This window comes from Podarcis raffonei, chromosome 6 (genome assembly GCF_027172205.1).
Source record: "Podarcis raffonei isolate rPodRaf1 chromosome 6, rPodRaf1.pri, whole genome shotgun sequence".
Taxonomy (NCBI): Eukaryota; Metazoa; Chordata; class Lepidosauria; order Squamata; family Lacertidae; genus Podarcis; species Podarcis raffonei.
The window spans coordinates 1,979,274-2,095,922 of record NC_070607.1 but is presented as its reverse complement, the minus strand read 5'-3'; the positions used below and the strand labels follow the sequence as shown (position 1 = coordinate 2,095,922).

Genomic DNA, 116,649 nt, shown 5'->3' with positions numbered 1-116,649 from the left:
AAAGAAAATTGAATGTGTGTGCAGAGGGGCAAATAAATTGATTCTTTAATCTTGAGAGGGAAGGAAGGAGGGGTCTGTTCTGCAGGAAGGGACAGCAGACTGGACAGGCCAGATGTGACTGTACTTCCCTGCCTTGCTGACACCTCAGCCACAGTCTCGCCAGGTATGCATCACCTAGCTTGCTCAACGGAACTGAGCAGCAGGGTGTGGCCCTTCACTGATCTGCCGCAGCCCTGGAGGGTGTGGAATTTTATTTTAACCTAAGCTTCAGGGAAGGAGTGCTTGAGACAACTTTATCTGAGTGGAGAGGTAGTCACCGACTAGGTAGTGATAGCTTCCAGGCAAAGGTATTTCTAGCCACAGTTTGTAATCTGCTTCTACTGCCTCTTTGGTCCCACAGCAACAGTATTTACACTTTTTAATACTGCCACGCACCTTCTTTATCTGTTAGGCATTTCCTGCATCAGCGGTAGCTAAGCTGTGGCCCTCCACATAGTGCTGGACTGCCATTTGTTTCATCTTCAACTGTTGGCCATGCTGGCTGGTGGACTGTTGCAGAATTGTAGGGCACCAACATCTGGCAAGGGACAAGTTATTACATGGAGAGTATTTCCACTTGAGAAGAACACATTAATCCTGCAAGAATCCTTTTTGATCATTCAAACATTCAAAGCGCTTATCAGCTTGTATGTATGTCATCCCAGTAGGCCTTACAATGGCCTTGTAAAGTAGATTCATATTATCATCCAATGTTGCAGATTTTGGGGATAGGAGATAGGAGAAGATTTGCAGTGATTTGCATGTCATGTTGGGAGAAGTCACACTTAGCTGCAGCTTTCCAGGGCAGGAAAGTAATGTACATTCTATGAAATTATAGTTTGTTGTTGGCGTTTTTTGCCAAAGTTGTCGAGCTTTTTTGTTGTTGTGGAAAATCGGGGGGGGGGGACAGTGCTTAGCTGAACTTGTCCTTCTGGTAGCCCCACGACTCTGGAACTCATTGTCAGCTGACCTCCAAAAAGTTACCTCACACCAGTTTCCCCCCAAAAGATCTTGAAGGCCCATCTATTTCAGACGGCATACACATGGGTTCTTTGGGGCATATGCTTTTGTGAAGCCTGTGTTTGAGCTGAAGGCTTAATGCAATTTATGATTACATTTATCAATGTTGTAGGGGTTATTTTTCTTTTAGAAGTTATATTTTTCCATCTGTGTCCATATTAAAGTCTCTACTATGATCACATATTAGACCAATATCCCATTTGTTCATATCCAGTCCATCTATTTGGTTCCATTTCTTACTGTATTCCACTTCCTGTTGGAGTATTCCATTTTGATTTTCCATTACATATCCATAAGTTCATGTCCAGTTCTGCATATCCAGTTCCATATCCTGTTGCATCCCATTTCCTCTTGTTTTTACAATGGTATCCTGATCTCTTCCACTTTCATTTTTTCCCATCTATTTCTAGAGGAAATAAGGTAAAGGTAAAGGACCCCTGACAGTTAAGTCCAGTCGTGAATGACTCTGGGATTGCGGCGCTCATCTCGCTTTACTGGCGGAGAGAGCCGACGTACAGCTTCCGGGTCATGTGGCCAGCATGAATAAGCTGCTTCTGGCAAAACCAGAGCAGCGCACGGAAACATCATTTACCTTCCCACCAGAGCGGTACCTATTTATCTACTTGCACGTTGATGTGCTTTCGAACTGCTAGGATGGCAGGAGCTGGGACCGAGCAACGGGAGCTCACCCTGTCGTGGGGATTTGAACCGCCGACCTTCTGATCGGCAAGCTCTAGGCTCAGTGGTTTAGACCACATTGCCACCTGCGTCCCTACCAGAGGAAATACCATAGCTTTAGTAGCAACGTTCTTTGGGTACGTTCCAGATTGTAAGCAGAATCCTTTCTGTCTGCTAAAGCTAAAGAAAGACCAGGACTGAAATCCCAAAGCTTTTTTTCCTTTCAGCTCTATCAACACCCTATCCAGATATATCTCCAAATCATTATTTGTAATCTTATCTTCTACTTCTCCTCCAAATCCTTGAATGGAGATCATTTCCAATTCCATTTCCACATAGCCATCTGATTCCTTCAGTTTGCTTATTTCTTGATCCAGTCCTGCCACTTTTCATCAGTTTGTTCTGGAGTCTCTGTGCATGCTTCATTTCCATTTTTAACTTCATAAGCCTGTTTCTCCTCTAGCTTATTATTCCCATCGTTATCTTCATCCTCATCAAACATTGTTCTGAACATTTTTAGCTCTTCAACAGACACCTGTCTATGGGACCATTGTTTTAATTTTGTGTTTGCCCAGAAACGTGAAACTGTTTGCTGCTGCCCATCTCTACTGCCTCTGTCTTCTACTGCCTGGTATTGCCATGACCTGGAGGCAAAGGACCTGACAAACCATAGCAAAGCATGGTGATGATCTCACCCCATGCTTTTTCTGAGCCTCCCAGCAGTGAGCAACCACAGAACATTAGGCTGTCTGAACCAGCACCATCAGCTTAAGGCCAAGGAAGCTGACAGACAGCTCAAGAGATTATGAGAAACACCTGAGCTTTAATTACCTACAATTAGAGTTTGGAATCAGAGGCAGTAAGCTAGGAGATAAGAAAGACCTTGTACATATGTCACTTTTAAGTAAGTTCTGAACTCCATATCCCTATATGCATATGTATAGGCTGTGGGTCCCCCCCACTAATGTTTTATCACCAAACAAGCAGCTTAGGAAGGAGTTCCTGTTAAGGATGAGCCAAACAGAAAGGCAACAAAGTGCCCTGCTTCCTCAACCTCTTAGCAAGCATTGTTATCAATGTATGTGGATAGAGGTGCTCTGATAGACATGATGTACTGAAACTGGCATAAAGCTTTGACAATGTCCATTGCCAAACAAACTTTGCAGCCATGGGAAAAGTAGACAGTTCCTCTTCTGAGTGGGTAACTAATTAAAGAACAGGAAGCAGTGGTTAAGAGGGACGGTGCACAGTTTTTACAACAGAGGAAACTAAATTCTGGATTTCCTAAGGACTTTAACTGGAAGCAGGGACCATAATTTTTTCACAAATACCTGGAGAGTGGCACCAAGTGTGAGCAATTAACTAGAAGCTACGGGAGATCTTGAACACATGTCACTGAATGTTTGCAGAGGACATCAAAATTACTCAGGATGGTGCATCTCAAAGCAAAATTTGAAGAGATCCTAATTGATTTCTCTAAAATTGGTGAATGGATAAGAAAAATGGCAGGTGAGAGTCAATTGATCTGATTAACAGTAGATGTTTTCAGACTTATTCAGTGGGGCCACAGAGTTTCTCAGAAGCTTACCAGGATGGCTTCTATTAGAAAACCAAGAATAGTGGATAAGCTTCTGTACCACACTTGGTCTCCCCAACACTACACAGCCATGGGAGAATGTTTGGTGTGTTCAACACGGCATCCTCCGCTTATGCACAATTAATGGTGAGGCGCACTGTTCCTAGTCAGCTGTGCCCTGTGTGAAAAACTGCTTGTGGTCTATAGGAAAAGCTCCAGAATTCTCTGCAGCACACAAAGCTCAGTAGGATAAATCACTTTTTATATGGAAAGCAGGAAGTTTGAAGACCACTGAGCTAAAGCAAATAACACCTCCTGAACAGTATTGTTTTGTCTGCTTGAGTTTGGTGCAAAATATGAGCTGCTTTGTTTGCAGAAGGCTGGTGTTGGGTATAGAGTTGTGAGTATAGTAAATTCAGTTAACCTGAATTTAAACATGTACATTCCAGAATACTTTAATCAGGATGAAGTCTTAGCTCATCTTCACATCTGTTACTCTTTTTCATCATAGATTCAAAATATGTCAGACATAAAGCAGTCCCTCTCAAGCTGTTTTGATTGGTGTGTTTTCTGGGTGTTGCTAAAGTAATAGTAATAATTATAATGCTAACAAATTCTTTGCAAGTATTCTAATTGGGCTAAGGTGAGTGGGAACATGCCCATTTCATTCCGGAACATGGCACAGGTTTAACAAAAGTGGTGTTACCTGAGGGTAAAACCAGCTACTTAATGAAGTTGTGTTTTACATTAATGAGTTTACAGAACAAGCCCTGCGGTGAGTCTGGCCTTGGGCTTGCCCTGTAAGCAATTTTAATGCGGAAGATCAATAATTAAATTGTTCTTTCTGTCCTCCTGCCACCCATCCCACTCCCTCTTGGCCTGCTGCCAGGGGCTTTGGCTGCTGTGTTCTGCAGAGATCCGCCCCTACGAATGGCTAAGAAGAAACTGTTAAGTGTCTCCCTGAACTGTACATGGGCTGGGCCCTCTTTTTTTTTTTTTATTTGCAAGGTGAGTCAGACTGAAGGCAAGTTCTCTTATTCCTGTCTAGAGTGATTCAGGCAGAGGAGGTGATAAAAAGCACCTGGAACAAGAAACGGAGGCCCGGGTGGAATTGTCCGCAGCTGCACGTCCACCACCACACAGCTTTGTCCCTTGATCTTGAGGCTTTTGCTTGGAAGAGTTGGATCTGAGCACTTTCTGGACAACACAGCCCTCCGAACTTCCCTGGAATGCCTCAGCACTGGCTGGTGACTGTCAGCTGCCTGGCAATCACTCTCCTCCTCCCGTCAGCTGTTGGCATTCAAAGAAGAGAAGGTGAGGCAAACGAGCGTGAAATCTTTCCACTTTAGTTTTTGGAAGTGGGCTTCATTTTGGAGTCTTCTGTCTCTCCCTGACTCTTGTTTTGGTGTCAGGTGCACTGTGGGCCAGCTGCTGAGCAACCCCTTGTTGTGTGAGAGAAGTAGCTAAGCTGAAGACTCTCTTTATGAGCATGTGGAATGTCTTGGGAACTGGGCAGTAACGTTTTCAGCATGTGAGCGATAATGGAGGATGGGACCAGATCTTCATCTAAGCTTCCTTCCTTAGATCTGGCCCGTGTTTCTCCTCCAAAACCTTCTAGTTAGAGGTAGATGGTGAAGCACACACTGGGGTCGCCTAGCAACTGCAAGCTTGCTCATGTATTATCTGTATCCTGATTGGGTGTCTGGGCTGAGATATGGTCACACCCGGTAATCGGTCAGCGATGGGGACAAATGTCCTATCAGTCTAGTGGATAAGTCCACTATAGGTCTTTTAGTAAGAAGGTGACAAGTGGATGAATGTTGATCCCCAGTAAATTTAGATTCATTCAGGGACTTTTGAAAATGCTGTCCTTAGTGTTTTACTTCAACCTCCAGATGGAATATACATTCAAATGAGACATGTTTATTCCAATACTTTTTATATGCTTCCTAGGGCAATGGGGAGGGGCTTTGGTTCGGTAGTAGATCATCTGCTTTGCATACAGAAGATATTGAGTTTCATTCCTTAGCATCTCCAGGCATGATTGGAAATGTCTCCAGTCTAAAATCCTGAAAAGTGAAAAGAGCTAGATAGAGCAACGGTCTTACTCTATATAAGACAGTTGTTGCAATGGAAGAAACTGAGGGCGGGGGTGGTCATTTTTTATAGAATCATAGAATCATAGAATCATAGAATCATAGAGTTGGAAGAGACCACAAGGGCCATCGAGTCCAACCCCCTGCCAAGCAGGAAACACCATCAGAGCACTCCTGACATATGGTTGTCAAGCCTCTGCTTAAAGACCTCCAAAGAAGGAGACTCCACCACACTCCTTGGCAGCAAATTCCACTGTCGAACAGCTCTTACTGTCAGGAAGTTCTTCCTAATGTTTAGGTGGAATCTTCTTTCTTGTAGTTTGGATCCATTGCTCCGTGTCCGCTTCTCTGGAGCAGCAGAAAACAACCTTTCTCCCTCCTCTATGTGACATCCTTTTATATATTTGAACATGGCTATCATATCACCCCTTAACCTCCTCTTCTCCAGGCTAAACATGCCCAGCTCCCTTAGCCGTTCCTCATAAGGCATCGTTTCCAGGCCTTTGACCATTTTGGTTGCCCTCCTCTGGACACGTTCCAGTTTGTCAATGTCCTTCTTGAACTGTGGTGCCCAGAACTGGACACAGTACTCCAGGTGAGGTCTGACCAGAGCAGAATACAGTGGCACTATTACTTCCCTTGATCTAGATGCTATACTCCTATTGATGCAGCCCAGAATTGCATTGGCTTTTTTAGCTGCCGCGTCACACTGTTGGCTCATGTCAAGGTTGTGGTCAACCAAGACTCCTAGATCCTTTTCACATGTAGTGCTCTCAAGCCAGGTGTCACCCATCTTGTATTTGTGCCTCTCATTTTTTTTGCCCAAGTGCAATACTTTACATTTCTCCCTGTTAAAATTCATCTTGTTTGTTTTGGCCCAGTTCTCTAATCTGTCAAGGTCGTTTTGAAGTGTGATCCTGTCCTCTGGGGTGTTAGCCACCCCTCCCAGTTTGGTGTCATCTGCAAATTTGATCAGGATGCCCTTGAGTCCATCATCCAAGTCGTTGATAAAGATGTTGAATAAGACCAGGCCCAAGACAGAACCCTGTGGCACCCCACTAGTCACTCTTCTCCAGGATGAAGAGGAACCATTGATGAGCACCCTTTGGGTTCGGTCAGTCAGCCAGTTACAAATCCACTGAGTGGTAGCATAGTCAAGACCGCATTTTACCAGCTTCTTTACAAGAATATCATGGGGCACCTTGTCAAATGCCTTGCTGAAATCAAGGTAAGCTACATCCACTGCGTTCCCTTCATCTACCAGGCTTGTAATTCTGTCAAAAAACGAGATCAGGTTAGTCTGACATGACTTATTTTTCAGAAATCCATGCTGACTATTGGTGATCACAGCATTCCTTTCTAGGTGCTCACAGATTGTTTGCTTAATGATCTGCTCCAGAATCTTCCCTGGTATTGATGTCAGACTGACTGGGCGGTAATTATTTGGGTCCTCTCTTTTCCCCTTTTTGAAAATAGGGACAACATTTGCCCTCCTCCAGTCTGCCGGGACTTCGCCTGTTCTCCAGGAATTCTCAAAGATGACTGCCAGTGGTTCTGAGATCACATCTGCCAGTTCTTTTAATACTCTTGGATGCAGTTCATCTGGCCCTGGAGACTTGAATACATCTAGACTAGCCAAGTATTCTTGTACTATCTCCTTAGTTATTCTGGGCTGTGTTTCCTCTGCTGAATCATTTGCTCCAAATTCTTCAGGTCGGGCATTGTTTTCTTTATCGGAGAAGACTGAGGCAAAGAAGGCATTGAGGAGTTCAGCCCTTTCTGTGTCCCCTGTTTGCATTTCACCATCTTCTCCTCTGAGTGACCCCACTGTTTCTTTGTTCTTCCTTTTGCTACAAACATACCCATAAAAGCCTTTTTTGTTGCTTTTAACTTCTCTAGCAAGCCTGAGTTCATTCTGTGCTTTAGCTTTTCTGACTTTGTGTCTACACGTGCTGGCTATTTGTTTGAATTCCTCTTTGGTGGTTTCCCCCCTTTTCCATTTTTTGTACACATCCTTTTTTAATCTTAACTCAGTTAAAAGTTCTTTAGATAGCCACCCTGGCTTCTTTAGGCACCTTCCATGTTTCCGTCTCATTGGTATTGCCTGAAGTTGTGCTTTTACTATCTCCCTCTTAACAAACTCCCAGCCATCATGAACTCCCTTTCCTTTTAGTATTACTGTCCATGGGATCTCACCAAGCACTTCCCTAAGTTTTATGAAGTCGGCTTTCTTAAAGTCGAGAAATTGAGTCCTAGTATGCTTGGCTGCTCCTTTCCGCTGTATAGTAAACTTCAGAAGAGCATGATCACTCGCGCCTAATGATCCTTCCACTTCTACCCCACTAACCAGGTCATCAACATTGGTTAGGACCAGATCTAAAATGGCTGTTCCTCTTGTTGCTTCTCCCACTTTCTGGACAATGAAGTTGTCTGCAAGGCCAGTGAGGAATCTGTTTGACCTTATGCTCTTGGCTGAGTTTGACACCCAACAAATATCCGGGTAATTGAAGTCCCCCATTACTACTATCTCCCTTCCTTTTGCATGCTTGGCCATCTGTTCCAGGAAGGCATCATCTATGTCCTCCGTTTGGCTTGGGGATCTATAGTAAACTCCCACAATGAGGTCACTGTTATTCTTCTCTCCCTTAATTTTGACCCAAATGCTCTCACTTTGGCTTTGAGGTTCTAAATCTTGGATCTCTTCACAGGTATACACATCCCTGACATATAACGCCACTCCTCCTCCTTTCTTGTCTGGTCTGTTTCTCTGAAATAGATTGTATCCCTCCATTATTACATTCCAATCGTGGGACTTATCCCACCAGGTTTCAGTGATTCCTATTATGTCATATTTAGTTTGCTGTACCAAGAGCTCAAGCTCATCTTGTTTATTTCCCATACTTTGCGCATTAGTGTACAGACATTGAAGTCCATTAATCATTCCCCCGTGTCTCTTATTTAAGGATTTTTTCCTCCCACCACTAGGTCTGCGTGCTGTTTGCTCCATTCGGTCTATGACATTTGGATGATCATCTTCATCAATTGATAGACTCCTACCTTCAGGAGCACTGTCTCCCTCCCCCACATTAGTCAGTTTAAAGCCCTCCTGATGAGGTTTCTGAGATTTTTTGCAAAAACATTCCTCCCAACCGTTGTGAGGTGCAGCCCATCACTTGCCAGAAGTCCATCTTCAAGAAACTGCATTCCGTGATCTAAGAATCCAAACCGTTCCTGTTTACACCATTTGCGAAGCCAGTTGTTCACTTCCACTATTTTAAACTACAATTCACAGGATTTGCTCACTTCACAGGATTCACAAATAATTGTTTTACTAAATTGTTTTAGATCTTGAGCTAGAAACAGAAATTCAGCTTTCAAAGTATATACAGTATATCATGCAAGTATATACGGTCCCTGTGTGCACTTGATCAACAGTGCTGGTGTTAATTCTTCACTTTTTGACGTTAGCGGGATGGTTTCTATGATGTAATTCTCTCAGCATATCTACCAGCGTCTTCAAAATTAATTCTATGCATTTGACACTTTTCATAAACTCACTGTGGGCTAACATGTCAGAGTTCTTAACTTGGATTTAGTACCACTCATATGTTTGGCCACACATTTATATCAGTTTTACACCAGTGTTCCTATGGTGCCTTCCCTTAAGGAATCCTGTGAATTGTAGTTTGAAGAGAATGATGAGAATTGTCTTATAAATCGCTAAACATTCATATATAGCCATGTAGAGAACAAGAATGAAGACAACTATAATTTGTTATATATAACAATTGTTTATAGAGAAGGGGTGATTCCACACTAGATGTTTCAGTGTGGGACTGCCACGCTCTGTTCATTCACTTTCTATTTCATTCATTCATTTTATTTGTATACCACTTTTCAACACCCTGGGAATGGCTTCAACAGGCCTGCTAAACCAGGTGAGAGTAGCCAAGGGGTCTCAAATCCCCAGTGAGTTAGGGACTTCCCCTGCATGCAAAGACAGGCTCTGGTGGATTGAGTGGACAAGACTAATAGTGCGCCCAACAGTCAAGAAGGTGGTTTCTGCATGTGCTGTGTAGAGGGAAGTGAGCAGGTGAGGCTCATCCACCTAGGATGGTATCCCATCTAGGAGAAAGAAAACTCTGACCTTAAACCTCTGCTGCTTTGCAGGATATTTTTGGGAGAAGAAAAGGCTAAGGAGTAAACTATGGTTACCAGATGTCCCCGTTTCCTGGGGACAGTCCCTGGATTTACAAATCTGTCCCTGGACAAAATACGTCCCTGGAATGTCCCCGGATTTCATATAATGTCCCCGGATTTCTATTTTAAGTGTTGTAGATTTATTAGTAGGGAATGAATGTTGCATGATTGGTTCAACGGCACAAGACACAACATATAGGGACTTCCAGCAAGGCAAAATGGCAGGTGCCACGGCAGCGAGCAGCTTCTGAAGCCAGCCAGAGCCAACTGCACCATCAGGCTGGCTCCGGGCTGCTAAGACTGCCGCTGCCGCTGCCGCTGCCGAGGGGGAACCGGGGATGCCCGGCATGTCAACTGGGGGAACCGCTGACACACACACCCCATGACCCAAATCGAGCTGAGAGCGAGAGCGTCTGGCCACCTGGCCGACTGCCCAGCGGCGCTCTGGAGCCGACACAGGGAGAAGGAGGAAAGGAGAAGGAGAAGGGGGAGAGAGAGAGAGGAAGGAGAAAAAAAGAGGGAAGCCCTGACCTTGCCACGCTGCCGCCGCCACCACTGAGGAAGAGAGGTAGCAGAGCACCGGGAGGGCAAGGACACATGGCCGAGCCCAGGCCTGACCGAGCCTACTCCATGGCAGGTAGTGCTCCAAGAGATCATGCCGGGGCCCAGAGGAAGGCCATGTGACAGAGGAGACCCAGAAGAGAAGATATTACTTCTTAATTTTAAAAAAAAAGATTTTTTTTTGTTAAAAAAAAATTAAAAAATTTTGTCCCCGGATTATTTGAAAAAAATCTGGTAACCTTAGAGTAAACCCTCCACAAATCTGGAGTGGAGTCCCTAAGATGGTTGGCTGGCACCTTGCACCCCTCCTTCCAGCAACTCCTGGAGTCAAACATCTTGCTCTGCTTTCCTTCGGACCACATCAGTGAGGCTGAGAGGGGGTCTTGTCATCTGGGCAGCCCAAGACCTCCATACACACTACCTAGGATTGCATCCCAGGGAAGTCACTTCAGTGCTGGTAACTCAGTGGTTTGACGTCACCCCCAGAGGCACACTCCATTATCTCTTGAGATAGCCAGATGCTAACAACATACATGGCACATACATGTGCAAATCTACACACACACATCCATACACAGCTGCCACAGGAAAAAATAGATCTCAGGGGAGAGGGAATTATAACCAACACTGAACTTGTAGAGCATGAGGAATCATAGATGCCAGTAGTGAACTTATTATCCCAAATGTAGATGTTTATCTAGCCCACATGGCACCATCCATGGTAAAGAGGGAAGTATCAGCCTTGGGAAGACCTCAAGGTTTGCAGAAGTGCAAAAAATATTTAGGGGGGAAACTAATATATTTAGCAATGGTAATGTGAGGAGGGAGTACAATCCAACCCAGTGAAGAGTGAACTTTCTGTGCGGTTACAGAACACTGACTTCTTTTGTGTTCTAGAGTTGGAATGTTTGCAAATGGGAGGTCTAAGATGACCAATCTGGACAGGGAACACAGACCCTTTGTGTCCCTATTTTCCAGAGACAGTCCTGGATTTAAAGAAGCCATCCTGGTTTCTGATTTGGTCCTGGAATGTCCTGCTTTTTCTTAGGACATCACTATTTTCATCAGAGAAATGTTGGAGGGTATGGTAGGATGTCCATGTTTTCATCAGAGGGTATGGAGTTATGTACCCCCTGAGCCAAGGAAATAACTATACAATCTTTAGAAGACATCTGAAGACAGCCCTCTATGGTTTTATTATGTTTTTATATACATGTTGGAAGCCGCCAAGAGTGGCTGGGGCACCCCAGTCAGATGAGCGGGGTAAAAATGACAAGATGTGGTCATTTTGTATGGTTGCATGTCCCTATTTTCATCAGAGAAATTTTGGAGATAATGGGAACAAGCTCTTGAACCAAGAGGCAGGGAAAATAGGTCTGAATAGGAAGGAGTGGAAAAGGGGACAGAATAAGGGACTTAACGCTTAATATTATCTAAACCCGTTATGTATATTTATGCACTAGGAAAGAACCTTGAAATGACAGGAGTTACCTTTTCTTTTTGCCCACCCAACACAAACAAAGGAGCTTGTGACCACCTTCAGTTGTTTTACTACATCAGAATTCAGTTGGTTTAAGTTTGGATGTTCCAGGTGCACTGAGGTGAAAGTAGCACTAAATAACAGCCTGCTTGTGTCTGACAGCTTTGGCTTTGACAGCTTCAGGTCTATAAATGCATCAGTCCTTCTCACTGAATGAGCAGAAGGGAAAGCACTGACCCCAGAACACTGCCCTCATTAAAAAATGGAAGGTAAAAAAGGCAGCACTCCCACTTGCCTGCCAAGATGTTTCGTGCCTTAGTAGCAATGTGGGAAGCTGACGGTGTAGTACCCAATTCATCTTTCCACATTATCCCAAAAAAAGGGGGGGGAATAAGGCAAGTTCTTTTACATCTTACTTCAGAAGGCTCTTTTCCCATAGCGGCAGAGCAGGCACGGCTGATCCCCTTCTTTTGGAGCTTGGCTGCAAGGCCTGAGAACAAAATGGTGCTCCCTCATTCCACATACAGAAGCCAATCATACTGGCAGTTGCATCTTACTTCAGTCTTAGTTCAGCACTGGAGGCAGGACAGTGTCACCTGCTGCACCTGAGGGCTGAGGAGGTGCAGGTCACATCCAGCTCTGTCCTCCAACACATTGCTGCTGACCTGTCCCCTCCCAGCACCTGTATCTTGCTTACCCTTCCAGGATTAATTTGGTCCCCAATTCTTCCTTTATGCAATTTCTCTCAAATCCATCAGTTTATATTCACCTCATTCTGAGAGATCAGTGGGGAGGGGAGTCTGTCGCAGTAGCAGGGGGAGACACGTGTCTCTTCACCAGCCTGACTCCTCTCTGCCTCTCGGCCTCCCTTCTTTCCTGCTCCACCTTCTGAGTCTGAAATTCCCTCCGCCACAGACTCTTCTTGCTCACTAAGCCCTGTTACCCCTTCAGTTTCTGACACCACCCCAGTCTTTCTTCTCTTTCTTCTCCATGTGACTGCTCATTGTTGCCCCACCACCACTCCCTGGGCTCTGAGCCTTCCTTCCCTTGGGGTTCCCCAGCTGGTTCCTCTGTGTCCAACCAGTCCCGGACATATCTAAAGTTTTATTGTGAAAGCCCATCTCAGCACTGAGAATCTCATTCAGAAAAGCTATGTGAAGAAACTTCACAGGCATCAGACTGGGAAGAAGTGTGACATTACCTTGGGTAAACACATGCAGTTACAGACACGCTTATCGTGATGTAATTGCCTCCAAAGAGGCTATTGACAGACACAAAGCATTGAGAAAACAACAGCAGCAGCAGAATCCAGGCAAGACTGGATGATGTAATCTGTAAGCAAGTTGAGCTATTGGCTATGAAAATTGCTATGCGGTGCTAATTATATGTGTTGGTCAATCTAATCAGCAGTCATTGCCATATTAGGCTTTTTTAAGTTAGGAAAAATAAATGTGCAAAGAGTGTCAAGTCTTTCTCTCACTGGGAGGGTAAACCTGTGTCTGAATTTCACCACTCCGGAAGAAAAGTGAAGACTCACAGGACTAAATGCTCTTTCATACAAAAGAATTCCTTCTACATAGGAAAATAACAGACAGTACTAGATAACTGTAAAGAAGCATTCCGTCATGGGATTCTCCGCATCTGCAGGCTGAATTGGTGCAACTCTTTCCCCCCACAATATATTTACCACCCCCTCAGTGAGAACCAAGATGCTGTGGTTTAAAGTGGTCTTTATATAAAATAGCAACTGAGACGCAACATGAGAGTCAGTTAATTTAGATATGACACAGAATTTAACAAAGCAAGCTTTGCTATGGTTTAGCCTGACAGCTAAATTTCCAAATTGTGGTATGTGATTGGCTGGCAAATCAGAAACCTGGTTTTGAGCTGGCATTGCAAACCATGATTTTCTTATTTATGGCTTGGTGTGATGTCTGAATGGACTAATGCTGAACAGATTAATCTGTGATTAGTGCACTGCAAACCATCGTTTAGAATGCTATCTGTGAACTTAGTCAATTTCTTCATCTTTTGTAAATACCACCTCCCTTAAACAGAAGGAAGACAAAGACCCAGTGTTCTTTCTTGGTATTCATTTAGATTCAGGTATCATTACTTTTGCCTTAGGCATAAGCTTTGAAGCCAAAGTCCCCCCTCCCCCCACCAAATAACCACCTAGAGAGCATTTGTGTTCCACCAGCAAGTGAGGGAAGAGCTGCAGCAGATATTGATGTGGGGAGGGGGGGGTCTAGTTTCTGTCCTGTACTAGTCCACCACTGGAAGTCACTCGCTCGAAACACTGCTTTTCCCTAACAGAAGTAGCCTTTGTGATTAAGTTGCAAGCCTCTTCTCCCCCCACCCCCAAAGCTCCTAAGGAGGGAGAGAATCTCTGGTCCAGTCAGGAAGAATGAGGAGAAGTTTTCCCACTCTCACTTGCTGCCTTCCCAGTAAGAACTGTCTCACGCGTGCCAGTAATTATTTAAGAAAACAATATGTATAGCCTGTTGGCATCTGTCTGTCTCAAGAGACAATGGATTATGCCTCTGGGGGTGAAATCATACCACTGTGTTACCAGCCCTGGTGACCTCCCTGGGGCATAAGCCTGGGCAGTGTGTTTAGAGGTCCTGGGCCACCCAGATGACAAGACCCCCCTGATGCGGTCCAAAGGAAAGCAGAGCAATACATTTCACACCAGCTTGGCTGCAGGAGTTGCCAGAAGGAGGCATACAACATGCCATCCAACTGACTTGGGGACTCCATTCCAGATTTGTGTAGAGTTTACTCCTTAGCCTTTTCTTCTCCCAAAAATATCCCATAAAGCAGCAGAGGTTTAAGGTCAGAGTTTTCTTTCTCCTAGATGGGCTACCTTCCCAGGTGGATGAGCCTCACCTGCTCCTCACTTCCCTCTACACAGCACATGCAGAAACCGCCTTCTTGACGGTTAGACCCATTGGTCTCACGCTCCCAATCCACTTTGCATGCAGGGGAAGTCCCTAGCTCACTGAGGGTTTGAGACCCATCAGCTACTCTCACAAGGGCTATCACCTCTGGTGGGATACATGTCATGCTTTTTCTGGAGTAGTTTATCCACCTATAGTCTCCAGCCTGCACTCAGCTCTCACCTGTGGCTCCTTGCCGCACTCAGCATGCAGCAGCGCTCACACTCCAGGAATACATAGCTATATGCTCCATAATTAAGGAAACATCTAGTTTGGCCCTCAGTAACCTGTGTAATGAACACTTGTCTCAATCACACACCACAGTTTTCAGTGTATGCCTAAAAAGGCAATGCCCTACTTGGGTTTAAGGTTTAAGAAGCCGCACCACATCTTCCTGTCCTCTGAGTCATTTTGAGACATGCTGAGATGATTTGTTTTTTAAAAATAATATGTGGAGGAACACACACCCAGAATTCCTTGCAGCATGCTATTTGAGCCTGAGAATCTGGGAAAGCAGGGAATGACCCACTTCTGCGGTAATGGGAGGGCTCCCACACAAGCTATCTTCAGGCGTGGCTAGATGGGGCATTGAGGGAGCCTGGGAAAGCAAAGGAGGCTGTTGACGGGCACATGGGCTGAGGCTCTGCCTGGGGGGCGGGGGGGGAGTGCTGATTAAATTCCAGGTGCTTCTGAGTGAGCGTTGAAGGGTATGAGATCAGCTCTACTTGGCTTGGCCGCCTTGGCAGACCCAGGATCCGGCTGATGCGTTGGAACCTCTCAGGTGCTCGGAATGCAAGTGTCGTGCCTGAACCTGATCGTATGTGTTGGCAGCCAAGCTGAGGATTAGCAGGAGCAGCTGTGGAGAGCAGCTCTTGGTGTTTCAGAGACTAGCAAAAGCACTGTAACAACCACAATAATTCTGCAAACTTTGTAGGTGACGGAGATGTGATTCTTAAGTATATGGTTCTCCGTAGTATTCATTACAAAGAGGTTGGCTATGAAAATTTCCCTCTGCTTTCTTCTGGGCTTGTTGGTCTCTGCACACAAACATTCGGGGGGGGGGGGGCAATCTAAATCCCGTGCTTGGAAAACAGAAATTCAGTACTAAAAATAAACCGCATTAATAAAATGTTGGTAGATCTATAAAATTCACCGTAACGCCTCAGGGCACAGCTACACTGCCAACCTGTACTGGTTTATACTTGTTCATGTTTCATGTCTTCTCCCAAATAACTCTGGGAAACGTAGTTTGGCCCGCCTGCAGCCTTCTAGCAGCCTTGTAGCTCTGCCTTTCCTGGTACATTAACAGCCAGCCCAGAAGAGCCCAGAAGAGCTTGGTGAAGGAAATCCTTCAGGTACAGGTTAAACACTTTGCTTTCTAATGGTAGCTTCTCTCTGGGTTTGCTGCTGTTTTGTTCCTGGGGTCCAGATGTTATTATAGAGGGTCCTTAGTGTAGGAAGAGAGATACATTCAAGTCCGTGAATTCTCCGAGGTCTCAAGATGGAATATCCATAGTGCCTGGGAGTCTCTCCTAGGGGAGCCATATTTTCCTTGCTACAGAATAGGCCATGGGACTCACTCTCCTTTCTTAGATAAGTCCTGTCAATGGAAGAAACTGGGAAACAAGTTGTTTGTCATAGAAACAGGGAGGCTTTTGATATGGGATTGAGGGAACACCTTCCCTGTTGTTTCAGCATGAGAATCTTTTTAAATACAGTATAAATATAAAATTCATGTTCTGTTTTAACCCAGATTGATTAGTTCATATAGATTACAGTATTTTAAAACGTAGTCCTGCTGCAACAGCTATGGAGAATGACCCCCTCGGTCCACTGGCACACTTTTCAAAGTACCAGAGCAGGCTGCAGACCCCTCCCCTCCTGGCACAGCTGCTTCTGTTTCTTTCTCTTTCCGCTTCCAGGCCAAGACACTTTAAAGACTAAGATATGTATTGGAACAGAGTCCCCTTTGTAGGATGCAATGCCAACACTGCTTTTGGATATCAGCACCAACTTGCTATTTTTATTTTTAAATTTTATGATAGGCTGTTATTGTAAAATATGGTATAGACATTTTTATAATAAACAAAATGTATAGGAAGAGATGGAAAGAGGGATTTGTTCTCTGGACAATGCTTCTTTGCTGATCTTGTTCATGACTCTAACCTTGAGTTATGAGTTGTTAGTTTTGCTTATGCATATGCTGTGAAGTGGGATTAATGATATTACTAATAAGAGTGACAAGAGTTTCCTGGTTCCATATTAATTCTTCATCTGTGTTTCTTTCCTTCCATCACTAATATTCTTGCTGTTTTAGCTCCCGTTTCATTTTGGCTGAAAGGGAGTTGAATTGCTGGTGTTAAACTGAAAGGGCAATGGAGTAGAGTGAGAGAAATGAAGACTAAGAGAAGGCATGGCAGTGCCTTAAGCCCAACCTACTCCATTTGAAATAACCACAGGGCACAGTTCTTATAGAATGGTAGAGTTGGAAAAGGGATCCTGAGGGCCATCTAGTCCAACCCGCTGCAAGACAGGAATCTCAGCCAAAGCATTCACATTAACTAAAGCATCTTAGGTTGCAGTGGTTTGCTTTTAAAAACCCAAATATAGAAAACTAGCAAGCTGAGGAAACTGGCCTGTCAACACTGGAACCAATGGACCAGCCAGTTTTCTGTGATGAGGGAATCAGGCTAATGTTGCATGACTAGTCACTGCTGCTTGCGTAGCTTGGATCTGAGCTTACCAACAGGGTGGCCTTTAAATGTATCTCATCAAGTAAAAATGGCGAGCCAATTTCTGGCACTGCCAAATGGGTTGTTGTTCTTGAATGGTGCGAACTATTCTCTTTTCTTTCAGCCTGCCATTGCAATGGGAAATCCAGGCAGTGCATGTTCGACATGGAGCTGCTCAGACGAACAGGAAATGGATACCGGTGCCTCAACTGTGCCGAAAACACAGAGGGAAATAATTGTGAGTGGTGTAAGGAGGGCTTCTATCGCCAGGAACCTCGAGGACGTTGTGTATCCTGCAGCTGCAACCCCAAAGGTATGCAGGGACTGAGGGGCAGGTGGGAAAGCCCCTCACCCCCAATCTTATGGGACTGCAGTGTCTGTTGAGGTTCTACTGCTGCATATCTCTGTCTACACTCAACCCAAATATGTTGGCAAAATAAGCCAGTAGTCACAAATGTTCTGGCACCCTTAAAGCCACTCACTACGTGGAGAATTGGGGTTCCAGTGCATACCCTGAGTTGGGTTCCTCTGAATGAGATCAGGGAGAGGAGAAGCCAAAAGCAGCTGTTCTCCTGAACACAATTAAGGGGCACTTCCAGACTGTTACTATTTTCAGGTGGAAATCCAGCTTGCACAATCATAGTTGGCTAAGAAGTCTTGTGCAACAAACTGCTTGCCTGAAAGATTGGACTTTCTGCAATAAGGAAAGTGAAGGTGGAATCCACTGGGAAATGTGGAGTGACACTTGCTTTGCCATAACATCATCTAACCCCCCTGCAAATAAGTGAAGATGAATGCTCAATACATTACCTGTTTGGAAGCATGCCAGGTCTGTAGGACTCCAAACACTTGTTTTTGTTATTGTGGAATGGGGACCCGAAGGGACGCCTCAAGGCCTCAGTGAGGTTTATAATGCTAACCACAATGCACTTCTATCCTATTGTTGCTTTTAATTAGATACCACATTCTGATGTGTTTTTCCCAAAATCAGCTTCAATCTGAATGTGAAGCAAAACAAAACAACCTAGCTGTGTTCTAAGTCGGTAATGCGTACAGAGCCTACGTAGCTTGAGTTTTCTTGGTTATTTGGGCCAGAAGGAAAAATAGGCAGCATCAGTATCCCTTTTGGCAAAGTTTACTATGTAGTCACTTTGTGCATTGATTGTTCCTGTGGAGCAGAAATAGCTCTGGATATCTTTGGTCAGCTGTGAGGCAAAAATGGTGCCAGTGATGTACATCTGCTAAAGTGTTACATCTACAGATTTGCATAATATAATGTGCTGATCCCAGCACAGGTTTAGCATATCTTAGAAATATGAATTTCTTCTATCTAAAGAACAAAGCTCTGCCTCTCCTCCATTCCAGCCTAGCTGTTTTCCTAGAGGGAATCATTAGCACATCCTTTCTCCTCAGCTGCTTTAGAGCAAAGAGCTAGTAATACACCCAAAATGGAGACCTGTAATACAATTATTTCTCATGTGATCTAAGTTAAATACCTCGTGACAGATCCAGCGGAGATACAGCCCTACTTAAACCATTGGCTATTAGGCTCTCTGCAGCTCCAATGTTTAGCTCAGAGGAGTTGAGCTTTTAGCAGTACACATCGAGACATATACAGAGTTATTTGATAGTTCAACGTACAATTAAATAATTATACTTAACAAGTTTTGTCTGTGCAAATAGAAGATTGCTGCTTTGTGCTTCCCCTTATTTGAGCTGTATTAACTTTAGGACAGCCTTTCTAGGTCCTTTTCCCTTCTGGAAGAAAGCAATGGAGATTTAGGGCCAAAGTAATTGTGATGCTGATCATGCCACTTGCAGGTATGTCAGTTGATTTTTATCAAGACCACAGCATGCGGGACATTTAGTCCTTTCCTCTCCTCCTGTGGTCCTGACAAAAGTAGTCTGGTCCTGCTATTACCTCTGGGAAAGAAGCCTTCATTGGCACCAGTGGATACTTCCCTCCAGGGGCTCATGGTGTGTGTGTGTGTGTGTGTGTGTGTGTGTGTGTGTGTGTGTGTGTGTGCTCGTGCATGCGTGACAGAAAGAGAGAGAGTGAGTTGTGGGGAGTGATTTTCATCAGACCTGAAGCAAAGGAGGAAAGTGTTACCCATCTCCTCCCCACATACCAGTCCCAACAAAAATCCCCAACAAAAATTTATTAATTTTGTTCTAAAAACTGATGTGATTACAAGTTTAGCATCATTTCTAGTTTGGCCCTTGCTTTGCCTTTGTAATAATCAGTTTATTTACAAATTTATAGATTGGGTAGATATTTTGGGGGCAGAGGAACAAACTGCTTCTCTTGAAGAACCTCCAGGCAATAGAGTCTACCAATTCAAACCTGAACCATTGCCACTTTTCTGGCAATATTCCACAAAACCAGGTTTCAGCCTATCTCATACTGCAGAAGAGCATCATATTTGTACATGCCAAAGCAACTTTTTAGACGAAGTGTGCCTGAGTAGTTCAGCAATGTGCCAGTCATGACAAACCAAGCAGGACAGGAACTTTGCACAATGGAACTGAATGACTACTGCAGCAACTCTCTTTGAGTTTCCTTGGAATTGCTATAAACCTGATGAGAATCATAAATATTGACTCGATTGCTGTCTCTACTACTCCTTCTTCACAGGTTCTTTCAGTGTACAGTGTGATAACCAGGGACGGTGCCGCTGCAAACCTGGTGTGACAGGTGATAAATGTGACCGATGCCAGGACAATTTCCATTCCTTCTCAGAATCTGGCTGCAGAGCTGCTGGGCAAATACAGTAAGTGCTGTCGGGTCGGTGGAGCTGTTTGTTGCTGGCTAATGTGTTCCAATGGAGCTTCATTTGAAAATGGTCCTTTGGTTTTCTCAGGAATTGTGATTGTGATCCAGCTGGCAGCACGGGCCAGTGTGTTTCAGGACGTTGCATCTGCAAGGCAGCTGTTGAAGGAGAGCGATGTAGCAGGTGTGTGCACAAAGATTGCGTGGCTAAATGTTTTCATGGTGCTCAGAGTTGTCATGATCAAGGAATCCACTTGGTAGCTCAAGTTGCTCTTTCACTTAGCATACAAACCCAACAGAAATGTAGCTTTCTCTCTGACTCAGAAATGGAGGCTATGTGGATTGAGTTCAGCGTGCAAGCATGGAATGTGGAAGCTAGTGCCAGTGTTTTGGATACTGAGAACTTCAGTTTCCACTGAGAAAGCAATGTGTCTTCTGTAATATTTGGAAATGTAGGTCTGTGGTGTCTGGTTGGCCAGAACAGAGCTTCAGAGCCAAGAAGGGGCTTTCAGTCAATGCACAGCTATACAACTTTCAGCCTTCATCCTTGCACTTCCCCATCCTCCTGCCTCTTCTGCCCACTTAACCCCAATCTCCATTCCATTCGGATTATTCCTTCCATTTCATTCTTGCCTTTTGCTGTGTGCTGGTTCAACCTTTTTTCCTTTTTTTCTTGCATTTGTATTGGTTGCTTTGGCGTGTATGGGGTGTTAAGGGAGGGGTAGTACCTCTGGAGGATACGTCACACTCCTTCTGGGATACTTGGTCCCCCTGTGATTCCCAGCCTGCACTCACCTCTCACCTGTGGCTTCTAGAAGCTATCAGCATGTGTCAGGAACAACTTTGACTGACCAGCTAAACCAGGTGAGGGTAGGTTTGGTCCTGCTCATACCAAACCCACAGACACTAGACATGCTGACCAGAGGGGAAAGCTGGTTGACAGCAAACCCAAACTAAGCCTATTACATAACCAGTTCAGTGCATGATGGGCTGGTAAAACAGGCTGACTTTGCAATGTGGGCACTGCTATGCCATTAGTTGTGGTAGTGATGATGACTGGAATTTTCTGTGCTAATCTGGATAGCAGCATAGCATACCCTTCAACATTTCTTTGATGAAAATAGGGATGTCCCATTTCATAATGATAATTTTAATATTTATACCCCACACACCTTACAGGGTTGCCCCAGCCATTCTGGGCAGCTTTCAGTATATATAAAACATTAAATGTTAAAAAAAACTTCCCTATACAGGATTGCCTTTAGGAAGCTCAGGGGTCGGATAATTCCATACCCTCCAACATTTCCCCCAATGAAAATAGGGACGTCCTAAGGGAAAGCAGGACATTCCAGGATCAAATCAGAAACTAAGACAGCTTCTCTAAATCAGGGACGTCCCTGGAAGATAGGGATACTTGAAGAGTCTGGCATAGTGGTACCCCACAATGGGCCACTGACAAATAATTAATGGAAAGTAAAAAAGCGTAACACTTTTATTTCTGATTTAATGGCAGCCCTGACTCACGTCACTGTTTGAGTCCATGCTGAGGCCAAAATGGCATGTGCACAAGTTGCACTGAGCTCAGCACATCACAGATCCACACCTTACATTAAAAAGCACATCCAGCACACATTTAAATCTCATGACACCCCACAAAGAATCCTGTGAACTGCAGTTTGTTGCTGTGTGGGAAACTACAGTTCCTCGGATGCATTTGGGGAAGTAATGTACTTTAACAGCGTGGGTGGCGCTGTTGTCTAAACCACTGAGCCTCTTGGGCTTGCTGATCAGAAGGTCGGCGGTTCAAATCCCTGTGATGGGGTGAGCTCCCGTTGCTCGGTCCCAGCTCCTGCCAACCTAGCAGTTCGAAAGCACACCAGTGCAAGTAGATAAATAGGTACCGCTGCGATGCAAAGGTAAAGGCGTTTCTGTGTGCTCTGGTTTCTGTCATGGTGTTCCGTTGCGCCAGAAGTGGTTTAGTCATGCTGGCCACATGACCCAGAAAACTGTTTGTGAACAAACGCCAGCTCCCTCAGCCTGAAAGCAAGATGAGCGCCACAACCCCATAGTCGCCTTTGACTGGATTTAACCAACCAGGGGTCCTTAACCTTTTGTACTTTAACTGTGTGTTTGATGTGCTTTAAATGAATAGTGTGTATCTACTCTCAAATCCACATTTTCACCAGATTATAGCACAGGCTAGAATCCTGTTTCTGTACCTTCTGGAGCAGTTACCTCGGTGCCTTTGTGTGTGTGGTGAGTGCCAGTCATTCTGTCATGAAGTCATCACTTGAACAAGAATGGTAGCACAGGATTTGTAGTAATGGCTGACATCAGAGCCATCAAGTTTTTATTGACTGGAGGATGCAGCTATCCTGTCACAGCAGATAAAGCAGAGGTATCTGGATTGGAAATTCAGTATGTCAGCTTTCTGTGTGTGAATATGAATGCACAAGAGAATAAATGTGCGGTGTGTTAATTTATCTCTTGCACAGTTGCAAGCAGGGATATTACAACCTAGATGCAGGAAACCCAGAGGGCTGTTCTCGATGCTTCTGTCATGGGCACTCAACAACATGTTCCAGTGCAGAAAATTATAGCATCCATAAAATCACCTCCACCTTCGAGCAAGGTAAAATACTTCACTGGGGTTTGCCTTTTCTCTTTTTCATGATCAATACACTTGGTGTTACACTGAACTTTCAATTTTACATTTTCTATTGATGCAGGGAAGCATTAGCTGCCTCCATTACCGGACTGAAGTTTGGTTGCTGGTGATGAGGTTTGCCAAACGGAGAAGCAAAACAATAGGACTAAACAATCGCTTTATTTCTTAAAACCAGCAGCATAATATTCTATCAGTAACATGATCTGGGAAGACTTGGGTGATCTTTATGCAAAATGCCTAAGAAAGTGGTTCCACTTATATTCTTTCTGAACCAGCAAAGCAGCTGGGAAATGGCAAAGGAGCTGAATCAGTGATGAAGTCATAATCTAAAGGAAGAAGACAAATGGATCTGAGTCTTTGTGTGGAATGCAAAAATACTTAGCACTGGCCTTGGGTCAAAATTGCTAACTTTGTTCCAGTTTATATTATCAGAAAGTTTAGAATAGCTTTTCTAGGATCGGGAGAGTTTTAAGGAGATGCAACTGGAATGACAGAAACATTATTTAGCATGGTGGGTGCACAGCTTTCTCTTGTCCTCCCATGGCCATCTTTGGTCAAACAGGTTGTGGAGGTTTGTGATGCAGTATAGAAACATGTTGGCACAGATGATAATCAGTGTTTGCACATAATGGGCAATGCTGGCTCTGGCACACGACCTTCATCTCTCTGGAAAACTGTTGTGTTTCTCCAGCTCTGGAATGCACATTGCAGGTGTAGAGTGCATGTCAGAAATGCCCCACTCAAAAGTATTGCAGATAGAAAATGAGCATATTGGGGAGAAGGCTAGGTTGATTCTCCACCCCCACCCCAACATGCTAGTTTTCTAGGTGTGGGGGAGGTTTCTTTTCATGGGTCAATATTCAAGTGCTCAGCACGCTCACCAGCAACTTGAAGTACTTGCTACAGTCCAGAAAGCTTTACTGCCTGATTCTTCTTACTGTAAAAATGGGTCCTGTGACCTCTTGTGATACAGTGCTTTCCTAAGCATATGACATCACTAGTCTGCCATGAGCTTGGAGACATGGCATATCCTTCCTTCGGACTGTGTAATATGAAAAGAGCTGTTTGTTGCTTCTTTCCTCCAGTCACATTTCCTGAATCGTTGGGAATGGTTGGATTTCCAGCTCATTTTAATTAGCTGTTGGTTTCCTTGTATTCCAGGTGATGAAGGATGGCAAGCTCAAGGAAATGGGTCTCCTTTGCAGCTCCAGTGGTCTTCACATTATAAAGAAGTTTATGTGGCAGCAAGAAGGCCAGATCCTATCTATTTCATGGCTCCAGGTGTGCGTTTCCCTATCCCATGCTGAACAGGGGCAGCCACAAGGACTATTGAACTTCACTATTTATTTGCCACTATTATCAAATGTCTCACATATTGACGCCTGTTGGTCCACTTGCATGCAGAAATCCTAGTACAGATTCTTGCTGGCTTGCAGACAATTCTAACACTCAAGTTAGAACAGGAATTGCTCTTAATTCTGGATAATTTCCTTCTGCCCCATTTTAAATGTGTGTTGAAAGTGTGCTTACAAGACTAGGTTGAATTTCCAGAAAACATGGCATGGTTTTATGACAACAGATCAGAGGTAGGAAACCTAAGGCCTGTGGGCCGGATGTGGCCCAATCGCCTTCTTAATCTGGCCCGCAGACGGTCCAGGAATCAGCATATTTTTGCATGAGTAGAATGTGTCCTTTTATTTAAAATGCATCTCTGGGTTATTTGTGGGGCATAGGAATTCGTTTATCCCCCCACCAAAAAAATATAGTCTGGCCTCACATGGTCTGAGGGACAGTGGACCAGCCCACAACTGAAAAAGGTTGCTGACCCCTGCAATAGATCCATTCATTATATCCTACCCCCACCCATAAATTCTGAAATCCATGGCTGGAATGTCACTTTCCTCATGTCTAGAATCATGGAATTGTAGATGACCCAAGGGTCATCTAGTCCAACCCCCTGCAATGCAGGAATCTCAGCTAGAGCATCCCTGACAGATGGCCATCCAACCTCTGCTTAAAAACCTCCAAGGATGGAGAGGATGGAGAGTCCACCACCTCTCCTGGGAGTCTGTTCCCCTGCCAAACAGCTCTTACTTTCAGTAAGTGATTCTGAATATTCAGAATCTCCTTTCTTGTACTTTGAAGCCATTGCCTCGAGTCCTACCCTCCAGAGCAGAAGAAAACAAGCATGCTCCTTTCTCCATGTGACAGCCCTTAAGATATGGCTATCATATCTCAGTCTCCTCTTTTCCAAGCTAAACATATCCAGCTCCTTCAAGCATTCCTCATAAAGCTAAGTTTCCAGACCCTTGATAATCTTGGTCACCCTCCCCTGCACACCTTCCAGCTTGTCAGCATCCTTCTTAAATTGTGGTGCCCAGAACTGGACACAGTATTCCAAGTGTGGTCTGACTAAGGTAGAATAGTGGTACTGTTACTTCCCTTGACCAGGACACTATACTTCTGTTGATGCAGCCTAGAATAACATTCACTTTTTTGCTGCTGCATCACACAGTTGACCCCTAGATCCTTTTCATGTGTACTGCTAGTGAGCCAGGTGTCCCCCATCCTATATTTGTGAATCTGGTTCTTCCTGCCTAAGTGCAGAGCCTGACATTTGTCCCTATGGAAATTAATTTTGTTAGGTTGGGCCCTGTTCTCCAATTTGTTAAAGTAATTTTGAATTCTGATTCTGTCTTCTGTGCCATTAGCTACCCGGCCCCCCAGTTTGGTGTCATCTGCAAATTTGATGAGGATATTTACAAGAAAACAATACCCAAAAAGATGTCTATAGCTTCCTTAAAATGAATAAAATTAATGAGTATGGGAAAGCAAAGATGACCTTCTCAAAACAGAAATAATAAATCTTCAAAATGCACCTAAGTGTGCACTGAATCATTTTGGTTGATATGAGCTACTTTGAAAGATTTTTATCTGATAAGTGGGATTCAAATTAAATAAATAAGCAAGCATTTAACCATAAAATTAGAGCCCACTGACAGCCACATGTTTTTTCTTTTTTAATTTTATTTTCAGATATTTACAGGCTACCCGTCTGAGTTCAATTCATGAATGGTGGTTCACATAATTAAGATTCATTACACTATCCATAATACATAAAATACAAACACAATATAATTCTACAACAATCCCCCAAATTAGAAAACCAACATTAATTTTAAAAATCCATATGCAGTCCATGATACAAAGCAAACTTTTCATAGCAAAACAATTAAAGGAAACACATCTCAGCCTTCATAGCAGTCAGTCACATGAAACCCACCTGAAACAGGTCTTCAAAGCTTTTGGAAAGAATTGGAGTGTGTTAGCCTTCTGGTAGTCAGATGAGAATGAGTTCCAGAGCTGTGGGTCCACCATAGAAAAGGCCTTTTCACTTGTGTCATCCACAATGACCTTAGTTGAGAGCAAATTTTGAAGCACTCCATTGTTAGTCTTCATGTTCAAGCAGGCTGATATCAATGGGATTTAGGTCATAGGTATTGATGGGTCCTTTGAAATTCTCCTTCTATACCAAAGGCTAGTCCTGTCAAATCAAGGTCAAGAGTGGTACAGGTCACATTTGCATTTTACTTGCAAATGCCAACACTTTGACCTTGTGTTTCTTTTGTGTGTATTTTGTAGCCAGGTTCCTTGGGAACCATCAACTGAGTTACAGCCAGAAGCTGTCTTTTGATTATCGTGTGAACCGACCTGGACGTCACCCTTCACAGCATGATGTAATATTGGAAGGAGCTGGTTTAAGAATCACTGCCCCACTCATGCCTAATGGAAGGATGTTGCCTTGTAAAGCCAGCAGGACCTATACATTCAGGTAAAATGCTTAGGACGTAAGAGAACACTCATATGTCAAACCCTCCAGTGCAACTCAAAGCAATGATAGACAAGTTTTCCTCAAAAGTAACTTGCCCTCCGCTACCAATCTGCAATGTGCAACTTCTGGAGATTTGCACATGCATCCTTAGATCATGCTCTCAGTTCACACAAAGTAGAGTTGAGGCCCTCAATTCCTAACCAGTGCCTGACATGAATTGAATATCTTGTACATGTCCCAGAATCCTCTTCGATGGGCAGCAAGTTGTCAGCAGAGAAAGTGTTCCAAGAAGATGGAAAGTTTGAAAACTGCTGACTTCGGCTATTGCTTACCCAGGAGGATCTAGTTGCTGTCCTTCAAGTCATGAAAATAACATCAGCAAAGCCCAGTTAAGCTACCTGAATCAGAGAAGTTGCCTACATCAATTCCTGGTCCATAAACCCACTTTATTTCTTTTTAACTTAAGTTGTCTTTAATCACTTTTCTTGTGATGGATTCACCTAATGAATCCTCTCAGTGGAAGCCTTGCACAAGGACTCTTGCTTGCACAACAGTGCTTCTCCCCCTTGTGCCCCCTGCATCCCCTGAAATTAGCTCAAGGGGTGGTCAGGAGAACCCCCAGAACAGCATTCTTCTGTCTGGCAAAGTGGAATACTTGCGCAGACAGGACTGGAAGAGTTTGATGTTGAATTCCAGCCATTGTTGCTCACGTTGCAACATGTTCTGATGGTAAAAAATATCATTAAGGAAACACAAGTTGCACCCTGGGATTACTGAAGAAAGCACTGTTTGTGAAGACCTAAATGCTGAATTTTGTATTTGCTTTTGATTTCACTGAATCTTGGAGTAAACTGAATTTTATGCTCCTGTCCACATTCTGTGCTGTGTTCTTGTTTTTCCATCTGATTTGCAGTTCTGGCCTTTCCCTTTGATCAGCAGTTCAACAGCAGTGTGCTGTAATCTTCCATGGGTCTAAAAATTCACTCCTAGTTGCATTTTGTACACAAGTATGGTGGTGCAGAGACTGCTCATATAACTTCTCGTGTCTTTCATCACCTCCTGCACTCAGGCTGGATGAGCACCCAGGCAGCAACTGGAGCCCTCGGCTGAGCGGCAAAGAGTATCGCCAGTTAATTGGGAACCTGACAGCTCTTCGGATCAGAGCCACTTATGGAGACAGTGAGTTGGGCGTAGGATAGTGAAATCTGGGCTAAAGAATGGGTCATATACATTTCTTCTGATAATTTATTACTTTACTGTTTCTGTCTTCTCTTATAAACCCTACTTTATAGTTTTTTCCTCTCTGCAGGTAAATTGCATTTCTGTGAAGGATCAAAGGTAGCCGCTCGGGTGCGGGGGGCTGTCCTGCAGCCAGGGGTGGGGCAATCCACACGTGGGGGGGGCAAGCTTCTCCTGCACTTGGAGCCTCTCCGCCGCCTCCCCCTCAGCTGTAGGGCGGCTGAGGGAGAGGCAGTAGGCAGAGGCAAGTCTCATGCTGCCATTTCAGGCAGCGTGGAACCTGCAGGCACCTAAGCCACCACGTCACTCCTAAAAAGTTCCATGAGCCCATTTTTAAATTTTTTATTTTAAACTCATTTTGTCAACCCCCTTCAGTGATGACACCCAGGGTGGACCGCACCCTCCACACCCCCTTCCTCCGCCACTGCAAAGGGAGGGGGCAATAGAATATCTGATTCCAACACCCTCAGCAAACTACAGTTCCCAGGATGCTTTTCAGGAAGCACTGATGGATAGATTGATAAAAAACAAATGTACCATGGTAGCATAGATGTGCCCCACATCCGCTCCCAAATGTCAGCTCTGTTCTGATTTAGACATGATCCAGTTGAGATACTGGGATATGTGGTATTTTATTATGATGTGTTCTTGGGGATATTCACTATAATGTTCTTCCTTTTTTCTTTTTGCTCAGGCACAGGGTACCTCAGTAATGTCCTTTTGGATTCGGCGCAACCAACCTCTGGCACTCCAGCATCCTGGGTGGAGCAATGTGTCTGTCCAGTTGGCTACCAGGGGCAGTTCTGTGAGAAATGTGCCCCAGGGTACAAGAGAGAGGACCCTGCTGGACTCGGTGCTCTCAGCAACTGTGTGCTCTGCAACTGCCAGGGAGGAGGAATCTGTGACCCAGATACTGGTAGGATCAACCACAGTCAAAGAGCCTATTATTGTGGACAGATTGTTTATTTATTTGTTAGGGCAACAAGCAGACCTCTAATATAAAAACCAAGGAGCTCACTTAGGGCCATTTTACACGGTGATCCAGCTAGGGATCTTGTTCATGTGATGGCAGAATGGGCATGAGAAGCTCCCATTTCATGTACAAAGTAATGTTTTGCTGGGATGGCACATGTGGATATGCATGCAGTCATTCAGGATGTACGTAGTGCCTATGTTGTTGCTAACTCATGTGCACATGGGGAGGTGTGTGATGGATTGTGTTGCATAGGTAGGATCCTCAGGGGTCTAAGGCAAGGTGTGCAAAGAGCCTCAGGCAATGGGAAACACTCTAACCAGCTGCTCCTTTTCTCTTTCTGCCTCCATCCAGGAGAATGCTATTCTGGAGATGAAAGCAGTGCCACCTGCCCAACTGGTTTTTACAGCTTCCCCTGGAGCCCACAGAGCTGCCAGCCATGCCCGTGCCAAGGTGGCCAAGGCTGTTCGGTGCTGCCAGGGACACAGGAAGTCATTTGCAGTCATTGCCTTCCAGGAGCCGGAGGTAATGCCCATATTCGGATGGTTAACCAGACTGCATGTTCTTCTTTCTGAGGCCAGCTTTTCTTTCCCTAAGGAAGGACAGGAGCATAGCAAAAGCTGTGTTGTGTGCACTGTGTGTCCCAGGGCTAGACGTTCGTGACAGACACAGATTTGTGAACCTGAATCTCCACCACTCGTGCAAAAATCTGCAGGGGTAAGATGGGATGTGGGAGAGGGGCATTTAACTCTTTCCTGCACTCCCCTTGTCCACCCAGCCCCTCCCCATCGGGATTCCCAGCTGCATGCTTGAAGAAAAGCGTTCAGCTGGGGCTGAGATTGCAGGGGGAGAGCTATGTGCAGGATAATCGTTAAGCTTCCTTTACCCCACCTCCCACCACTTCTTTCCTTCAAATTGCACTTCCCACCACCACTTTTTCAATATTCTGTGGAGACTTGGATTTCTAGGCCCAGGTCCTCGCTATGCCTGTGCTGTACCATTTCAGAGAACATGTAGGGCAGTCTTCCTCAACCTCGGCCCTCCAGATGTTTTTGGCCTACACCTCCCATGATCCCTAGCTAGCAGGACCAGTGGTCAGGGATGCTGGGAATTGTAGTCTCAAAACATCTGGAGGGCCAAGGTTGAGGAAGCCTGATGTAGGGGATCATGATCAAATGCACTGCAATAAAGAAAAATAATGGAGAACAGAGGGAAGAGTTTTTGCCAAAAAGGGGGTGGGAATGCACCCGTATACTATCCATTCACATATAAAACTAGCATTGAAAGGAGAAGACTAGATTATAACATTTGCCCTGACATCTGTTTTTCAGTGTGGAAGGAATGCTTTTGCATGTAGGCACATTAGCCATGTGAACTCACTATCTGTAGTCTCGGTGGTACAGCACCAACACAGGCAGACCTTGACTCAGGCAGGGAAAGAGAAGGACCATAATGAAATCCACATTCCCCACCTCCTGATTCTCATCAAATTTAGTCATTGTCAGTGGGCCTGAGCTCTAGGCAGCTAGACTGAAAATGAACCAGGATTTGCACCAGGGTACTGTAGTCAAGGGATAAAGTCAGAAGTCAGGCCCAGAGAGTTAGGGCTCCTCCAGACTGGTGCATTTTTGAATGTGACATCACATGGATGCAATAAAAGTACATACGAGGAAGCTTTGTACTGGAGCATCCACACATTATTCAACTTTATAAGTTGTTATGTGGTGCTTAATGTAACTGCATTATTGCTGCCTGGAGGGCCACTCTTGCATTATAGCACAACTAAACCAGGAGAAACCTCCCCCCCCCCGGTGCCATTTGTGGTACTTGCAACAATTTTTGTGGACAGTTCATGAGTGGATTGTGGAAATTAGGGGTGGAGCAGGACTGTCGGCACCCTGCGCTCAGGATTGCCAGCATCGTGATCAGAGGCAGTTCATGCATTGCTTGTTCAAGGCATCATTTGCTTGTCCTTCCTTCTTCCCTTTCTTCTCAGGCTCTCACTGTGAGTTTTGTACCGATGGCTATTTTGGCGATCCCTTGGGTCAGAACGGCCAGGCACGTCCCTGCCAACCATGCCAGTGTAGCAGTGCTGACCCAAATGCTTCTGGGATTTGCAACCACTTGACGGGAGAGTGCAAGTGCAAGGACGGATTCTTTGGAAATCCTTCATCCATCAACTCAGCAGAGAAATGCCGAGGTATACATCATCATCATCTCATGCAAGTCAGTGCTGGCTTCAAGGGCATCATTGTTACCAGCAATGCACACCCAAATAATTTTATAAGAATTTGACTAAACTGGGTTTGGAACAATCGGGGGAGTCAAAGGGCTGCTTACAAACCTTTCCCTTCCAGGGATAAAACGGCTCACACAAATCACTCCTACTGTCACATCCAAATGCCTTACCTGGGTGGGTAATGTAACTCTCTAACAAAGCTGTGACCTGCAGAGCTGCCTTTAGATCAGGGCGGGGACAGACTTTGTAATCTCTCATAATATGGTGCCCTGTGTGAGGTCAAAATTGGGCGCCCCAAAATGGATCCTCTCAATTATTAATCTTCCTAGTTTTGTGCCACCTCAGCTCAGCACCCTGTGCATGGGAACCATAGGCACTGCCCTAAATCCAGTGCTGATCAGGGATGCGGAGAATGTGATCTTTCAGATGCAGTTAGAATCCAACTCTCATCATTTCTGATCATTGACTGACTCCTGATGGGAACTGGAGTACAACAGCATCTGGAGGTTTCCAACTCCTGCTCTAGATGGTTGAAGTTCCTGCATCTGTTGGCAAGTCAGTCAAACACTCTGTTAGGGCAAGACACAGAAACTACTAATTCTATTGGGAGGTTGTAGCATGTGGCCTTGTTAGGTGAATCCCACCCTCTGACTCGATCCCACACTTTTCAAATTAATGTTTGAAAATATGAGAGATAATATGCATTTTGAGATACATTATGTTTATCCCCTCCTGACCTTATGCTTTTTCTTCCTCTACGCAGCTTGCAATTGCAATTCTGCGAGTTCTGAGCCATCACGGTGCCACAGTGATGGGAGCTGCATTTGCAAGCCAGGGTTTGAAGGGCGGAGCTGCGAACACATCCGTTGCCCAGCCTGCTACAACCAAGTGAAGACTCAGGTTGGCTTTTCCCTCTTGCACTTTCGTTACCAAAGATTATAGCTATCAATTGTGTACGAAATGTCCCTACCCAGCACCCTGCTCTCTGCTTTGTTAATTGGGTGCAGAACAACTAGGATTGTTAATGCAAAACCTCCCACTGGAGATGGGGGAGAAATTTAGTTTGGTTCACATTTTAATGTGAGCCTATCTAATTCCAAAACAATATGCAAACCAAAACAAAGCTATGCTTTGAAATTCGCACTGCTCCGAATTTCTCAATGCAGTTTTCCAACCAAAAATATACATTAGGGGAAGTGTGCATAAAACTGCATAATTAGTGAAAATAACTTTTAAAATGCATTAAATGGGGGGGGGGAGGCTTGCAAAATGTGTGATCTGCTGCCTGATTAATTGAGGGCATCTGGAATGAATTGTGACATGTTTTAATCTCACTAATTAATCTCAAAAAGTTTAGGAATAAGAAAAGAAAAATAAATAAAGCTCATTCTATTTTCTTCCTGGAGAATGGTCTGAAAGCACAAATGCTAAATGCCCTGAGACCTCTGGGTATAGAGCGGTATATAAATTAATTTAATCAATAAATATAAATATAAATTGTTTAGTCATTTAGTCATGTCCGACTCTTCGTGACCCCCTGGACCAGAGCATGCCAGGCACTCCTGTCTTCCAATGCCTCCTGCAGTTTGGTCAAACATAAATATAAATATATAAATAAGCCAACCAGCCAGCCAGCAAACAAGCAGGCCTGTCCCAGTAAACGTCTTGGATGGGATTCTCCTAGGAATTGCATGTAAATTATTTCAACCCTTTGGAGGATCAGCAGAGCACAAATGCAATAAAAAATATTTAAGACGACATCTAGGTAGTAACTTCTTTTAAATTATCATTATTATAACCTGATAACATTAAAATATTAATTATTTAGAACTGGAAGCTTCTTAGGCACCTGTTTTGAATCTTCCAGGCTGCATATTTTTGAAGAGTCTGGAGCTGCTGGCCAAGTCTTTGCATGCCTTGTATTCATGTCTTTCCGTTACTCGCTCACAGAGTTCTCCTACCTTGTTTCCAGGTAGACCAGTACCTCCAGCAACTGCAGGGCCTTGAAGTGCTGGTCTCTCAGGTTCTTACTGGTGGAGAGTCAAGAGATGACGCAGAGCTGGAGAGGAAAATGAGAGAGGCAGAGGAGATGCTCCAGCAAGTTCTGAGGGAGGCCCAGAGCTTACAAGGTTACTTGAAGTCTTTCGAGATCCCTTTGGAATGTGACATACCCTCCAACTTTTCTCTGATGGAAATAGGAACGTCCCATTCCATAATGATAATTTTATTGGGTTGCCCAGTCTGGGCAGCTTCCAACATATATAAAAATATAATAAAACATTAAACATAAAAAAACTTCCCTATACAGGGCTGCCTTCAGTTGGCTCGGGCGTGGGATAACTCCATACCCTCCAGCATTTCTCCAGTGAAAATAGGAACATCCTAAGGGAAAGTGGGACATTCCAGGATCAAATCGGAAACTGGGACGGCTTCTCTAAATCAGGGACGTCCCTGGAAAATAGGGAGACTTGGAGGGTCTGATGCAATTATAAGAGAACTGAGGAAGAAAAGTGGCTGAGTGCAGCCACAGAGGTTTAAATAGATGTTTATTTTCCCCCATTTGAATCAATGGGATTTGACAATGCTTAATTTTGGTTCAATCATGTCCACACACAAAAACATCAGTACAGTGGTACCTCTGGTTATGAACTTAATTCGTTCCGGAGGTCCATTCTTAACCTGAAACCATTCTTAACCTGAGGTACCACTAAATGGGGCCTCCCACTGTTGTTGCGCCGCCACCACGCAATTTCTGTTCTCATCCTGGGGCAAAGTTCTTAACCCGAGGTACTACTTCCAGGTTAGCGGAGTCTGTAACCCGAAGTGTTTGTAACCCGAAGTGTTTGTAACCTGAGGTACCACTGTATCTAGAAAAAGTTCTTAAAAGCAAAATGTTAACACACAACCCTCTTGAACACACAATATATGACAGCCTTATTTTTCTATCTCCTGGGACTTAATTTTTTTAGAAGGCAGAAAAAGGAGGACTGCCAGTGGTATAAAAGTGTTCTAAAATGTGATGATTTTGTGAATGTGTGTATTCCCCAGCCCTTTAAATTGGTGGTGCTAGGCTTTCAACCAGAGACCTCCTGCATTCAGAGCACATGCTATGCCACTGAGCTGTGTGCCCTGCCCACGGACTCTGCAACCAGTGCACTCCCTCTTCTTGTTTGTGAAGGCATGTACATATGTTAGTCACAATCCACACCCACCTGTAACTTATTGAGAAAGGCAGCATTTTGATGCATCCCCTCCCCCCCAAACCCCCAACTTTGATCCAATTTAAAAATGTTAGCCTTGTAAAGACATACCGTGTATACCAGTGGTATAGGCAGACAGCAGCTTGAAAACACATCCAGCCATACTGATGCATACAATGACTGGCTTGTGTGTGTTGCAGTGTAGCCGGGAGCGGGCTACTTTGCTGCGTCTTAAGCCAGTCATATGTACGCAGCCATGGTCTTTCCCCTCAATTCATGATTCATTTTCCATGTCTGTGATTTCATGTCAGTTTTCCATGTCTGTGTCCATTCTCTCCCCTGCTTCTGACTACTTAGTGTGGCAGAACTGAGAATATTCAGGTGAACTCTCCTCTTCTCAGTGGGGATCTCCCCCAGATTGTATGAATTGTTTCTCTGTTTGTCCACCACCAACCATGTGCCCATTTATGTTGCATTCTCCAGCCTAATGCAAACATTATCCTTTCTTCATGTCCAAGCTTCTGACAGGTCCTTGGGGAGCCGCCTGTCCAAGATGAAAGTTCAAGAGTCCGCCTACCGGACCCGGTTGGAGGAGATCACGGAGACTGCCAACAGGTTGCAGTCTTTGGGTGGTCAGTACCAGAACCAGGCAGAAAATGCCAGGAAGCTTGTTGTGAGAGCTCGCTTGGATTTGGAGCAGAGCAAGGCAAAGATGGGAAGCGTGGCAAGTATCTGCGTTCTGAAAAACTGTCTTGTGCATTATTGTCATTTGCTAGTAAAATGCCTAGCAAAGGGTGTGTGGTGCAATGTATCATATGTCTATGGGACACACTGCATACCCCTTTTGAATTCCTACCAGTGCTGCTCTGGCCTGCCCAATGCCAGGGGTTTGGAGACAGAGAGAAGAAATTACAGAGAATGAGTAAAAACACTTTGAGATGCACTGTTTTGTGACTGGTGGAGCTGAGAGGCTTTTAGCTCTCTGGTGGGCCCTGAGGGTGGAAAGCCTAAGAACCCATGGGCTATAGTGTAATTATAGTGTAATTATGCTGAGCTGTGGAACACAGCATAGGATCCTCTGCTTCTTGGAAGTACACATTGATATTTCTCTCCCCCCCATGCAGATTATTCCATCTTTAGACCTCCCTGGAGGGTCAAACCAATTTTTAATCCTGGCACAAGAAGCCATGAAGTTGGCAAACAGGTGAGTTGATAATAATCTTCACTAGGCTGCTCCTAACATACTTTCTGTCACTGGGCTTGGTGTTGAAAACATCAAGACCTAACATTTTTAAAAAGGAGCCGTAATTTTATAACAGTGAAGTGCAGATATGGTTACCAACTTGCCTTTGCCCTTAGACAAGGAAACTACTCCAATTTCCAGGGGTCTCCTGTGAAGGTAGTTTTAGCATCATTGTAGCTGCTAGTTCATTCCCATTGGTGATGGCTCTCGAATGCCAGACCTTGACTTTCTGATGGAAGTGGCATTGTTTTAACATATGTTAACCAGCAACTGCCAATTTCTGTGACCACAGCACACAAAGGACATGAGCCTGTTTCAGACATAAGAAAACAAACCACAGTTTCCCAGGTTATGTGTCACAGGAAATGGTGGTTTGTTTAAGACTGGAAGCAAAAGCTTGCAAGCATGAAAGAGAAGAAGGGGAGGGAAGAGGGAGTGTGCAAAGCCAAAGCTTCCTGTCGTTTACATAGTAGGAAACACAGGTAGCTGCAGTTGTGAAGAGGATTTGGGAAGCTGATTTCACACACACAACTCTGCCTGTGGGTCTTGGGATCCAAGCCCTTGGAACCCTGCTCCTGGGATTGAGCAGGCTATAAAAACTTGTCCAAGTAGCTAACTATAACGCTGTATCATGTTACTTAGGTTAGAGACAAGGTGGGGTGCTGGCTGTGAATCATCCTCTCCCCCCTTTCCCATATGTTCTCTTTTTGCCTTCTAGGCACATGCAGCTGGCAGATACTATTGAGCTAGCAGCCAGGGCAGCGGCAGAGGCCTCAGAGCAGGCACTGGGATTGCTGCAGTCATCTGCGAGTGGAGGAGACATCCTGGTGAACTCTGTGCCAGGGCTCCACAAAAAGTATGTCCAACTGTGCTGCTTTGAATGCTTTTTCAGTGCAGGGAATGTTCCCTTTCTCTTCCCGGTTGATTTCATGTCCCATCATCATTATTTCATGGTATTATTATCATGATTGCTAAAAGCATTTTGAAATAGGACTGGAGCTTTTCCTGGGATAAGGAAAACCCAGGCCATTTAATGTGGATAATAAGATTCCTGCACCTCTTTTAATTCTCCATGGTTCTCCAAAAAGGAGCGCATGAGAAAATCTGGATTGAGGGTGAAAGTTAATGGAGAATTAATAGTGGTACAGGAAGCTTACTCTTGACATTAAGTGACAGTATTGATGAGGGCTTAAGCATTTCCTAGTCCATTGTTCTCTGACTGGGGTGCAATTCTTACCATAAATTGACCATTGCTGTCAGTAACACATAAGGGACAAGAGGATTTAAATGACAAGCTTGGAAAGTCCCCAATTCCCGGCTTGATTAAGATCCAAAAGGGGAATCCCAACAGGAAAAATGCTTAGTAGATTAAGAAAAGCACTTACGTGAAAAGAATAGGCGAAACAAAGAAAACATTGAAGACAAGGAAGCGAGAGGTTAGTTAACGGGCTCCAAATCCTGTTTGGTGCATGTGATGCAGATGTAATGCAATTCCAAATTCAGAGCTGCTTACCACAATAATGGTTATCGCAAGGAGCAAAATATGTTTACTACCAGGATGCATGTCTTAAAATAAAGGCCCACAAGATTGCAGATGGAAGTTGGAGCCTGGCAACGTCTGCAAGGCCACATGTTCCCCACCCCTGACACAGAGACAGACTGCATCCCTCTGAGGGAGCCCTCTCATCATGATGATTGAGCTACCAGGTATCAGGCAGGTTGAGCATGAAGGATGCCTATCACTGTACATCTGCTGAGCCCACGTCCAACTCCCAAGCAGTCTTCTCCAAACTGGTGCCCTTTGGAGGGCATCAGGTTGGCCAAGACCTCCTGGCTGCCTCTGCTTGGTTGCTTTCACTTCTTTTTTTATGCATATATTTTATTTTGATTACATATTCCATATTACAAATACATATACATATTGCATATTCAAAAGAAAACTAGGGAAAAGAGAAAAAAAGAAAAACATAAAAAGCAAAATAAAAAACAAAAAACAAACATTTTCAGTTATACATCTTTACACCCTTTGGCTCGTCTCCCTGATTTGTAACTTGACTTCCCGCCTCCCTTAAACGGTTCCTAATAATTCATTACTTCTTGATGTCTGTTCAATTAATAAGTCTGTGGAGAGCATTCTAATTGCCAGTGGGATTTTAATCTACACTAAGCCAAGCGAAGCCCTGGGAACCTATTTTTTTCATGTACCGTACTTTTCTGTCTATAACACGCAGATTTTTTCTCCTAAAAAGTAAGGGGAAATGTCTGTGCGTGTTATTGAGCGAATGTGAGGTCCCTGGAGCCGACCCTCCCAAGCGCAGAGGAAAAATCAGACAAAAATCCAATCGCATGCGTCAGGGAGAAGGGAGGAGGGAGGAGGGAGCTCCGTGAGAGAGGAAGCTGCTGCTTTCCTGCATTCTGCCTCAGGGTCTTACTGCCCACTCTCTTCTGTTTTGGTTGCTGTTTGCTCAAACGGAACAAAGAGCAGGCAAATCCCCTCCCCTCCAGGCAAGCAGAGGGGAAAGGAAAGGATCTCCGTCCTCCGGTGGTGCTGCATCCAGGGAAGCATTTTAGGGAAAACATGGAGGTGGGAGAGAGAGGGGGCTGGCTTGGGTGTGTGTGTGGGGGGGAAACTTTTGTCTTCCTTTCCTCCCTCCCGTTAAATCCCTCCCCTGAATTCTTAGCCAGCTGCTTTTCCACACACCCCTCTCGTGCTCCTTGTCCCTTCTGTGTTTTTCCTTCCCTCCCCACCTAAAACATGGTTACAAAGCATGGATCCACATGGATCCTCAGGATCTTTGCATTGGGTCACCCCAAATTCACCATCAGATCACATAGCATGTCCATGGCTACAGCCTGCACCAAACAAATCACACACCCACTGTTGCCTGGGGCTGCAATGGTGCAAAAACGTGGTTACAAAGCATGGATTCACATGGATCCTCAGGATCTTTGCATTGGGTCACCCCAAATTCACCATCAGATCACATTACATGTCCATGGCTGCAGCCTGCACCAAACAAATCACGCACCCACTGTTGCCTGGGGCTGCAGTGGTGCAAAAACGTGGTTACAAAGCACAGATCCACAGGGATTCTCAGGATTTTTGCATTGGGCTACCCCAATGTGTCTGTGGCCACAGCATGAGGCACAAAAATGATACATCCACTGTTTCATTCAGAATTTTTTCCCCTTGTTTTACTCCTCTAAAAACGATGTGCGTGTTATGGTCAGGTGCGTGTTACAGAGCGAAAAATACGGTAATTTATGAAAACATTCATAGGTTGCTTTCACTTCCTGTTCACCTCCTCTGAGTGAGAAAACAGTGATAATTGTGAGGGACAGGGACCAGGAAAGAGAGGGCAGGTGAATGGGCAGGGGTAGCAACAGGTGAGGGGGTGCTTTTGGAGGCAGCTTGCCCAAGCCCCTCCTTGCCCCCACACACCTGGATCTGGTGAAAGGTGGCCGGGTGAGAGCAGGTTTTCCCTTCATCATAACTGATTCCCAGGCTCAGCACTGGCCTTTGTCTCTGTCAGAGTAAATGGCAGCTATTGACTTTTATGGGAGAATGTTCTGTAGTGTGGTTGGTGAAGCTATAAGAGAGAGATTAGAGTGCTTCTGGGGAGCCCAGCTTTAACTGGGACTCAAGTTCACTCTTTCCATATATGCCGTGTTCTGCCCAGAGTTCTGCTTCTTACAGATGCTGAAATGTGAGGGAATGTTATGGACAGGCTTTTATAGAAAGAATATGACCATGAGGCATGATTACGAGCTCCCCATGGAACATATTACTCGTTATTTTGAGTGAACTAAGGGTACTGTGTTCATTATCAACCTTTTATATGCTGTTAAGTTGAATATAGCAGGGTATTAGAACCCTCCTTTCTCAGGACAAGAAACTCCATGAAAATGTGATGGGAATTTTCAGAGTTGGCAAAAACTAACAAACTAGATCTAATCAAGTCAACCGAATAATTCATGTCACAGAAAACCGGGTGTTTAAGAGTGATGTTAAAACATGTCCCTTATTTTTATTATAATAACATATTATTTCATTTACTATACTTTTCATAATAATATATAATTATAGTAACACTTGCTATTTATATAGTGTGTTTTTAATATTCAAAGCTCCTCACAGACATATTTTTCGATAATTCTTTACAACAACTTTGCAAGGAGCTGAGGCATTTGAGGCCACTTTGTGAATTCATGACTGAGTTGAGATTTGAACCAAGTGATTTGTGCTGAATTATGATGAAGAATAAACTATCAGATGCAGAAAAGTCTCAAGTAGTATTTACAATGGACTAACCTTGCATTGCACAAGAGTCTCTCCTTCGAACAGTAAAAGAGATCATGGAGGTTCCCCTCTGGCTTAGTGGGGCTCTCAGAATTAGAAGACAGTCAATGACGGGCTCCTGTCCCCCATGTGTGTCAGGAAAGCAAATAAATGCACCCCACCCCCTTCCACCCTGCCCCCATTCTGTCCTTTTTGTGACGCATTAAGTGACATTTTGGGGTCACTTCCGGGTTCGGCGCATGCATGTTCACGGCTCTTTTGGATACACGTTAATCAGTCATTGCCTGCCCTGGTTTATGAGAATTACAACATGCTTGGATGTCTTGGCCACAAATAATCATGGTAGATAGGAGAGCCCAGAAGCAGAATCACTTCCCTTTCTTGGGCTGAATTCATACATTAACTTGGTGATGTGGTATACCCCTTGGAAAAAAGGAGTTTCACACTCCTAGGCTCAAAAGTTATCTTCCCATTTCAGATATGATGAGGTAAAGTTGCTCTCAAGCAAACTGGAGGCTGATGCTGGCAAAGCTGCATCTGATGCTGACAGGGTCTACCAGAGTAGTCAGATGGTGCTTGACTCTCTGGCTCGCTTACCAAAGGTCGACACAAGCTTCTTTCAGGTGAGGTGTGTGTGTGTGTGTGTGTGCGTGCGTGCATGTGCGCACACACTCTCTCTTTCAGCAACATGTGACCCTTCAGATGTTGGACTCCAACTCCCATCAGCCCCAGGCTGTGTGGCCAGTGATCAGGGATGATGGCAGTTGTAGTGCCAACAACCCTGGAAGGGCCACCAGTTCCCCATCCCTTATTTAGTCAACAGTTGTTTGCACTTCTTAGATATGGGTGGTCTTGCTAGAGGTGGAGAGAGGCTGCTTTTTGTGACAGCTGTGAAGGGCTCTGAACCAAGTGATGCTTTTCTCAGGAGGAAGCCGGTCAGCTCCGGACGAAAGCAGAGTCTTTAACTGGCTTAGCGGGAATGTACATTGCAGAATACAAGCAGCTCCAAGGCAACACGGAGCGTTGGGAGGAAGAGATCAAAGAGCTCTTGCAAAAAGGACAGAACGACAGACTGGTAAAGTACATCCATATTGGGTAAAGGGCTCTGGGATCCCTGAAATCTTTAATCCATTCCTAGCCATTTATGGGTTTCTAGGCAAGTGTTATGGGCATGTTTTTTACGGCATGTCTATTTCACTTAAGGAATAGAAACAAACTAGTTTTTAATTAGTGTCCTTGAATTCTCCAATAGAGGGCATTTTTATAGATCTGGGAGTGGGGCTGTATTTTCATGCTATTTATTTTGTTTGCTTGTTGCAGGTGTCTGTCCAACTGCTGTCTCGTGCCAACCTTGCCAAGAGTAAAGCTCAGCAGGCACTGAGTGCTGGCAATGCCACATTTGATGAAGTGGACAGCATCTTGAAGAATCTCAAGGGTGAGTTGCTTGACAACTGCTGTGTTGTGGTGGCGGGTTTTCTGAGTAATGGGTGGGGAGTTCATTGAGGAGGAGGCCAGAAGAAGCAATGATATCCATGTCCAACATAAATAAAATTGAAATTTGCATCAAAATGGTTTTGCATGTAAATAGTGTAAACAAAGAGAATCCAATGGTTTTTCCCCTTCATTTTGGCAGTTTGGTTCTTTTGGAAAAGGCTGGTGTAGTGTCAGATAGCGAAGTATAGGCAATCAAGGGGCAGCCAGGTTCTATAGGTAGGAGAACTTGGTCAGAAGCGGATTTAGGGGAGTGTGACCAGGTTGCCCACTGAGCCAAGAGGGCACCACAAGAGTAACGAACAATGGAAGATGAGAGGCAGAGGGGTGCCGGATTTTGGCACCACACAGGACACCGCTGAAGTTTTAAAGCCCAAAGTCTGCCACTGACTTGGTTAGAGGCCATGAGGGTGAAACTTCCAATATAAAGATGGGACACCCTGGTCTTCTTTTGCTGTCTGTTCCTGCACATTTTCAAATTCATGATTTGGAATTTCTTCCCTGAGATAATGTGGCTTCCCCAAATCTACTCTGGATGTATGAGAGAACCCCCAGAACTGTGGCGGGTGGGGGAGGAGAGAGGAAATTGTTCCATATGGCAAGCATTGACAGAACAATCATCGTAGTGCAACATTGAATTTCACCCACGAAAAGCTGTTTTATTTCAGTAGTAAAGGTGAGGCTGATTGTTGATTGTTAACAGATTTAAGGAAACTTTTAATCTGCTGCAGCTTGCTGCCCTTAAATGTTGAAGTTGGATTTTAGTTTTAGATTTAATTGCAGATTTTTTCAGAGGCTTCATGGGTTTTGTTTGGGTCTTTTTTATTTTTTGGAAGCTCCCCTGAAGGTCCTTGGGCCATTTGCAAGCTGTAAATATAATGAATAAACTCCAGGGTAGGGATGAGGGAGATATTTGATTTTGTTTGCATTTTAATGAAAAGCCACTTAATTCTTACTTCTCAAACCAGAACACAAACTGAAACTCAGCAATTCCCCCCAAACTGCACTTGTTTGAATTTTGCAATGCAGTTCTGCAACCAACCACTCTGTACAAAAATGTGTACAATCCCCCAGGGTTGGCTGCCCAGCCTCTGCTTGAAACGCCTCCATGTTCTCTGCCTTGCCCTGTTCTTGCTCCCTAATTCTCTACCTGGTACTTTAACCATAAACTGTTGGAAGCTGGCCAGGACCCAGCTCAGTACTTTTGGCTCAGACTTCTCCTCTCTGCACTAACACGGCTCCTTATTCAGTTGGGTTCCCTCCCACCCTTTCTGCTTGCAGGGTTCGATCTTCAAGTAGGGAACAAGCGAAAAGAAGCTGAAGATGCCATGCAAAGGCTCCCGTTCATCAGCAACATGGTCACCAGAGCCAGTGAGAAGACAAGCATCGCAGAAGCAGCCCTGGGCACTGCAGCTACAGAAGCAGAGGCAGCCCTGAGAATGGCTGGGGAAGCAAAGGAGATTGCGGGGGACATCGACCAGGTATGGGGGGGGCTGAAAGTATGTTAGTGCCAGAGATCTGCAGTGAGGAAATAGGGGTGGGATCAAGGATACCTGGCTGGCAACAGCCTGGTTTGGAATTGTTCATTCAGACTTGTATTCAACGTTTGCTGGAGGCTCAGGTTGGATAAAAGGTAAAGGGACCCCTGACCATTAGGTCTAGTCGTGACCGACTCTGGGGTTGCGGCGCTCGTCTTGCTTTATTGGCTGAGGGAGCTGGCGTACAGCTTCCAGGTCATGTGGCCAGCATGACTAAGCCGCTTCTGGCGAACCAGAGCAGCACACGGAAACGCCATTTACCTTCCCGCTGGAGCGGTACCTATTTATCTACTTGCACTTTGACGTGCTTTCAAACTGCTAGGTTGGATAACATATTGTTATTCAAAACTACGTAAACTAAAATGCAGGGAGATATGCTGTGCATAGGGTTGCCATATGTCTGGAGTCTCCGGTACATATCCGGAATACTGCAGTCAGCAGCAGTGTCCATATGGAAATCAGAAAAATGTATGAGAAAATTCGGACGTATGGTAGCCGATTTCCCATAAAAATAGCTCAACAATTTTTCTGTCTGTATTTTCACTGTTTGAAATATGGAAACCCTAGCTGTACACCATATGGCATTTCCACAGCACTTGGAGAATTCAAATTGCTACATGCACACTGTTATGCAGTAATTCTTACAACATCCCTGTGAGGTAGGTTAGTATGATGGGGGTGGGGTTTGACTGAGACCAGCTAGTAAGTTACTGGCAGAGGACTTCTGGACTTTGCCTCCACAGTAGCCAGTGTAGCCCAGCTAGAGGTGGTTTGCAGGAGCTTGACCCTGATACTCCGTAGCATTATTATTATTATTGTTACTACTACTACTACTACTACTACTACTACTACTACTACTACTCAATACATCTCAATACGATTTACAGAGAAGTAAAATATAAACATTACACAGACTACAACAAGGTTAGCCAATGTGGTGCTTTCTATATGTTTTTGGACTGCCAATCCTATCATCCCTGACCAAGCTAGCTGGAGCTGATGGAAGGAGCCACGTGGCTACATCTGCACCAGAATGTAATGAAATGTGATCATACATGACATGCCCCTCGTTCCCCAGTACTGGTTGTATACACAGATACCTGTGGTTTTTTACCATCTACCTAATGCAGTCGCTCATTGTTTCTGCACCTCAAGCCACCAAGGCTTTTCCTTCACCTGCCCGTAACTCCTGTCTTAGTCTTCTTTGCATTGCCACTGATTCTGACCTTATAATTGTGCAGTTGGCTGGCTTTGTTTTGCAGGAGATAGGAAGGCTGGCCATGGAAGCAAACAGGACAGCAGATGGAGTATTAGTCCTGGAGAAAGGAATCATTTCTTTGCGGGATGAGGCTAGACGTGTGGAGAGCGAGTTACAAAGGAAGGAGCTGGAGGTTGGCATGGATACAACCAGAGCTCAGGAAGTGAGTGTGCAGCTTTTGCCTTTTTATTAAAAGGGGTTTTAAAGGAACCCACTGAGGGAGGAAAGCCGGCTAATAATACGTTTGATTGTTGCGGCTTCTTCAGGTTGGTCAGGCGTCACAGGGTGCCCGGGCAGATGCCACTGGTGCTGGGAGCGCAGTCGAAGAAGTCCTCCGTGCCTTGGATGATGTTTTGCGCACGATGGGTAAGAAGCCGTTCTATTTCCTGTTAAGTCTGGAAACATTATTCCAGCACAGAATCGTAGAGTTGGAAGAAATAAGCAGGAACCAGTTAGAGTAGGTGGGAGCAAATGTTTGTTGGTGCAGCTGAATATTACGGGCAGACTTAGCAGAATTTTAATAACACTTGCAGTGTAACAATTACTATGGACAATATGGAGAGATTCAAAATATAGATCATGAAATAATATGCAGCTGAAAATGTTAACAATGGAGGGAATGTTGGGAAGTCTGGAGATTCAGATAAATCTCTAAAGGTGTACATGTACTTGGTATTGTTATAACTTTACGCTTGTAAAATCAAATAAAAAGTATTATTTTTTAAAAAAAGACCATTAAGGGCAGACTTGTTCACTTTTGGAGGCCATTTTGGTTCTAGTGAGAAGGGATCAAAAAGAAATAAAGGTGGCATTCGTATGCTATGTCACACTTTCTTCAATATCTCTGCTGAAGTTCTGATGATACACAAAAATAATCAATTTATTGGTGAAAGGTAGTTGACTAAAAATATTCGCTCTATTGATAGCTTAATCATATGAGATTGATTGAAATATATAGTATAGGGGTACCTTGGTTCTTGAACGGCTTAGTTGTCGAACAAATAGGCTCCCGAACGCCACAAACCTGGAAATAAGTGTTCCGCTTTGTGGACCTTTTTCAGAAGCCGAACATCCAATGCTGCTTCCGCTTGAGTGCAGGAAACTCCTGCAGCCAATCGGAAGCCTTGGTTTTCAAATGGTTTCGGGAGTCGAATGGACTTGCCAGAACAGATTAAGTTCGAGAACCAAGGTACGACTGTACTTAAGGATTAGCTGGGCACTGACAGCCTAGACTGAGGCACCACATGCAACTGTCCCACAATGAAAATCCCTGTAGTGTCGGGTCCTGTACAGATGCCCCCTCTGTTGCAGAGAGAAATCTAGAGGCCGCTACATAGGATGAAGAAGTCTAAAACACAACTGGACAAAACATTATGGGTTCAAATAAAGACATAAAATTTAACTGATAGCTTTTTATTCCCCTTGTATGATGAAACCATGGGATCTGTGAACTACACATCATGAGAGAGTCCCTAACCCAGTGGTGGTCTTGAAACACTAATGAGAGGCCAGGCTGTATGTGGGGAGAATAGGCAAGCAGGAGACTGGAGTGCTGAATCCCTGTTGATCCTCTACCCTCTCCACATTCACATTATCCTGGCAAATGTGGGATTGCAAACATACGTTTGCTGTGGGAACATATTTCTGTGCCCTAGGAGTGGCCTTATATTTTTCCACATACCAGCTGCTCTTCAACATGTGCAGCATTTTGCGGTGTGTCAAAGCATATTGTGGTTTTAACTCGTTACCAATGTTAGGACTTCAGATCCAAGATCTTTTCATTTCTAACACATTACATGCACCAGGACCAGTTCATGAAGGTGCAGGACTGAATACTGTTGTGTGATAAATTGCACTCTTTTGAGGCTGCTGGTTCATGCAAAGTCCTTAATCAGACCTAGCTTACTTCAGTTATAAGAATCACACCCATGATCACACACCTGTGACATAGCAGTTAACACAGTCCCCTCAGGTAAGTATGAATTTGCATGGGAGGAGTTATGCATACCTGTCCTGTCTGACACCCAGGTATCACACACAGAGCCTTTTGAAAGGCTTTGTATGCAGAGCTCAACGTCTGCAGGCCCAATATGCATGGCAGGGGGAACTGCCATGTATCACTGGCAGTGCGCGCACCGGACTCTGCGCACGTGTGCCAAATTAAGATATCCCATCCAGGCTGTGTGGATGTAAAGTGGGGCAAGCACATGTCGTAAGTGGAGTCATAACGTTCTCAAATTGCTTGGACAGGGGAAATCCAGTTACCTATGGGAAAAATGCAGGTGCTTCTGGAGAAGTTGCTTAGCATCATTTAGCTTGTATATTTCTGTAAAGCTAATGCACTGTTGCCAGCAAGTGAGGAGCAGAGTGGAATGCAAATGTCACTAAATAAATACGTAAGATTGTATCAAGTTTTTTAAACAACATTAGTCATCACAAATTGCAGTCTGTTAGAAATTTTATGAGCATAAAATTACCGAATTAAACATCACAGGGTAGCTCATGGACTAGATTTATAAATAGCTTGGGTGACTGATAGGGAAATTCCTATCATAAATTTTACCACTCATACTACACGATTGCCATCACAATAAATTTAAGCCTTTTGGAGAAGCTTTGATTGGATTTTCTTGGCTGCAACTGCAAACAGAGAGACAGTATGGGTTATGAATTTCTCGCAATTTGATGACAACATTGTTTGTTGTCTATGGTTGCATATTTATTTACTACAAGAAGACTGTTTTTGTTGATTAAACAAATAACGGTCTACAATTCAAAATCCATCCACAAATGCAAAATCACAGATTGCCTAGTATCATTAAAAATGTCCCACATACAATGGAGAACATTCTTTGGAAACTTACCTTAATGAAAGCCTTTCTAAGATCTTCTAATTTAGGGTCAGTTTTCAGCAAGGGGTAGCAGAGAATCCAGGGTTATTGAGCACTTCTGAATCACGATGTGCACCTATTAAATAAAGCTGATGATCTTCTTCTAGAATCCGGGATCCATAAGTGAATAAATAACATTCCAATGGCAGTTTTATCAATGGACAATAGGCTTAATTGCTGTAACTGATTATGTCAAACTGGGATTTGTGAATGAAGCTGGAATTAAGTGAATGCTTCTCTGATCCCTAAATTGGCTACTTCCCGGTCATTCTCTGGAAACTTACACAGCATCTCTGCATTACCTGTTGGTTGGATCACCTCCCTTCAGAGGAAACTGTCTATTGCATCCCTCCAGCAATCATTGCTCTGGATGTGCCTTCTTCCAACCAGGGGTCATACTCTGAACAGTTTCTCACACAGAGTCCTCTGAAGGTGTAGGAGGTACCTGCTGCCTTCAGCCTCTAAAAGTCAGTGTTTTGACGGTAGAGTGAACCTGCCTCTAAATTTAATTCAGACAAAAGTGGGCTTTGGCTATCAGACGTTTAGGCAACACTATTATAAAGTCTTGGGTTTGTGGATTGTGGGACAGCTCCTTCAACAACCAACTAGATTGAGGGATGCTTGCTCAGAAGGTTTTGCTATTGAGTTCTCCTTTTATTTTACCTCCTTGTATAGACCAGCCTGAGTTTGCGGATGAGCAAGGTGTGATCATGCTTGAAACCAACCTAAGTAAAGTCAGAACAAGAAACAACCAGTTGAAAGAACTGATGGCGCAACTGGAGGAAACAGCCAGGCGTCAGAAACTTCGGATTCAGACACTGGAATGGAGCATTACTGAGATCCTTGATGATATCAAGAACCTGGAGGAAATCCGGGATAGTCTTCCCCCAAGTTGCTACAACATACCACCCATTGAGAAACCCTGAAGCCTTTGGAAGCTGGGACAGAAGACTTCCGTGTACTCTGCCAGATCTCGGATACACAAAGCATCAGAGTTAGGCAAACGGTTTTGAGTGCTTCAAAAGATCCAAGCCTCTCAGGACTCAAAAAGCCACATGTGACTGCTGAATAGATCTTTTTTAAGTTCCGTTCTGGTGCATCATTCTGGCTTATGTTGCAGCTGTTCCACTTTGGTGCATGGAGCACGGAGACATAAAGTTTATCCTAGTTGCCCCACTCCCGGGAAGCCAGAGGGACACCTGCAGGCTGCACGACAAAGCAGCTGAATGTGCCGAGAGACATGATTATTGCTGAATATATTAGGAGAAGGTATGTGCCCTGGGTTAGTGTGTGGCCGCAGTTCAAAGCTTGGAGCCAGCAGCTGAATCTGAACTCCCAACTACGTGTTCGCCATCCTAGCCTTCCTTTCTCCCAGCCTGACCTAATGTAATAAGATGGAAGTTAAACCCAGCTAAATTAACTTATGCTACATTAAAACCTTTTTATTACCATGAATTACTCTTAACTCTCACTCTCCCACTTAGAATCTCACAGGCTGCTTTTCCTTCTGAAAATCTTTCTTAGCATCTAATGTTTCTTAACCTCAAGGATGGGATAAGTGTGGGCCACTGAAAGCTTGCAGAGGCCTAAAACTGGTTCAGTAGCATGGCCTCACCACAGGAATTCTGGGAAATCAGTGATATCGAACAGCATATTCTCAATACTCTAATCAAACTACAGTTCCCAGAGTCCCTCAGAGTGTGGGGGGGCAGGGGAAGCCTTGAGAGTTACTTGTAGAAAATAAATAGAGGTTTGAAGAAGCCTGTGGCAGCAATGGTGATTTAATATGTTCTTGCTTCATTTCTCCTCCTTTTTTTTACAATGAAAATGGGGGTGTCTCTGGTAGATTATCTACAACAAGCTCAAGAGTGTTTGGTTAACCTCATGTGGCTATATAGTGAGAACCACCTACCTGGCCTTAGGCTATAGCTTAGTAAAATTGCCTAGCAGTGCAAGCCTATATATACTCATAAGAAAGTCCCACTGAATGCAATAGAACTGGGTCTAGGATGGCAGCCTAAGCTGCTTGTTTTGAATCACCATCACAGTCAAAGGAGGAAGAGACTTTCTTGTGGGAGCCAGACAAAATCCCTCTGGATAATTCTGTTGGTTTCCATTTTATAACTCTGTTTTAAGTTATCGTTCAAGGCTGTAGTTGGAAAAAGAAACATGAACTATGCCCTTGCTTCAAACAGTACTTCATACACGTGTATAATGGTGCTAAATATCAAGTATTCTGTTGTGGTTGGGTGAAAAGGGCAAAATAAATAATGAATCCCCATGGTTTGAGAAGGCTGCTTATTTCCTTAATTGTGTTTCTCATTCTGGAAACTTCTCTCCCCCTCCGTACAGTGTGAACATTTTAGTGGAGGCGAAATCGACTTTAACTTTGGATAAAGGTAGTTGCAGCATGGCCCAGCGACTGAGGGATCCTGGTCAATGCCTTGATTCTGTGATCATCCCTCAACCGTTCTACCACTGCTTCTTGTTGTTGTTTAGTCGTTTAGTCGTGTCCGACTCTTCGTGACCCCATGGACCAGAGCACGCCAGGCACCTCTGTCCTCCACTACCTCCCGCAGTTTGGTCAGACTCATGCTGGTAACCTCGAAAACACTATCCAACCATCTCGTCCTCTGTCGCCCCCTTCTCCTTGTGCCCTCCATCTTTCCCAGCATCAGTGTCTTCTCCAGGGAGTCTTCTCTTCTCATGAGGTGGCCAAAGTACTGGAGCCTCAGCTTCATGATCTGTCCTTCCAGTGAGCACTCAGGGCTGATTTCCTTGAGAATGGATGCGTTTGATCTTCTTGCAGTCCATGGGACTCTCAAGAGTCTCCTCCAGCACCAAAATTCAAAAGCATCAATTCTTCGGCGATCAGCCTTCTTTATGGTCCAGCTCTCACTTCCATACATCACTACTGGGAAAACCATGGCTTTAACTATACGGACCTTTATTGGCAAGGTGACATCTCTACTTCTCAAGATGCTGTCTAGGCCTGTCATTGCCCTTCTCCCAAGAAGCAGGCGTCTTTTAATTTCGTGGCTGCTGTCACCATCTGCAGTGATCATGGAGCCCAAGAAAGTAAAATCTCTCACTGCCTCCATTTCTTCCCCTTCTATTTGCCAGGAGGTGATGGGACCAGTGGCCATGATCTTCGTTTTTTTGATGTTGAGCTTCAGACCATATTTTGCGCTCTCCTCTTTCACCCTCATTAAAAGGTTCTTTAATTCCTCCTCACTTTCTGCCATCAAGGTTGTGTCATCTGCATATCTGAGGTTGTTGATATTTCTTCCGGCAATCTTAATTCCAGCTTGAGATTCATCCAGCCCAGCCTTTCGCATGATGTATTCTGCGTATAAATTAAATAAGCAGGGAGACAAAATACAGCCTTGTCGTACTCCTTTCCCAATTTTGAACCAATCAGTTGTTCCATATCCAGTTCTAACTGTAGCTTCTTGTCCCACATAGAGATTTCTCAGGAGACAGATGAGGTGATCAGGCACTCCCATTTCTTTAAGAACTTGCCATAGTTTGCTGTGGTCGACACAGTCAAAGGCTTTTGCATAGTCAATGAAGCAGAAGTAGATGTCTTTCTGGAACTCTCTAGCTTTCTCCATAATCCAGCGCATGTTTGCAATTTGGTCTCTGGTTCCTCTGCCTCTTCTAAATCCAGCTTGCACTTCTGGGAGTTCTCGATCCACATACTGCTTGAGCCTTCCTTGCAGAATTTTAAGCATAACCTTGCTAGCGTGTGAAATGAGTGCAATTGTGCGGTAGTTGGAGCATTCTTTGGCACTGCCCTTCTTTGGGATTGGGATGTAGACTGATCTTCTCCAATCTTCTGGCCACTGCTGAGTTTTCCAAATTTGCTGGCATATTGAGTGTAGCACCTTAACAGCATCATCTTTTAAAATTTTAAATAGTTCAGCTGGAATACCATCACTTCCACTGGCCTTGTTATTTGCAGTGCTTTCTAAGGCCCATTTGACTTCACTTTCCAGGATGTCTGGCTCAAGGTCAGCAACCACACTACCTGGGGTGCACGAGACATCCATATCTTTCTGGTATAATTCCTCTGTGTATTCTTGCCACCTCTTCTTGATGTCTTCTGCTTCTGTTAGTTCCTTACCACTTTTGTCCTTTATTATGGAAATCTTTGTACGAAATGTTCCTTTCATATCTCCAATCTTCTTGAACAGATCTCTGGTTCTTCCCATTCTGTTGTTTTCCTCTATTTGTTTGCATTGCTCGTTTAAGAAGGCCTTCTTGTCTCTCCTTGCTATTCTTTGGAAATCTGCATTCGATTTCCTGTATCTTTCACTATCTCCCTCGCATTCTGCTTGCCTTCTCTCCTCCGCTATTTGTAAGGCCTCGTTGGACAGCCACTTTGCTTTCTTGCATTTCCTTTTCATTGGGATGGTTTTCGTTGCTGCCTCCTGTACAATGTTACGAGCCTCCATCCATAGTTCTTCAGGCACTCTGTCCACCAAATCTAAATCCTTAAACCTGTTCCTCACTTCCACTGTGTATTCATAAGGGATTTGACTTAGATTGTATCTTACCGGCCCAGTGGTTTTTCCTACTTTCTTCAGTTTAAGCTTGAATTTTGCTATAAGAAGCTGATGATCTGAGCCACAGTCAGCTCCAGGTCTTGTTTTTGCTGACTGTATAGAGCTTCTCCATCTTTGGCTGCAGAGAATATAATCAATCTGATTTCGATGCTGCCCATCTGGTGATGTCCATGTGTAGAGTCGTCTCTTGTGTTGTTGGAAAAGCGTGTTTGTGATGACCAGCTACCACTGCTACCTAGTGATTAGTCCTGGCATCAGCCTGGCCAGCTTCTTTGCTCAGTCCACAAAACAGATGAAAGACAGTACCTTGTAGTTGCCAGACAACCATGATTCACTTTCAGTCCAGAAGAGGTCGAAGCTTCTCTTCTTGTTTTTTACACAAAAAGGCCCTGCTCTAGCAACTGCTCCCCCACCAGAGTTTGAAATCAGCTTCTGATGCTACATGGGGGAGTTCTTGTGCTACAGAAATAAAAGTACAATAAAAACCCAGGTGCACATGGAAATCTTACTGGATACTTCTCTGGATTAGGACTAATCTGCCTTTCCCTGTTCACCAGACCTTTTACATGGGATTCTGTGCTGCGAATAAGCCTGTTTGTCACCGGGAGAGGCAGCAGCAGATGGTGTCAGCATGCTACTTTAACAACATATAACCAGCCATCTATCTACCTTTGCTACAACAAATGAAGCAAGAACAGCAGAATTCTATTTTAACATAATTGCTAAGTGAAAATAAAATAAGGTTGTTAAACTGTGCTTGTTTCCAGCAAACTATTCTCTAAAGCCCCATTAACTAGTTGCTATGCTGCAAACCACAGAAATTTACCTAGTAAATGGAAACAGTAGTGAAGGTCAACACAAATTTCATTAGTGTAATTTTCTTTTTATTACATCCTTTTAAACATTTTGTTTTGTTTTTGGCCATGACCATTTTAGCAACAATGACCTAACTCTAGCATATTCAAATCTTTTTTTTTTCCTTTTAAAACTTTTTTTTTTAAACAAAGCAAATTTTACGGTTTAAAATTGCAAGTAATGTAAAACAGTCACCTTCCCTCCCTCTCCCCCCCATCCCCACCCTGCAATGAAAACCCACTCCTTTGACATGTGGGTCAAAGCCTGACACTTTTGCCAACTCTTTCCAAACCAATCCCATCAGCATCATCCAGATTTATGCTACGCCCTGCTCTCTCTCCCCCTCCCCCCTAACCATAAGCATAACTGAGCACATGAAGGCAAAGATAAGACAAATAAGACATTATATACATCATCTGAACCACAATGCTATGTTCCTAAGGCATGCTGTCCTAAACTGGATGAAACTGGAAAGTGGCCTGAATAACCCATCTTTTGTTCCAGAGTATAGAGAATTCATCCCTCTATTTTCTTTGCTAACCTCATTTTTTTAATCCTCCCCACAAAAGTGTCCTTCAAAACTTTTTGGAAGGCCACAATTTCTGCCTTTCACTCTCTCACACACAGAGACATATACAGACTGTCAGATATGTTCTTGGCTTTGCGCTCTGCAGCTTAGCATTGAGATGTATCGTGGGTTCCAGCAAGAGGTTGTGGCTGCTCTTAAAACGGAGGCATGTGAAAGAGAGAGTGCTTTGGAAATAGTAGTTGGTAACGCGGAACAGGACAGCAATAGCTACTTATCTAGAGTCATGTAGGATTTCTAAGCCTTCTGTGAGTAGAAAAATTCTCATCAAAGAGACGGTCTCTTCTGTACATCTGCCTGTGACAGCAGTGAGTGTCTAAGGGATAGTGAATGCTTTGGGGTGTGGTCCTATAATGCCAGATTGCGACACAAATCTCAGAGAGCCATCCCTGTGTGCCACCATCCTCTCTGGTTGCCAAATGCTTGTAGGGGTAGCAGCTGCCTAAGAATGTGCAACAGAAAATGAGGGAGGTATTTAGGGTGGAATCCCCATGCCCCATTCACTCACATTTTACGAGTCCACATGACATCTTCCATTTATAACCCTTCTTTGTTTTCTCAGTGTTTCCTTCATCTTTTTTTCTAATAGCAGAAAGTTTTATCTTCTTGAAAAGGGTTGTGCAAGCCTCACATACATGGATGCCCTTAGCACTATTCTTATCCTTTTTTAAAAAAGATATGTGGTTTTGATGCGGGCAGTGACATATTGAGCAAGCATGTTTATCATTCATGATAACCTTTGTGGTGGGCACCATTTTATAAATCAGACAGTATTTTTCATCAATATTTAAAATAGCACTAAAATGCTTTTTTGGATATGTAATATTAAAATAGTAGCAAAATACTACTTAAATTAAAAAAAAATGTTTTAGTGCTCTAACAATAAATTACTAAAGGAAAAGAAGACAGAAACCTTTCCACTCATCACCACAAGGAGTTTTCCCCCGATTCAACACTTTCAATACAAAGGAAACATTAAATACTTGGTTATTTGACATTTTGTTAGTAATAATGGACAATCACACTCAAATGAGTAAGTGCTTAGTACTAAATAAATGACTCTTTGTTTAAAACAACAACAACTGGATTTCCCCCCACTCAAATAACTGCACAGGTTATTTGGACCTTCTTCCTCATCCAGAGCAGCTATGTCACACAGCAGAGCAAACAAAAGAAAAGCGAAATATCCCCAATAGTGTGGAAAGACAATTACAATTCTGGTTGTAGTTTGCATTAGCACTCAAGGACACCAACGTGGAAGCAGCCAGAGATTCTAAATACTGATTTTTCCAGGGACACTCCCTGTATTCAGTGCAGATGGTCACCTCTAAGTCCAGTGAGAAACATGTAGCCAGGCAAGAGCTCAGAATGAAGTATGCATTGCTTTCACTCCAGCCAAGAATAGCTGACCTACGCTTGTAGAAATCTCACATGGAACAGCCTTCCTGAGGCTATACCACTCTAGAGTCGCTGATGGAGGATCACACGGGCAAATACTTCCCCAGATCAAGCAAATACACACAACCCCTCAGGCATTTGACACATTTCTCTATCCTCTAACTCTGTTTAGTGGGGCCAAGTGAGGAAGTGCAACTCATGGTTTTGTTGTGACACATTATTTCTGAAGAACCATATTGCATTTCTTCCTCTCTGACAGACATTCACTGATTCCTCTCACTAGCTATAACACAATCACAACTGGCTACCTGTTTTGAGAACTAAATCGAGCGCAGCTGCTGGTATTTCCTTGAGGTTTAGGGGAGGGCATTGCCTGAGTGAGGGGGAGAATGCCTCTTCTTGAGTGTGGAACTAACTGCAAGGCTGAAAGAGGCAGGCATGCTGACAGAGGGAAACAGCTGCAAATGAACGAGCCTGAACTAATCACACTAGCAAGGGTGCAGTGGACACCACAAGTGATGAAAAGCCAAATGAGCTTCTGCAGAAAATTAAACACTTTAAACCAAGAGGACACAGCCAATCTGGGACAAATGATTGAAGGCATTCCATGAGCAAGCAAGGTGGGTTACTGACTTGCAGCACCCCGGGCAGGTGTGCTCTGTGTCGCTACTCTACTCTAGGGAGTGCTCCTTTTTAAAAAGGGATTAAAGCACAACAGGAAACCCATTTAAATCCCCTGCCCTTAGAAACAAGCATCTATTTACAAAGGGAAATTCTGCCTCCCTGCCATTCTTTCATCCTTTCCCCAGCAATTCCCCTCCTTCAGATAACACAATCCAGAATTTGGGCAGTTTCTTTTCTTTTTCTTCCTTTTTCCATCTTCCATGCTTGACCTAAAAAGTCTGGGCTTTGTACCAAGTGGGTCAGAATCTCCTTCTGCCAACCACATTCTAATTTGAATGGATCACAGCAATTTATTAGAAAGCCAAAAATAGAGGCAGAGGGGAAAAACCCTGCAATAAAAATAAAAAGGCCCACTGAAATTTATTTAGCTGACGTATTATGAAAATACCTTCCTGGCTTCCAAGGTGTGGTAGAAAGGTATGCAAGGTTCCATCCCCTAATAATGCATGCTGGGAAGGTAGACACCAAAGCTGTCCCCCTGAGGCACGTGGCATCTGATTCTCTCTTCCATTTTCTCTCCTAACTAGAAGGGGGAAGATTACTGGATGGAGTGTGCACTCGGCTGGTTGTTGTATGCAGCACTTCCCAGCATTTGGTAGTGGTGGTGGGACATCAGAGTGAAACAGGCAGATGCACACAAGAGGCAATGAGAAAGAAATGAGAGAGTGAGAAAGAGAGAATTGTGATGAGCAACCATAGGAGAGTAGAGTAATAGGGCTGCCATGGTGCAACTCCGAGGCAGCTTTAGCCAGAGGCATTCAGGTACAGCTGACTCTTGAGGATGTAATCAATGACTGGCTGACACAAGTAATCCACCACATGACCGTCACCATGCTGAAGAGCCAGTCTGTGGGAGAAACAGAAGCAGAGGGAGGCAGTCAGTTCAGAAGATGGACAGCTGCACAGGCTAACCTGCCTATTTGGTTGGATGGAGCATAGTTCCTGAGGCTGGGGGCTTGCAGACTTTGCCGGTGGGACCACTAATGTGGGGAATGGGACTGGAGGAGTGGTAGGTAGGAGAGAAAGCAGATCTGTCCCCTTATCTCAGCCACCCTGCTTATGATATCCAAGGTGTCTCTTGAACTAACCCCAGACAGATGTCTTCCACTTAACAGAAAAGGAAAGGGGAGTTTTCAAGGCCCATTTTCTTTTCTTTACACAAATAAGAGCTGGTCTATACAAACAGCAGTTCCAAGGTTAAACTGCATTTGAACACGCAGCCCAACACTATGCAATCTTAAGTCTCAGAACAGTTTACAAAACGGTCTGCTAAGATTTCTTTGACACTCATGGAAATAAACATGAAAAAGTCAGATAATATTCTACCACTAGAGTTCTGACAAATTATTTCATTTGCCCGTGCCATTGAAAGGGCTGTAGAGTTCTGCAAAAATTACCATGCTGGATTTCTCAACAGAACTTTCAATTCTGTAATCTGCTACCGTATTTTTTGCACCATAACACTCACTTTTTTCCTCCTAAAAAGTAAGGGGAAATGTCTGTGCGTGTTATGGAGGGAATGCCTACGGGTTGCATGCCTACGGACTTTCCTCCTCTAAAAACTACGTGCGTGTTATGGTCAGGTGCGTGTTATAGAGCGAAAAATACGGTAATTGGTTTGGCTGAATATTCTAGGGCAGTTAAGGTTGCAAACTGAAGAGCGTGACTTTTCTCTTCATAGCTCCACAGCCTCTCCTACCTGGATAGTGTCACCCCTCTCCAGCTTTGCCTGCTGGAGCAAACAGAGCTCCTGTGGGTTTGCAGCAAGCTAGAGAAGGGGTGAGGATAGGATTGTAAGAAGAGAAAAGTGAAGAAGGTTAAAAAATCTCAGGTTAAAGAATCACAATCTCAGGGTCATGCAAGCCTGATCAAACTGGTCTGTCATGATTTGCTCTGAATCTGTGTGAAGCTTCATACATCATTGCAGCTAACAAAATATGGGACATGCAGGTCATGTCTTGATCACATGTCAGCAAGTCAGAATTTGAGCTAAACTAAGAGAGAGTTGTCATTAAATCTTAAAATGAAGTCCTATATACATGACATAAAGTTCAAGAGTACAATGTGGGCTAGGGAGTATTCAAGTTGTATGGTGAAGTGTGTAAAAGAAATAAGTTAAAGATTGTTACTTTGTTCCATATTTTCACCCAGATGCTTACAAATACATTCTATAGCATATAGCATATAGCTAAAGGAATAATGCAAGGGTACCACGAGGTCACTAATGTGAGAGACAACAATCCAGCACAATTAGCTCCAGATCTGTCCATTGCTTTGAAGAACTCCCTGGACATCAGATGGAAAGATAGTTTTCCATTGGTGTTCCACTGTGAAAGCTTTGACTTGGAGTGCCTGGAAAAGGTCCAAGACTCACTTCCATCTGAAGATTACAGGATTGGTCATCCCCTTTTAAGGAAAGTATAAAGCTCAGGTGCAGAAAGCCATTGTTGCCGAGACCATATAACACCGGTCTTGAAAGACCTACATTGGCTCCCAGTACGTTTCCGAGCACAATTCAAAGTGTTGGTGCTGACCTTTAAAGCCCTAAACGGCCTCGGTTCAGTATACCTGAAGGAGCGTCTCCACCCCCATCATTCTGCCCAGACGCTGAGGTCCAGCGCCGAGGGCCTTCTGGTGGTTCCCTCATTGCGAGAAGCAAAGCTACAGGGAACCAGGCAGAGGGCCTTCTCGGTAGTGGCGCCCGCCCTGTGGAACGCCCTTCTAGCAGATGTCAAAGAGATAAACAACTACCTGACATTCAGAAGACATCTTAAGGCAGCCCTGTTCAGGGAAGTTTTTAACGTGTGATATTTTACTGTATTTTTGGTTTCTATGGAAGCCGCCCAGAGTGGCTGGGGAGGCCCAGCCAGATGGGCGGGGTATAAATAATAAATTATTATTATTATTATTATTATTATTATTATTATTATTGTTGTTGTTGTTGTTGTTGTTGTTGTTGTTGTTGTTGTTGTTGTTGTAGACTGATAATTATGTCCCCTGTTGTAGTTGAAGTCTTGCGGCGCTGTGGTCTAAACCACTGAGCCTCTTGGACTTGCTGATCAGAAGGTCGGCGGTTTGAATTCCCGCTACGGGGTTGGCGCCATTGTTTAATGGCGGATTCCCTCCGAGCTCCGGAGGGAATCGGCTCCGTAGCGTCTGGGTCTGGCCGCTGCGGCGAAGCGGGGACCCTTAAAATCACAGGCGCGGATGCCTGTGAACACAGAGACTCGGCAGGCACCATTTGCGCCCCCCCCAATCCGCAACGGAGCCTTTTTAAAGGCTTCGGAACGGAGGCAGGGTGAGGCGTGGTGCTGAGAGTACTCCCTCGTCTACGGAGTGAAGCCGCAAGCCATTGACAGAGAGCGCCAACTTCTTCTTTGGATCGATTGGACTCTAAAACATCAACCCGTAAGTAATACGGAGATTGGAACCTTAAAAAAAAAAAAAAATTCTATTTTGGATCTGGAACGAGCGGGAAGGGGCTAAAAAGGAAGTCCACCCCCCCCTCTTTGTAAACAATTTAAAGCAAAGGACCGGGCAGCTAAGGTCGAGAGAATCTGTTTCTTGCTTTTTAATAAAAGATCTTGACTCCACGGTTTTGACATTATAAGAAGATTTACTGGAGGATAAAAAGAATTTTGGGAGCTGAAATTTCACCCCCCCCCTAGACCCGGGGACGTCCTATGAGAAAGCCTGCTGTATTGAAGAGTTTGACAGCTGTCAAGTTAGCTGTCAGTCAGCTAGTTGTCAGCTGGAAAAAGAGAACATTGTTTCTGCTGTTTTTGCTGGTTTATTCGGTATAACTTTGTTGAAAATAAGGAGGGCTGATACAAAATAACTGGACTTTTGGTTTTGAGCTGAAAGGAATATTAAGGACCTAAAATCCGCCTAGAGGGGTAATAGGGACACTACATTACAAAAATGGCTGGAGCATGTAAAATACAAGCAGAATTGGACAGAGCATTTGTTCTCCTGGGAAAGTTACAAGATGAATACAATGCTTTGTCTACAGAGGTTTCAGTACTACACTGGACAGTAAACAACAGTTTTGAGCCTGATAAGGACTTGAAACAGGAAGCCCATTCAACTGAACAAATAAATGAAACTGAAAGTGTAGATACGATGGAGCAATATGTTGTTTTTGAAGAAAATGAAGGAGGAGCTGGAAGTTTGCAGGAGTTAAAGGAGAGTTGCAATATGAGGCCTGACATGATGATAAAAAAGGACAATAAAAATTGGATGCGGAAAGCCTGGTCTGAATGGGAGTCTGAAAAATGGAGAGATCCCCTCTGGAGGAGATCTGAAGACCTGAGGATTACAAATTTGTTGAAGGTGAAAGTTGGAGCTTTGGGGACATGTGGATTTGAAAGAAACTTGAAACAAGAGTTGGAGTACCCCATAGGCTTTGCTTTTAAGTACGGAGGACTGGCTGGAAGCAACATGGATCCTGTTGGGCCGGAGCCTCTCCGAGACTTGGGGTTTAACATCAAGGACTATCAAAGAGACCGGCAGAAAGGAACTGAGAGAGATATAAGGGCCTCGGACGTGAGATCTCCAGGCTAAATAACATAAAGACTGATGGATATTGGCTGGGGACTGGAACCGGGAAAAGGGTGGGTGGAGGTTGGGAATCCAAAGGGTACATAAGTATAATCTGCCTTGTTTTTTTTATATATATTTTGTTAGCTGTATGGAAATTGGGAAAATCGTGGAAGGGAAATTTTGGTCGACTTTAGGAAAAAGGTTTAAGAATAATTAATGAGGTATAAGTATTGATGTGTAATTTTGATAAGGTAAAATTGGTTTTTTTAAATTAAATGAAAATAAGGCTGCTAAAAACAAATTGAGGAAATGGAAAAAAGAAGTAAAGTAAAATAATAGTATGTTAGAATAAATGTTCAAGCTAAGGTGAAGAAATAAGTTAAGGACTTGCTGAATTGACAATTTAAATTAGAATACAAGAAGGGGAGGTGTGAGGAGGTCTGAGAAATAAGGTTAAGGAAAATAAGTATCTGAAACTTTATGTGTTTTTTCTTTTTTTCTGTTTAAGTCTTGAATTTTATGTATTTTTGTGTGGTTTTTATTTTGTTTATTTGTTGTTTTTGATTGTTATATGTTTGTTGAAAATACCAATAAATATTTAATAAAAAAATATTGTTGTTGTTGTTGTTGTTGTTGTTGTTGTTGTTGACTGATAATTATGTCCCCTGTTGTAGTTGAAGTCTTGCGGCGCTGTGGTCTAAACCACTGAGCCTCTTGGACTTGCTGATCAGAAGGTCGGCGGTTTGAATTCCCGCTACGGGGTGAGCTCCCATTGCTCTGTCCCAGCTCCTGCCAGCCTAGCAGTTCAAAAGAATACCAGTGCGAGTAAATGAATAGGTGCCACTGTGGTGGGAAGGTAAACAGCGTTTCCATGCGCTCTGGCTTCCGTCACAGTGTCCAATTGCACCAGAAGCGGAATGCTGTCTGTGGACAAATGCTGGCTCCCTCCGCCTGAAAGGGAGACGAGCGCTGCAACCCCAGAGTCGCTTTTGACTGGACTTAACCATGGGTCCTTTACCTTTTTTACCTTTGAAGTCTTGCAGGCATTTGTTTTGAATTGTGTGGTAGTCTTGGATCATTTGTATTGCCCTTGTAATTAATATAATTGAGTTATATCTTTATCTCATGTGGTCTAGATTTTATCTAGATACATAACCCTGGTAAACCTTCACTCTCTGTGTGTAATATAGATTGTCATGTTGGCAGCTGACATAGCGGCCGAGAAAGAGGAGGAATGGACTGCTCAGGAACATTCATGGTCAACGGGGTGCTTTACGTCAAAGACTGCAGTCCCTCTTGAGGAATGGAGGAGGTGAGGAAGAGGGAAAACCAATCCTTTGCCACCATTTTCTGAACTGCTAGTGAACATTGTTGGCTCTGCAATCAAACACCTGCAGAAATATTTGTTGGCAGAAACCAAAGGCTCCCAACAGTCTGACCAACATTTTTGCCCTTCCCCCACCCACAGTCCCGTTCTTGACGCACCTGCTCTTAGTTGAACTGACAATGGCCATGGGGTGGTTCACATCATCTTTCACAACCAGGATATTGTTCTGTGGAGGAACCATAGAAAGAATATTGACAGGAGCCCTTTCCCACAAGATGACCAGGTGATGCTCTGCCCTAAAATGTTCATCTCTGTCTGAGGTGAGCATGAAGGCAAGACCTTTTCCATTTTGGCATCCCCACAGTAGAAATTATTTTAAATAAAGACAATTTTAATTAAGAAGCAAATTGCGCTGAGGCAGGAGACAAAAGTTAAACGGTATCCTTAGCAAATTCACTTTAGTTCTTCTTGCTGGGCTAACTCAGGACAGGCAATTCTCACACTTGATTGTTAAAAGTAGAGGTGCTTCCAGGAATTGGCATGGCTGAAGGGAGCTCACACGCTTAATCAGTAGTCTGACTCAAGAGATGTCCCAGATGAGACAGAAAGGCAAGCGGGCTTCAGTCAATGAAGGCAAGTAAAAAATGAATATTACAGGAGAGGTATTATGAACGCCTTGAAAAACATTGATTTATCAATGCATTTTTGCAAAAGAACTTACTTTGTACTTCCGGAGTATTGAGGAGTGGTTCATGATCCGGTCTGTGTCAGTTCCATCTCGTGGCACAACAACAATGCCAAAGTCCCCAACTATCACCTCCATCTGTTGTGAAGCAAAAGGAACATGCATTACAACTGTGGAGTGAGTGTGGGGAATCATGTTTATATTCCTGAAAACTTGAATAATCTCTTGGGTTCCTGATTTGCAACTAGAGACAAGCACCATCTCTATTGCATTTTCAGCACTTGTGGAAGACTCCCCTCTTTCAACAAGCCTTCTAATTTGTTGTTGTTGTTTTATTCCAGTCAGTATCTGTACTGGATTTGAAATTGCTTTTATATATGCAACTGTTTTAAATGTGTTTTTATTGTATTTTGAAATCACTTTGGGATGCTTCATAGGAAGTGATTCATAAATGAAATTAATCAGCATAAACTCCACCCATCCCTTGCTAGGGGCGTGTGAGACGTCAGTGTGAAAAATCCTGGCTTTTATATACCAAAGGCAGCACTCAGAAGAGAAAGCACTGGTGTTACACTACTCAGCAACAGACACTGTTACAGCATGCTGAGCATGTGTGAAATTACGGCACCCGTGGGTGACGGGCAGTATGTACAGTGGGTGAAGTGCTTTTTTCTGGGGGGACGCAGGGGTATGCACACCCTTAAACATTTTGTGAATCTAAGTGTGGCCTCATTGAGGGGCAGTATTTCAATATGAGTAGGAAAATGAAAGTACTCCTAAACATTTTTTTTAAGAAAAAAAGCACTGAGTGGGTGCAGCCCAAATTCAGGTTCTGCTTTATTTATTCAGGTTCTGCTGGATCAGGAAAGGTGGAAAGAGGAAGGAATGGCTTTGATTGGCACATTAATGCTAGAGGTAACCCTGGTCTGTAATCTGTTTCCAAAAAATACAACAGCAAGACAAGTGAGCAGAATTTCCTTAAGGAAACTGAGTTTTTCTCAAAAAGAGGGACTCTTTCCCCTTATCACTCTAACAGGCTTATCCCTGAGCTTTAATCTTGCTTCCTGTCTTCAGACACTCCTCTAAGAGAAACCAGGCCTGCTTTGCCTCAGGGTTTTTATCCTTGCTCTCTTTGTCTTCCAATCCTGGGAAACCTCTGTCCTCCACGGATACAAGCCTCCGACTTCCTATGCTTCCTAGCATAGCAGGCTGTGAATACATGTGCGAAAGGGAGAGGGAAACCTAAGAAGACAAAAAGCATCTCTCTGTCTGTCCATCTCGTAGGGCGTTTGCATGCAAAGGGAAGGGGCGAAAATTGGGGGCTCAGTCAGGATAGGAAAGGAAAAGGGGGGTTGCCAATGATGAAAACCCCCATTCCCTCGTAAAAAAGAAATGTGCAGGGGACAGCCCCCTCCCCCCTCCCCAGCAAGTCACCACAGCCCAAAGCGTTGTGCTCCAGCTGCCTGGAGCCTGCCTGCTCAATGCCCTCAAGCCACTCCAGGCTGTTCTCTCACTGGGGCAGTGAAGGGAATCAAGATGGGAAGGGACTGGACTTAGCCTGGAATGCATCCATCCTCTGGGTCCAATGTCCTCTACTACCCCCACAACCTTGGGAAGCAGTCTTGCTCTTTGCTTATCAAAAGAAGTGTAATGAAAGGCAAAATAACTTAAAAGGAAATAGGGATTTCTCTCTCTCTCCAGCTTTGAGGTTGGCACACTAACTATGGTCTCCTGTGACTTTTCACAGATCCTCTCTTGTTCTTATTATTTGTCCTTCCAAGCAGCATCTGATTTTAGGTGTCAAAATTGTTTGGGGTGTTGGGGGAGGGGTAGTACCTGTGGGAGGGGGACACATCGTGCTCCTTCTGGGGTTGTTTGTTCACCCTGCACTCAGCTCTCACCTGTGTGGCTCCTAGAAGCTGTCAGCATGCAACTGGGGACACAGCTGAGGGTAGAGGATGGGTCTCAAACCCATCTCACACCCTCGGTGTGTTAGCAACTTCCCCGGCATGTGAAGACAGGCTGCAGCAGATTAAGCAAGTGGGGGTCCAACACTCAAGAAGGTGGTTTCTGCAGTGCTGCAGAGGGAAGTGAGGGGCAGGTGGGGTTGACGGGCTTGTGCGCCTCCTTCTGGCAACTCCTGACAGCCAAACTGGTGCCAAACGTCTTGCTCTGCTTTCCTTTGGCCACATCAGCAAGGCCAAGAGAGTGGTCTTGTCATTTGGGCAGCCCAGGACCACCGCACACACTGCCCAAGCTTGCAGGTCACAGGAGACCCCACTTTTGTGCCTGCAAAAGTTTTGGGGCTCTCACACAGCTTGATTATTGCAATATTATTATTATTATTATTATTATTATTATTATTATTATTATTATTATTATAAAATTTATATACCACCCGAGGGTCTTTGGGCGGTTCACAGAATAAAATCAAGATATAAAACCACAAAATACCTAATAAAAATAAAACAACAACCCAATAGCCCCCCCCAAAAACATTTTAATTAGTGCATAGCTTGTAACGTATTGTTGAAATCCTGTAACTTTATAATACCACATACATTCTGGTTTATTTTTGCTCTGCCTTTGTTGCAGGGTGGTCCCTTCAGATAGTAATAATGTGGAAGCACTGGGGAAGCATTGCAGAACAAACTAAAACAGAATAAATTCACCATTATTGTGCCAGGAACATGTGGCAGAATACCCTCATGATAAAGCACCAGGCTGGAGGGCCCTGAATGTGGATCTCAGAGGTATTCCGGGCTCCTTTCAGACCGCCAGGGGTTGAGTCTAACCCCCCCTGTGAAGCACGAGGGTTCTGCTGTGGCTATTATTAAGCTCGCAGCAACAGGCTGACTTCAGTTTTTAAATAATCCTTATTTCTTGCAGTGTCACGGAAACATTTCTAGCCATATTAGGGTCTGTAAGGCTCTCTTGGCCCATAGGCTAAATTTAGGGCTAAAATTATGTGAACATCTCTTTTTCAATGCAGCAGTTTGGGATGGAGCCTTTCAAAATCACCCACATGTACACTCTTGTGATCAACAGCCTTGCTGAGTGGCAGAACCACCTAGTCTCACACTGTGAAGGAGGCACGGAAAGAACTCCAAGATGAAGAGAGAAGAGTCCTCAGCAAGCAAAACTGATTATACTTAGACTGCAACCTTCTTGGGACTGGGACATCACATGCCCCCCCCCATCTTACTCTGTGCCTTGCTTGGAGATAGTTCAGAATGAACAATAAATCTGAGTAAAGATGGCTTCCTGTGCTATGAGGCAGCAGGTGCTGTGTGCTTGCCATTTAATGAGATTCATGACCTTGCTGTGCATCTGCACAACTCCAGTGAGATTTGAAGCGGCACCCTGGTTTGCAAGACAAGCTGTCCAAGAGGAGTACCCCCCTTGCATTCGTCGTCCCCCCCCCCCCCCGCATTCAGCCCCTCTGCCTTTGTTGGAGCTAGCTGTGGAGATGCCATGCACACTGGAGTGAAAGGTAGAAGCAAACAGATGGTCTGTGATTTCCCACCGCCTAAGAAACTAAAAGCAAGAATCCTTGGTGAGAACCTTATGATGAATGAATGGCCACTGGTAGGTGTGAAAATGGAGCGAGTGAATGATCAGGAGGCAGGCAGCGGGGAGAAAACCCCACAATAACAACAGAGCACAGCTTCACCCATGTTCCAGTAACAACTCACGTCAGCTTCATTCCATAGGCCTGGAATGCAGAAGGACTCCAGCAAGTCACTTCCACACAGCAGCAAGATTCGGAGCTCTGGAGAAAAAGGTACACAGATATTCAGATACACAGACTCAAAGGCCTGGAAAGGGAGAGAGAGGGGCCTGAAGAAGGGAGCAAAAAAGAAGCTTCGACACAAAGCTGTGGCTTGGATTCTGTTTTCAGAAGTGGGCTACTGCTTGCAAGTTATCTACTACTCATGCACACATGTAAAAATGTCTTGTATGAACACAGTGTTGCCATATCTGTCTCTTGGACCATTTTGTGAACTACTTCTGGAGTGATGCAGGGAGCAAGTGTTTGGCAAAGCCGGTTGGGCATATTGCCCACTTCAGGAAGGATGTCTTTTGCTTGGACAGAAATTACTTCCAGGCCCATTTATGGAACAAAAGAAGTATTCCTACTGAAAGTTCGCCTCAGCTCAAGAGAGAAACATACAGTGGTACCTCGCAAGACGAATGCCTCGCAAGACGAAAAACGCGCAAGACGAAAGGGTTTTTCGTTTTTTGAGTTGCTTCGCAAGACGATTTTCCCTATGGGCTTGCTTCGCAAGACAAAAACGTCTTGCAAGTTTGTTTCCTTTTTTCTTAAAGCCGCTTGAAGAGGTGCAGTTGCGACGGACCGTGCTTCGCAAGACGAAAAACCGCGCAAGACGAAAAGACTCACGGAACGAATTAATTTTGTCTTGCGAGGCACCACTGTATTTCCTGAAACGTTCCCTACAGCTTCAAATTGATAAAACATGCAAGAGTTCTTTTGTGTAGCATGCTATGCTGTTAAAAACTGCAGTATCCATTTTGTATAATTGTATACTAAAATTATTTAAAACTAAAGGATAACTGTTTACAAAGTGCTTTGAGATCATGAGTTATTGAAACTACCATATCCATTCTCTGAAAATAATGAAGAATCAAAATTAGTCACTACTTAACCAGGGACTCCTGTGGGAATGTCCTATAATGCAAGCCACATCCGAGTTCGTTTTATTTTTGCACCAAGTATCTAGTACTTAATCATGAGTTTTCGCTTCTTTGACTAAATCAGCATGATTCTGATTATATCTGTTCCCAGGCCCTGAACTGCACGATCGTGGAAAAACAATCTTTGGAATTTAAAGCAAATGCAACCCTTGCTCTTCCAGGGCTTGATGAGAACGGAAATTTCTCCCTCCACGTTGCCAATTTAGCCACCAGAGCAAAACAATAAGACTTAAGACTCCTGTCACTCTGGGTCTTCCAAATTATATCTCTGTGGGATTTTCTATGGCAACCTGTAGCTATTAGGAATCAATGCCAAATTCTGTGAACAGTTCAAAACTCAAGAGCTATACCCATGAATGTTGTCAGTCATTTTAATGCAATTACCAGCATTCTCCAGTATTTGTTCAAAACGTAGGGGAATGCACATTTATTTTCAGTAATTCATGAAATTAATCTGGGATTGTCAATGCACATTGTGCAGACCATCAGCAGCAGGTGGCCAGCCCAAGACATTTTGATGCCTGAGGGACAAGATTCCACCTCCAGTTCTATAGACAGAATCTGACTATCTGACTAGAGCAGCAGTTGAATCAGACTTCAAGACTGACAACAGGACAGCCGTCTATCTTAGGGGACTCAGGGGGAAAGGTGGATGGCTAGTACTGTTACTGCACCCTGTATCACCATAAACCATCTGAGGTAGCTGCCTCAGCCTCACTAATGGCAGGGTCGGCTTGCAGAATTACACCCAGCACCACTTGTCTGTTGCGCTTGGTGTTCCTGTGCTGTCTAATCTGATGTGAATTTTCTCACGCATTTGGCTGCTCCAAGGAGGCTCACCTGGTCCCTTGGTGACATATCTTTCAGTGTCAGGCAAAAACATTCTGCTTCTCTCAGGCCTTTAGTTAATTAAATAATCTATGGCCTTTTAAACAGTGGGGGGTGTGGGGGTGTTGTTTTTGTTTGTTATTATGGTGTGTATTTTTGTGTTTTTACATTGTAAACTGCCCTCTGATCTTCAGATGATGGGTGATATAAAAATTTAATAAATAATAATAATAATTTTATCTAATGTATAAGTTCAGCTGTACACAGTTAATTTGGTATTAAGAGCTTTCGCACAATTTGACTGAGTTGAAGAACATGCTGTTCAAGGAGGGCCCTTTCTTATTTCCCCCAATATAATGGGTGGAATTCAACGCTGTGCTAATCGATGTTCTGATGGTGAGAGCCTATCAGCTTGCCAGGAGGAAGAAGACCCGCCTCTTCTCCCCCAGGCACTTCTCTAGGGGTTCTTCCAAGCCCCCTTCCGAGTCCCAGTTCACAAGCAGAAGCCCTTGTGCAGGGCTTACACTGGGGGGGGGGGTTCCTTAGGTGAACCATGCCTGATGCATTTTTTGTATATCATTTCCATTAATATGTGCATTTTTTTAACATTATTTCTACAGATATGGGCATTTTGTACACATTATTTAAATAAAGAACTGCACTGAAACAATGAGAGAACTGTGGAATTTGAAGGATAAGTGGAAATTAGAAAAGCCCACATTCAAGTGGGAACAGAAGAAATTTATCCCCCATTCTTATTCTCAAATCACAAGCAGTTTGAGCCTTGAGTATCTCCATCACTTGGTTTGCCTGTGTGAAACCCTGCTGGGGAAATGGTACCCATTTTGGCCCATGGATAATGTTTACTTACCAATCTCTTCATATCTCATCACTGTTCCCAAATTTGCATTTTCATCTAGAGAAACACAAACAAAAGAAAAGAAAAAAATATGTGTCAGGGTGAAGATTTCACAGAAGACCAGCAAGAAGGGAGGCCCCTGCTGGAAAGAGAGATTCTGTCCATGAATTCAGAACACTGATTAGAATCATAGACCCACAGAGCTGGAAGGGACCCGAGGGTCATCTAGTCCAACCTCCTGCAATGCAGGAATCTCAACTCAAGCAAGTTTGTTTAGAACAACCTTAATTAAAGCAAGGTTGTTTAGAGTAACTATTCTGATTTGTTTGAATGTTTTGAAGCAAATAATGGGAATTTCATCTATCTTGAGCAAAATTTCAACCAGTGTGTAGATGTTCAACCAGATGCTCAAGCACCAGGACAGGTTGTATGACTTCCAGGAAAGATCTCTAGTCTAAAATCAGGAATGTGCTGTGACAGGCACTGCCGTTACCACAAAAGGCTCTTGTCATCTGCTGCACTTTGGTGCAAACCCGCTCACGGCTATGTTGATGGGGGGGGCAGGATGAAGAACAGGGCTGGGTGAAATGAGAACCAGGCAAGAATAATATATTTCTCAACAACAGGTCACAACTGTAATCAGTTGCATTTCTGGAACATACCCACAAAGGTGAAACGCTCCATCGGTGGACGAACACAGCAAATCCTGCTCAGGCTTTCTCCCACCTTCCCCAAAAACTTTGCTGAAAAAGGCAAGGAGGGAAATCAGACAGAAAGAGAGAGAGAGCTCAGCAGCTAATACAGGGCGACAGCAGACTTGTGATTCAAAAGGAAACAATATTTGCCTCAATTCAACGGCTTTATCACCTTTCGAAACAACCAGTTTTTTGCACATTTTCAAACCTTTGAAATCACTGTTTACCTATGAGGGTTTTAGCCAAACTTAGTTTATTTTCATCACCACATTTCTTTCCTTGCACTGTATCACAGAGTGAAAAATGCTTATTACATTAGAGTAAAAAAGAGCAGAATGAGGTTTAAGCATGAGTAACTGCAGATATGCAATGTTGCTGCTTTACAACCCAGTCCTCTCCTTGAAAGCAAGTTACATTGATTTAAGCAGAAGTTACTTCTACATAAATTCCACACTGGATTCCAGGCTGATGAACAAACTACATACTTCACATAAAAATATATAGAACTAAAACCTAGTAAGTGTTTTTCTTTTTTAAATGAAGAATGAAGAACAACCTTCATAAGCTGAGGAATGGCTGTATGTGTATATGTAGCTGAAGAAAAGATCTATATTGAAAATAAAATAAAATAAAACAAAATACATTTAATTGAGAATTGCCCTCTTGGCTTGAATTGTAGAGACAGCAGAAAATGACAGGCTAATGATGTGGTTTCGGCTACAGGATGAGCTGGCTGAGCAAACAAATATCTAGCTCTTGAGGCAAAATGAGAAGCATAAACAATGGCAATTAACTTATTGATGGGAAATGCCCATTTACAAGAAGGGAATGTCAGACATGGATTGAGATATGGGCAACGTATTGGTCATGTAGGAAGTATGCAGAAGACTGCCTGATCACAGGGCGCATGCCCAGAGTTGGGGTGAAATATACAAAGTGCCTTATCATGCGTGCTATGAGATAGAATGCTATGACTGGATGTTCTGAATCTTTCTGTGGGTTTATGAAGTTATAATTGTTTGCTTTCTCATGTATTTGTATGGTTTGTGCTACTTGCATCCGACCTGAGCACGCAATAAATTGTTTTCTCATTCAAGTGTGCCTCTTCTCTGGGGCCCAGCCATTGAAAGGACACATTTTCATGCCCCTTTCTCCACCAGTCCCTTTCCTGAACAAAATTGCTCTCAGAAATTCCGAAGTTCCTGGGATCCCAGCTACAAGCCTGCATGGACCATTTTGCATTTGGAACTCTGGAGGGTGGAAAGCAGCTGGGGAGCAGAGAAATGGCTGGTGGGAAATAGCTAAGCATCCCTCCAGCTTGTTGCTCATTTACTCAAAACCCCAATCTCCCATGCCTCCTCTTTCAGTAAAAAAATATGCTGGGACTTTTCTACATACATTTGCAAGCAATGTAGAGTCTTATCCTATGCATGTTTACTCATAGGTAAGTCCTAAATTCAACAGGATTAACTTCTCAGTAAAGTGTGTGTAGCATTGTAGCCTTCGTTTATTTTGTATAGACATCATTTGAATTAATAATCTAATTTTAGACCCTGATTCAAAGCTGCATGCAACTAGTATTGAGCAACTGCAGGCGACCCAAGAGAGCTCGTCCACACTTACTTGTCCCGTGCCTAAAGAGCACAGATCCAAGAGCTTTCTAGGCATTCGTCTGAGCAGTTTCCCATTTGCCTTGCTGGTTCCCCCAGAAATTGGAGCACCTTCAGAGAACTTGGCTGCCTTCTGCTGGAACCTACCTGCGGTGGGCTTGTTCGAGAGGTTGCTGTTCTGATAGATAGGCTGTGGGGACTCGTTCTGAGGCTGCCCAATCACTGGGGTCAAGGAAGGTGTGTTCACGTTGGAGAGGATGCAACCAGTCACTCGCTAGAAGGAATGGTGAGTGTCAGTTGGTATTTATGCATTCATTTCTTATACGTCGGCAATCTTAGGGATGTCTATGTGACTGTACTCACCAAGTTATTTTCTCTGACCTGCAAAATATGCCAGTGCTCTTCTGACAAGTCCCTGCCCATGACCTTCATCCGCCCAACTCCACCCTCCTTGGCCACCCAAAGGCAGGGGTGGAGGAACAGCCTCATGTCTGGCTCAAAAGAATCTGAGTCGTTGAAAACATTTTCTTCAGTTTCAGGGCTCTTGCAAGTTCTTGAGAAAGAAAAATGTTCACAAGACTCTGACCTGTCTAATAAAACCAGTGGAGACCTCTAGATCACCACTGACTTCAATAGGTAATCTTGTTGCATGCCTGAAAGCATCTGCTGGGGAGGTGGATAGCGGCAGCAAACAGTAGCTCATCAATCAAGATATTTGATTGATCTTTGTGGCAAGAGGGTCTTCAGCACTGGGTTGCTTTTTTGTTCTGCACCAGTCTTTTTTTGGAGCTGCAGGATTTCCAGCCTAAGATCATACCACTGGCAGCAGCAGCAGTGACCCATAATCTCAGGTTGCAAAAGGCAGGCAGGCAGCCCAGCCCAGGCTTGATGAAGAGAGACTGCCAAGGGGTGGAACCATAAGCAGAAGTCAGGGTGGGAGATCTGCTGGAGGTGGCCTGTGCCTCCTTCAATTCTCCTTGCAGGGGTGCTTGCATATCCAAGCACCTCAACTTAGAACCCTCACTCCATCACTATCCAAATATCCAACGTGCCTGCAAAACCCTCCTATCCTTCATACAATGATAGACTCATAGAATTGTAGAGTTGGAAGGAACCATGAAGGGCCATCTAGTCCAACCCCTGCAAAGCAGGAATCTCAACTAGAGCTCCCACCAAAATGTGCTTTCGGTCATTCCCACCAGAGATGGATCAAAGTACCGAGATTTTGACATCCTCTCCAAGGCAGGCGTGGTAAAGCACAATTAACATAGTTCTGGTATTCTTAAAAAGAGCATTGAACAAAATGGATGTTGATTTGATACATCAAGGCATTTCTTAAGCAAGAGTCCACATTCAAGACCACTTAACACAGATTAGTTAAGCCTTCACTGCTGGGAGATCTCAAGTATGCAATCTTGCTTGTTAAATTTATGACCCATTGATGGACCCTGAAGATTCTAGGGAAAAGGGGGAAGGAAGGAGTCTTGATCCCTCATGACTGAAGTCAGCACAGCTACTCTGTAAAAAAATAATTAATAAATAAATCCTTAAACCAAATGAATTTTTTAAAAAATGCATTCTGAAGTAAGCAGTCTTTCTTTTGGCCACCAGAGGGCACTCAATTCTTTCTTTCCTTCTTTTTGTAGTTGAAGAAACAGAAGATACAATGCATTCTGCATATAAAATGGTAGGTGAATCTACTGCTTTAGAAATGAATTGCCAACATCAGTGGTGTTGAAAAACCTGTCACACAATGTAAAAACTTCACACAGAAACAATATGCAAAGATCAGCATGGCACCCGAGCACCACGCAGAGTGAGCATGAATCACGACTGCAGTGTGACCGAATCTAAGGACTAAACCACAGCTCTCCGAACAGAAGACTGATTAGGCAACCATTAGGCAGAGTGAGGAGGTCATCTCAGGCAGCAGATGGGGGGTGTTGGGGGTGAGGTGAGGTGCTGAAAGACAGAGCTATGTCCCCCAGGCACAGCCTCTCCTGTGCCCCCTAAGCTAGACTGTTGCTCACAGGCGTGGGGGGGGGGGATGCTTTCTCCTTGCCAGTAATGAAGTAAGATTCAACTGTAAGCCTGCCTGACTTCTGTATGTGGAATTGGGGGAGCAGCGGGCAGTTGGGTGGCAAAATGCCTTAGGTTGGCCCAGTCCACAGATTATGTCCTTTGACATTAAGGAAGAGGAAGCTGATATATTAGACACAGGGACAGATTTAGGTTTGATGAGGGCCTAAGCTACTGAAGGTAATGGGGCCCTTGATATGTCCAGCTGTCCTTTGTCAACAATAAATTGTCGCTGTTTTTTGTGTTGAATATATGCTATATGGTAATTGATGGACCTAATAGGTATCTTAAGCCATTTGCACATAACAAAATATGTATTTTATCAAAGTAATTGTTGTACTGAAATACAATTAAGAAGTAGTATATTAATAGTGAAATACAATTACGAAGAAGTATATTAATAACATTACTTACATCATAGGAGCCTACACAACACAAAACACTGTTGCTTAATTAGGTTTTATTTTATTTGTTTTTTATCTTATATTTTGGAAATGTACATCCAGGTTTTTTTCCTTAATTTTTTTATTTTTTATTTGGTCCCCCAAGAGGGTGGGACCCTAAGCTATCGCTTGTTTAGCTTATACGTAAATCTGGCACTGATTAGACAAAGCTCTTCCATAAGGATTCATGGGTGTTACTCGGCTGCACTCATTGGCTGTGGGAGCCTTTTCATACATTTCCTGGTAAATGTATAGGGCTTGCTCTGTTTGGGACATCCATCTAGCTGCTGTTCTTCTATTAAAGGACAGGATAAGAAGGAAAGGAAGTCAATTTTAAAAAGTCAACAATTTGGGGCAAAATGCTAACTTGAAATTGGCTTTTGGAAATTTCACCTGTGATCTGAATACAACAAATCCTTTTGCCGCTAGACTGCCTTCTCCCAGTGCAGTGCTCAATCTATAAGTGCTCAAAGATTACACAGCAAATGCATTTGTTTATATATGGGTGCGCAGGCTGCAAGTGCAGCAGATGACCATTTTGAAAATGGCCCAAAGTACCCTTATAAATGATTCCTGGCAGGTGAAGCATTGGATTTGGTGCCTCTCCCTCTCTGACGCATTCCCCAGTGCCATTAGGCTTGGCACTCTTGGCTACCTGCTCCCGTTCCCCCACTTCCTTGCCAGGACTAGATCGATGAACAGAATAAAGGTGTTTAGAATTATTTTCTTGAGCATGAATTCTAAGAGCTAAAGCAGCACACTGGAGCAGAGTCTTTGTCATTAATGAATGGTTGGAAACATGTGAAATGGCATTGGGAGGTTGGCATGGGTATTTTAAGGAGGAGTATCATACCACCATACCAGTCATGCAGTTGTAATTTGGTAATGGTGCTGAGAGCTGTTGGGAGACACCTCCTGTGCGAGGTACGGACATAATACGAAGCCAAACCGTGGTGCAGCCCCGGGTAGCACGGCAGCAGCAGTACGGGGGAGGGTGCTGAACGAAGCCAGTCACAATCTGCAGTCTGGGAACCTGTTCACTGGCTGGTTTGTGCTAGTCATGGATTGGATTGGCATTACGTCCAAACTGTTAATATGAGCTGGGTTTCCCCCAGTAATGAAGCGTTCCTACAAAGTGTCCCAATTTGGCTGGAACAAGGTAATTTTGGGAACTGCCTCTCACAACTTTGCTAGTGCATGCCAAATAATAAAATCCTAAGCACTGACATTTTGCGAGTGACAGTAAGAGCAGTCTAGCAAAAAATGTGTGTGCCCTTTAGCTACCAGCTACCCTTCCTCCGGGCTCTTTTTTGTCACTTCATTTTCTACTCTTCACCATCTGTACAGCTTCCTTACCTCTGGGTTCCCTGTACTTCAGCGTGCCTGGGCATTTCTTCCCAGTACTGAGAACTCCTTTGTGTAAACATCTTAATCCCAGCCACACGGGCAACTGTTGCTTCACTTACTAAAACTGCTTTCCAAACTGAACGTGTGGAACTCTGCTGGTTCAACCACTCAGGATCAGAGGCTTCACTGCCACCATTGCAATACAATATAGCTGCATTTATGCCAGCTGAATGCTTATAGGGAATACATATAGCAAAGTACTAAGGTTTCGGAGCTTGTTTGTTTGGCCAGTACTGAATATACTACAATTTCACCAGGCATTCCCAAGTGCTTTCAAGCCCAAGGGCTACAAACTTTCCTTCTTTCTCTTTAGTTCTTTCTTTTACAAGAAAGCTAAAGTTTTCTGGATACTGAACTCTTATTTCTAATGAAACATTCTGTGTTTATGCAGAGTTATGTAACATTGCCTAGGAATCCATTCAACTTGCAGCAGTAGCAGCAGTGAAATTAAATTGGATATGTACATCAGACACAAAACACCTCAACGTACTAATAATTTGTGATTAAAGTAAAAATGGAAAGCGAAGCAACCATACCTAAGTCTATATTTAAAACACATCCCCTCACCTCTTCAGCTACCTGCCCGGGTTCCCCCAGCCTCCACTATCTTTCTTAGCAATCAACTCACTTTCATCAGATCCCGGTGATGTTCCAGCACACTGCAGGTGGTCTGCCAAGTATCCTGATAACATTCCCAGGGGTCCACCCTACAGTGAAGAAAAGGAAAAGAAAGTCTGCCTTGACAATCACGAATCATGATAATTGGTTATTTTAATTTAATATACCACAGTGCAAATACATAAACTGCTTGTCCGTTTGCAAATATTCATTTATTATAGTTGGACCGAGAGATTTCCGCTGGTCTTCCACCCAGATTACTGATCAGGTCCACACTCGGGCAGCTTCGGGAGTTTCTGAAATGCCTGGCCACTTCTGCAAGGCTCCACAGTGGTTAAAATGCTTCGTATTCATCTGATGCACACACAGCAGTACTAATTTTAAAAACCTTATCAGGGGAGACAGGGATATATCAATCAGCTGTATTGTTGTCTCTACTCTCCAATTTATTGCTGATTATACAGCATAAATTTCAGGTGTCATCTCTACTCCCGTGAAGTACGGTAATTAATCAGAGGGTGACAGTCCCAGGAGTCTTAGAAGGAATCTATGCCTTTGATTTGGGCTTTATTGCCCTGGCTTTCAAATTCCTTAACTTTCACTTTTGTGAAATATATATATTTCCCAGTTACTTAGACATGCAGCATTCAACCCTTCCAGGTTCAGGGTGATTAGCCTTTAATCCCATCCTTTAAAATACAATTCCCATCCGTCTCAGACAGCACAGCCAATGATCATCGGGGCCAAAATATCTGGAGGTCACCAGTTTAGGGAAGGCTGATCTCTCCTGCTATAGGAACCTTTTCTCTTTCTCTTTTCACTGAAATAATTATATGAATGTAATTAAATCATGTGCATTTCCAACTTGCTCAAACGAGGGGTTCATTTTTATATTGTATGAGTTTGTGGGTGCCAAACTTCCTTAAATTCCTGGTTCCAGTAGATGTTAGACTGGATGCCAGAACTGTGTTTATTATGCCAACGTGAATTAAGACAGACCCATGTTTATTAAGCTGTGTGCTAAACACTTCTAACCCTTTAATTAAGGCAAGTGTTAAAAGCTATTTAAGCCAGGCTAACTTCCTGGTACGGAGACATGGGTAGTGCTGTGGTCTAAACCACTGAGCCTCTTGGGCTTGCCGATTAGAAGGTCGGTGGTTCGAATCCCCACGACGGGGTGAGCTCCTGTTGCTCAGTCCCTGCTCCTGCCAACCTAGCAGTTTGAAAGCACGTCAAAGTGCAAGTAGATAAATAGGTACCGCTCTGGCGGGAAGGTAAACGGCATTTCCGTGTGCTGCTCTGGTTCGCCAGAAGCGGCTTAGTCATGCTGGCCACATGACCTGGAAGCTGTACGCCAGCTCCCTCGGCCAATAAAGCGAGATGAGCGCCACAACCCCAGAGTCGGCCACGACTGAACCTAATGGTCAGGGGTCCCTTTACCTTTACCTTCCTGGTGAGGTGATGGGCCATTAAGAAGAACAAAGGATCAAGGGACTCCTCCTGAGATGGCAAATGGATGGGGCAGCTCCCTCCCTCAACAGATAAAGCCAGAGATTAGAGAGATTAGAGTTAGAGTTGCTGTGATGCGAACTAGAGAGAAAGAGTTATGTGACCGGAAGATGCAAAGCAGCAGGCAGAGCACTCTCAGCTTGGTTCTCAGCTTAGATCCCAGGTGTAGCCTATGGAAGAAGCAAGACCCTCTTGGAGTGTTGATGCTAGGAACCCCTCCATCGTAGGCTCGGGTTGTATATATGTGTGTAAATAAATCATGTATCATAAAGACACCACAATCCCTGCTGTGCCACATTTTCCAAAAGGAAACACGAACCCTGGGGACTGTGGAAGCTTGGACCGCGCAGAGATTGGGATGGCGTGCAACAATATATTAATGTTTACTAGTGTATATTTATGTGGATCTATCCTTCTTTTCTCTCCCTCTAACAGAAAAAGGACTTTCAGTGGTCAAATCCTGTAAAAATAAAAAATGCAACACGAACGGTATCAATTTATCTCATGATTTTTAAATTCATGAAAAATGAGTTATCTGCAAAATATTGAGAATGTTCTTAATGAAAACAAAATGCAGGCTTAAAAATAATTAATTGCAGCAAAAAAAGGACTACTGGATTCCCAGCAATTAATATCATTAATTACATATAACCCTTTTGTGCAAGTGTCCCATTCAGCTAATTGCAGCTCAGAGATGAATAAGGGCAGATGACTTGGGGCTTGTAACTGCAGTTCTGCCCATCACCAGGCCAGGCTCATTAGCCAATGGTGCAAATAAAATGCTTCCTGTGGGTGCACTGCATTCCAGAAAGGCAACTCCTAAGTGGATGAGCAAGCTGGAACACAGAAGGACTCTGCACAGGACTGTTCTGCTACCAGGCTACTTGACAAGAGTAATATCTGTCAACCAAAGCCAGCTTCTTACAGAATGAAATAGCAAGGCACAAAGAATACTCTAAAACTGGGTTCAGCGACTGGAAGCCCTTGGAGCAAACCAGACTACCAGAGAGATGCTACATGTTCCCACCTCTGGGAGGAGCCAACTGAACTCAGAGGCAAAAGAGAAGAATGGAGAGGGAATGACAGGAGGGACATGATGTCTTCCTGGCTGACTATGTTGGGTTGCACCTGTAAAAGGTAACAAAAGGGATGGCACTGGGGTATTTGCCATAGAAGAAAAGGCTAAAGCAGGTGGGGATTTATAGTCTGGGGTGGGGGAACTGCAAAGTGGGACATGGCAAAAGTTTATGCAACTGAATGATTTAAGAGAGATTATGATTTGGATTTCTCTCTGATAGGACCCAGGATCACCCAATGAAATTCACTTGCATCAACAATGCCAATGACTTCACTCAATCAAGACTGACTTACAGAATTCATGACCAAAAAAAAGTGCTGATGCCCACTATCTTAGATGGAAACCAAAATGTCAATATTCTATTTTGCATCCTCTTTTTATATGGCACTACACTCACATCTTTCCGAAATCTATCCATAAATGCCACACCAAAGGCTAGGCATAGCAGTCATGGGATAAGCGGACAGACAAATCCTCTTATGGGTCAGTAACTGGCTAAAGCAAGGAGGTGAGAATAGGAGAATGGTCAGTTCTCCCACTGGAGGGGTGTAAGAAGGGGCTTCCCCCAAGGAGAAGCACTGAGACGTGTGCTGCTTAACTTGTTCTTATAAGACCTGGAATTAGGAGCAAACAGTGGGTTGGCCAAGTATGCGGATGTCACTAAATGTTCAGGGTGGTAAAGGTTCATTGGCCCCTGGAGGGTCGCCTTTTATTTTATATTTCCCTGTGCCTCTCAAAGTACATTTACTCATCTCCTGTAATTGCTTCTCCCCCTCCTTTCACAGTTATGGTATCCCCATGAAACTCAATCCTACCCCCAAACCTGCTGTTTGTCCCACAGTGGAAAACATATGGGCACAAGCATCTCATTTAGCTTGACCCTAAAAGGCAGTTGCAGCAGCCCCCTAAGGTGGCAAAACGCCAGTTCCAGCCCCACTCTACCTGAAACCCAGGATGTTTCCTCACTGACATATCTCAGGGCCTGGGCTTTTTCAGGATGTGGGAGCACATTGCAAAAGAATGCCAAAATTCCTAAGCTCCTCTACATCCAGCTCAGATTGGAAAGGAAGGAAGGAGGCATCAAAATCTCATAGGCTGAGCCAGCAGCATAAAGGTCTTATTTGAAAACTCAATGAGCTACTAAACTGTGCTGTTTCTCAAACATTTTCTTAGCAGCTGAACTCTCTTTTCTTATACTCTCCACCTGAGGTTTTCAGAGTTGTGAACTTGCTAATTAAGACACTCTCACTAATAATACTGTAAGGATTCATTCATGCAGAGTAGGCTATCTCAAGGTAACAGAAGGGCTGGAAAAGAGGATAGCCCAGGTTAACTCACCCCAGGTGAGGTACTGGGGCACTTTCATTACTGCATAATAAAGCAACTGGGTTAGGTTTGCAGAAATTGCAACTAAACAAGCCAAACTCTGCTACTGACCAGTCATAGATCACAGACTGCCAAGGACTCAATAGATGTCCTAGCTTTGCTACCTACCAACAACGGCAACATAGGAGATGGGGATGCAAAGCACCGAGCAGGTCATTGTTATGTACTGAAGTTCTCACCCTGGGCCAGCAGGGGGATATTGTAGATAGTTATGAAATGAAGGATCGAAAGTGACGTTCAGTGATTGGATAGTTTTAGAAAGTTGCAACAGTTACGCTGTTCTGGAGCTCTATATAAGCAGGCTGACTGAGCTCTTCAGTTCTGTTCTGTTCTGGCCTCGGAATAAACAAGAGCTGTTTGAAGAATCGCTGTGTCGTCTGATATGTTCGCCCACAACTTAACAGTCATGGTGGTGAGGAGCACTGGATGAGCCACGAGGTGGGAAATGCAGCACTAGATTGTCTTAACAATGTAAAATTAAAGAAGAGTGAGATACAGTGGTACCTCGGGTTACAAACGCTTCAGGTTACAGACTCCGCTAACCCAGAAATAGTACCTCGGGTTAAGAACGTTGCTTCAGGATGAGAACAGAAATCGTGTAGTATCGGTGCGGTGGCAGCGGGAGGCCCCATTAGCTAAAGTAGAACGGACCTCCGGAACAAATTAAGTTCTTAACCCAAGGTACCACTGTATAAAGAAAGCACTTAATTATCTGTAAATGCTCCTGAAGGAACTGGACTACCCCAGGGAAATTTGGTCCTTACTGGCTTAGATAGTGCAGGGATGAAAAACCTGCCTGGAAGTTGCAAGACTGCGAATCTTGTCCTCCCTCAGCACTGGCCACGCTTGCCAGAGCTTCTGGGAGTTTGAATCCAGCAGCATTTACAAGGCCATAGCTTGCCCACCACGGAGCTAGTGGCTCAACATTTAGTGGGCTTAATCTGAACTGACCTTTACTAGATGGGCTTCTCCAGTTCCTGGAGAGCTTAGAGGAGAGTGGTTCCCAAAAGCATTTCACCACAAACCACTTGAGAATCTTTGGGGGTCTCGATGGACCACTTAATGGTTTTTCTGCCTGCTGCGCAATTGTCGTGTGCTGTGCCAGATGTTGTATGATTCTTAATTGTATTCCCCCCTCTTTTTATATATTGTATTTTATTGCATCACAACTTGAATTATATAGAATTTAGAATAAAATTAAATTAAATAAATAAAAGCACTAAAAATATAGAATAAAATAAAATAAATAAAAGCACTAAAAATGCAATTAAAATATCAACATAAAAATTAAATACAGTGAATGTGCTATCTCCCTTCAGCCACAAATCTACAGACGTGCTGCAGACCACCTGCATTAAACTCAGGTTCCACTGTACTGGCAAAAAATTGGAAAGGAGGTACTATCCCACAAAAGAAGATTGGTTATATTATGTGATGATATAGAACTGGCAAAGTTAACAGCTGCCATAAGACACCAGACAAATCAGAAACTAAGGAGTGAATGGCAATGTTTTGAAGACTATATGAAAAAACACTGGTCTAAAGATAACATGCTAATATGCATAGATTAAGTATGTAAAGCTGAAATAGATAGGCTTAATATTTTAGGAATATCAGGGGTAAGATATGAAAGATGCAATATTAAAAAGACTGTAAAAAATAAAGAATGTTGATCTCTGGGGGAGGGAAGCCACAGGGGGAATTTGTATATATGTTTTTGTTTCTTCTTCTGTTATTATTTTATCTTTTATGTTAATTTTTACTTTTGTGTGTATGTTTTTAAGCAAGAAAATAAAAAAATGAGTGGCAATTGTGTTTTCCATACAAGCTAATAAGTCTTTGCCAACAGCTACAGGTGCTTTGTCTCCCTTGCTGGCCTTCATGTAGGAACATGGATCTGAATGTATATCTTCATATTCTATTTGATCCTTATAAATCTGTGATCTCTTGCTCTGGCCATCCCAAGTCTCACCTAAAGCCAAAAGTTTTTGATTTGCCTGCCAGAAAATGCTTGCAGAATGATGAATTGAGATCATCTGTTACACAAAGATTTACTCTCTGGGTAAATCTATTAATGAGAAAACTGCCTGCTAAAGAGTTACTGTAGTTCTAGCTGTTCTTTAAGGTGTTATTTTACTGAAAACCTTTATATCCCTTTTCCTAAAGAGCTCAAAGCAGCTGAGAAAGGAATATACAAATACAACAATAATACAAATGACAAATGGGGACTTCCGGGTTAGCGCCATCAGCTAATGGCGGAGTTCCTCTGACCGGAGGAACCTGCTCCGCGAGAACTGGGTCTCCCGCCGCGGCGAAGGTGGGGACCCTTTAGAAATCCCAGGTGGAGAAAGCCTGGGAATGTGGGATTCGGCAGGGCACCAAGAGCGCCTCCCCTACTCGCGGGGAACCCCATTTGGGGCCTCCAGAGCGAAGTGGAGTGAGCGGCGCGGTGCTGCGAACTGACTGCTACTTTCGCGGAGAGAAGCCGCACAGCCGTTGCCGGAGAGCCCTGACTTTTTCCTGTGGATAATTGGACTTAAAAGTAATTACCCGTGAGTAAAGTGAAGAATTGGAGCATTAAAAGCTGAATCTGACAACGAACGGGGGGAGGTGTAAAACAGGAAGTCCACCTTCCTCTTTTTGTAAATAGTCGGAAGCAAATAGGCTTAAGCTAAAGCCTGAAAGTCTACTTCAAACGTCTAAATTTCCTGTACAAAAATAGCGAAGCCTCCCTTGGAAGAGGGGAAAAGGGGGGGAGTTTTTGGATTTTATTTGCCTGCAAAAAGAGAGGGATAAGTTAACTTTCCATCACTCGGAACCTGGGAACGGCAGCCATTAAAATCGCTGCATTTCGGAGCTCCGCATTGACTGGGAACAGACTGTTTATTTGACTGTCAGTGAAATAGTGAAACTAGAGTGAAACTTTGTTTCAATTACTTTCTCCTGGTTTAAAAGTTACAATTACCTTCTTCTGACCTAAAGTCAAGATTAGATACTAAATATATTGGTGCAACTGTAATTTTATTTTTTTTAAAAAGGATACTTTGGACTAACATAAGAGAAACAATAACTATTTCCCTCTAGAGGAGGACTTTGAAATTGCTACAAGGAGTGGAATTTTCCAAATTTAAAGATAAGACTCTGGGACTGTGTTTGACCTTGAGGGCTTGTGTGTTATGGCAGATGGGAAAGAAAAAATAGATCCCTCAATTCAAGAAAAAACAACAAGGTCTGGGAAGTCTTTTCGAAGAGCCTCTACATCTGGCCCTCCTGCCTCATCTGCAGCTGCATTGATGCATTCTAAACCAAAAGGAATGATTTCGGAAGAAGCTTTGGCACTTGCTCTGAGCAAAATTAATAATTCATTGGAACAAATGAATAAAAAATTGGATCAAAATACACAAAGCATAAATAGTTTGGGACAAAAAGTTAATTCCAATACAGAAGCAACTGAGAAATTGGTTAAGGAGTCCAATTCAACCCGGCAGATTGCAGAGGAGGTTAAGGAAAAGGTTGTTACTGTGGAAGCGAAGGTAACTCAACTGGAAACAGAGGTTCCAGATTTGCAGAAGCAACTGGAGGACCATAAGTTGACGCTTTCTATGATTGAGCTCAAGGAAAAACAGACAAATTTGAGAATCCGAGCAATACCTGAACTAGAAAAAGACTCTCTGGTAGACTATCTCACGGAGGAATTTGCAACTTACTGGGACCGGGAATTGAAAAAAGAGGAGTTTAAAATTGTGAGAGCCTTCAGACTTGGAAGAGGAGGTAAGAAGGAGAAGAACAGAATAAGAGACTGATCACCCTCCGATCTAAAGAAGAGAGGGATAAAATATTGAGTTGGCACTACGAGAAGACTCTGGTAATATATCAGTCAAGAGTGGAAATATTTAAAGATATCCCTAAACATCTTTTGGACCTGAGGTTCAATTTTGGAGATCTGGTCGCTTTGTTGAGAAGGAACGAATTCCCTCAAGGCCTGTCCTTTAGTTTTAAAGGAAGGAAAATAAAAATAAGATCAGTAGAAGATAAAACAAAGTTCCTGTATAACCATGAAGAGGATTTACAGAAGGGAATTGGAAAAGAGCCAACAACATTGAACAGAGGATCACCAGACAGAGGACCGGAGCAAAGAGGGGAGAGAATATCACCAAGCAAGGGAACGCTGGACATATCAACATTGTCTTTTGGATTGGACTGGACTCCCCAGTGAACGTACCAACATTATTACCGACAGAAGAGGAACAAGCTCTGGGGGCAGTTGGGGGGTACCAAAGTAACCACACGATGGCGCTGCAGGCCTTGAGCTGGAATGTGAATGGACTGAACAGCCCGGAAAAAAGGAGGAGAGTGTTTCATTTGTTGAAAAAAGAGCAATTGGACTTGATTTGTTTACAAGAAACACATGTGACAAGGTTACACAGGAAGTTGCTGAGTAACAAAAAATTAGGCCAAGAATTTATTTCATCGGATAAAGTAAAAAAAAGAGGAGTGGTCCTCTATGCAAAGGAGAGTCTATTACCTAAATTTATATTTAAAGATGATCAAGGAAGATTTGTAGCAATTGAAATTCAAACACAAGGAGAAAAATTCTTGATAATAGGTATTTATGCACCAAATGAAGGGAAATCGGAATTCTTCAAAAAGTTACATGAGACACTGATGGACTATTTGGACTATAATATGATTTTGATGGGAGACATAAATGGCGTAGTGTCTACAAATATGGATAAGGCACAAAGACAAATAGTTACTAAGGATGGAAGACTACCAAAAACTTTTTTTGATATGACTGAAAATATGGACTTAGTTGATATCTGGAGAACGAAGAACCCTCTGGGAAGAGAGGGAACTTGGTGTTGGTGACATGTGCACTGCCTCTTGCCCAGTATACTTCTCTGAATAAAGTTGACCCCTCATCGTTTGTTGCATCTGAAGTCGCTGCTTGCATGCCTGTCTGCATGTTCTGCTTCCATTAGGAGGAAATGTAGTGCCAAGTCAGAAAGACCTGGATGTTAGATCGTGGAGGGAACATGTTCCTGTGCTCCAACCACTCAGACATTGCAGATAGCATGCTTTATGCGGTACCCTATCATACCTTATCCAGTCAGAGGACTGAACAGCCAGCTGGCACATTGTCAGGCGATGTCGGCTGGAGACCAGACCCTGTAAAGAACATAAGGTTGTCAGCAGAAGAAATGGAGGGAGATTCCACAGCACTGGACTTTTCGAAAGTTAAATATGTCTTCACTTAAGTGGTTCACTAGACTTGGGCCTAGAAGCCATTGCAGCATTAATGGGTAAGAGTTGGATTGGGGAAACCTGGATTAGCCATTAAGTTCCCATTAGTCATAATTGGTCACCAATTCATAGGCAGACCTACTTCACAGAATTGTTCCACACAAACAGCTCCTAGATCTTCTGTAGGGTATTACTTTGGTGGTATCTGTCTGCCTTGAGAGACAATGGAGTGCACCTCCAAAGGTGAAGTCAAACTGCTGGAAAATCACAGTGCCTGCTGTGGCCAGAGACTGGTAACTTAAAGCTGCTGCCTCCTGCGTTTTTGCCTCCTGACCAGGGCGCAAGTCTGGGCTTTGTGTATGGAGGTCCTGGGCTGCCCAGCCAACAAGACCCGTCCCCCACTCAGGCTCGCTGATGTGGTCCAAAGGAAACCAGAGCAATACAGAGCAGAGCTTGGCTGCAGGAATTGCTTGAAGGAGGTGTACAGGACACCATCCAACCATCTTAGAGACTCCACTCTGGATTTGTGTAGGGGCTACTCCTTAGCCTTTTCTTCTCCCGAAGATGTCCCTCAAGGCAGCAGGTACAGATTTTTCCTCAGGGTTTACTCTGAAAGACTTTCTCATGAATGAGTATAGGCACAGAGGTTTAGGATCAGAGTTTTCCTTCTCCTAGATGGGCTACCTTCCCAGGTTGACGAGCCCCGTCTGTAGCTGCATTTAAATTTAGCAATGAACTATATCTCAAAAATATGAAGTTGTCTTATACTGAGTCACTACTTATACATTTTTCTATGGTATAGGTACCTCCACCCTCTCAGCTAGGGCTACTGCAGGGTGTTTGTATGAATCCTGCATACTAATGTGGTAGTATGCCAAATTCTGCTTTAAAGGATGGCCATAAAACAAACAAAAATGCACATGAGCAATTGATAACAGGATTATCTGGTCCATAAAGCTGCTGCCTTCACTCCGTCTCACTCTAGAGGGTTCTAGAATCAGCTGTGATCGGCTCTTTCCCACTCTGTTCATAGCCTTATCACAACATCACTTCTGCGCAAGGACAGCCCTATTTTACCTCACAGGGAATCTGTACCTTGAACAGCCTCATGACAGGCCGATGTTCAGCAGGTACAGCATTTCACAGCTGCATCTCCGTGACAAAAAGTGTTGCACCTGTTGAGAATTTCTGCCTGTTTTACCACCATTGCAAAAGGAAAAAAGTGGCACCTATTCATCTAGAAACCTTAGGAACTGCTTCTGGGTGCCACTCACATTCATCCTGAGTGGATATTATATTGGCAGCATCACAAACATTGGGAAGAATAAAAGGGCTGACCCACCTGCTTCCCGTAGGAGTCATGTACAGGTGAGACAATTCCACCAATGACAATGAACCTTCCTGTCTTGTGCAGATAATCCCGGGCTCTTTCTAGTAGAAAGGAAAGGGCGGCAGGGGAGAGAGAAACAAGAGAGTATTTAAATTCTTTTCTCCAGATATGAAAAAGCAGGCCAAACCAGTCCAAATATGTGTGCACAGAGGACTGCAACACTTTTCAAAAACAATGGATCTCTACATCTGTACAAAAGCCATCAATGAATTCCGCCTTGTTCCCTAGGACCCACCTGCACGCAGCCTTAAGGAATCTCTCTGCCCATCTTTATCTCTGTAAGATAAATTATTTAAATCGAGGAAACTCTTTACTGTGTTTGCAGTTGTTTAAGATAAAACCTATTTTGAAAAAAAAGTACTTTTGCCATTTTTATGGACATTTACTGCTTGTTTACAGATAGTTGCCTTAGTGATATTATCTTGTAACGACTGCAGTAGTCATTGTATCACCACCCTGTTCATTGTTTTATTCTTAATTTCCCCAATTAAGCAAGGCAATATTGGTAGCTCTAAAGTCATTGTGCCCATTGCAATGGCAGGCATGTTGAATTTTTAAACTTACAACTCCTCATTTTTGGAATTTGAAACATGACTTTGGAATTCAAAAAATATTGTGATTAAATTAATAAAATTTAGTTTTGCTTGGTAAGTAAAAGGTGTGTAAAATTACATAGAAATATTTTAAAAAGATTGCCAAGTACTTGCAATTGTTGTTGCTATTATTAATTATTATTATTTCACATTACCTAACATTTTCAAAGGGTAAAAATAAAATTATTTGGTTTCCCAAAAGCAGTTTATGTGCTTCTTCCTCAAACACAGACTTGCCAAGTTAAGTGTCCAATCAAAAAATTAATAGCATATTTAAGTTGATGGAGTGGCCCTTTTTCCCATCTCTCTCTCTGTTGCAGTATGACTAACAATCCTGAATCCCTAAGTACCCTGTGATTATATCTAGCCCTACGCCTTCAGGGAGTACAGCATTTCTACCAATTTTGCAAATAAATTTATTTATTTATTTATACCCCACCCAACTGGCTGGGTTTCCCCAGCCACTCTGGGTAGCTTCCAACAAAAGATAAAAATAAAATTAAAACATCAGTTTTAATTTAAATGTATGTTATATATAAATTAAATAGCAACTGGGTGACGTATTGTCCAGTTGGCAAAATCATGCCAGACATTCCTTTGCATTCATCTGTTGACTCAATTATCACATTAAAGGAACATCTGCACACTTTAAAACAAAACAAAACCACAAAGCCTTATCCTACTGACACAGTTTGCTTAGTAGCAAATATAGGCCAGGCATCACAACTATGATGGGACAAACCTGCATGATACACTTTGGTTTGCAAATATTCAAGAAGCAGCAATATATGATGGTAATTTTCAAACCAAAAGGACAAGAACAACTGAAGCTGCAGGGGAAAGCCAGGGGAAGCTTCATGGGAGTCAAAAGGATTCTTTAGTTGATTAACTGGTTAGTTGATTAATTGGTTAGTCAATGTTATTCATCTTTTTCATAAAAGTTATATACCGCTTGATAGTAAAAAATGAATAAACCTCAAAGCAGTTTAATTAAAAATTCTTCAACAACAAAACACTGCCCTTGATTAAATTGGGCAGATCTTTTTTTAATAAAAATGTTTTATTTGATCAGGTGATGGCCCTAATCTAAACAAACCAACCAACCAGTAGCTAAGAGAGTGACTGGGAAATCACCAGTCCAAATCTTCCTTCACCTTGCTAGGTCCCCTTCCACCAACTGCTCCCTCTTAGCCTCAGCCTTGCAATCTACAGATGATAGTGCAGACCGACCTTGCAGGGTTATTGCGCGGATGATTGAGACAGTGTATGCAAAGCGCTTTGAAGAGCAAAGCACTAGATAAGCAGTCAGTATTTTTAGCATCTGCACACAAGCTATTTCAAAAGCAAGACTACAGTATCTGGATAATGGCTGAGGCCTTGAAACCACAGCAAAAAACAAATCAACAAACCCAAACATGGTACATTTCTGATGATAGACTCTGTGACAGAGAACTTGGAATTCAGTCAAACAAAAATGCTGCCTAGTACATAACAAAAGGGTTGTACGTTAAATCTTCTAAAGCTTTTGAATTCAAAAAGCTCAGGACGTCACTCTGCCTTAATTTTATCCCGGCTGTCCTTGCCAAAACTCCAGTACAGGCACTGCAAGCCAGTCAGACTGTCAGCCTTAGATCTCAGTGTTGTAGCTTTGTGCGTTCCCGTGTCAAAACCTTCACACAAAGTTGGATCTCTGCTCTTAATTCTGGCTGTCATTGGCCTCCCAGTTAATATATATATATCCACAAATAGAAAGAGATAGAGAGAAACCACCCTCTGCACTCTGGGGGTTAGCAAAAAACACCTGCAATTGTCCCACAGCTGTTCTTAACTTCATATCCTAAACATCCTGGGATTAGAGATTCTGAAGAAAAGGACTCCTTTCTTTTATCCTGTCACAATAAGTATCAGCCAAATCTCACAACTGGTGGCTAAAGCAGGGCTAAAGCAAGGCGGACCTTTCCATTAGGCAGAGTGAGGCAACTGGCTCAGACGGGGTGGGCCAGGATGGGAATCAGTGGCAAAGCCTTGGGGCAAAACCTGTGTGTTCTGAAAGGGTCTCCATTCAGGTGCAGGGGCAGAGGCCATCTCATCACAGCTGGCAATGTAAGACTCAACTGTCAGTCCAGTCGGCTTCTATATTGGGAATGGGGGCTGCTTGTCCTCTCATCCCACACCTCAGGCAGCAAACTTTCTCAGGCTGGCCCTGATTCTTGGTGATTAAATGCTTGCAAATGGGTGGCAGGGAAAGATAGTTAACTAGGCCTTACAGTCTCTGAGTGGGGTTCACTTATACCCTTCAAGTGTCCCGATTTTCCTGGGGTGGTTCTGGAATTACAGAAGGCACCCCGGCTTCTGATTTGACCCCCCCTCCAGCAGCAGCACCACCGGGCTCGGGGGGGGGGCGAGGAGGAGGCGCTGGCCCTTGCAGCCAGCGCTGGGCTCGCTGTGGCTCCTGAGTGTGAAGCCGGCTGGGCTGCCGTGGTCACCATGGCAGTGCCCCTGCTGCTGCCAGAAAGGAGGGAGGCCAAGGAGGCAGGCTCTGGGCTTCCCCTGCCCCACCCCCACCCCCACCTGCTCATTCCCACCAGCCTCCCCTTGACCCCAAGCAATGGAAAGTGGAGGTGGAGTGGGGCAGGGAAAATTTCGCCCTCCTCCTCCCTCAGTAAGTGAGTAGCCAGGGAGAAACTACAATTCCCAGGCGCAGCCGTGCCTCAAGTAGCTACTAGCCCCCCGGCACCTCGCCATGCGGTGGCTACCGGGAGCAAGAGTCCTGGGGGGAGTTTGCTTCCCTCTCCCCCTCGCCTCTGACCTCCAGGGAGGGAATGTCACGGCTCCCATCAGTGCTTTACCCACCAGCCTGCTGGCTCACGCAGCAGCGCAGCACCAAAAGATGTGCACCCCAATTTTCATCTCAGACGTGTTGGAGGGGAAGGGTTCACCTAACCAGCCCCCTAAGCAGAAGCCCTGCGCAAGGACCTCTGCTTGCACAACAGGGCTTGCCCCACCTTCCCACCCCCACCACTGGCTTAGAGGAGAAGTCAGGGTGGGTGGGTGGGGGTCAATCCATCTGCCAAGCTGCAATGCATGTGCAGATGGAACAACCGGAACAGCATGATGCTAAATTCTACCCACTTTGTCCTTTGTCCAGATCAGGGGTCAGCAAGGTTTACCTCGCCTGGGCTGGTTCACTCCAGCGGAGATCCCCCCCCGTGGGCCGGATCCCGAACGTGCCCACAATTTTCAATGTCTGCACAGATGCCATTTTCTGTGCTGCAGAAGCGGGTCCCCGCGCTGCGCTGCTTCACCAGTTTAGTGCAGCGTGCGGGGATTCACCGAGCAGGCGGCTCGGCTCGGGGGTCAGTTAAACGACCCCTGTGGGCTGCTTGTGGCCCATGGGCCTGAGACTGCTGACCCCGGTCCAGATGGACATTCACCAGCCTGCAGCTAGGAATTGCTCGCTGTAATGCATAACACAGCACAACAGTGTCTGACTACAACTCATAAGAAAGGCTAGTTTTAGAGAGTGGCAAGGTCAAGTGCCTTTTTGGAGGTGCCAAGAATGAGTGGCCAAGGGTCCCACCCCAACAGCACTGACATTCTTAATTTGCAGAGACAGCAGCCAAGAAGTTTGGAGGCAGCATCAAATAATTATCTGTTTGCAGGCCCTACTAAGCTCATTGAGCTCACGGGTAGCTACAGGTTGTGGAACGATCTATAATCATAAAGGGAGAAACTATACACATTACAAGGAAGGGAGGTAATTCCAATATAATATTGGGTCTGGGGTGGGAGGTAACGATGGGGGAGCAATTACATTACCTTATTTGCACTTCTGAAAACGACATGCAAACTGAAAGGCAGCTATTTTTCCAAAGTTCCTGCTTCTCTAAATTTTCACAATACAGAGCTATGTGTGCACAAACATACACAAACATGTATATGAACATTTACATCAAGATGTGCATACAAGTTGTAAGTTGTTTCAAACTGTTTGAACATCGTAATGTTGTAACCCATCTTGGGACTTTAGGGTGAAAAATAAACAATGCATATATTGGTATTTTTTTTAATCCATTAAATTAGGGGGATCTACTTTCAAGGATGTGTCTGTTAAGCAAAATTGCATACAAAAATGGGTCTATCCAGTTAAATTTACAATGAAATCCTAACAAAAAAATTATGAGGACTTTTATTTTATTTTTTAGTTGGACTGAAGAGAAAACAAGAATTTGTAGGGGAAAGAAAGGGCTGGTAGGAAGGATTAAGCACTCTTTCTCCCTACTCCCAATTCCCCCCAACCTAAGCCCACTCTGCCCCCACATCTTTGTAACCTTAGCCAGTGCTCTTTTACTAGAAAAAGAGGTGCCAGAACTCACCATGAACACCTCCCTCTTTCTCTTAGAATGCCAATGGCACCCAACTGAGAGGTGCCAGAACTGAGTTCCGGTGAGTTCCCCCTGAAAAAAGCCCTGACCTTAGCAAACATGGGTTTAGGAACACAATGTTGGCAGAGGAAGGTGTCATCCCAACTTGTTCTTTCCATGCATATGGAACCCACAGGACACTCAGTCTGGGAGCACAGCACTTGGACACACCTGCCATCATCACAGCTCCCATCCATCTATTTCATTTTTTTCTGCTGCCTCAGCAAGGCCAGCTAGGTGCAGTTTCCCCATCTTGGTCCTCAGCCCTTGACAGCCTTCCTTCCAAGTTTTGTGTAACCTAGAAAAAGGATGCTGTGGGTTATATCTATCCCCTGCTTTGGGCTGTCAGAAAGTGACCCAGAGCACGGGGTCAGGGAGGAATGTGGGCAGAGTAGAAAACAGAGAAGTATTGTCACTGGTGCAAAGGTGGCACAGTTCATTTGGAAGTCAGAGGATTCACTGTAACATTAGCAGTACGAAATAACAGGCAGGAGTTATGTTTTCCTTTTCACAGAGGGAAGCTTCTCTGGCCGCCGAGAAATGTCAAGTCTGCAGCTGATGACTTCAGGATAGGATTTAAGGGGCAGAAACTCACCCTCCACCCCATAATACTGCAGTGAAGGAGAAGAAGCTTAGCTTTTAACATAAAACTCTTGTCTGCAGGAGTTACCAGATGCAGCGCAGTAGGTCACTTAAAAGTCAAGCTAATTTCACCATTTCTGTTGAGATTGATGATGGGATGGAAGGGCCCTGAATCTTAAAATCTATTACAGGGACCCAAGCTGGCCCAGGTCCACCTGGGAAGCTGTCAGCATGGCCTTTTTAAAAGTACTTTTTATAACAGAGTTAGAGCTCTTGCTTTGGATGGACACTCAACACAGAACAGGAAGAGGACTGCAGTTGCCATGGAAATTAATTCACATTGTTGGAACAAAAGCAATAGATCACTCCTGGCATTTTGACACCTTCAGATAATAAGGCCTTGCTGCATTTCAGTCTCGGATTTCTTCAGAATCAAAGAGCAAAATGAAGTTAGTTATAAGTCAAGGAACAGAGATTGCCAAATAAACAGGACCCCTTTCTCGTGGCTCACTGTCCAGATCAACATGAAATAGATACAATGCCCAGCCATCTTGAGCTGACTGCAGCTCTGTGATTTCCTAACCCAACAGGAGCTTCTAGACTGGCCTGCAGTTTGGAATAATGGAGAAAAGTTGGCATTGTTAGGAATTTGTGGGTGCCAGACTCCTATAACCCCCAGATTCAGCAAGTGTTAGAATTTATTCAAGCCTTGGGTGTTGAGATGGGTGCTGGACTCTTCTAATCGCTGGATTTAGCAAGTGTTAAAAGCTAAATTAAGTCAGGCTAGCTTCCTCTAGAGGTGATAAGCCCTGGGCAATGGGCCATTAAAAGAACAAAGGACTTTTAAAAGGTAGGACTCCCACCCTCAACATATAAAGCCAGAGTTTATGAGTACAGGTTTGTGTATGTGTGTGATGTCACTGAGAAGAAAGACAGCAAGCTAAAAAGTCAGAGATGCAGAGCACCATGTCTGATGTCTCTTTGAATCCAAGGCTGCAGCTATGGGAGAAACAAGACCCTCTTGTTCATGCTGTGTTCATGCTGTGAACCCCCTCCATCATAGGCTCAGGTTGTATATATGTGTAAATAAACCATCTATCCTAAATACACCAGTCTCTGCTGTGCCTTCTTTCCAAAACTCAGAGATTGGGGTGGTGTGCCACAGTTTGCACTTTCCAATACAAGAACAGAGCCAGCCTTTGAAGTTCACACTACTGCAAATGTGTACAAAAAATGCATGTACCAAAATGTGCACAGAAATGCATATGTTAGTGAAAATAATATACAAACACGTTATATTAGAATCATAACATATAGCATATATTGGGAATATGCTTTGCAAGAATGCATTGTGAGAAATTTATGTGCAAATGCTAGTTAATTTTCATAATGACTTTTAAAAATGCAAATTGATGTAAAAATGTGGAGAGGTGAAATTAAGACAGAAAAAAATAAGAGTCAATAAGTTGATAGACTTTCCCCATCCCTATTCACTCGTCATTACTAATCTCCTTTGTGGGGAGGGTTAGGTGTGTTTTAGACCACACTTTCAGCACGCACACCATTATGCTGAGACCACAGACTTCATCAGAGCCCCATGTGAGCTGCATGTCCCTCTGGAGTATCGCAGAATGTTCTACACTTCCCTAGTGCCACGGAAGACACAGGAGTGCTAAGCAGGTGAGATGATAGGGAAAGGCTTCCCAGAATCATAACAGAGTTGGAATAAGGTAGGATTGGAAAACCTCCGCTCTCCTGAAACCCTTGTTGTCTTTGCTTAGCATGTTTCAAACATCTGAAACATTATACATAGTTTAGAATTAGTATCACAGACCTTCCTAAGAGAGAAGGCGCTTGTAAATGATGCTTTCTTTGGATGGGATTCATTCACAACCTGGCAAAGTCAAGATGCCATCACCAAACCAAAAAAAAAACCTGTTCCCTGGCAATAAATTGCCTCTCATCCCAAAAAAGTCCTTGCCCTGCATTGCAGAAGTCAGGTAAAGCCTGCAGAAATCTGCATCAGTATAGCTTGTGATGCAAACTGTACCAGCTGTAATCTCTTCTCCTGTGCCGCTCTTGTACAGTTGTGCAGACACCCTGTCATTTGGCCAGCATGCTACCCAAAGCTGGAAAGCAATGCAGCACTAGGCGTGTGCACATCTGTGTCACAAAGGTGGGGTCAATCTCACATGCTGTGGTTCCCATCTGTTAATCTATAAACACAAATGGATTACTGAGATCTGAGTTCACATAAACAGCAGTAAAAATGGTAAGATTGTTCCTGGACAATACCATTTTTGACTACAGGAGAGAGGTGGCATGTTCAACTGTATACTCAAAGGGTATGCAAACAATATGCCAGGGAAAGGATTTGGTTTATCTCTCCAACATGCCAACTTTATATGTGCCAGGGAATATTTCTCCTGATGAAGCATTTAGTCATATGATTTCTTCTACCTGACGTCTGAATGGGAACAATGCAGGAAACTGTACACTTTCATCTGGCATGTGTGTACAAGCACACATGTGAAGTAGGCCTAAACTGGAGAATTTAAATACATGTACAGCTCAATTCTTACTTGAATGTAAGCCCTACTGAGTTTGCTGGAACTCCCAAGAAGATGTGGATCATGGCCCTAGACTTAATTCAAGTTAGAATCACACTTTACAGGTTTCTGCATTTAGGTTTTTTGTGTGCCACTAAACACCATAATTTCCCACTGATACACTGGCTTCTAAAATCCCCCCAGCACCCAATAAATCTCACTTCATCCCACCATTTTATTTATTTCTTCTTTCTGCTAAAAATTCTCTGTGTTTTGAATAGTGCTTCCTTACTCTTCTCAATACGTTCCCCTTCTCTAAATTTGTCTTTCCAACTGTTCATGTGCATAATTTAAGCCTTTGATTGCAATGTGGAATGCAAGCTTGAATCAGGAGAATCAGTCCACAGGAGCCTAAATTAGGTGCACAATAGATCATTTTAGAATTCACTCTTGCCTTGTTTCTAAGACAACCATGGGGTGGTATCATAACGACGCAACTAAGTGTTACTCACTGAAATCAATACGAATTCCTCACTGTTTCTGAATCCAGCACCTTCCTCCATCAAAACCAAATACGGTATACAAATCCAGATTCCAGTTACATTCTAAATGCCCCCCCCCAAGGCTCTCAATCCAAAAAGACTCGAAATAGCGAAGTTCACAACACATGGCTATGCAATATCATACTAAAGAAAGAGTACGACCACATGCAAATGTCAGTACAGTGGTACCTCGGGTTACAGACGCTTCAGGTTACAGACTCCACTAACCCAGAAGTAGTACCTCGGGTTAAGAACTTTGCTTCAGGATGAGAACAGAAATTGCACAGTGGCAGCAGGAGGCCCCATTAGCTAAAGTGGTGCTTCAGGTTAAGAACAGTTTCAGGTTAAGAACGGACCTCCAGAACGAATTAAGTTCTTAACCCGAGGTACCACTGTATTACGGGGAAAGGAGAAAAGTGTCTGATATCCCCATACCCTCCATCATTTCTCTGATGAAAATAGGGACATCCTATTCCATAACAATAATATTTTTTTCATTATTTATACCCCACCCATCTGACTGGGTTGCCCCAGCCACTCTGGGCAAGTTTCAACATATATAAAAAGATAACAAAACATTAAAAAACTTCCCTATACAGGGATGCCTTTAGGTGTCTTCTAAAGGTTGTGTGGTTACTTATCTCCTTTGCCCAGGGGTTCCATGGGAATGCTAGACGTATTTTATTGAAGATCAGCCCACCACCATGTTGCATAGTGTGAACTACAACTTTCAAAAGCAATCTGTAGTATGGCATGAATGAAGCAGCTCTTCAAAGAAAAATTTCCACTGGGCAGGTACAGTGGTTTTGATCCCAGCTCTGGAGACAGCACAGCAGAAAGTAGAGACAAGGATAATTTAATAGATGGACAAGTAGTCAGATTTTAGAATTACAGTAGTACCTCAGGTTACAGACTCCGCTAACCCAGAAATAGTACCTCGGGTTAAGAACTTTGCTTCAGGATGAGAACAGAAATTGCACGGCAGCAATGAGAGGCCCCATTAACTAAAGTGGTAACTCAGGTTAAGAACAGTTTCAGGTTAAGAACAGACCTCCGGAACGAATTAAGTTCTTAACCCGAGGGACCACTGTATAGCCACTACGAATGTGAAGTAGCTGCCCTGGCAGCCGGAGGCAAAGCCTCATTTGAGGACACTTAATCGCTAAGCTGTCAGAACAGACCTGAGGGTCCTCATTCTGGGTTATAACGCTGGAATTTCCTACTCTCTGATGGCTTTAGGGTGACAGCAGTGCGTCAGCTGAGGTGTTAGAGAAATGCCCGCCTGTCTCTCTGGAAAAGGCTAGCTGCTGATGCCATCTGCAGTGGCAGGTCACTTCTCAGCAACTAACTCTTTTTTTATATAAGATATTTATTAAGATTTTATAAACAGACAAAAGTTACAAAATAAAGAATTAAAAAAAAGAAATAAGAAAAATACAAGAATACAAATGAAAAATACAAAATACATAAACAATAAATGATAAATAAAAAGCACAATTAAAAACAAATCAATCTTTTCATGTCTTAAGTTTCGTTTACATATTTTCCTGACCTCCTCACGCCTCCCTTTTTTGTATTCCAGTTTACATAGTTAATTCAGCAAATCCTTACCCTCTTTGTTTTTATCTTAATTATATATCTTAACATATTGAACTTCATATTTTCATCTAATTGACTTCTCAGCAACTATCATGCCTCACCACCAGTGAAGGTTGGGGAGGGCGGGGACCTTTCGACCCAAACCACTGCTTAACCACACACAGCAGGCTGAAAATAAGTTGAAGTTTCTCTTTTAAAAAGAAGCAGCTATCATTAGACAAATAAAAATAAATACAATATAGAAAAAGCAGGACAAAAAAAAATTGGTTTCAACTGCTTGTTTTGATTGAAGCATTATCTATCTTTTTTTTTAGTGCTGTTTTATTGTGTTTTTTGTAGTTGTATTGTTAGCCATCTTGGTGGGAAAACAGGACATGCATTTTAAAAACAAATAATAGAGCAGGGTTTTTTGCTACTGTTGTTTTGAGAAAAGGGACAGTGCTTCAGACAAACATTTGACTTGGAGGTATTTAAATAATCCTGGTGTTTCCTCCTCTCCCCACGTAATCCCCCACTCAATTTTTTTGTCTGGAGCTTGTACTACAGGCTGCTCCCAGCATTCCCAATCAACTCAACATGGCGGAAGGCTCAGGTGCTCCCCAGCACAGAGACTGGAAGAGGATCAGCTGCTTCCTCCCCTCAGGTTTTTGCACTTGCCTTGGACCTGATATGCCCATACAGATGGCTCAGAGGAGGACAGACTTCCTGGGGGACTGGACTGTTTCAGACTGGAAGTGAGAGGGCAGATAAAACATGTGATTATGCAACAAACCAGTGGATCAGGAAGATGCTGAACTATGATTATTACAAGAGGAACTTGCAGCAAAATATGACAAATGTTCCTGTTCAGGTTTCTGGTCACTCCGTTCAATTCCACCTCCTCCTTGGTTTATAGCCCCCTCTGCCAGCCCCCCATGTCTACGGAGCAGCGGGCTTGATTTACAAAGCGAGAACGGAGGATTCTATAACATGCATGGCTCACGAAACCCAGAGTTGAAGACAAGCTACAGCTTGTATGGGAATCTGTGGCCCTCCAGATTTCTGGACAACTCCTCCCATCATCCCTGACCACTATTGACCAAACTGCAGGGGCTCAAAAGCCAACACTTGAGTCTGGTGCGACCTGTAGAGGCAGATTTAGAGCAGCATAACCGGTTCCACAAAAGTGTGGGCACCAAACCTAGGGCATCGCACCTAGGACATAGGTTGGATCCACACTGACCTATTTAACATTATTGTCCCCTATTAGAACAATATTAGATAGGTCATTCTAAAACGTCACAGGGCATACTTGTTAATTAAAACAGTTTTTTACTTTGGTCTTTTTTGTCAAATGTAAGTAATACCTGGCCACCCCATTTTCCAAAACACGGCAGTATTTCTCTCCCTGATACTGGTTGCTGGTTGCTCTGCGCTGCCCTTTTAATGCTTCCTCCCTCCCTCCGTGTCCTTTGCTATCTGCCCCTTGAATACCACTGGAGGGGAGTCGGTGTTAGAATGCAGTCGGTGTGGCAAAACACCACATAGGGGCATATGAGCAGGGTCCCACCAATATATCAGCATAGAGCAACTAAAAATTAAGCAATAAAAAGACAAGGTAATAACGCATTGTGAACGTAAAAAGTAGAATGTCATGTGCCCATCTACGTTATCAAAACCACTCCCTAACCCTTCCTTAACATTAAAAACCATGAGTGTAGATCCGCCCACAGTGAATATAGCAGAACGGGTGGCAAGAGATGAGGGGGCACCTAATTTTGGCCTCACACAGGGTGCTGCTGAAATCTGAAAGCCCCAAGTGCATCCCTGCCATTTGGAGGGCCCTAGGCTTGGCTAGAATCTCAGAGGCATGACAGCTTTCCATAGGAAGGGAAATTTTCTCACGAGTGTCACTTAAACATTCCTTTCCCCCAGGTACACTGTTGAATAGGGGAGTTTTACATATTTGTAGCATGTGATTTACCTGAACACATAAACTGGCCTTGTGCTACTACTGAGGGTAAAAACAAGCACACACACCCCGTCTTAAAACTGCTTGTGGCTCTTGAGGAGGCCTGCTCCACCATTTCAGAACCATGGCTCCAAGCCAATCTCATTATCGTTCAATATTTTATGTTCTCTTAATGGGGTTTCAGTGGGATTAGCAATGCTGAAACACAGCCCACTCTGTTCTATAAGGCAGGCTTTAATTGTGTTCTGACTTGATCTGCCTTCTGGTCACTGAGTTGTATGTCCTCCTGGTAAGATCTGATCTTGGCTGGCACTGATGAGGCGATTATGCTCTTTACTTCTTAGTAGCAAGTTCGATGTTTTAATGATTAGGAATCATTCGGGGGGGCCACTAGGGGCGCATTGGAAGATGGCCGACAATAACATCTCTCCGACCCACACGAGGTAATTTAGAGGCTGTGATGGGAGTAAGCAGCCTCCCGCCCCCCCCAAGCGAGTGGGGGGGACTGCCCTTGCCTGCTGTGCCCTATACCACCCCCGATTTTGAGGGGGGGCACTAGGCAGAAAGCCCTTGTGTGGACTTCGGATCTCCTGGACGCTGTCTCTGATTCGCGCCTCTAGGTGCAGCAACTTCAAAAGAAACAATTAGGAGGAAGCTAATGCACATATTTCAAGGAAAAATGGGGAGTAAAGACTGCTAATTGAAGAGATATCTGAGAAAGAAGACGGGTCGGATAAACAGGAATATATCATGAGAAGACACACCAAGGCTCGGTATGTCGGCAACGGGACTGGGGGGGGGAACTTTCCTTTCTTTTCTCTATGTGATTAACCAAGAATCCCCCCCCACAAGTCAGAAATGCCGCTTAAATCACCTAAGCTGATGATTTAAGACTGTGTGGAGATAATTTTCTAACCAAAAGCATGTTTTAAGGAGATCGTGGAAAGTATAAGAGCTTTGGGATGACGCAGTAAAAAACAGCGTCACCATTTTGGCAAGTTCTGTTGAAAGACTTATGTCTGGGAGGAGGAATGGATCTGTTTTCATATTGTGGGCGAGCCTCCTCAGAGGGACTAAAGAAGGCGACAGATTTGCGAAGATTAATGATGGAAAGAGTGCTTTTATTTATGGAAGTGATGATATATGGAAACCATCTCGATATGGTGATTGGACGAACGGAAAAATTCACACAGGATTATAACTGGTGTTTACCTGCTTAAGGAGATTATCAGAAGAGATCACAAAGAAAAAAGAAAAATATATGAATAAGATGAGATGTGGGAACAGCAAGATAGGACTGGATAGAATTATGAACATTATTTGGACAGATTTGTGGATATTAATGCAGCAGCAAGAAGATGATTGGAATCCCCTTCGGAACTTGAAATATGGGTCCCCCAACAAAAAAATTAAAATTCGGCTTTGTAATTCGGAATTTATGTGATGTGATTTGATTTGATTTGATTGGTCGGTTAATAAAAATTATTTTTTTAAAAAAAAAAAGATTAGGAATCATTCTGAACCAAATGGACTTCACTGTTCCTTTTGAGATTTTTCAATGTCCTTTAATTAGAGCAGGGTGCGGCAACCTAAGGCCACTGGGCCACAATCGGCCCATGGGGGTCGTTTAACCAGCCCACGAGCCACCCCTGAACCAAGCCGCCCACTCAGTGAGTCCCTGTGTGCTGCGCTAAACCGGCGCACTGTGGCACGGGGACTCACTTCTGCGGCACTGGAAATTGCATCTGCGCAGACGCAGATGCCAGAAATTGCGGGCGCACACACTGATGCGCGCATGCAATCCGGCCATGGAGGGATCTCCGCTGGAGTGAACTGGCCCAGGCGAGGTAAACCTTGCTGACCCCGGAATTAGAGAATCTAGCCACACAACCACAGTGAAAACAATGTTTAAAATTCTTATTTCCCAGTTAGCAAAACTGCTCTCTTCTGCAACTTTCCCAGCTTCTAGTGAAAGCCGCACTTGTCCCAACGTATAAGTTAAATGGTTTTCATGCTTTTTCTTTAGGCAGTATTTAATGGAGGGGACCCAAACTTCAAATTTGCTTCAGGGGCTTTGATTCTCTCCATCATGGATGCAGATTTTGATCTCAGTTTATCGAATCAGCACTGCTTTCCAGTTAAATTACAGCCTTGGGTAGGAGCTTAGATGAGGACAGTTTTAAATTATCACACTGCTTTCCAATGAGTTCAGAGGATTGCGTGCAATTTTTCTATAGTTTCAACTCACATCATTTAGGGGCAAAAGTTGAAGAAATATATGAGGTGGACCCTAACATGAGGCAAGATTGCCTCAGGCAGTGGATTTGGGTGCTAGTACAATCAGTAAAGCAGAACAGACAGTCCTATATAACTCATGGAGGTGAAGCTCCTCTTCACAAGCTCTCTTTAAAGGAGTGATACTACGATGATTTCAGGACCCCTCCAGACTGGGGTTTTTTTGCAGGTGCATTCTGCAACATACCCTTGGCACAATAAGAGTGCGCTTGTTGTGGATTTATACTGGGCTGTCCACACATCATTCCACTGTGTTAGTTATTCTGCAGTGATTCCCCAATGGTATCACATTATTGCCATCTAGAGAGGAGCTCTTGCACAACCCCAACCCCACCCCGCTCTGGAACAAAGTTACTGGAATTCATCAAGACGTGATGTAGAGGAGCATTCCATCTCCTGAGTGAGATCTAAGCCTTGGACACACCAAAATGTAATGGAATATTGGAAGAGTTGGATGGAATACTGGGAACTGGCATTTATATAGGCAGAGGAGATGGGATGCGCCATCCTCTGTCGTGCAATCTGATTTACAGATTAGCAAGCACAGTGGAAAACCTTTCATTTCATACCAATAATACATTGCTGGTGAAAATATTTAAGGAGCCAGATCCTGTTCCCACAGGAGTAATGGCTAAAAACTTGCTGCACTGCTAAATCCTGCCCTCAGTCGTCCAATTAATCTTGCTCAGGGATGCCCTGATTAAATGAAGATGTCCTGTAAACCACAACAGGTAATAATTTTCATGTCAAAATTAATTGCGCTGAAGAATTATTTCCCGCTATTACAGTCCATATATAATATTGGCCTGTCATGTGCTTCTGAGCACATTATGCTACGATGAATTTATTTGTGCAGCTTCTTAGGGTAATAAAGACCTTAACATTTCCAGCAAAGCAATGGGGAAAACCCCCAAAATGGCTGCCCTTCAAATGATGTCAAACAGACACGACATGATAATTGTCCTTATACATTTTGGGGGCTTTGGAGAAATACCACCCCCATTGTTCTGCCCAAACACTGAAGTCCAGCGCCGAGGGCCTTCTTGCAGTTCCCTCACTGCGAGAAGCCAAGTTACAGGGAACCAGGCAGAGGGCCTTCTCGGTAGTGGCACCCGCCCTGTGGAATGCCCTCCTACCAGATGTCAAAGAGAAAAACAACTACCAGACTTTTAGAAGACATCTGAAGGCAGCCCTGTTGAGGGAAGCTTTTAATGTTTGACAGACTATTGTAAGGATGCAAACTCTAAGCTGGACCACCGCTTCTCTGAGCAGTTGCCTTCTTCATACGAGAACATCTCCACACTACACATTCAAACCAGTTTCCAAGCCTGTTTAAGAGCAACAGCTTCCAGCCAAGGAACTTCAAGAGTATTTATTCCATGCAAAGGGAATTTCAACGAATGCAGTTTTTTCCCACCCCTGCAGGACAAATTGCACTTGCTGAAATTCACTGTGCTAGACAACTATTAAAGGTATATGAATTGAATGCCATGTGCATCTGGATCAATATTTCACCACTGATATGATATCCATGAAAAGGTTTTGGGTTGTAACCAGCAAAATCATCACAAAATCATGTAACTGCTGATGCTTTTGCAATTTTTGAAATGTAAATTGCTTCTTTCTGTTTGGTTTTGCATTTACTGTATTTTTGTATTAAACATACTCCCAAAATAAGGTAACAGTTGAGTTGGCCATGTGTTACACTTGATGAATTGGAAAGACCTGGAAATAGCTTTAGCAGGGATGGTAGCTTTGATTTTGATTCACTACTCAAGCCACTTGGCACAGCACATGAGAGGTCAAGACCTAACCCTGGCCCAGGAAGTTCTCCTTGTGATTGACTAATAAAATCCTTATAAGCACCAGATGTTAGCTGCTGATTGCTTCTAATATATTGAGAGTAGATTTACTTATTTGACCCTGGAGTGGCATGGCTTCTGCAAGAGATTTTGGAAGCAGGGAGCAAATTACTTGGTGTGGGAAAGCACTTTGTTTATCTGTAACAAGGACTCACAGTGGTAGATCCACAGGGGTAGCATTTTTGCAATCAGCTTCCAAATTTTGTGTTAGAAAGAGGCACTAAACCTGTAACTATCCAGTGCTCTATTTCATGCTAAATGCATACAATATGTACTTTTTATGAGGACTTCAAAATAATAAGATGGAAAAGTGAGAAGGAGAAACTGACTGATTTGTCCATCCTTAATTGGAAGGAGGGAAAGAGAAGTGATCTCACAGAGGTGTTCCGGGGGGGGGGATTCCAGGCAGAAGCAGAATTCCAGGCAGAAGCAAGGGAGAAGGAAACCTCTGATGGGGGTTGATCAAGACTAGGAGAAATAAATGTCATGGGCCAAAATAGAGCAGGATATGATCGCAGAGAGATAAAGGAGGGAAGGCCATGGAGAGGGGAGCTTGGAAAGGAAAGAAGGATTATGTGCTTGCTATATAAGCAAACATGAAGATATTGTAGGCATATAAAGAAGGAAGTCATGGGATAAATTATTTTGGTAGCAGAGAACTATGGTGTTTCCAGGTGACCCATTTATTGAACATTCATTTGTTTTCAGGGAGGTTAAGATAATTGGCTATTTAATGAGCATTCATTCCAATTTGTTTGCAGACAGGCTAGATGATTTTTTTGTCAAAACAAGTGGTGTCTCCTATGTTCCAACACATTTCTCCCTCACTTTCTTCACTGCAAGAAGCCTGATCTTTTGGGGAAGTGGGTTTATTGCGCAAGACCTTGCAATCCACTATTAATTGTGCAACCTGAATTTTGCATGCAGAAGGTCCCAAGCTCAATTCCCAGCATCCCCCAGTAAGACTGGGAGGGACCCTTGTCTGAAATCCTGGTTTAGATCGACCAATGGTCTGTCTAGGCACTCTATGTTCTATGTGATATATGAGATTTTCTCCATTAAAGAGGCAAATCAGTGACAAAATAACTTACTGACTCCTATGGAAAAGGGCTTATGCAAATCCCAGCTGGTTTCCGTTTTGGAAATGTGTTTGATTTTTCCTGAGCATAAAAGTATGCAGAAATAGTAAATGCAAAACACACACACTGCATTCATCTTACCCCCCTTCTGGCAGTCTTTTCTGCTTAACATAAAAAGCCCATGTGTGCAACCGAAAGAGGGCAGAATTATTGCGTCTTGTCCCCCAAGAGGCTCTGGCTTGCACCACAGCCAATCTCTTGGTTTTTAAATGATGTCAGCAACTTTGCTGCTTTTTAAATTAGAAAAGAAAAAGAAATCCTAGCAGAGTACCCATCTTTCTGTGTCCTGATTTTCCTTTTGAAGTATTCTGCTTGAAAATCCTGGTGATGCGCAAAGGAAAAAAAATTATGAGAGAGATCCAAGGGGAGGCCTTCACCATAAGCCAGGATTCAGATAACACTAAAGCAAACCTTGGTTTAGCTGCTACACCACTCTGAGCTAAGAAGACCAGAGAGGAAGAGTGTAATTGCAAGCATATTTGAGTCACCCTGATAAACCATGGTTTGGCTGATCGTTGTTTTTGCCAAGAATAATGGAGAGAGATAGAGATTTTAAGAATTACAGGTTCTGATAATCTACAGAAGCTTGTAATTAAAAATTGAATTTCTTCTAACGGGAAGAGGCAATGATATACAGTGCAGCTCTTAAAGAAGACTTTGCATGTATTTGTAGGTAGCAGGGCTTCAGTCAGAAACATAGTATTAGCCTGCTTAAGATGTTGAGCAATTTCAGAACGAAGCATAATTCTGCACAGAAAGAGTAATCACACATCTTTGCAGAGTTTTCTGCATTATCCATCCTTCAGCTGCAGTTAGGGTGGTCAGATGCAACAGAGCACTGGGCCTGGACACCTTTAGCAGCGGGGTAAGAAAGGGGGTGTTCAGCAAGGGAAGCCTTCATGCAAATGATCTCTGCTGAAAATTCCCTCTACAACTGAGGTTGCTACTGGAACACACCCTCTTAACTAGGCCTGGGTTTCTGAGGTACTACACAAGCACAACAGTAAGTATGGCTAAGATTCCTGAGAAGCAAAGCTTTCCATTTTATTTTTTATATTTTATATTTTTATTTTATTTTTTTTTGAGAGAGAGAGAGAGAGAGAGAGAGAGAGAGAGAGGGAGAACACGCAAACAAGGCTCAGTCCTGGTACTTACCTGGAAGTCCTATTGAATTCACTGGAACTTACTTGTGAGCAAACACACTGAAGACTGCATTGCAAGTTATTCACCCCTGTAGTTACCAAGAGGCATGAAATCACATGACCTGGCCTTGTTTACTGAAAGTTGGTGGGATAACTGAGTAAGATCATGCCTGGCTGGGAACAGAGAGCTTCAGTGCTGCTGCACAACTTCCAATTACGAGCAGACCCAGGATTAATGAATCAGTTTTGTAAACACTGCAGAATGCATTTATGTGAAATAGGAGATATTATGCAAATGCGCTTGTGCATAATTTATACAGGTTAAAGAATTAAGTTTTTCTTGGTACAGAAATGTTGTTTTCTTTTTTTAGGGCAGAATGCAAAGAATATTGTTTTTATTTTACAGTTGACCTCCATCAGTTGGGGATTGTGGCCACTGGGACTGGTAGGGCAGCAGGAAGGGAGGTCAGCAGTAGGGGGAGCTGAGCCAATGACAGACCGAGCCATTCGCTTCTTTGTAAGAAAGGAGGGAAGCAGTTGGGGGCTGGCTAATGGCAGCCTCAAGTTGGTGGGGCAATGCCCCATTTGCTGATTTTGATCAGCCTCCACTGCAGAGCCTACTGTCCACGTTCCACAACAATGGGCTTTGTATATCTTCAGCAGAATCCCATGATAAAGCGTATCTTGGACTGTGCCAGCTGAGGCTATAGATTGGGAGGGGGAGGGGTTGGCATGCCTTAACACTCTCCCATACAAAGTAAAAACAAAACACAAAACAAGACGACGAGCACCAGAACAAGCCATCCCTGCTTCTTCTATGATGAGCTACTTTTCTTTGTGCAGGAAGTTTTCTTTTTGCTTGTGGGGTGCAACCATGTAATACTCTGTCTAAACAGGAAATGTTGTCAATCTTAATATTTACAGTATTGCCCTTTAAAAAAATATTACCGTTGCTTTCTTTGAATATGTAAATGAAACAGAAAGATGGGGTTACTTTTTGAATGCTAAGGTTAGAGACAATATTTCACAGAATGCAATAAAGACTGCTAAATAAATATTTAACCATATGTACATTTTTTTCAAAGATCCTCAGAAATAGCTAGTGGCAGAGTTTAATCCCCTTGTTGACACTTGTAAAGATGATAAAAATTTGGGATGTGGAATTTTTTAAAAAAAACCACTGTAAAAATTGCAAAGCATATGGATGTTAGATTTACATTGCCATCCATCTACTTTATGGTAGCTCTCTGAACTATAAGTTTTTTGTTTCGTTTTGTTTTGTTGCGGCTATTGCAATGTATAATTCTCTTGAAGTTTTAGAAAAACAAGATGACTGAGGGGGACGGGATAATGATTTGTAATTTTTATAGACCTCTATTCCCAACTCTGTTAATTGGAGATGCCTCATTTCCCTACATTTCCATCCTCCTTTAGGGACAAAACAAGTCTGATTCCCACCCACCCACCCCAAACCAAATTAAAGCTCACTTGGTAATTTATGCAAGCTGATCTATTTGCACTATTTACCTCACTTACATAATTTGGATTTTTGGGTTGCAGAGTTCAGATTTATTTATTGCTTGCAAACTTGAGCTTCTGGCAGAGTCAGTGCCAAAGACCCACAACTCAGGAGGATTCCCACTGAGAACAAGCCCCGGACAGAATGCGAGATAAATGATGGAAAGAGCGATGTTATTTATGAAAGTGATGATATATGGAAACCATCTCGATATGAGGATTGGACGAACGGAAAATTCACACAGGATTATAATAGGTGTTTATCTGCTTAAGGTGATTATCAGAAGAGATCATAAATAAAAAAATAAAAAAATATACGAACAAGATGAGATGTGGAACCAGCAAGATAAGACTGGAGAGAATTATGAACTTTATTTGAACTGATTTGGATATTAATGCAGTAGCAAGAAGATGATCGGAAGCCCCCTTCGGAACTTGAAATATGGGTCCCCTCAACAAAAATTTAAAATTCGGCTTTTTAATTTGAAATTTATGTGATGTGATTTGATTTGATTGGTCAGTTAATAAAAATTATTTTTAAAAAAAGAGAACAAGCCCCGGACAATGGCACCCTGCATTGTCACCTGTCTTTTGCTCTGGCCCAGGGGTGATGGGCAAGCAAGCAATGAAGGAGGTACCCGCTGCCAGCCCAGTCTTTGCCTCTGCCAGGCAAGAAGGCAGTAACAGAGAGATGAAGCAGAGGAGCAGCAGCAGCTGGCAACCATGGCAGCAATGGAGTAGACTCACGAGGGGACCACTGAGGGTGCCTTTCCCAAGAGCCCCCCCCCAACCCTCCAGAAGCCAGCACTGGTTTCTGGCCTTATGAAGTGTGATCCTGTGAAATTCCACCGTCATTTGCAGTGCTTGCCAATTCAGATATCAGCAGAACAGCCCTGGCTGGAAGAACTAAATGCAGGCTTGTAAATAGCCGCTGGGCTGGTGGTCTCCTGTGGCAGCTTTGTTGCCAGGCAACCAAATAGCAATGCATTACAAGAAACAAACTCTTTTCCTTTAGGCTACATTTCACTGTATATGCAAACCAATATATACTTACTTGGGAGTAAGACCTGTTTAGCTTGAATGGGGTTTACATCCAAGTAAATATGCATAGGCTCACACTATTATTTGGTCATACGTAGGCAGGCTGGTAAGCAATTTACTTATTTTTTGTGTCTTAATAACTGCGTTGCTCTTATTTGCAAGTCGGTTGGAACTAATCTGTCATCCGCTCTATGGTCTGAACGAGGCTGAGGAAGCACCGACCTCTTTGCTATGAGAGGATGAAACTCCCGCCTAGTGTGAAGGACAAAGAGTACACTGCACTTACCTCTGCCAGAAAGCAGCTATCTCAGATTACAGTATATACATGCAGCTCCTTTTTATATTTATTATATTATATAAAAAACAACTCTAGGCTGACAGAAAAGATGATTAATTTGAAGGTATAGCAATTTTCCTCCCAGTGCTAGGCTGACAGAGTAGGGTCAGGAAATAGGTAAAATGTTCTGTTTCACTGGACCATCTTGCCTTGTGAAATGCTGCAAGCTTTCGAGCTTACACAACTTTCATCTAGGCATACAGAGTAAGCACAGTCTGTTGTAGATCCAGATGGATAGCTGCCGGCTTAATCTGCCATTCAAAAAACAAAGGAAGTCTTCAGCTTGGCTATTTGGGGGTAGGGAAGCAGACTGGAAAGACATTGATGCAGCACACAGATATATACACACACACACACACACATATATATACACACATATATACGCAGTCACAGAGATTTAAGCCTTGTCTAGAAGAAAGGGCTAGAATGGCTATTTTGTTTTCAGTAAGGGCGATTGCATGTGCAATTTTACAGAGGACAGTCCTGTCCTGTCCAAATGCAGTTTAAAGATAAAGTGCCAAAAGATGGGGGAGCAAGAGGGGGCATTGAAATTCCCTGTTAACCCCAGTTAGCATCTGAACAATTGATCTTACAATCATCATGGCCAACTCCCAGCATCTCCAGGCTTGAAATATTTCCTCTCTGAAACCCCAAAGAGCCCCTGCTGGCCAGGACAGGCAGTACTGAGTAGCTGGACCCAGTGGCCTGACTCAGCCAGCATAAGGCAGCTTCCTATGCCAACAGAACCTGGCAGCTTGCCACTGGGGAGGCAGGGCAGGGATCTTTGCGTCCCCCAAAAAGCATCCCCCCGGCAAGAATAGTTCTTGATCACTGCTTATGGTGGCATTGCTTCATACTGGTATTTCTTTCTCAGTGCTGTCTGCTCTTGTTTGGTTTTGTTTTTCACTTTGTATTCAAACGAGAGAGAATACATGAAGCTGAGCAGCTGCCACAAAATGTGACCAATTGGCTAAACCTGATAATCACAAGCCCATTTTACAGATGGCAAGGTCATTCTAAAACGGGGGTGGAAAAGCTACCACCCTACAGATGCTGTGGCACTGCAATCCCCATCAGCCTCAGGTACCATGGGCGATGATGGGAACTATAGTCCAACAATATCTGGAGGGACAGACCTACCGTATCCCTGATCTGAAAGAATCTTGCTGTGCAGCTCCTCAGTCAAGTCAGGATCGTGTGACTTGAGGAACCAATAGGGATCTCAGTTCCTGTATACAACTTCTGTTCCAACCTATACTTCTCATTTGAAGCAACTTGTCCATCAAAATGCATCACCTTGCCTACGTTCCTGCCTTGGTTCTTATATGGCCAGCCATTGCCTGACCACCATCCCTTCTTCTGATCTTACCTCTTCCTCCTCCATCCCTTGGGCCTTGTTTACCTGATCCTGTGCCTGACCTCCAGCCTATTTCACCTTTGACTATCCTGCTAGAGTAAGATCCTGGCTGTAGCCTGCCAGAAAGTTTCCTTCTCCTTTCACTCACCCCTATAATGGTTAGAAAAGCAACTTGCAAGTGCCTCTGGTCTCATCCCACTTCACCCCAAATAAACACCACCAGACAGGGAGCTTTGACTATGTCCAGCACTGCCATGCTTCCATTGGAATCACACCCAAGGACTTCTTTGGAGAGCGGCCCCAGATGCCGGACCCGACAGATGCAAAGCATCTACTCTGCCACATCTGATGCTTGGCATGGAGAGGATCCTGGGTTCTATGCTAGGACCTCCAGTCTCCCTATCTGCCTGAGACCGCAGGGTGCCCCTCCAGTCCACAATACTAGACTATACTGCTAGACTATGCTGACTCACCATTGAGTTATTTAATTTACACCCTGTCTTTTGACCCCGGCTGGTCTTCATGCCAGCTCACAATCAGACACTATATGATACAATAAAACCAGTTTCAACCACAACACTCAATCGAAAACAAAATAAAATCACTTTTAATCGCAGCAGAATACAGCAGTGGGAACAGCACACACATCAGTTGTAAACTGATTCATCTGGCAGTCACAGTCATCAAAGGCTGGTTCAGGAATCCATGTTCATCCCTTGATGACTGTATCTCATATAGATAGATCTAATACCACAAACAGAGCATTTGATTCACTTGGCATTGCCTCTAAATACAGTGCCTTTTGGTGGAGTCAATTCGGTCAGCTGCTGGCCATGTAGTCGCTTATTTATTTAAGCAGATTTATACCTTGCTCCCCTATTGTAGAAGCAGAGAGTATACATCTGCATAAATGAAAAAGCGGAATGCTTGACAGGTTTCCTCTGAAACAGAACATATTAAGTTGTGGTTGTTAATATTACTATAGTATTACTTTTATTTTGTATACTGCTTATATTTAAAAATGGATTCAAAATAGTTTACAAATATAAAATCAATACATAATTAAAATACACAATAAGAAATCCATTTGGCATTAAAACATCCTTAACACTTGGGGGACATTATTGTTTGTGTTTGTTACTGTGTTACATATTTTTGTATTTTTATACTGTTAACCTCCCTGTGATAAACTCTACAAATTCAGTTAGTAAGTAAAATATACAATAAAGCAAACAATAAAAAGCATAACAAAACAGGTAAAAAAAACCTTCTAAAACAATAAAATCAGAAGTTCATATCTGGAGAATGCTTGCCTAAAAAGGTATGTTTTCAGAAACCATTCAATGGGACTTACTCCCAGTTAGCAGAAATACGACTACAGCTTAAATAATTAAGAACAGAAAAATCAAAATATGAATGTGTGTGAAACAGCCCCAAGTGAATAGTAATCAAGTGTTGTAACATGAATGCACGAACCAGCTCTTAATGTAATAGTATTGCAGCATGTGATCAGACTGTTCTGCTGCTACAAACTGATTCCACAAGACTGTAAAAATCTAAATGACTTTTCACCATTTCCAGATAAGCACTGAATGAAACAGAATGGGCCAGTGCCGGAGCAGTAGTTCTGGTTTCAAATTAAATTCACCTCCAGTTTCTCTTGCAATAGCAGAATAAGATGACATGGAGTGAACCGGCTGTAAGAGGGGAAGGATTATTTAACATTCAAAACCTGGAACGTGGCACAGGGCACTCTGCTAGCATTGGTACTCTTTGGGCAGCAGAGCTGAGCAGGTTATAGTCTCTGTTGACAAGTTTTCACATTTTTGTCCTTGGTGGTGACAATTATGTCTTCAAAATATGCTTTGGGTGGGTCTTTGTTACAGACAAAGCCCCTCCAGAAATTGTTGGGCCAGTCTCTGAAAAATGTTGTTGTGCTAGTTTAATGCTTGGAAGGCATTTAAAAAATAGCATAAATCTGCATTTCTGGGATCAGAACTAATGCTTTTTGGGGATTCAGCAGTATAGGTAGAGATGAGCAACAGAAGCATTTGTCATGGATGCAACCTTGCAATAAAAATATTATTATTATTAATTATTATTATTATTATTATTATTATTATTATTATTATTATTAATACCCCACCCACTCCAGACGGCTTCCAGCTGAATATAAAACATAATAAAACATCAAATGTTGAAGTTTTACTGAGAGTAGCTGGCCAGGGAAGATACCACAATTGCAGCTACTAGTTGTCTTATGACAGTAGCCTAACACCATAAAGCATATTTAGCCACAGAGAAGAGGAAAAAACCAGATGCACAACACACTGAGCAACAACAGCCAGAAGGCTTGTGACACAGCAGCTTCTGAGCAGGAAGAATCTACTTCAGCATCTTTAAAGGTCCACAGTTCCTGGTGTGTATTGTTGAAAAAGAAGACTACTTGGTTTGATTACACAGTATGTGTAATGACAAATTCTTACACGCACATTGAAACACAGCACACACACACACCCCTCTACAACCAAGTAATGTAAGCCAGGGTCCTTGAAAACACTGTTTACCTTCCTGCCGCAACAGTACCTGTTTATCAACTTGCACTGGTGTGCTTTTGAACTGCTAGATTGGCAGAAGCTGGGACAAAGCAGCAGGATTTGAACCACTGACCTTCCAATCTGCAAGCCCAAGAGGCTCAATGGTTTAGACCACAGCACCACCCACGTCTCACGCCATGTCAATGGAACTTCCTCCCAACCTAGGTGTGGCTGGTTTCTGCCCTGTTTTGCTTTTCAAAAGAATTATTTTTCCTTAGGTTAAATGATGAGCTGGTTTTAAATCATGTAACTGTTTATTGGTTTTACTTGGAATGTTGGATTAGGAATTATTTTATGGTTCTCTTCTCAGTGGATCTTTTTTTATACCGGCTTTTGTTCTTTATGTTGTTATCGTTTGGTTGTTGGCATCTGTCTGTCTTGAGAGTCAATAGCATGCGCCTCTGGGGGTGAAGTCAAACTGCTGTGTTAGCAGCACCGAAGTGACCTCCCTGGGTGCAAGCCTGGGCAGTGGATCTGGAGGGCCTGGGCTGCCCAAGCGGCAAGACCCCCTTCTTGGCCTCGCTAATGGGGTCCAGAGGAAAGCAGAGCAAGACGCCTGGACCATTTGGCTGCAGGAGATGCCCTCAGGAGGCACGCAAGACGCCATCCAGCCACCTAGGGACTCCACTCCAGATTTCTGTAGGGTTTACTCCTGAACCTTTTGTTTTCCCGAAGATAACCCCACAAGGCAGCAGAGGTTTAGGATCAAAGTTTTCCTTCTCCTAGATGGGCTACTTTCTCAGGTTGATGAGTCCCATCTGCCCCTATATTAATTGTAAATTGTGTGTAATCCTGCATGGTAAGTCCATGTAACTATCCTCCACATGCAGACATTTCCCCCTCTATTGTTAGTTATGCCAATGGTATTACTTATATAGTGCAGGGAACCTTTGACCCACCAGGTGTTGCTGAACTACAACTCCCATCAGCCCTGGCAAGCATGGGATGATGAAAATTGTAGTTGAGCACCATATGGAGAGCCAAAGGTTCCCCCCCACCTGCCCTAAGGATCCTACAAAGAGTACATTTTCACAAGAGTGGAAGCAACAAAAGGAGACCAGCTGAGAGCGAGGGAATAGCTGCATGGGAAGATGGGGATTGTGAAGTTCACCGCAAATGGGTGAACACAAATCAAAAGAGGGCAAGAATAGAAACAAGGATCTATTTCCCACATTTTACTTTACAAGCTCGTAGTTCACAATTGTTCTCTCTCCCCACTTCAGCACCCCAAAAGCCACAATATCATGGGTTACAATCAGCTTCCAGCTTAAAATACACATGGCTTTCTGTTGTCTTGGATCTTCAGATGACGGGTGGTATACAAATATAATAAAGTAATCTTTAATGGCAGATGTTATTTACTATATGGCTTTTAAAAAGAACCTCAAGCTTGCTGGAGAATTAGGCAGTCCCAAATCTTGAGCTAGGAAAGGGTGGAAGAGGTAAAATTGGCTCCTGAGATATAAAAAGGCAAGTAGGAAAACCATGTGGGATTATATAAATATGAATTGAGGAATTGCCTAGTTGCATCTCAGACATTACGATATGCCATCTCTCCGTTCCCATCCCTATCTGGTCTTCAGATCTTGCCTAGCCCTGAATTATTTGGGAGTCTTCCCTGGCTTATCTCAATAAGATAACCCAGCATCCCTCAGCCTGGGTTTAAGTCTGCAGGAACTGCCTTAGAAGACAGATCAGGACTTTGCTGGGAACGAGCAGGTGGGCAATGCAGGCCTCTGTGCAAGAAACCTGGCCTGGGCCTCTGATCCGCTTTGCTGACACAGGGGAAATGAAAGGACTACGTGGACAGGATGTTCCTTCACTTCCTAGGACGCAGGTCCTGGCATTTCACAGCAGTGCCATGTGCTCTTAAAGGGAACCTATGCAGATGTGAGAAGCTTTGTGAGTGCTCATATTAAATGGAAATAAGAGCATCTGTAAGCCAGCAGGCACCTGGCAGGGGGGAATGACTTCCTGGTTCTCATTATGCGCCATTTTACAATCAGGGAACGTATTATTGCATTCATTCAGATTTATTTCATCTGCATAACAGTATTAGCATATGCTGATCTACAAAGCCAAAATCCTCCTATCTCTGAGCAGGCTCTTCTTGAAGCTGCTTTAAATGTTGGGCTGTGTCTTAAATACAACCCTGACCTCACCTTCACCAAAACTCTGATTGAATTTTTTGGGGGGGGGTGGATCACAGAATGTTCCCAGTGTTGTAAACACATGACCAGGCCTTCTCTTGAAAAGAAGGGAGAAGAGTGGTCTTTAGAGCAGGCACAAATCAATTTTTAACTTGCACAACATGTGCATTATTTATAATTCTGTGCATTTTTCCCTTCTGGTGTGAATTGGTGGAAAGTCTTCTCCTCTGGCTGCATTGAAAGAGTCTAGTGAATTTCCATCGCATAGGCAGCTTTTTTGAGACTTGAGCTGTATTTACCAACCAAATTAGAATAGGGTGAATTTTACCACTGTGTGTTTCTATTGTGATTATAGGCACACGTTTTTTCTGAGAAATGAGTTGTTATCGCAATTCCCACTTTGACCTCACTAATTTCTCAATGAGTCAGCTGCTTAGCTTGTGCCAAGCAGGTGCACCTTATCATCAATATCACGGTCAATCTCTTAACAACAATCTCTCTAGACTTCTAGTGATGGAAAAAGGCTGGTGTTTCCTGTTCTCAACTGTGAAGTAATTTCAGCACTTACAGTCATGGACAGCAAACAGCTCTTAACCTTCCTGCCCGTGCATACAAACCCCATTTTAAAAAGCCTCTTCTTTTATACAGACCTCAAAGACACACATGCAAGATGACACTCACTGACCCTGGTTCTAAATGCAAAATAGCTATAATTGATTAGATTCAGCACACCATATCTACACAAATGCTTTTTAAAAGAGGGGAGGTGACACCACCCCCACCCGCACCCATGATCATCCATTAATTCTCTTAAAATTGCATAGTATGGCCTCCAAAACCGAAGCAGCCATTGTGTATACATAGGATTGACACATACATACAAACACGTATGCAACATCATGCCACTGTCGATACAGCGACCAACAGCTGACACTCCAGCCTGAGACCAGAGGTAGCCATTGGCATGAAACTCCCTCTTGAGGTTGTGATCCAAGATTTCAGATAGTCTCCCCCAACAAAAACTCATCGTATCTCCTCCTAGTCTGCATACTCCGGTTTAATTCAATGTGCACAAGAGGGAGCAGGGCCATTTCGCACGGTATGGGGCTGTTCTGTGGATATGCCAAAGATGTGAAGTATATCTCTAAGCATGTAAAGCCTGACTGCAACAAGTACATGTTTACAAACACACATTGTCACTCCAGTAGGCTTTTCCGCGTTCAGCTCTTGCCTGCAGAATGTACATCCCATGGCAAATCTGGCTCTCTGTATGATTGTACTGGGTGGCATTCTCTGCCAGCACAGTGGCTAATAAAGGCGCTACCCCACTAAGAGAGGTAACCAGATCAGCAGGAGGAAGCTGGAGATCTCATATCCCGGGCTCTTCATTCACTGATTCAGTGGCAGGTGACTAGGCTGACATTTCCCAAGGAGAAGCGATTCCCCATCCGCAAACAACAAGCTCTGCAAACGCCTTCCCTTTTGCTGACACCAACCGCCCTCCCTTAGCTACCAGGCAAACCTCTCATTCATCCATCCATCCTCCTGCATATCCATCAGCCATCATCTCATCTTCCCCCACCAGCGCCGCCGCACACACCCCACCCTCCTCCTCCCAAGCCTGCTCTCCCCCCCCCCACCTCCGCTCCCGGCTGCTCCAACCCCCAGAAAACCTCCTCCAGAAGAACCCAACCACCAATACATCCCCTCTCTCACGCCCCTTCCTCGGGGAGCTCCGGCACTCCCGGTCGAAATAGCCCCACACTGTCTCTCTCCTGACGCCGCTACTAAACGCTCCCTATCCTGTTTCCCACGCACGCACGCAGCCACCCGCAAGCCAAGAAGCCCCCTAAGCTTTCCTGCGCCCCCCTCCCTTGGGTCCAGAAGAGCCGCTGCCCCTCCCTTGCCTCGGCCGTCCCTGGGATGGCCCCAGGGCCCCGGCTCTGCAGCAGTTTGGTCCTAGCAAGAAAACCTCTCCTCCTCCTCCTCCTCCTCCAGATCTGCCAAGCCCGGCAAGAGGTCCGGCCAGCATCCTCCACTCCTGGACCAGAGCCAGCAAATCAAGCAACGCCACCCTGGAAGAAAGGCAGGAGCCCCGCCAACCGGCAGAGCTGGGAGCCCCGGCCAGGGCGCGCAGAGGAAGGACTCACCAAACATCTGAATGTGCCCTTTGGTGATGGGGTTGAAGCTGCCGCAGGCCAGGAGGATAACGTGAGTCTTGGTCGTCTCGGTCATGGTGCTGCCTCGCTCGCTCTCCTTTCTTGTGTGTCTCAATGGGTCTGCAGAGGGAGGGAAGGCTGCGCGCTCCCCGACGCAAGCAGCGCCCCTCCCCTCTGCGCTTAACGCATTGCGCGCCAGGCGGGAGTTGCTCGCTTCCCCAGGCCTCCCCGAGGAAGCTGGAGCTCTGGGAGGGGCAGCGCCGCTGCCTGAAGCAGCCCTCTTAACTTACTTTCTTTTCATAGCAGCATCGAGGTGGAAGGGACCCGAGGGTCATCTAGTCCAACCCCTGCAACACAGCAATCTCAACACAGGGTTGCGTGCCGGATGACCAAATAGGCAGAGTAGGCCTATGGGCCCCAAGCCTTTTCGGGGCCCTGCGACAACGGATCAAAATAAAATTGAATTGATCTTGAAATAAAATTGCTTTATTAAAATGGTTGGTTGGTAAAATCAAAAACATATTAGGAGATAATTTGCGAGCCCTACCTCACCCCCACCTTGAGAGTTTGACCGCCTAGGGGCCCAGCAGGGTTTAACCTGGCACTAACGTGGTCCCCATTCCCTTTGAAACCAGACTGCACCCTGCTCAGCTTTGCCAATGTGCTAGCAGTTTTATTGCTGCACCAATGGCTTGTCAAATGTCATATTTTAGACACTACAGAAGCACACAGTTCTAGAGGTGCTGTGTCTCTCTGTGTGTGTATCTTACCTATAAGATCTAGTGGTGATGGAAGACAAGAGAGGAGGAGATGGGCATGAATTTAAGCCAATCAACAACAACCTTCATTACACTATTGTCGGGTTATACCTCAATCAGGTGATTTGTTCAGACTGTATCACTTGAAACTGCTGGTGCAGACTCATGTTCTTTTAATGTTCTTAACATCAGCAATAATCATCAGCTCAGTTGGCTAGCGTGTGGTGCTCATAATGGCAAGGTTGCAGGTTCAATCTTTGTATGGCTGAATATCCCTGCATTTCAGGGGGTTGGACTAGATGTTCCTCGGGGTCCCTTCCAACTCTACAATTGTATGATTCTAAGAAAATCTCTACGCATAGAAAACAAGCCTGTCATGAAGATAGTGAGACAGGGATGGCTGGTGCTGAATTTTCTTTGTGGAATGAATTCTTTTTTCCCTTTTTAGGGGGGGGGGCAGCATTCTGCCATGCAAATTCTTACCTCTAACACACACAGGTTCCTCTCCTCAGAGAGTACTAGCCTTAAAATAAGGGGGGGGGTCTTGGATTGGATTCTGAAAGGGGAACTCCTTTGTTTTGCAG

The 116,649-nt window shown here is 43.8% G+C and overlaps 2 protein-coding genes across 5 annotated transcripts; one reads left to right on the top strand and one right to left on the bottom strand.

The window, feature by feature from the left end:
* The first annotated feature begins 3,882 nt into the window (after positions 1 to 3,882).
* Positions 3,883 to 48,049, top strand: LAMC2 (laminin subunit gamma 2). Its single transcript, XM_053391105.1, has 23 exons — positions 3,883 to 4,627; positions 17,446 to 17,634; positions 19,957 to 20,092; positions 20,183 to 20,275; positions 22,587 to 22,723; positions 23,921 to 24,040; positions 26,402 to 26,591; positions 27,661 to 27,770; positions 28,525 to 28,746; positions 29,158 to 29,328; positions 30,800 to 31,003; positions 31,806 to 31,942; positions 33,015 to 33,171; positions 34,761 to 34,966; positions 35,367 to 35,446; positions 36,204 to 36,341; positions 40,264 to 40,408; positions 40,711 to 40,860; positions 41,106 to 41,220; positions 42,558 to 42,757; positions 44,077 to 44,235; positions 44,339 to 44,438; positions 47,639 to 48,049. Exons 1-23 carry the CDS (start codon positions 4,543 to 4,545, stop codon positions 47,887 to 47,889), a joined length of 3,495 nt encoding a protein of 1,164 aa, XP_053247080.1. The 5' UTR covers positions 3,883 to 4,542; the 3' UTR covers positions 47,890 to 48,049.
* Positions 47,012 to 115,464, bottom strand: NMNAT2 (nicotinamide nucleotide adenylyltransferase 2). Of its 4 annotated transcripts, none has more exons than XM_053391109.1 (11): positions 115,299 to 115,463; positions 85,423 to 85,511; positions 83,938 to 84,005; positions 74,874 to 74,952; positions 70,464 to 70,590; positions 68,674 to 68,754; positions 68,024 to 68,068; positions 65,304 to 65,380; positions 61,645 to 61,746; positions 61,082 to 61,149; positions 47,012 to 47,039 (listed from the first exon to the last, which is right to left on the bottom strand). In XM_053391109.1, the coding sequence occupies exons 1-11, from the start codon at positions 115,381 to 115,383 to the stop codon at positions 47,027 to 47,029; spliced, it is 834 nt and encodes a 277-aa protein (XP_053247084.1). In that variant the 5' UTR covers positions 115,384 to 115,463; the 3' UTR covers positions 47,012 to 47,026. The 4 variants fall into 4 exon arrangements, with proteins under 4 accessions (XP_053247084.1, XP_053247081.1, XP_053247082.1 ...); XM_053391106.1 differs by lacking the exon at positions 47,012 to 47,039 and adding an exon at positions 55,226 to 55,901 and having other exon boundaries at positions 115,299 to 115,462; XM_053391107.1 differs by lacking the exon at positions 47,012 to 47,039 and adding an exon at positions 60,246 to 60,393 and having other exon boundaries at positions 115,299 to 115,464.
* Between the last annotated feature and the right edge of the window lie 1,185 nt (positions 115,465 to 116,649).

Coding starts and splice junctions, on each gene's coding strand:
- LAMC2 (XM_053391105.1), top strand. CDS start 4,543: ATGCCTCAGCACTGGCTGGTGACTGTCAGCTGCCTGGCAATCACTCTC. Junction 20,276..22,586: donor GAAGGAGAGCGATGTAGCAG/GTGTGTGCACAA, acceptor TCTCTTGCACAG/TTGCAAGCAGGGATATTACA. Junction 27,771..28,524: donor CAGAGCCACTTATGGAGACA/GTGAGTTGGGCG, acceptor CTTTTTGCTCAG/GCACAGGGTACCTCAGTAAT.
- NMNAT2 (XM_053391106.1), bottom strand. CDS start 115,383: ATGACCGAGACGACCAAGACTCACGTTATCCTCCTGGCCTGCGGCAGC. Junction 84,006..85,422: donor ATGACTCCTACGGGAAGCAG/GTGGGTCAGCCC, acceptor TGTTCTTTACAG/GGTCTGGTCTCCAGCCGACA. Junction 68,755..70,463: donor CTCGAACAAGCCCACCGCAG/GTAGGTTCCAGC, acceptor TGCCTTTTTCAG/CAAAGTTTTTGGGGAAGGTG.